Here is a 144,179-nt window from a genome sequence, read left to right on the forward strand (position 1 = left end):
ATACCACCCTTCTTGTCCACAGGTGTCTTGCTGGAGCATCTTTTTGGTGAAACAACAATCAAAAAGGTCCACACTGCTAAGCTGTTGGGGGAGGGGAAGAAAGAAGAAATCTCACACCACTACAAGATGCCAAACCCCTTTGGAGAAACTCCAGGGGATAGAAAAACTATATTTCATCCCTTGGACATTGACAGTTTCAGAAATATTTTCCCATTTTGGTGTCAAGAGATCTGCCTTTGAACACCAGGGATCCATTCCCCCAAAAATAAGCCTGCTGAGTTGATTACAGAAACTCTGGAAAGTGTCAACACCAAGGACTCTCCTCTGAAGCCTAGAGAAGCCCCAGATCATTTATTTTCACATGACTGGGTTCAGTGATCACTTGCAAGGGGCTAGTACCAGTTTCCAAATTAGCCCAAAGGCCGAGTCCCCAAGTAGTATTTTTATCCCTCCTTGGGTTCTAGCAAGCCTGAAAAGTTTCCTGGGAGATAGGGACGCAGGACCCTTCTTTTGACATCTTGAGTATTCAAGGGATCCTTTGCACCTTCGCAGTCCCATCTCTCCCTTACTAAAGACAGTTGTCCTTACTTATCACCGGGAGATTTCTCCGTGCCACCTGCAGCCTCAGGAGGCCAGAGGCGACTCCTGGACCACCGGCAGAATAGAGAATCCAACCCAAGTCCGGAAACAGTCTGTGCCCAAAACCACAGGTTTTCCCGCCTCTTCCCGGGAAGCACCCAAATCTTTTCCATCCTTTCTTAGAGCTGGCCAGGGAGATTCCGCCATTCAGGGGCTAGGAGCATCCTATGGGACCCAGCACCTGCAAATATGCGGTTCCAGGCGCGCGCTAGTCCTCGCCCCGCCCCGCCCCCCGACCGGGGTCCCAGCCCATTCATTCCAGGCGTTCGCCACCTTCGGGCTTGCCCGCTGCTCTCGCCCGTCGCTTCCTCCTGCAGGGTTTGCACACCCCGTGGCCAATCCTTTATTGCTTTTGTATCTCAAAAGTGACCTCGGGAGGATTTTTTCGTTCATACTTTTTTTCACCCGGCCATCGCACCCTATCCCTTTAATCAAAACAACCCTGTCTCTCTGACATCCTCAACGGGTTAACCAGCATGCTCCACAAGAGAAAATCAATCCCCTCCGCACCAGCCCACCACCCCACCTCCAGCCAAGCCACCGCTCCGCCGCCGTCTCCGAGGCCCGTCACCGAGGTCTCCCGGTCCCCATCCCGGATAGGGGGCCGCCACCCCGCGCGGGCACGGAGAAAAGCCCTCTCACCCGTCGGTGGATGCCATGGTCTGAGGAACGCCCCCTCCTCTTCGGCACTGTCCGGCAGGCAGCGGTGAGCGACCGCGGGAGAGCGCGGGCACCCGGGCGAGCGCGAGAGAGTGGCGGGGAGCGGTATTTAAGGGGGAGCCTCTCCCCGCCCTTCCCCCCTCCCGGGTAAGCCCTTTAGCGCCTCAACGCGCGCAGGAGGCTCCAGCGGGCGCTAATCCACGTCCCAGCTCTCCACCGCGCGCGTCCCCCTCCGCCCGTCGCGGCTGCGCTCGCTGGGCGCAGGGATGGGAGGGTGCTTTCCGAAGGACTGCGCGGTCCCCGGCTGCAGGCGGGCGCGCACCGGCTTTGGGGCCGCCGCCACCTGTGCTTTGCTGCCGGGCAGGCGGGAGCGGCGAGTATCGGGCACCCGGAGCGGCGGCAGGGGGAGGACCGCGAGTGTGAGCGTGCGTGCGCGCGTGTGCGGTGTGTGCGCGCTGGAGGCGGTGGAGGCTGCTGCGCCCTGGCTCCGCGCCGGCCGGGGAGGGATTGCAAGGTTTAGCCCCGCCGGAGCTGGGGATTTGCAGGCGATCCCTCTCTATTTTCGTCGAGAGCTGACATCACCCGCGCCGCTGCCTCGGGCGACTCCTTTAACCGCCGCCCCCGCCCCCACCCCCCAACTCTGGACGCAGTCCCTCCTCCGCCATCCCGCCCCCTAGCCTCTCTCCATAAATTAGCCAAATAAGAAAAGAGTCCCCGCCGGTCGTCCGGGAAGGCTTGGACAGTCTGTGGCAGGAGCCCAGGATCCAAGCAGTAGCTATTGTTTGTCCTCAAGCCCGCGTGGCCCCGGGTCACCCTGCTCTGGACCAAGCGCAGGGGACAGCGCGGAGACCCCAGATGCCCCTCTGTCTCCAGCCCCTGGAGTATACTCGACGCTCCCCCTTACGCCCCGGCACACCTGCTCCGGCTCATATGCACCCCTAAACCTTCACCCCTCACAGACTGGATCATCCACCCTCGTCCTCCCACGTCTAATGGTACCGAACCCCATAGAACCAGAGCCCAAGCACACAGGTCTTGCAGCCGAAACTCCGCGCAGCTGCGCTCCCTCCCCCGTCGGCGGCCGAATAAATCTCTGCCTCTCAATTATTCATCGAGATTAATATTAATGCAACTCCCTGGGGGAGGCGGGCGGGGTGCATAGGAGGCCATAGTTATTGTTTCATTTTAACGGAAAGATGTTGGCTGGGGGACACGGGTGCCAAGAGATGGCTAGAGGCTGGGCGCGCGTTTCCACCCACTCTCCCTGCTAGCAGCAGGTTTCTGAGCCCCGGGGGCGGCGCACAGAGACAGATGGGCTTGCACGGGGGAGGGAGGGTCCAAGTCTCCTGCCCAGCTTTGCATAATAATGAGACTCGTGCAGCTTGTATTATCCCTGAGACTCTCACGGGGCAGACACAGCTCTGCCACCTGCAGGCCCAGCGGCGGCGGGGAAGGCAAAGGCTCACTTTCCTCTGCTGGGCAGTGAGACCCAAACAACCCCTTTTGCGCGGCCGCGGTGAGAATTAAACAGACTCTTGGTGAGAAAGAGATTTGCAACGTGTAGAGGGGCTTGGGAGAGGTCAGCAGTGTATGCTTGCAGCTCGGGACCTGCCAGGCTCCACCGGGGTAGATCTCAAACTCTGCCCATCAGGTGGGAGGCACTCTTAGGCTCTGTGTTGAACCCTGTCACAAGATGGCAGGTGGGGCGCCTCCTGGAAACTCTAGCAGCCTGGCTGCAGTACCTTTTGGCGCCAGGTTCTGTTGTTGTCCGGCCGCCTGAGTTTTTCACCTTTTCTTCCAGCAACCTCATCTGGGACAAATTCCTCAACTTCATTTTATCTCATCTGCAAAATGGGGGTATCATCTCCTACTGTTCAGTGCGAAGAGAAGGAACTAAATGAAACGTAGGCGACATGTAAGATCTTAGAGTCTGGCACCCAGGAAACTTCATAAAAATGTTTGGTTAATTCTAAAGGTTGTTGGAGGATAATTTTCTTGTGCAAAACACCCAAAGGATGAATAGGGAGCTGAAAGATATAACAAGAAGGGGGAGGGGTAACAAAAGCTAAAAATAAATTTCCCCTTTCCTCTTCCCAAAGTCTAGGATCAAACATCTTCCTCATCTTGTCTACCCCTTCTCTCTCTCTCTCTCTCTCTCTCTCTCTCTCTCTCTCTCTCTCTCTCTCTCTCTCTTTCTCTCCATATATATATTCGCCGCGGACAGACTCAGCTACTTAGTGAGGCCTTCTGCTACTCAGTGAGACCCTGTTTCAAAGTAAAGAATAAAAATTAGGACAGGGGGGTGTAGCTAGGAGGTCAAATGCCTCTGGGTTCCATCCCAAGACCTAGAGAAAGAAAAAACATTGAGTACTTTCCTCTTCAGAAAAATGAGTTATTGTTTAATCTGGTGAAGTGCGTTTCTTAAAAGAAATCTGAATATGGAAAACTGGCTTCTGGCAGGCTGGTTATTATGCTTGACGTTGCCTTCTCTAAACCCTGTGGATGTGTCTTTGAATCTCAAGTTGTCACGTGCACAACCTGTCAGTCTCTCTTCACCATTTAGGGATTTCCCTTCCCTTTCTGCTGAGGTGGCATTTGGAGAACAAAGCCACGAGGATCTCTCCCAAGGCCAGATATTAATGACGCCAGCAGCACTGTCCTGTCCCCAGCAGCCTCTTTATTTTTTATTGTAATTCTACATCATAGTGAGATTCAAAGTGATGCCAGCAATGTGTACACACATCTCTCGGTGCATTTCCCTCCCCCAATCTCTCTTCCCCCTCCCCCCCCAACACACTAGTGAACTGATAGTGTTACATTCATATAAGAACGTAACAAGCCGGGCGTGGTGGCGCACGCTTGTAATCCCTGCGCTTGGGAGGCGGAGACAGGAGGATCCCGCAGGTTCAAAGCCAGCCCCGCTGGCTTAAGAGACCCTGTTTCCAAAAATAAAAATAGGTCTGGGAGTGTAGCCCGGAGGGAGAAGGGCTTCCAGGAACCCCAGTACCACCTAATAATAATAATAATAATAATAATAATAATAATAATGATGATGATGATGTAACATGCTGGGCGTGGTGGCGCACACTTGGAAACTCAGCATTCAGGAGGCTCAAACCAGAGGATCGGGGTTCGGGGACAGCCCCAGCTACTTAGCCAGGCCCTTCACGACTCAGTAAGACCCTGTTTCAAAAATAAAAAGGGTATTTAAAAATAGGCCTGGGTGTAGCTCGGAGGTAAATGCCTATGGGTTCCATCCCCAGAAACTTAAAAAAAAAAAAAAAATGAACATAGCATGTCTTGGTCTCTCCTTCCCTAAGCCTCCTTTTTTCACTCTCCTTCTCCCTCCCCCAGGCTCCTACTCTATGGATCTCTCATTTTCATAAGGTCTCTTTTTCTTCACTATTTTTCTCTCTAGCTTCCACATCTGGGAGAAAAGATGCGGTCCTTAATTTTCTGAGTCTGGCTGATCTTACTTGCCATGACGTTTTCTAGTTCTATCCATTTTCCTGCAAGTAACATACTTTTGTTCTTCTTTATGGCCAAGTGAAACTTCATTGTGTGTATACACCACATTTTTTTATCCATTCGTTTGCTGATGGACGCCTAGGCTGGTTCTATATAACTTGGATATCGCAGCGCCTCCTTTCAGTTGAGCCTGGGTGGACTCCTCCATCCTCATCCTTCAGTCTCTACACACAGCCTTGGAGAGCAGAGCTGCATCTTTCATTAGCACTCACTGGCCGCAGTAAGACACCCGATGGCACACAAACACAGGGAAGGAAAAGGATGACGAAGAAGAATGGGATAAAGTTGTTTTTAATTTCTGAAATGCCTCATTAAAAACCACTCTTAAGCCGGGCGTGGTGGCGCACGCTTGTAATCCCCGTGCTTGGGAGGCGGAGACAGGAGGATCGCGCTGGTTCGGAGCCAGCCTCGCTGGCTTAAGACACCCTGTTTCCACATAAAAAAGTAAAAACATAGATCTGGGAGTGTAGCCCGTGGGAGTGTATCCCGGAGGTAGAAGGGCTTCCAGGAACCCCAGTACTACAAATAAATAAATAAATAAATAAATAAATAAATAAATAAATAAATAAAATAAAAAACACTCTTAAATATGTTTTTCTTGCCCAGGACCTGACAAAAATCAGATAAGTCATCAGTCAGCCGAGTTAAATGGGATTAGTCTTCCAACTCGCTACCCTCTCTCTAAATGGCTGTGTTTGGGAGCCCTGACATCACATCCTTATACCAAAGAGATATTTAGTATTCAATTGCCCTGGGGAACCAGGTATGTTAAATCATGTTGGCTGTACCACAGATAAATTTGGCTAAGAAGAAACTCTTTTGGCTTCAGAGGGCCCCGCTAACATTTACACCAATTCTTCATCTTAAAGGCAGTGATTTCCAACATTGGCTACCCATCAAAATATGCTGAGAGATTTTCAGAATCCAGCAATGCTCAGGCTACGTTCTAGAGATTTCTGATCCATCAGTCTGGGGTCCCTGATTTGGGTATTTTTTAAATGTTGTCAGGTAGGTGTAGCTCAAAGATAAAACACCCCTGAGTTCATTCCCCAGTGCCAAAATAATAAATAAGTCCCTGGGTGGTTGATTCTGCTGTGCAGCTAGAGTCAGAAACTACTGGAATAGAGGTGCTTCAATGAAGAAGGATCCAGAAGTAGGGCCCTGAAAATGACCTGGAGCAAACTGGTGTTTAGTCTTTGGAAAGAAAAATTAAGAAAGAGATGATGATAGGGAACTTCTTGTCTGCAAATATAGGGTATTAAAATCTTCCCAGGCCAACACTTGGGTGTTATTTTAGAAACTAATGTGAGAAACAATAAAAAACAGAGTTTTCTCCTTATGTTGTGTGCACACAGGCATGGAGACTAAGTCATGATACAGCACTGTGCCATGCTGGATAAGACTCGGCTCCCGGTCAGACAGACATCCTTAAATACTGCTCCTGTCATGTATTAGATAGACTCCGTCACATTAGTCAGGATACTTTAGATTCTTAGCTTCCCTTTCTTTCCTTCCTTCCTTCCTTCCTTCCTCCCTTTGAAGCTTCCTTCCTTGTGTGTTACTAGGGATTGAATCCAAGGGCATTCTACCTCTGAGCTACACTCCCAGTCCTATTTTATTTTTATTTTGAAACAGGGTCTCTCCAGGTTGAATAGGGTCATGCTACAGTGGTTGCTGAGGCTGTCCTCAAACCTGCAATCCTCTTGTCTCAGCCCCCAAGTACTAGGATTACAAGCATGTATCACCATGCTTGGTTTAGCCTCCTCATTTCAAAACTGGAGAAAGTAATAACATATTTCATGAGATTAGTGACAAGTAGCTCAGGGTTGTCACAAGAATTACAAGGGATAATATATGAGGAATGCTAGCTCTCAGCCTCGCACATCATGAGCACTAAATAAAGGTCCATCGTGGACATATGGGCACAGCAGCATGCCCCCAGTGTCACTTACACTGAGCTCACTTGAGGGCCTCCCCTCCCTACCTCGAGTATGACCCCATCATCTTCCAACCATCACAATAAACCCACCTCTCCCAGCCAGCATGGTACAGATGTTTGATATGAGAACAGAAGGACACCTCACCAGCTGGCCAGTGGGGATTCTTTTGGGTTTTCTACCGTCTCTCAGTCTTTTCTAGGGATTTCATACTTATGGCAAAAGCAGAAGCGATGGGATGTGATGACATTTGCTTGCAGATTTACTTTCTAAATCTAGCTCACAGGTTCTGAAAGGTCAGTTTGAATAAGAAGTATTCTGCAGGGTTGAATACCAAAAAGTCAACTGTGTGGCCCTTTGATAGGTGACATAGGCATTTTAAAAATGAATTTTGACCACAGAGGATTTTTTCTCCTTTCACCTTATTGATTATTGACTTAATACTTAACTAGGGCTATAAGAAGTGACTTACTAGAGTTAAATTAAGGTAGTGTTTAAGCAACTTTATAGTAGTTGTAATATTACTGTAATACTTACTGAATGCTTATAATGTGTATAACAGACCTATACACATAATCTTGTCTGTTTCTGAAGATGACTTACAGAAGCCATCATCATTACCTCTAATTACAGGGGAGAAAACTGAGGCCAAGGGACATCAAGGAATTTTTCAAGGTTGGTTGTACCAGTCAGAGCCCCAGCTAAGAAAAGATGGCATATTCAAGTTAGGTAAATTGTGAGGTTTAATAAAGGGACCATTTAAAAGGCTATGGGAAAGGTGTAAGGGAAACCTCTATAGGACCCTGAAGACTCCCTGGGCTTCTCACAGTGGGCTGCCATCACCCACCACACCTTGAGGCTCAAGGGAGATTATCAAGACCCAGAGGGGTGTCCTGTATGAAGAAGGCCACCCAACAAGAACTGAGGCCATTGTAGCCATAGCAACCCACTAAGAGGGAACCTGGGGATAAATACCTTGACCCCACTGCCCTCCTGGCCTCTTCCCTTCATGGCTCCCTATTTGCAGAGAGCCCATTGGAAAATCTATAGGCAGTCCTGTGTTACCCTCCCTGAGGAAAAGGCAGCATAGGAAATGATGGAGAATGGATCTCCAGAGCCCCTAGATGAGACGGGTTGGAGTGCAGGGAATCTTCCTGCAGAATCTGTCTTTTAATCTGTTTTCTATGCAACCAATGTGATAGTAATGCCATCAGTACTGGAATAGGCTACCCCCCCCATAATGTACAGGAACCTATCCATCATGAGGGAAGCCTGGTAGAAACCCAGGCTTGGTCAGACCACTTACTCGAGATCAGAAAAAGCTTTATATCTATCATGGAAGAAGGTACTAGATGGCCTCAGAAGTTCCAGTTCTTAATTCTATCATTTTTGATGTTCTTCTCCAATTATTATGGGAATTTGAATCCAAAAAGAGACAGTTTCTCCTTTCTCCCAATGTGTCTTCCAAGGAATTCATTTCATCTTGGTTCTCCTGCAGATTTTTTGATAGGGATAGGGTGTGGGGAGATTCCTAATATAGAAAGAGAGGAAAAAGGTCCTCCACTATTTTCCCATAAAAGGCTGCCCAATACGACCGTTCCCCTTCAAAATGACAACAGAAGAGAAATGTTTCAATGGTCAAAGTTTATCAGAAGAAAGTGATCTACAGAAAGAAGTAACAGCCAAATGACTCCAGGGTCACACCCTCAAAAGAGATAGTCATTTATAATGTCTGAGAAATATGAACTTGACTTTTGCCCCCAACTGCAATTAATGTTTTATCTGCCTTGCTTTTTAAAATAACTGATATTATTCAGAACTTAGCAATGAGAAAACCACCCAGCATCAACTCATTAAAGTGAGACATCCATATTTGTGGTTCTTTGCAAAGCGGGAATTACCCAGCGAAAAAAATTGGTCCTTTCTACTTTCCAAACAGGTATTCTGATAAAGCATGCTTGGGCTTTGAGGGGAGAGTGCTGGGTTGAATCTCACCTTCTCCACATGTAATACTAAATGGGTCACCTACCCACTTCAAACCTAATCTCTCTAAGGTGAAAATTGTTGTTGCAACTTCAAAAATTTTATCTTTAGATCAGATAACACAGGAGCTGGAATACACTGTGAGCACATGAAATGTCTGTGTTTTGACCTTCCAAAATAATTGAGGAATCATAAGTTATGTGTCTTCTACCTTTAAAATTCTGACCCACCTTCTGAGACTATAGACTAGACACCTTATGGGTTTTTAAAAACTAATAGAACAGAGGAGACATTAGGAGAATTTTTGTAAGACAATTAAAATAAGAATGTTTATTTTTTTAAATGTGAACTATTTTTAGAATGAATAAAAAATATAAATAAAAATTATCCTGTAGCATTTCTGTTTTAAAAAATCAATCATAAACTCTTTTGAGACAGCATCGGCTCTGAACCTAAGAACATTCAAAAGATGCTTGAAGCTAAAGTGAAAAATGAAGCTGGGTATGGTGGCACATGCTGCCTCAGCTACTTAGCGAGGCCCTTTGCAACTCAGCGAGACCCTGTTTCAAGGTAAAGAATAAAAAACAGGGCTGGGAATGACACTTGGAGGTAGAATGACCCTGGATTCCATCCCCAGGTCCCCGAGACCACCAAAAAAAAAAAAAAAAAAAAAAAGAAAAAAGCTTTAGAAAGAGCAGAGAATTTAGACCAATCACCAGTGAAAGGAGAGTTTTCATAGTGGCAGCCCCAGACCTTGGCTTTGGAAGTGCTTAGGTGGACTCAGAAGTTGGTATGATTTTCCGTTTCAGCCCTTGTTTGGAGCAGGGAGATTCAAGTTGTGCTCACCATTCTCTTTCCACTTTGAATGACCTTGAGTAAGTCACTTGGTACTCTGGGCATCATAAGTACAGTGATGTCCCCATCCACTGGGGCCACAGGAGAACTAGATGAGGCAATATCACGCAGAGTGCGTAGCACACTCCTGGCACACTGCGGAAGCCACTGTCACCTTCCCTCTATCTCAGCTTCCTGGCTGCAACTCCTCAAAAGGTCCATTGAAATTCTCTGGGTCTAACCACGTGGCGCAGCTAAGATGAGGCAGCCTCTCCTCCCATCGGTCTGCTCATGGTCACTGAATAGAGAATAAAGGAAATCATCGCTTCAGAGGTGTTTGGAGCTTTAAGATACAAGAGTTCATTCACTCTTTTCTTGTTAACACGCATGAGAGAAAGAAAAGTAAGGGTATTCTATTTTTACCTCACTCTCAAGCTAATGAGAAAAGAGATGTTACTTCATAGAAATCTCAATTCAGACTGAGAACTTGTTCTAAATATAATCTCTCCAGGCAGAAACCGTCTCATTAAGTAGAGAGCTCCAGAAGGTTGAAATGTTCGATTGTTACGCTTATTGCCTGATGAATTCTAATAGAAAGAGTGTGAATTCATTTCATTTACTTGGCACAGATGAGGGAGAAAAAGAGACAGTGGAAAAAAAGATGAACTGTGAGTTCTCAGCGGCTCATTCCCTACGTCAGCACTTCTAGTTCAAGATGACTTGAGGCTCATCAATGTCAGGGGTAGCGCAAATTCTTTATGTCCACCATAAAATCCAGAGCATTCTGAATTAGAGTGACGGTCTCCTTTTTAGTATCCCCCCCCTCTGTGGTTGATAGTATTTAATTTTCACCCCTTGTTTCTCCTAATCATGGTGAAGATTGCCAATTAAGCATCTCTCATCTCCCCTTTTATCCCCCCCACTGGGACATCATTGATGACATCCTCAAGGTGAACAAAAGGGTGGAGAGAAACATTTTATCTTTGGGAGCGTTTATTTGCTTAACACCAGCTTACTACCATTAAATGCTAAGTGATTTGGATGAAAGACTAAATCTAGGACCCAAACCACGTTTGGTGACCTCGGAAAATCCATGATGTGATTTTTGTTACACTTCCTCTGTTTGCCTTTTTATGAAATTATTTGGTAATTCTGAGAGAGTTTATACATCAAATTTCCAGAGTGTTGTTCTTAGAAAGTTATTTCCTTTAATAAGGGAAAGAGAAGAGAGAGAGACAGAGGAAAGAGTATAGAGGAGAGAGAGAGAAAATAACCAGGTAATTTAGTTCTAAATTGGGAGTATAGAATCAGAGATGCTTTCTTAGTCAAAGGCTATAGTTAGCATAACTAAAATAAATTGAAACTTATCCCAGTTCACTTCAAAGTGTCATTTATTAGCACCAGATACTATTTTGTTTGTGAAATCCCATTTCCCTTTCCACTGAAAACAAACAACTTTTCCTAAATCAGGCATATTTAAGTATTAATAGCTCTCTTTCTCTTTTGTGGGAGATTACCTTTTCCTGGGAGCCATAAGTGCCAAAATGTAACAGCAGTGTCTATTCCTCCAATAATTCTATTTTTTTTATTGGTGCACTGTATTAATACATCATAGTGGGATACAAACTTTTGTAGACATACATGCACACATCGCTCAGTCAGCCCCCACCCGATCCCCACCCCATTCTCTCCCCATGCCTCCCTCCCATGCTTGGCTTAGTGGTTGACATCTAGTATTATAGCAATTTATCCAAAATTAAAAATGATAATCTCACATAACAGTTTCATTAGTCTGATACCAAGCTTTTGATGACTTAAAGATAACATTTCAATATTTCTTTTTACTTTCTTTCTTACCAGAGAATATTTTTTTCTATTTTTTTAGGTGAAACTATCATATATTTATATATTTATTTTTCAGAAAAAAAATCTATCCTAATATGGAATATGGACTCTAGATACCCAAAATGATCTTGAAAAAGAACAAAGCTAGAAGATATATATTTTCTGATTTCAAACCACATAAAGCTACAATAATTGAAACAGTGTAGTACTATTCTAAAGGCAGATATGTAAACCATTGGAGTTAAATAAAAGCATAGAGCTAAATTCTTCCCTATATTGTCAAGTTATTTTGACAAGGTTTCCACGAACATTTGGTGGTAGAAATAATAATCTTTTAACTAAATATTGTTGAAACATAATAATTACATGGAAAAGAATAAAGTTGGACCCTTACCTAATCCCATATACAAATATTAACTCAAAATAGATAAAAGACCTAAATATAAATCTTAAGACTATAAACTTTTAGGAGAAAATCTGGGTCATAAAACCTCACAACATTGAAATTGGCAGTGATTTCTTGGATATGATTTCAATGGCACAGACAACAGAAGAGTATACAAACTCCCTAAAAAAAAAATATTGTATATCCAAAGACAATGTAAACAGAGTTAACAGTTACTAATAGAATGGGATAAAATATTTCCAAATGCTATATCTGAAGGTATATTAATATTCCAACTAGAAATCCTAAAAATTAATAACAATAAAGGCAAACAATACCATTGAGAGATAGGTAAAAGACTAACATAAGTAATGAATCTCCACAGATAACCAATTTAGTTGACTGTTGGATGGAAACTCTTGTTTCTCTGGTTCTGGTGTGTGTTACCTATTTCTTCTTTGTAGTTAATCTCTTTGAGTATTTTCTCTAGTGCTGGTTTTGAAGACATAAATTCCTTCAGTTTCTGTTTGTCATGGAAGCTTCTTATTTCTCCATCTAATTTGATAGAAAGTTTTGCTGGGTAGGAAATTTTTGGCTGGAAGTTGTTTTCTTTCAGAGTTTGGAATATGTTACTCGAAGCCCTTCTGGCTCTCATGACTTAGTTTGGGAAGTCTGGAGTGATTCTAATTGGTTTGCCTCTGAATGTCACTTGGCCCTTTGTTTTTGTTGCCTTTAAGATTCTCTGCTTGGCTTCTACATTGGTCATTTTGACAATTATGTGGCGTGGGGATCCTCTTCCCCGATCCTGTCTAAAGGGAGTTCTATAAGTTTCCTGGACCTGTGTATCAACCTCTTGCTCTATGTTTGGAAAATTTTCTGCTATTACTTCCTTGAAGAGATTGTTGATCCCTTTGGTTTCACTTTCTTTTCCCTCCTCTATTCCAATTATTCTTAGGTTAGCTCTCTTAAAATGGGCCCATATTTCTTCAATATCAGATTCCTGCTGTCAGATATTTTTTCCTAGATTAGAAACTATGCGTTCATTTTTGGAATGATCATCTTCTAAGAGCGAGATTCTGTTCTCCATGTGGTCTAATCGGTTGTTTGTGCTTTGAATTGAGGCCTTTACTTCATTAATTGCATCCTTTATCTCTTTTTGGCTCTCTCTGAGTTCTTTTCGAAGCACCTCTATTATTTCTACAGTTATTTTCCTGATTTGATCTTCTAGAAATCTCTGATTTTCTGTTTTATCGGGTTCTGATGTTGTGGGGTTGTGGGCACTCATTGCTCCAGTATTATTCCTCTTTCCCATGATTTCGGAAGTTTGTGCCTTCTCTGGGTTCTTCCCTTGGGTCACTATGACTTCACTTAAGGTGTTCTGGATCTCGAGTCAGTAGTATCTCAGACCCCACTACTCCTTTACTGGGTTGTATCACAGAGTCTCCGACCCAGAGAGTCGATAGAGGCTGCTTTAGACTGTAGGGGGTGCCAGGTTGCACGTTCTCCTATGGTGTAATATCTCTGCCACTGCCCCTCCCCCACTGGGTCAAGTCCCAGGGAGTACAGTACTGGGATTTCTCCTCTGTGGCCCGCAATTTGACTCACTGTTCTTGAGTACGCAGATGTAGCTGTACTGGATTCGGTGAATTCTCTGCTGCTGCCGCCAGTGGCAATATGGCGCCGCTGCTACGCCCTCGGCCGTGAGGCTGGTGTATTTCTTCTTGGTTTTGATTTCCACTCTGAATCCATGCAGCGTGTGCTGAGCTCAGCCACTGGGAGCTTTAGATTTTACCTGCGGCGAGAAATCCCGCCTGGCTGTTCCACAGCAGCTCACCTCGGCTTGCTGTAGCCGTCCGGTGAATTTGCCGCTGCCGCCGGCAGTATGGCGCTGCTGCCATGTCCTCAGGCATGAGGCTGGTGTATCTCCTCTGTGGCTCTGAGCTCTGTTCTCAGTCCACTTTCTCTCTGGAGCCTGGTGATTTTTTTGTTTCTCTGGTGATGGTGTTTTCTGGCTATGAAAGGCACTGATTTTGTGGTAATGGAAATTGGTTGTTAGCGGGGCTCTTAAGCCCTGCTTTTCTCGGTCGCCATCTTCTATTCCTCCAATAATTCAATCTTGAATTGTATTCTTCACCTGAAAAAGCTATTTCCTAATTTTATCTATTTGATTTTTTTTTCTATGTTGACAAAGTTCTCCATGAAACCTAGCCCAAGCCTCTTGTGTAAAAACCGAGTGAACTGGGATACACGTGTGAAGTGAGCCCTAAAAATTCAGCCATTGAGGCAGTTTTCTTAAAATGCTGGGCCTCAGCTGCACACTGGGCAGAGCCCTGCCTGGGAAAGCAAGTCCTTCTGCCAAGAAAAGCAGAGAGACCACAAACTGCTGTAGCTCCAAAATGTTCTCATCTTTCCAACAGCCCCCAAAAGATAAACTTTCCGGAGCCCTTGGGATTCAAAGTATTTCAGTCAAGATTTTCACAGGATTCTCAAGAAGAGGGGGGGAAAATAAGTCAGGAGCGCAGATATGTGTCTTCTTTGCATTTTGCATTGGCTTTCAGCTTCCTTCCTTTGACTCATCTCTTCTTCATGTAAGAGATGAATCTGTTCAAAGAAATACAATCCAAGGAGGCTCAGGGGCTTCATTCCTCCCAGGTTAGACAACGGAGAAACCCACAGTCCATGCTGAGGGCCATACTTGATCACTCGATGGCCTCCCTGGTAATTCCTAAGGACATTCTAGGAATTCATGGTGTCAGCGCTCTCCCATCCAGCTCTCCCTGCTTCCTATGTGGCCCTGTGTCTTGTGAACTCCAGCTCCACCCTCAATCCCAGTGTCCTCTCGCCATTTCCCCTTTACTGGTTTTCTAGAAGTCCCTCAAATATGCCTGGAGCCCTCCTTCTCAAGATCTGTGCACATCCTCTTCCATGTATCTAGAATCCTCTTCCTCATTCTACATCGTTGCTATAGTAATTGACTCCTCAGCTCAGCCATCCCCCCTTCAGGGAAGCAAACCATTTACTCCTTGTCCCCCCTCCCCAAGGTAAGTCAGTTCCCCTGTTATTCAACCTGAGAGCATGCTGTGTTTCCCTGCTACCACTTACCACACTTTCAAATTCTGCATGTGAGTCTGGGATTACGAGACTGAGAGCAAGTACCTGGCTATTTCGTCCACCTTCAGTGTTCCCAGCCCTTGTACAGCAAGAAGTCGGTGCATTTTTGTTGATGAATGAATGACAGTCAGGTGGAAAATCAGTGAGAACACAATTCCTGGTTGGATTCAGGATGGAAGAGATTTTTATCTACCAGTATTCTGATAGAGGCAATAAATATGCAGGTTATTTGATAGGGTGAAAATTCCTAAATTCCAAAGAACTGTGAAAATTCATATTCAATTTCAAACTCATAACCCCAGAAGATAATGAGCATTGTACTATAAGAAGAGGATTAAGCCAGGCGTGGTATTGCACACTTGTAATCCCAGCATTCAGCAGGCTAAGACTGGAGGATTGCAGTTCATGGACAGCCTCAGCTACTTAGTGAGGCCATCTGCAACTTAGTGAGACCCTGTTTCAAAATAAAGAATAAAAAATAGGGCAGGGGTGTAGCTTGCAGTTCGAATGCCCCTGGGTCCATCCCCAGACCCTCAAAAAAAAAAAAAAGAAGAAAAAGAAGAAGAGGATTAAATGGCTGCAAATCTCTACTTGTCAAGCTAAACCTGATTCTTTTATATGTCCAGCCCGTACCACCCTAGCTCTACCCCACACATATGCAGATAGAAATTTTAATTTAATATAATTTAGTTTTAATCTTTTTTGGTATTGAGGATTGAATTCAGCAGCATTCTACCCCTGAGCTATACTTGTAGTCCTTTTTTTTATTTTATGTTTTGAAACAGGGTCTTGATAGGTTGCTAAGGATCTCGCTAAATTGCACAGAATGGTCTTAAACCTGTGATCCTCCTGTCTCAGTCTTTCAAGTGCTGAGATCACAGATCTCAGGCATGCATCACATGCCTTGCTGGAAATTTTAAGTCATTGCAGGCTTTGGCACTTTGTCTTAGAAGTGTCCTGAGCGAAACTGGTCAAAACTGGGCATTGTGGCACACACTTGTAATATCATTACTCGGGAGGCTGAGACAGGAGGATCATAGGTTCATAGCCAGCCTCAGCAACTTGTGAGGTCCTCTGCAATTTAGTGAGATCTTGTTTCAAAATAAGGAATAAAAATCAAGCTGGGGTTAGAGCTCAAAGGTAGAATGGCCCTGGGTTTGATATTCAGCACAACAAAATAAGAAAGAGAGAGAGAGAGAGAGAGAGAGAGAGAGAGAGAGAGAGAGAGAGAGAAAAGAAGATGAAGACAAAGATGAAGAAGAAGGAGGAGGAGGAGGAGGAGGAGGAGGAAGAAGAAGAAGAAGAAGAAGAAGAAGAAGAAGAAGAAGAAGAAGAAGAAGAGAAAGGAGAGAGAGAGAGAGAGAGAGAGAGAGAGAGAGAGAGAGAGAGAGAGAAAAGAAAAGAAATTACACATCTCATCGCTCCTTTCCCTTACCTTTCTTGGTTCTTCTAACCCTGGGTCCCCATTTATTTCTACCCTACCTTTCCTGTAATAGACCCCACTCCATACTTATCTCTACATGCTTAGACCTCAGAAGCACTCTAAAACTTTCTTTCCTTTCCTACTTTTCTTAATGTTTCTTATAACTGGCTCCTTGACCTCTAGTCCTCCCTTCCTGGTGAAGAAAAAGCCCACCACCATAACAGTAGCCAGTATTTACTGAGTGCCATGGTCCAGGTGCTGCTCCCGGGCTTAACTAGCAGAAGTATTGTCTTGCTGAGTCTTCAAATCATCTCACTCCCACTTACAGATAAGGTGCAAATGCTGTAGAGACTGTGTCATACCTCAGATCACAGTGCATGTGAGAGAGCTGGGGTTTGAGCTCATACTGGGTTTTCTAGTTGCTATGTGGTGACTAGTATAGCCCTCCTGAACTCCTTTCTAGAACTCCATTTCTATCGTTTCAGTCTCCTGGAAACAGAAGCTGAATGGCTGCAAACAAGCGGTAAGAAGCCACATTATTAATCCTAGCTTTTGAGATTCACCACCAATTGACCCATCATCTTGGCTGGCCTTGCCATTGCTGGCTAACCTGACCTGAGACTATAATAAAGGGTTCATGGTTCTCCAAGACAGCCCCCTTCATTCTTAACATATTTTCACAATTCTTTACTTATAATATCTTACTACCTTCCAGTTTGCCACATCAAAGATTCAAAATTCTAATTACCCTGTGGATAAAAAGTTAACTGAAGTCGTTGTCCTCTTTGGATGGCCCCTTCCTCTCAATTCCTGTTGGAGTTTATGTAAGAGAATGTGGTGTGAGCTGCCTACTCAGTTACCCATCGAGATTCACTTAAGATATAAATCTGGCCATTCCAAGAAAAGGAAGACCCTTAATTAAATCATATAGATTTTGCCTAAACTTTATGCATTATTTAAATTTTATCTTATGATACAAGTAATGTGAGTAAAATCTATATGATTTAGATACCTATACACATACACACACACACACACACACACACATACACACACACACACACACACACACACACACACACACACACACACATTGGCCTTTAGCCAAAGATCACCAGAAACACACCTGCAGTTGATCAAGTTACTCCTTGCAGGGAGAGATAATGTACATCATGGAGAACTGAGAGTGACTTATCAAGAGTGTCTTAGAAAGAACTTTTAGGGTTGGGTTTTTAAATGATTTGGGAAAGGTTTCAAGGAAGTGGGGATGCTTTATTCTAGATTGAACACTGTCAAAAAGTGGAGGTACTTCTGTAATTGTCTATGTTGATATATCTTCTCTAGAAGATCAAGCTCAAAGCTGTAGGTGGTAGAGAAGCAGTTGTCACTCTTGTTAACTCCAGGGGAGGGAGAGTTGATACTTGTGTGGTCTGCATAGTAATCTGCCATTTGTCTGTTATTACACAAGATAGGAGGGGATCTTCTTTGTGTCTTTATTTATCACAGTAACTGATTGTTCCTGAATGATATTGCCATTCTATGAAATTATTTAACTTCAAGAGAAAAAAAGCACATCCCAGCTGGGAACACCCAGCAATACCTCAGCACAAAAGCTTAGCTGATAGAACATCAGATTTCCAGAGCTACAAGTCATAGAAGAAGCCAAAATGACCACGCCAAAAGAAATTAAGACCAAGTTATTCTGGATGAAGCAGAAACCTTTTCTGGATCTCCACAAAGGTGTCCTCAGCTGATAAGCACTTTGCCAGTACCAGTGTTCCATGACTTGGGATGGCTTTGTTCCATGTCAACCTAGGGAAACTGGAACTGTGTTGCAGAATTCTCTTCCCTGAATGGTTCCAGATTAGAGTGGGCCCAAGAGAAATGTACTTGAAATTTCAAATTGAAAATGAAACAACTCTTTTCACACTCTGGAAATTGGCCAAGCACATGGGACACCAAGGCAGTTCACACACAATGTCTCTAACCTGCCAGCTCACCTTGCTTGGATGGGATAAAACCAGGTCGACAACTCCTCCAGCACCTTTTGGAAATCTTTTTCTGGGCTTCTCTGACTCCTGGACTGGTTGAGTGTGCAGCCACATGCTTAGGACACCACCTTTTCCTGCAGGTCACTCACATCACTGAGTTTGGGGCAGCAAGAGACAAACTGGGTTTGCATTTGTCCTCATAGGTTTCAGTTAGTCCCTGCTCTGCCAACTTCACATCCCTCCCAACTGCTGGGCTGGTTGACTCAGGTCCAACACCAGGGGCTGAGACTTCTCCACCTGTGCCTACAGTTGGATGTAGTCATTATAATCTCTTATTCTACATGACACTTAAGAGTTTTGATTCTCTGAAAATTCTCTAGCTGATGTACACTCCAGATTTCTAGCTGAGAGGAAATGTCTCATCATTTAAGTCCTATTGTAGGACACAAGGTCTGTGTTATAAATATCTGTAAAGTATAAGTATCTATAAATGGAGAACATTCTGACAGCAGCCAGATATGGCCCAGGGACAGGATTGTATCTGAATCTCTTGTCCTGACTTGAGTCCTATGTGATTGAGAACTCAGTTCACAAGAGCACCTAGAATAAGAAAATCTAGAGTTGGTGAAAATGGAGCCATTAACCAAGAAACCTGGGATGGTATTCCCATAGTTTGAAGCTATATTAAGCTTCTGAGATGTTCCATGTCATGGAGGAGATGATACACATGTGGACCATATCAGAATGCTGAAGCAAGTGTGGAAAAATTAATTCTGTGCTGTAAAGAGGGTGTCGAGTGAGTGGGAGTATGATGGTCCAAGTGGAGGGGTCAGAACAGTCACTCAGTGAATAGTGTAAGAATGGACGCCCAAGTGTGAAGTGCCCAAGAGGCAGATTGTGGAGCTGTGCTCATCTGGATAGCCCAGGCCCTGCCAGATATTGCAGACACCAGATGGTATGCCATGTGTGTTAGTCAGCTTTCCATCATTATGAGAAGATCCCCAAGATAAACAACTTATAAGAAGAAAAGGTTTGTTTTGGCTCACTGTTTCAATCCAAAGTCACTTGACTCTGTTGCTTTGGGCCTGTGGCTGCATAGTAAATCATGGTGGGAGCACACAAAATGGTGGCTCAGAGGCACAAGGAAGAGAGAGAAGAAAGACCAAGGTCCCAATGTCCCTTTCAGTGACCTGACTTCCTTCCACTAGGACCCCGTCTTAAAGATTCCACCACTCCCAACAGCATGACAGACTAGTGGCCAAGCCTTTGGAGGATGTGTATCCAAGCCATTATACCATATATGAGTTCATTACTTTCTTCAATAGCTCTCTTATTTCACAATTATTACAATAAAATCTCAATTTAACACCTGCTGAAGCTGATGTAAGGAGGCTAAGCAGCTAACCCAAGATCATTGAGGAACAAAAAATTAAAAGATAGGAATTTAGATTCAGATCACTCTGAGATTTCTAGGCTTAAACAAAATCTTTGAGTGTCCTGATAAATATCTGTAAACTTGAATCCACTCTCAGTGAAAGCTTCAGGTGACAAAAATCTCAGACCAAACCACTCTCCAATCCCCAACCATCAAGGCTGTGAGAAAATAAACATGCGTTGCTTTAATCCACTAAGTGCTGGGTAATTCGTACTTAACATCTGATAACTAATACATTGTTCCTAGGTTAGCCACTAGGATAAAAGGTGGGGTGCTGGGTAAAAGGAAGAGGATGTAATTTCTGGAAAGACCCAGAAAAGCTGACTGAGACAAAGCAGAAATAACTCTCCTCAGCTCTGAGAGTTATGCAAAAACACAGAGACAGGGAAATAGTTTGGGGGACAAATAGTCCTCACCTCTGGTCCAGAACTCTGAGGCTGAAGTTCTGAGACAGAATGAGGGAGGAGTTACGTTTCTTTTTGAATCTATAAGAGGAAAATGTCTCCCAGGATTCCTTGTCACAAGCATGGGTTGTCCACTCTCATGTTCTATAGAAAAGACAGAAAAGTTTCCACAGCCCCCAAAGAAGAAAGAGGAGGTCCCTGGGTCTGGCTGGGCAGTCACCAGAGAAGTCATCACTGTGACCACGAGGCTGAGGGGTCCAAACCATGGTCAAAGGGGAGTCATCACCACATTTCAGGAGTGCTTGTTCCCACAAGAGCAGAGGAGCAGAAAGACCACTGAGTCCCATGGAAGCAGAGAGTGTAGCACAAGCTACAGTAGTTGCAGATCCCAGCACCAGGTATCTACAAAACACCCAAGAATGAAAAAGACACATCATACACACTCAAGAATCAGCAGTAACTCCAAAGTCCTCACAATGGTTCCAATGCTCAAAGACATCCAAACTTCCAAGGCACCATCTTGGAGAGGAGAAACATTGGCAAAGTGAAGAGTGTGTTAATCAGCTTGCCATCACTGTGACAAAATACCTGGGAAAATCAACTTAAGAAGAAAAGGTGTACTTGAGCTCACTGATTCAGCCTGGCTATCTGGCCCCAGTGCTATGGGCCTGTGGCGAGGCAGAATATCATGGGAGAACAAAGCTTTCCATCTCATGAAAGCCTGAACCAGAGAGAAATGGAGACAGGGGCCCAGGACAAAATAAACCCTTCAAAGGCATGCCCCCCAGTGACCTACTTCCATGTCAGCCCTAACCCCTAATGTTTCTGCCACCTCCCAGTAGCACCACCAGTTGGGGACCAAACCTTCAATGCATGAGCCTTTGAGGGATCCTTTTAATCCAAACCACAATAAGAAGGAAAAATAAAAGAGTGAGTCACCCCAAAAGGAAAATAGTATTGAAAAAAAATCACATAAGGTATTTATGAGATTTAATTCATTTTTTTCCATGGGCCATCCATTGAGAAGTGGGTGGGGCTCAAGAGGAAACTCAGGTAAATTACAGAAACCATTGAAGCGACAGGTTCTCGGTATACCTAAACCTGGTGTGAGTATATATGGGACTCTAATCCAACTGCTATAAAAACACACCATAAAGACTTACAGAGGTTTAGAGCAGGGTTTTCTGCTTTATCTAGAACATGAGAGCCAAGGGTGGCATTAGAAGTTAGCTAATCCCCAGTATTTTACTGCCTGTGCCCTATCTAATGGCACCCATGTCCCTCCTTCCCTAGCCTATGAACCACCAAGTTCCAAGGGATTATATAAAAAAGATAGCATTGCCTTTGCCACACATGTTATTTGGGAATTATAACCTTTGGCTCTCTCTAAGTATATCTGTGAGGGGAAGCATGTGCACTGAACCCAAGGGCATTCTACTTCTGAGCTATACCCCAGCCCTATTTTATTTTGAAACAGGGTCTCGCTAAGTTGCTGAAAGTCTCTCTAAATTGCTGAGACTGATCTTGAACCTGCAATTTCCTGTCTCAGCCTCCCAAGTATTGGGGTTATTGCCACACACCACCATATCTGGCTCCTTTGGCTCTATCTTAAAGGGCTAGCACCAAGCTATTGTTTCTGACACATATTTCAGAGAAATGGCATTCAGGAATAAGCATAGCCCATTGGTTTTGTAGGTCAGAAGTCAACCCTTGTTTTATTAAAATGTGTATAGAAGACTGGAAATATAAAGGACCAGGCCACACTGTAGCCAGGCACACCAAAGCATGCACCGCATCCTAGCTGCACTGTCCTGCTCTGTCCTGCAGGCAGATCTTTGGAATTTGGTTTGACTGGAGTCTCAAAGGAGGCCTTGGGGGAAGCCCAGACTCCCCCAGACACAACCCTCAACCAGAAATGACCATGACATTTGCATCACTAAAAGGCGGTGCCAATGTCAATTAAACAAAAGTCAATTCAACGAAAGATTTAATTGACCAAGTCAATTCAATGAAAGATTTCCTTTTCATCCATATGGTCTTCTTTGAAGAAACAAAGTTGTAACAGCCCTGGTTTCTTCCACAAGGCTTTGAATAAGGCATAGCCAATCAGAAACTGAGTTTTGCCCCTGAAATAAAAAACCTGGCACAGCCAAGTCCATGGGCAGCATCACCCTGCAGCTCCACCCTGAATCCCGCAGCACCTGCATGGACAGGTAGAGAGGAGCTCCTGGGGGAGCCTGCAGCTGGCTCATTTCAAGTTTCTCTCAATCCAGTCTTTAAAAGGCAGCACCTTGGTGAAGGCCGTGGAGAGGCCGTGACTGCAGGTCTTGTCGTAGCTCCAGCTGACCAGCCCGACCAGGTGCCAGCGTGGTTCGGGGGACGCTCGGCCCGGAAAGGACACTGCCGCGATGCCCCCCGTCTCTGCAGTGCAGATGTCGGAGGGGGCATCAGGGTCCCGGGTGGCACAGAACATGTTGTCCGTGATGCTTACTGGGATGCCGTGGTCTTCATGTTGCTCCTCACACAGCAGTGAGTCTACCACCCTGACGGCCCCCGAGCGCAGTGTGTCATTCTTGAAGCCGGGGCTCCTTGAGTCTGCCAGGATGTTCCAGCCAGCCACAGTGATGTGTGACTCCTGGAAGGAGACACTGAGGTCCCGCGTGGCGGCGAGGCAGATGGGCTGGACGCGGGTACTGATGCGGGCCTTGTCTAGGAGTTTCAGGATGGCGATATCGGCATCCAGCAGGATGGGGTCATAGTTGGGATGTGGAATGATGGCAGAAATCTACAGGCCGAAGGCATAGAGAGCAAGAGTGAGAAGTCAGCTCCCTGGTGGATAAGAAGAGTCAAACGTTGGGGCTAAATTATTAGGAAAAATGATCTAAGAGACAGCTACAATTATTTGGAGATACTTTGCATTTGAATCATAAAAGACAATCACTCTATTACCAAGCCTTCAAACTGAAATGCCCACCAAGGCCTGGCAGGTGGTATTAAATAAATAGAGGGGAAGCCACTTCATTCGAGCTGGCCACTGTCATGCAGAAATAGGGCTGGCACTCTAATTTTGCTAGAGGATGGACTCCATGTTTTATCTGAAACAGCTCAAGTTTTTAATGTTGGTAAATAATTAAGAAAATGTATGTTAAACCAGGCTCAGTGGCGTATGATTCTGATTCTAGTACTTGGGTGGCTGGACAGTACAGGAGGATCACAGGTTCACGGCAGTCTCAGGCACTTAGCAAGACCCTCAGTGACTTATAGAAACCCTGTTGTAAGATAAAAACTAAAAAGCTCAGAGATAGAAGGGTTCAACTCCCAGTACTGAAAAAAAAAGGAAGGTTAGCACCATCAATGCACAAATCCCTATCAACTATCAATTTGCAACCCCTAGTCCATTGAAAATATTCCATGAACCTTCACACAAACAAGGTAGGCCATGTTTCTTAACACCATTCCATAAGACTTTTCCCATAGGAATATTTACAGAACATTGCATCAGATGTGTCCATAGTCTTCCCTAATATTCCAAAGCATTGCTGACCATTCTCTTTGACATGGGCCCCTAGGAGTTCACATCTGGGATAACTTATAATTTTTATTTATTTTTTATTTTTTTATTTTTTATTTTGCAGGTCTAGGGATAAAACCCAGGGGCATTTGACCTCCGAGTTATACCTCCTGCCCAATTTTTTATTCTTTATTTTGAAACTGGGTCCCACTGCATTGCAGAGGGTCTCACTAAGTAGCTGAAGCTGTCTGCGAACCGCGATCCTCTGGTCTCAGCCTCCCGAATGCTGGGATTACAAGTGTGCGCCACCACACCCAGCTTGATAACTTATAATTTTTAATGTGTGCATTCTGTCACTGCAGCTGCATTTGAGTACACCTCCTGAGGGCTTCCTTGATGTCACACCAATCATGATCTACTGGTCTCTCGCCCATTAGTTTATGAACTCTTCAGAGGAGACAACCATGATTTAATTCTTTTTTTTTTAAATCTATTTTAAGTGAATGGCTCAGGGTGGGGAGTCAAGAATAGATAGACAGATGGGGGATAGATAGGAGGATAGATGAAAAAAATGGATGGCTAGATGGACAGATGGATGGAGGTATAAACAGATGTGTAGGTAGATGGATGAATACATGAATGGATAGATAGGAGAATGAATGGAAGAGGGGGGAGATACAGAAAAGAGAAGTGTATTATAACCAGGTTAGAAAGATCTTGAATAAGATCTTACTATGTCTTCAAAGCCTAAGAGTACCCAAATGTATCTGGTGATTAACTCTCATTTTTACTTAACAAATTTTATATGTGTGAAATAGTAGAGCTTGAATCCAGGGACATTCTACCTCTGAAATACACCCCAATCCCTATTTTACTTTTTATTTTAAAACACGGTCTCACTAAGTTGCTGAGGGCCTTACTACGTTGCTGAGGCTGGCCTCAAATCTGCTATTCTCCTTTCTCAGCCTTCCAAGTACTAGGATTACAGGCATGTGCATGGTGATGCACATGGTAAAGCCACTCCTGGCTTAAGAAATACTTATTAACCTACTTCAATTGAGGCCCTATGCTGGTTTGTGAGGGTACAGTGACAAACCACAACATCCGTGGAGCAGACAGCTTCAGGACAAGCCAGCCAATAAATACTTTCACAAAAATTTAATTTGTTTTGATTTATGGTATCTGTATACTTTTCTCTGAGCTGATGGCTTTTGATGACCACAGTGATAGGTGATATTTGAGTATGTCTTACTTTTAAAATCAGTAAAGAGGGGAAAGACTGCGTGGTCTTTCTGAATGCCCCTTTTCCAGGGTCTATCAGTATGAAATGCTGAGTAGCTGCCACGCGCCAGGCTTTGGGATGGCTACTGATGAGCTAAGGGGACTGACATGACCCTGTGCTTGGATCTGGCTGAGCCAGAGCCCCTGTTTCCAAGCTGAGCCCACTCTCACCCGTAAGCTCTGGATGGTCTTCTCATCCCTGTCATCGTCCCGGTAGAATTTCCCCAGGACGACTTTGAGGTCTGCTGTCTTGAGGATGGTGACCTTCCCCAGGTCAGTGACACAGTGAGCAGCCACCACCACGGTGCGCTCATTCACCAGGGCGCCACTGCAGACCAGAAACCACGCGCCCTTGTGTAAGCCACCATCGTGCATCCCACTGGTCCTCCTGTAGATGGCTGCCTGCCACGGCCAGCGAGTCCCTTGAGTCTTGGGAGAAGTGCTGTTCTCGATTTTCCCACAGACTGTGGAGAAAACACCAGTTCAGTAAGATACACTCAGACCCCTCTCCTCTAAAAGTGAATGTGTCTCTCCACCACAAACATGGGTCCAGGGGTTTGATGACCCCTAAGCCATCTAACCTGGCATTCTTCTCCCTTTAAATATTAATCAACCACCCTATAAATGGTTGGCTATGAAGCCTAGAACTAAAATAGGAGACTTTGCAGTAAAATAACACCTGGGATGCAACCCCAGGAACCTACTATCAATGCCTAATGTCTTAGATCCTCAGTTTTCTCACCTGCAAAATGGACCCAATAATAATAATGGTCTTATAAGGTTCTTGAGATGATGTGTATGAACAGACTCAAAACATCATGACTGTCATCATAAACATGGCCACAAGGAACTAAGCCATATTGTTCCCCTTTTGTAAAGAGAATGGGGAAAAGTAGCTGAGTATGTGTAAGACCCATTCTATATATTTCCATATAACTTAGTAATCACCATCATGACTCTATGAAGTCATTAATACTTCATTAATTAGTAAAAATTAACCAGTTAATATCGGATGACAGGCGTGAAAATGTAGTTTAGAGATGGTAGCCAAGATGACGTCATTTGAGGCTCTCTGGTACGTTTAACCCCTTCCCTACTTGCTATTTAGTTACTATTCTCTCTCTCTCTTTTTTTTATTCAAGTCAATATGATAGAATTATCCACACGAAAGCATGCCTTTAGGATTTAATGAGTCAGTATCTCCTGGGTGTTAGGTTTAAGCCAAAGAAAAGAAGCTCTAAGTATGGAATTTCAGACATCACCAAACTAGGGAAAACAGTGGAAGACCATTCATTTGGACTAGAAGACTATCCCCAAACTCTTCCACAAGGTTATTGGTTTCTTTTTCCCCCGCAGGAAGCCTTGGAAAGGGGAAGATGCTCCAGCTGAAGGATGAAACTCGACTCACTAGGGATGCAAGAGGGGGCCCGCCCACTCCACTTCCCAGTCCTCAGACACGTCCTCCGGCTGCTGCCCAGGCGGCGGTAGAAGGGTGAGATGCATTCATACTGGAGCTGGGTGTGCAGGTGCTGGTACCCAGCAGGCAGGTCTCCGAAGGGAAGGACTGGCTTCTTGGTAGGGGCGCCCTGCAGTTTCTGCTTGCTGAAGGCTGTTGAGTACAGCTGGTGTAATGGTGTCTCCCTGGGTCAGGACAAGAGATCCAGAGAAAGAGAAGGGGAAGAGACCATCACTGTAGCCCTCAAGCATCTATGTCAATCCCCGTGGAAAAATTTATAAAAGAGGAGAAAATGGCTATTTCATTCCCCCCCCCCTTTATGTACACACACACACACACACACACACACACACACACACACACACATTCTCCTCTACAATGAGCAAATTATCTTACGTGCCTCAATCTTTTTATTCTTCCAGTTTCCATTTCTGGCATGTTTCCAACTGCCTAGAATTTTAACCAAGAGCATAATAGCTGCTATCCAAAGGTATGCTATGCTTGCACATGCGCACGCGCGCGCGCGCACACACACACACACACACATTTAATTGCAAAATTAAACAGAAAAGAAAGTTAATTTGAATGAAAGAAGTCAGGCATTTTTTAAGCATTATCATAATGGGGCAATATTAAGAATTGACTTGAACTAAACTGTGTTGATACAGTAGCTTGATTTAGCAATTAGCAGATGTAATTAGTTCACCCCAGAGAATAGAACTTTCTCTCAGGGCACACTGATTGAGAGAAATATAAAGCATTATATGTAAATGTGAAAAGGGATATTGAATGAGCCCCAAAGTTGAAGCCCCAGAGAACTCTTGGGGAGGTATGCACACATTATACAGCTTGCATTCAGTTAATTTGGTGCACAATGACTGCCAATGACAACCTGGATTTCCTTTAAGAATCAATGTCTTCATCCCCGTCTAATGAATGGAGAAAAGAAGCCCAGAGAGGTAAGTGGGAGGCTCAGGGGAACACAGTAAAGGAATATGGTACCCGGGACAGTGATGAGCAGTTGTGATTTCCACTCTAGTGTCTTTATAATTTTGTTGTGATGCTATTGCCAAAAAAAAAAATCTATTTTATGCATCTCTACAGTGCTTGGCTCAGAGTAAATATTTTATCCATGTTGATTTCACTCTACAAATATTCCTGTTGTGTTCATAGCCGCGTTTGTGATTCTGGGAGTTTCTGACCTTGCAAACAAACTTATTTCTTGACCATGAAAGGTCCGCGATGTCTCTGGGAGCCTGGCTGCTGGAGATAGACATAAACGCCACTTCATCAGCCTATCTTCCAGAAGTTACTTAAAACCAACCTTTAAATTTGCTTCACATTTACATGAGGTGCCCAGCTCCTGGCCACTTAACGTCCCATCAAAATTGCCTTAAAAGTAGAACATTTCATGGTCTTTCTGAAAAACTGAGGGGTTCCTCTTCAGGATGTCTCTTTGGGTAGAAAAGGATTCTAGGTAGCGGAGAGTCCTGCCTGGGGAGGTCACAAAGCTCAGAAGACAGGGCGGGATTAAGAAATGCCTTGGCTAGCTGGGAGTGGTGGCGCACGCTTGTAATCCCAGCATTCGGGAGGCTGAGACCAGAGGATTGCGGTTCGCAGACAGCCTCAGCTACTCAGTGAGGCTCTCTGCAACTCGGTGAGACCCTGTTTCAAAATAAAGAATAAAAAAATAGGGCAGGGGAGTGTAGCTCGGAGGTCAAATGCCCCTGGGTTCCATCCCCAGACCTGCAAAAAAAAAAAAAAAAAAAAAATGCCTTGGCTAAAAAGGGGAAGACAGAAAGGAACAGGAGAGCCCAAGGAGGGGTGAGAGACTCATGGACATCCTCACTTAGGAATATGCTCAGTCAGGTCTAGCCACCAGGACTCACTGTGACGATTTCTAATAGTAGCTACCACTGACAGGCAATTTTATGTGCGAAGGCCTTTACACAAGGCTCAAAGTAGTGCATGAGGCAGCAGACCCTGGAGCCAAATACCTAACCAACACCCAGTTTTGCCACTTCCTCTAGCAGTGTAACCTGGGGCAAATTACTTCTCTGAGCCTCAGTTTACTCACCTGTAATAAAAAATCTGTAATGACAAGGTAACACTACTATTACTACTACTACTAATAATAATAATAATACCCATCTCAGAAGTTATAGTGAGGGTTAAATAAACTAAAACATGTACTCAGAGGAGCAAGTACACATGGCAAACAAGCAATGTGTTAGCTCTTAGTGCTATGTTTAAACCTTACAATCAGCCCCAGAGACTGTTACCACTATCCTTGTATTTTAAAAGAGAAAATAAAGACTCCGCATATTTACAGACTTGCCTAAGGATACCCAGGACTAAAGAGAGGCAAAAGCAAGTCTTGAACTCTTGATTGTTCGTCTCATGGACTCATTCAGTAAATATTTACGTCTTCCACATGGCAGGCACTGTTTTGGGCATTAAAACTTTAGCGTGAACAAAGCGTAATGTTCCTCATGACTTTTAAGCCTGAGTGGTGGGGAGACAGAAATTGAACGAACAAATCCAAACATCTGTGCATGTAAGTCAACAGGTGGAGAGGGATGCGAAGGTGGAAACGGAAGCGTGGCAAGGGCCAGACCCTGGGGAAAGAGCCAGCCTGGCGGGCAGGGTGGAAACGAGGGTGCTAGTTTAAAAGGTCAATCAGGGAAGAGTTCTGTGTCAGGTGAAAACTAGGCAGAGAACTGAAGGCAGCGTGGTGGTGTTGCAGTTTGGCTATGTCTTGGAAATTCAGAAACGTGCCGCGGTAAAATGCCACACCAGAGCCTGAACCTCTTCAGTGCACAAATCCATCGATGGGTCAGTACTTTGAATGGACTTACCAGGTGGTTACCGTAGACAGAGAGGGTATGGCTGGAAGAAGTAGGTCACTGAGATTGTGGCCCTTGGGACTTTATCTGTCCCTGGTCTCTTGTTCTCTCTGCTTCTTGGCTTCCCTAAGCGGCTTTCTTCTGCCAAGCCCTGCTGCCATGATGATTCTCCCTTGAATTCAGCCAACTATGGACTGAACCTCTGAAACCATGAGCCCAAATTAAAGTTTCCCCTCTAAGTTGTTCTGGTCAGGCATCTTGGTCCCAGTGACAAAAACAAACAAACAAACAAACAAAAAAGCTTACTAATGCAGGCAGTAAGCCTCAATGCTATCCAGTGAAAGCAGTTTTCAGACCAAGGAAGTCACAAGAATAAAGTTTCCAAAGCAGAACTGCGCTTCGAGTAATAGAGGGAAACGAAGGAGGTCATTGTTAGTAGAGAAGAAAGAGTGAGGAAGAGAATGCAAGAGAAGCAGTGAATAGAAATATTCTATTGCCTGCTCTCTCCCCCCAGTAGTCCTCACCTCTGCCTTCAGGAGAAAAAGTGAGCAAACCTGAAGGCTCATGTTCCGCATCTCGACTGGCCATTCAGTACCTGGGCTCCACCAGCCTGCCTCATCTGGTTAGTTACCACCAAGACATTTTCCTAAACTAGAGCTGCCTGCATTTAATGCCAGCTCCTAGCAGCTGCCATAATAAATACATAGTGATTGCAGGAAGATTCAAGTATTAAAATCCAATTCCTCAAAGACCTTCTCAAAGTCTTCCTTCTTACCAGCCATTCTACTTTCCCACGATCCAATAAAATTTGTACATCTTCCAACGGTTGTTACCTCTTGGCCAGAGGCAGCTGGCTAATGAGCCTCCATCTAACAAACCCTATTCTTTCATGACCATTTAGTTCTAAATGTCCTTAAGAAACCTCAGACTGTGTTTGGCCAAACACAAGTAGAGAAAAGAAGCAGGAGGGGGGATTTCTCAGTCCCCCTTGCAGCGGCACGCAGGTGCTTCTTCTCACCTTGACTGCACCTGCATGGGGAGGAGCCTCCTTCTCACCAGGTCCGAGGTCTTTGGTTCTCGGCAAGCTAGAGAAATACAGATGACACGGCATCAGCCTTTTCCATAGTCACTGTTCACATCACTCAGTGGAGATTCATGGCTGACCCGCCCCTTTCTGGACACCAGGTGCTTTGTCTCCAGTTTCAGAAGCAAAACAAAATAGCCAAGCAAGAGTGGTTCACATCACAAAAGAGCATGCTGCCGGCCACCTAAATCATCTTCCTCTGAAGAACTCACGTAGACACTTCTGCAAAGTTGGTCCTCTCAGGAGATGTGGGACAATGGCAGTTAAAAGATGAGAAGCATCTGCTTCTTACAGAGTATTAGCAAACTTGATCACAATGGAATAGATCCAAAGCGGAAGGTCCAAAATAGAGTCCACAGAGGGAACCAGAAGGTTCTCATTTCAAACCAGACAACAGTGTCAAGCATAGATAACCCGTAAGTGATTTTTCCCCATGTCCTTTCTCTGCAATTAAGGCCCCTAATAATCTCTGGAGGACAACTCAAAGCCCAGTTTAATTTTGCTGCTGATCCACCTCTCTCTCTCTCTCTCTCTCTCTCTCTCTCTCTCTCTCTCTCTCTCTCTCTGTTTCATAAGTGAAAAGGAATCCTTCCCATCTCACTTTCCCAATTGAACAGCCAACATTTGTCTAATTAGCAACTTAGAGTACTTGGGTTGTATTAATTTGTAAGAGAAGAGTTGACAAAAATCTCCAAGGACATATGTAACACCGTTCCCATACTTAATGAAATAAAACCCCAGGATCTGTGCTGCTGGGGATGAAAGTGGTTTCTGGCTAAAGCCTAAAGTGATTTATTCCTTTCACAAACCATTCTCTTTTATTCTCTTTCTCAGGATTCAAGTTGTTGACAAACACCAGGGGAGTGGGGGGTGGAGTGGAGGACTGAGGCAATTATCTGGCTAATCTAGGACAAGAACATGCTTTTCTTCCCAGTAAACAGCCTGTGTCCTGTCCCCCAAATGGAGGAGCTGCTAACCTGAAACAGCCAGGGACCAATTCAGTAAGAAACCACACATCCCCACTGCCATGGGAAGAGTTCCAACCTCTCCATACAATATCTCATTTTTCTGGTTCCAACCATTTTTAAACTTACTTCCTGGAATGCCTCCCTTTGAGTTTCCCAGGATCCTTACACTTCTGCCCACACCTCTTTTCTTTTCCTCTTTCTTCCATCTGGAATATCATCCCGGCTCCTCTTCACATCTACCAGTCCTTCCCAGCTTCCCAGTCTGGCCCCAAATCCTACCTGCTTCATGCTGTTATCTATTTCAGGAATGTCAGTCTTGCCTTTTCCTGGTCTACTCCTGTGTTCCTGTAACTGTTCCTCCAATGTTCAAGGGTTTACTCTATTTACTTTTAAACATCTTAGCATCTCTACCCCTCCCCTCACATAGGCTGCAGGGATGGTGTGTCTGTTCTTTTGTTTCTCATACTAACTTAATATTACAAATAGAGCAGATAAATGTAGCTGTGTAGATGCTTTTAGATTTGAACTTTGAATTTGCCTATATATTGGTACTAGGGATTTAACCCAGGAGCATTCTACCTCTGAACTAGACTCCCAGCCCTATTTTATTTTATTTTATTTTATTTTATTGAAACAAGAGCTCACTAAGTTTCTGAGACTGGCTTTGATCCCGTATCCCTCCTATCTCTGACTCCCAAGTACTGGGATTACAGATTTGTACCACCATGTCCAGCTGCATTTACATAGATAAAACTCAGTCCTATCTTCTTTTTCAAACTGCTCTGATAGCTGTATCACTCTCCACCACCACCTCAAGATGTTGTGTTAGAGTAAGCGGCTTCCTTCTGGGTCCAGAAAAAAAGAATCAAACGTTTCTAGAGATGGTTTCCAACCTAAGAGATATATGTGGTTCCAGGGAGAATTTAGGAGAGAAAGAAAATTTTGTAGGGGCTTAAAAGTATGCATGAGAGCAATTCCAGCCCTGTCTACAAAATTCAGAAACATCTCTAAGTTACCTTTTATGCAGATGGGCTGCTTTCCTGACCACTCTCCACTCTGCTGGCAAGTTCTTTTCTCATTGCCACTAAGAACATAGGAGCTGTTACAGAAGAATGACACGACCGTGCCAATTTTTGCATAACGCCCACTGAGTAGCCCAGGGCCTCCGGTTATTTTCTTGTACCCATTGACTGGGCCCCCAAGGTCTGAGCAGTTTCTTTCTTCAAGTACTAAAAGTGAAAAATAAGAGATGTTAAAAATCAGAGACATCCAATTTTAGGACAAAATCTTTTTCTGTTTCATTGAATTAAAAATACAGTGATATAGAGCTTGCTAACAGAAGAACTCCAAAGAATTCCCAAGAGCACTCTCGTAATAGAAAATGCATGCATTAGACATGTCTTCTCTTGTTTTAATGACTTATTCTTAAATTGGGAAATACTTTATCCTAAAAAGTAAATAAATTTGACACCAAATCGGACTCCCAGATGATCTTGTTTATTTCTTTCTTCAATGATGGGAGCCCGACAAGCCTGTACAAAACAAATATTTCACCTAGACTTTATGATCACCATACAGGAGTTACTATTTTTTGGTGTTGTTATATTATCACCTTCCTTTCTTAGTGCTTGGGCAATTAAAGTAGGCTGTTCAGTTTTTTATTTCTGTTGTGCCCAGAAAGTAGAATGAATTAGAAACAAGAGTGCAGATATGAAATGAATTTAGATTTTATATTTCATTTCCAGGAATGTAATGTAAGGTTTTCATCACAAATCTTAGAGGATAATATAATTTCAGAGATGCAGCAAATTTACCCTGATCCCCAAATAGAACTTTGCATCTGTACAGTTAATATTCATCACAAAGGTATTTCTATTCTGTGTGCCTGTGTGTGTGTGTGTGTGTGTGTGTGTGTGTGTGTGTGTGTGTGACTGGGAATTAAGCCCAGGGACATTCTACCTCCAAGCTAGGCCCCCAGCCCTATGTAAGTTTTTGTTTTGAAATAGGGTCTTGCTAGGTTGCTAGTTTCACTACATTGCTGAGGCTAGCTTTGAACCTGTGAACCTGTGATCCTTCTGTCTCAACCTCCCAAGTACTAGGATTACAGGTATGCATGCAAGACCATACCTGGCTTGGTGATGACATTTCTATTTCAAGTAGTTGTCCAATAGAAGTTAAATCGTAAAAATACTGCCAGGTATGGTGGTATTACATGTCTGTAATCCCAATATGTGGTAGGCTGAGAGAGAAGGATTGCGGGGTCAAGACCAGTCTCAAGAACTTAGCAAAACCTTCAGCAACTTAGTGGAATACTGTTTCAAAATTAAAATTAAAAAAGAGCTGAAGGTATAGATGAGAGGTAGGATGGCCCTGGCGTCAACCCCCAAATCCCCAGTACCCCCCCAAAAAAATGTATGACCGGCTATTCTTGAGCACTGAACAGAATTTGTGCTATTGTCTGGAAATATTCTACCAGATAAACATAGTTTTCTCAAATAGATGATGGCAGAGTATTGAGTATGACTTGCCTGAGGAAAGAGAGTAAGTCCCCTGCAGAATTCAGCCTTTAATTACTGAACTGGACACCAGTCCCTCCTTGGTTTCTTTTAATCGCTCTCCTAAGACTCAAGCTCATCCATATAAAACAGTTCGTGTAATGCAATTATGCATTTGAGGTGCTTTTCTTCCCCAAACTGTCCCAATTACCTTCTAAGCAACTTACTTTCCTGGAGGCAAGAACAGAATCTCCATTCAGATGATGCCTTTAAAATATTCAAGAATTAAAAATAAATAACTTCCCTAGGTGCAACCTGGTAAGATTGCTATAATTATTCAAATGACTGGCTTGTCTACTCTAAGATTGTCCAGAACTCATGTGGCAGATGATCAATAATACTCTAAGTGCTTTGGGGCTTATGTAATATGAGCGATTTCCCTGGTGGGTGAACTCAAATCCTATTCTAAGTGTATGTATAAAAGGGACTTCACTGAGCAAACTGTTCAAAAATACCGAGATGGTATAAATGCACTTTTTGATGCTTCAAGTGGTCTCAGAAAAGCCCAGTGTGTGTATTTTCAGGACTGCCTCTCTGATGTGGGAGGAAGAGGCAGCGGAAGTGATGCTTGCTGCCTCTGTGGTGTGACGAGCTGCCTTCTTTTAGTTCAGACTCATTCAGTTCTGAACATATGTCCTAGAAGGCAGTTGTTGAGGCCCAGAGAGACAATGCAATCTAAACTTTTTTATGTTCTGCCAACATAAAAATCAAAAGATTTCACAAAGCCTATGTATCACTGGCTCCTCACACAATCCAGGTCTGGAGCGCCCAAGTCTGAGAAGTGGTTCTTTGCCCCATAGCTGTGCTCTTCCTCCTGGCTATGGGGCCCATCGGGATTCCTGGATCTGGCAGGTATTTGAACCTGTGGCTGGTTAGCCTATCTAGGGGCTATAATTGATGCAAGTTAAGCATAATTACTCATCTATTGTGAGCTTTACCCAAGCTCAAGGGCAGGGGAAAAAAAGGATGATATGTAAGGCTAATTAAAATACTGAGAGAAAATGAATGATACTCTAGGTACCTCAGCCTCAGCAAAAGATAAGGAACCCTTTCTGCGGGTGATTTTGACAGGTAAGGCTGAAAGATGGGTTGCTCTGCCCTTGGAAGGAAGCATTTCCATCGTCTCATAGACTCCAATGCTGTGATTTGCCAAGGGGGTTCAGTGTGTGTGTGTGTGTGTGTGTGTGTGTGTGTGTGTGTGTGTGTGTGTGTGAATGGGTGTGTGTGTATTGTATTTAATGTGGGTTTAAATACCGGGAACTTTGGAGAATTCTTAAGCCCTTGGAGGCAACAGAGTATAGGATAATTCAGGTCCTTTACTCCTTTAACTGAAGAGACTTTTTCTAACTTGGAATACACAAACAGTGTACATTCCACTGGACTGAATGTGTTGCCCCAAAATTTATATGTTGAACCCATTATCATGGTCTTAGGAGCTGAGCCTTTAGGAGGTGTTTGGTCATAAGGATATAGCCTTCATGAGTGGGATTAGAGCCTTCATGAAGGAACTCCAGAGAGTTCTCCCTCTCTCCTTTCTCCATATGAGAATATGGCAAGAAGGCAGCCATCTATGAACAAGAAAGTGGGCCTTCTCCAGGCAACAAATCTTCCAGTGCCTTGATCTTGGACTTCCTAGCCCTCAGAACTGCGGTTAATAAATGTTTGTTGTTTAAGTCACTGAGTCTATGGGATTCTGTTGTAGCAGCCCTAACTGAGAAAGAAGACAAGACTATATAGCTGAAAATCAAGAAAATACAGACAATAGAAAGAAACAGATTTATAAAGGATCCAGATAAGCTAGTTATCTGACACTATTTAAAAATAACTATGATGAATACATTTCAGAAATAAAAGAAGATTGAGAACTTCAGCAAACAAAAACAAAAACTGAAAACCTTAAAAAACCCTAAAACTAAAAAATATAATGACAGAAATGAAAAGCTCAGTAGATGAATTTAATAGCAAATCAAACAGGACTAAAGAGTATTAATAACCTAAAAGACATCTTATAAGAAAAATTTTAGAATAAATCCCAAAGAGACAAAAAAGTAGAAAATGTAAAAAGCACATGGAATACAGTGTGAAGGTCAATAAATATATAATCCTCCCTCAGAGGAGAGAAGAGAGAAAGTGGAGCAGAAACAATATGCTGAGCGATAATAGCTAAAATTTTTTCTATACTCATGAAATACATTGACCTTGCCAGGCGTGGTGGCGCACGCTTGTAATCCCAGAGTTCAGGAGGCTGAGACCGGAGGATCACAGTTCAAGGACAGCCTCAGCTACTCAGTGAGGCCCTTCACAACTCAGTGCAACCTTGTTTCAAAAATAAAAAGACTAAGAAAATAGGGCTGAGGGTATAGCTCGAAGGTAGAATGCCCCTGGGTTCCATCCCCAGTACCACAAACAAAAAACAAAAAAAGAAAAAAGAAAAAAAAAGAAAAAAAGAAATATGTTGACCTACATATTTACAGCTCCAAGCCAAATAAATATGAAGAGATCTATACACACACACACACACACACACACACGTAAAAATTTTTTTAAGAAGCCAAGATGGGGCTAAGGGAGTCCGGACTACAAAAGTATACTTCAAAATAATCACAGTCATTATCTATGGCTTATAACATTAAGAATGATTTTTACTTCTTGATACTTTATTTCAAGTTTTATAATCATAAAATGTAAGCATAAGTTTGTTCTTTATTATTTGGTCATTTATTTTATTATTTTTTGAATATCAGGAAAAATGGCTTGAGTTCTTTTGGTTAAGCATTTAAATCTAGCATTTGATGTTTTGTGGGGTTTTTTTTATGACCTACAGTCTCTCCATCCCGATGTAAATCTCTTTAATATCTTACAGAATAACACAATTTTTCATGAACGCACCTAAATAAGTTTAGCTACTAGACTCTGGTAGAAAAATAATGGTCTCTAGGTTCAGATAGATGTGAGTCAAATGATCATTTGGGTCCCCAGTGTCCAGAACAAGCATACAGTAGGTGTTCAATAAATATTTGTTGGCAGGTGGAAGGGACAAAAGATAAACTTTACTCATTCTTCTACTTAATGGATCTGGGAGTTACTAAATCTCTCCAAGCCTGCTTTCATCTATAAAATAGAATACGAACATCTACTTGGCTGGCCTGGGTTTTACAAGTAATGGACACAAAGCGTCCTTTTCCCTTCTTTGCCGTTGTTTACAAAGCACTGGACTGTCTTTAAAAGCCAATTCTCCAAATTTAACATACCTTGGAGAACAACCTAGAGAGGAATCTTAATAGCCCACTATTAGGCCTATCTGAACATAATGCAATATTTTATTTCCTGGGGTCTTGGTAATATTTACCTATGATGAGCTTCCAAACCTGTGTTGATTCAGACTTTTGGGTACCAACCATGGTGTCTCTATGTTTACATTGTTTAATCTTGCACAATAAAGCCTTAAAATTGCATTCCTATATCAAACAGCCACTTGGTGTTATGCTTTCTCTCTCATTTCCCATACTCTTCAAAGCTGCACACTCCCTTGTGGTGCTTTTGATGAGAATTCTAAAACTTTCTCCATCCATCCTTCTCTCTCCCAGTTTAGACCTCTACCTGGTGAGTACATAGAGCATCTGCATCTCATCAGAGCTCCTCCCTGTAGCTAGATTTTAAAACGATCCCCCCTCCATGTGTTCTCTTTTTAGAAAGCTTTATATCTCCCCATTAAACAGATTCTTGATTTTTTTCTGTTTGATTTTTCAAGGGCTTTATGTTTCATTTCTCCCCAGTGGGATGGATATTTTCAGGCAGAGGCAACTGAGAATTTAAAATATCTGCATCTCTGGCTTGAAGGAGCATCAGGATCCTGCTTTGCTGAGTAAAATATCCTGTGATTAATAATAAATTGCACATTTCCCTGTTACTCTTGGGACTCAGCCTGGGGACAAAAACACACTAAGTTCAGCATACCTCTACACACCACTGCATGAACAAAAATCAGTAGGTGCATTTCTCTGGGATATTATTTCAGATAAACATTTAAAGGAAGACTCTCTAGCCTTATTTTCTCTTTTCCTCGGGGCAACTGGATGAGGTGGTTCACTGTGATTTCACTTTACTGAACCACATGTGATAGCTTTGCAGTGGCTCTTGTCCTGAGCAGTACTGGTGCTCCAGCTAGGTCTTCTCAGACCTTTCCACCAGCTCAGGGTTCTCACCCCTCAACATCAACACCTGTGCTTTGCCACCAGGAGCTGGTGCCTGCAGCCCCCTAGGACTTCCCTTGGACATAGGCACCATCTTGACCAAATGAATTGGGAAATACCTAGTTATTTTTGTGTTCCCCATCACAGGGTTAACCATAAGTCAATGACTAATGGGTATGGAAACATAAATGCCCAACTTCTGTTGCTTGAGATATGATTTATGCTTCCCAAAGAGTTTAGTTGAAAACATTCTTTTTTTTTTTTTTTTCCAGTACTGGGGATGGACTCTCCAGGGGCATTCTACCTCCAGTTCTATTTTTATTCTTTATTTTGAACAAGGTCGCACTGAGTTGCAAAAGGCCTCACGAAGTAGCTGAAGCTGTCTGAGAACAATGATCCTCCTGTCTCAGCCTCCCAAATACTGGAATTACAAGCATGTACCACCACACCAGGATACTGAAAACATTCTTGTTTGATTTCTTTCCCTTTCTTGTCTTGCTTGTTCAATTACCTTACTGGTCGATCACATTACTACTTCCTCTTATGGGTCTTAGAATTGGATTTAAGTTGATTTAAAGCAAATAAAATTATACCTTTTACTCCCCTATCTGATTGGCACAGTAAGACTCCTACTTGATATAAAGCACTTTATATCAAATTATATACTAGCACTTGACTAGGTAGGTCTAGAGGTCGTGAGCATGGACCTGAAGATGGACCTTCTCATCCCCTGATAATCACAAAACTCAGGGATAGATTGGAGAGACAATTGACCTCTTCCTGCAGGATATGGCTATCCATCCATATATTTCTGCTCACAGGAATAATATATTTTTCTGAATTAACCTAGACTTTTAATATGATGTGCTAGATGCACTAGCCTCCCGTGAATATTTGTCTTTTCCCTTTTGTCTACTCTGCAAGCTGTAAGTTCAGATTTGGAGACAACCGTAAAGAGCTGCATAGGAACCCAAGAATCCAGTTGCTGCTTTGCCTTTTTGGAGCCCAGCATGCTCAAATTCAGGGGAAGCCTGGGGAAGTGTTGTTGGCTGTTAATTTAACTGATTCCTTTTGTTACTCATCACCTTTTTATTTTTATTATTTATTTATTTATTTATTTATTTATTTATTTATTTATTTATTTTAGTACTGAGGATTGAAGCCAGGGGCATTCTACCTCTGAGCTCTACTCTCAGCCCTATTTTATTTTTTTTTTTCATTTTGAAACAGGGTCTTATTAAGTTGCAGAAGGCCTAAGTTGCTGAAGCTGGCCTCAAACCTGTGATCCTTCAATCTCATTCTCTTAAGTACTGGGATTACTGAGTGTATGCCACCGTGCCTGGCTTATCTTTTATTTGAAACAGGGCCTCACTAAGTTGTTGAGGGCCATTTCTGAGACTCCATTAGAATCTTTGATCCTCCTATCTCTGGGATTACAGGTGTGCACTATCACACCTGGCTGCACATCATGTATTTAATGAATGCATTCTCTATTCCCAGAAGAGTAGGGCATTGGCAGATGTGTTTCTATACGTTTAATATGGAAATTTTTCATTCAAACTCCAAAATAGAAGTGATGTCCATTCAGGTTTATGTCAAGGTGCTTTAGATGTCCCCAGGCTTTCCTCAGCCTCACCTAAGCACTGATAGACAAAATGATTTGGGGCTTTCCTTTCAATGACTTCTTTCCCAAGTCAGAGTTTCTTTACTTTTTTTTTTTTTTTTTTTTTTTTTTCAGTAATGGGGATGGGGATGGAACCCAGGGGCATTCTACCTCCGAGAGACAGTCCCAACCCTAACTTTTTATTCTTTATTTTTGAAACAAGGTCTCACTGAGTTGCAGAGCCTCACTAAGTAGCTGAGGCTGTCTACAAACCACAAACCACAGTCCTCTGGTTTTGCCTCCCGAATGCTGAGATTACAAACCTGAACCACCACACCTGGCCTCCAAGTCAGACAAAATCCTTTTCAACTGGGGAAAAAAAATCTTAATGGAACAACTGGAATTTGAAGGGATGTTACTGTAGAAAACCCAGCCTTACTTCTTCGTGTTGGCTCAACTTATTCTGACACAGAAAAAGGGCTGGGGGAATACATGCATTTAAAAAAATTAGAATCAATTCATCTTGAGTGACTAGTCCCTTTCTTAACTCTGCTCCTAAAATTTCATCAAATGATAGGACCCTAACCAAAGAATAAAGGTACCTTAGATGAATTTAAATGTGGAGTCTCTGAAAATACAAACCAACTGCAGAAGTTGACTACAGACAGACGAGGTTGCCACAAAGACTTTATCAGGCACAACTGATTGAACTGGGCTGATGCCTTCTAGCCTCCCTTTTAGTCTAAAAGAAAGCCACTTAGTTTATAAGTAGAAAGCTGGATGAACTTGAACCATATTCTAATTTGGATGCTTCTGCTAAAAATAACTACTGGAATTCGGAGCTTTCCATGAGGTAAGGCCGCTATTGAGGCCTCTGAGGCTGGGATCGGAGCCTTCCGTGAGGCAAGGCTGGTGCTGGGGCCTCCGAGGCCGGGATCGGAGCCAGCTGAGAGGTTAGGCCAGTGTCGGGGCCAGCGAGACCAGAAGCGGGGCCTCCCACAAGGCAAGGCCGCTGCTTGAGCCAGCAAGGTCTGGATCAGTCCACCGGGTAGCCAGGCCACAACGGGCCGTCAAGAGTGGGATAGGTATTTGCAATGCGGCATGCACAGAGAAATATCGCATAAAATTAAAACCAGATGCTTCCCCTAATCAGCAATAACTAGCAGAAAAGGGGCAACAGGAAGTGGTCGAGCTATAGAAAGGACCCTATAGTGAAGCAACTAAGGTGACCAATCAGAGGGTATGGAATAGGGGAGAATGGAGCCTCTTTAAAAAGCAGGAGGTACATAAACAAATGTATCAAAGTTAATCACCAAACAAGCATGGAATCGAGGGAGGGGGAGGGAATGGGATGGGGACTGGATGAGGGCTAATTGGATGATGTGTGTTTGTATATCCTCTCAAGTCTTGTATTCCAATGTGATGTATGATTACAATGCACCAAAAATATATTAAAAAATAAAAAATAAAAAAAAACTACTGGGACCTGTTGGAATTGGGACTTCCAGTTTTATCACATTTGGGTTCTCCCTGAGCTACTACTAGACAGAGATCACCACTTAAGTAGGGCACATGTTGTAGTTAGTACAGCATGGCCAGTATATCAGGGTCATGATTACAACGGAAGAAACAATAAGAAGAGGTCCTGAGATGCTTCTTCTTGATGGGGGCAGCATGTTACAATCTCTGTCTGAAAAATTCTAGATGAAAGAGTTGAACAGATCTCTAAAAAAATCCCAGGCACCTTGGGAGATGTTATTGATTCTTTACATAAACATCACTGTGGTCTCTATTCACTCCCCCAGTCCTACCCTAGAAGGGATTGGGATGATTCCAATGCACAGAAAAGAGCTCATGTGTGTGTGTGTGTGTATGTGTGTGTGTGTGTGTGTGTGTGTGTGTGTGTGTGTGTGCCTAACATTAGCTTTTTAAAATCAACAATAGAGATTATTTATATTTTAAGTAGCCTTCAGATAAGGCAACTCTAAGATATGCGTTACTCAACATGATCAAAGACTTATCTAACATTGTAGAGAAACCACCTGAGAATGAACTAGCTGACTGTGATAGTTAATTTTCTGAGTCAACTTGACTGAATTATGGGATGCCAGATACCTGCCTAAGCAAGCATTCTGTCTGGATGTGTCTGTGAACTTGTTTGCAGAAAAGATTAGTATTTGACTTGATGGAATGAGTGAAGGGATCCTCCCCAGTGTGGGTAAGCATCCTCTGATCCCGGCAGGCCTGAGTGGAGTAGACAGGCAGAGGAAGGGAGGATTTGGCTTCTCACTGCCTGACTGCTGACCTGGGACATCCACAACATGCCCTTGGCTCTTCTGATTCCCTGACTTTCAGGCCTGACCTAAAAGCTGCACACACGGTGCTCTGCCCTTCAAATGATATCACTAGTCTCTAATCTCCACATTCATATGTATATCATTTCATTTTGACTATTTCTCTGGAGAACCATGGCTAATACAGAGATCTAGACTTCTATTAAGTTATCTATTAAAGATATACTTCCATTAAGCTGGGTGTGGTGGCAAAAACTTGTAATCCTAATACTTGAGAGGCTGAGATGGGAGGATCACAGGTTCAAGGATAGCCTCAGCCATGTAAAGAGACCCTGAGCAACCTAGTAAGATCCTGTTTCATAATAATAAATTAATAAGGGCTGGAAGTATAGCTTGGAGGTAGAATGCCTCTGGGTTCAATCCAAATACAAGAAAGAAAGAAAGATAGGGAGAGGAAAAAAAGGAAGGAGGGACCCTTCTTTTTTTTCATGAGATGTTTTTGGTTGTCCAAAAGGCAGCCCATGAGACAAGGTTTTGAGTACAAGCAGTTTATTTTTGTGGTCATCTCAGAAAGGACAAACAATGAAATTGAGGAAATAAGAATCTTTTAAGTAAGTTATTAAACAAGTTACCTTGGAGGCAAGTAAGGCTCAGAGCCATTTGACAGCTCTCAGAAACTGAAGAACATGCCCCCTTGTTATCCCACCCAAGGAGTAAGAGACACAGTTATTACCTACCATCCCCATGATCACTTGCTGATAGCTGCTGGGATGAACATTAACCCCACACACGTCCAGGCTGCCACATAGATGAGTGAGGTCCTCCCAGCCAGAGGAAGCCCTTGCGTAGGCTTGAAGGAACATGAAGTCAGAAACCAATTAAGTTGGGGTGCACAGGAATAGGAACAGTGTTAGGAACGGTGTTCATAAACAAGTCCAGCTATTTTGTTTGACAAGAGGGCAGAAGGATTTAGTTTTTAGAAAGGTCTGGTATACACCATTTGGCACACATACTTATAGCAGCACACTTTACAAATAGCCAAATTATGGAACCAGCCTACGTATCCATCAACAGATCAATGGATAAAAAAAAAATGTAGTATATATACACACAATGGAGTTTTATTCAATCATAAAGAGGAACAAAATTATGTCATTTGCAGGGAAAAAAACTGAAGAGCATTATGTTAAGCAAAATAAGCTAGACTCTAGTCCAGGGTCAGGTCCTATGTTTTCTCTTAGGTATGGAAACTAGAGAGAAAAAAAGGAAAGGAAAGGGGTAGGAATCTCATGATAATAAGAGGGAAACCAGGATAGAAGAGGAAAGAGACCAGTGAGGGCCAAAAAAAAAAAATTGACCAAATTACGTTATACGCATGTACCAATATGTAACAACAAATCCCACAGTTAGGTATAGTTAGAATACACCAATAAAAAGTCTGAACAGAAATATTTGGTATAAAAGATACTAATGCTTCTACAGTTGACTAAGTGTACAGCATTCTCCCAGCACCTACCCTCTGGTACAGAGAAGAAAGGAATAGAGGGAGGTTGGAATAAAACCAGCAGCTTGCCTCTCCAGATGGACATGCGTTAACTTTCTTTTCATCTCCATCCCATCTAGTGGTCTTCTCTTTCTGATCATTCTTGTTCCACTTTCAAACTAGTTTAACTTATTATTATTTACATCCCCTTTGCTTTTGGAAATGATTTTCAGAGATTTACAAAACTATGCATAAAAAGCATACATTTTTTGGCAAATTTTATGTTAATAAAATATTTATGTCACCCAGATAAGTAGCTGAGTAAAAAAAAGTAAGGCAGGGTATTATCCTGCCTCCTTAGTAAGAGCCACACTTCAGAGCTGAAAGATTACCTGAGAGTCTCAACAAAGGAAGCAGTCAACCAAGCTCACGAGCCGTGATCTAGCTGGTGGTAGGGGGTGGGGATGGAGGGACTGGATTCTTAGCGCACTCTTGGCATTCACTCACTCTCATCACCAAAGTCAAAGAAACAACTTATGACAGGTCTTCCGATCTGTTTGGAAAAGGCATTAATTTTCTCGCTGGGGCTTTGTTCTTCCTGGAAATCTGACTTAACATGAGGCCAGTGCTCAGAAACAACCATCAGATGGCCTCTCAAGTCTTCCTCACTTTTTCCTGTTCAGCTTATATTTTGTGTCTGGTGCTTCTAAACTAAGTCAATTTTTATTTTTACTTCCATGAAGGCCTTTGCCGAATAAGAATAATGACACCAGCTGATGATGTAATCTCTTTTTATCCCTTTCCAGCCAATGGCATCCTGCCTCCCTGATATTTTCCAGCCCTCTGTGGGTGTGAATGAGACACTAGCCACGTGAAATTCTGCTTGGATTGCACACACTGCTATTTATTCATCCGGCAGCAATTTGGAGGCTGAGGCTTACAATTAGCTATTTGATCTTAATCAGTATTGTCTTAAGCCTCTGGTACACTGTGTCTTTCGAACACACTTTTCCGGTGTTTGGATGCCCTATTTAATTAAACAGCTGAAACTGCCTGTTCCTAAGAGACAGGTCGACTTAGATAATTTTTCAGAAAGTCCTAGTCACTTCATTTCTTGCTCAAACTCAACCTGGCATATCACCAGATGATAGAGTAGATGTATAGGTAATCCAGATAGTGTAAAAAAAACAACTAGAGGCCCTCTACCTACTGCAACTGCAACTGACTGTTGTGAATTGTGCCGCTATATACATGGGTGTGCATGTATCATTGTTTGCAATAGACAAATTACGGAACCAACTAAGTGTCTGGATAAAGAATATGAGATATATTCACATAATGGAATTTTACTAATCATCTATAAAAAAGAAAATATAAGGTCATTTGCAGAAAAATTGAGGGAACTAGAGAATATTATGCAAAATGAGATCAGCCAGCCTTAGAAAGTCCAGTGTCATAGGCTTTCTCTCATATGTGGAAGCGAGAGAAAAAAGTAGGAAACAAAAGGACTTCAGATAAATGAGGAAAGGGAGCAGAAGAATTGTGAAAGAGGACTGGGGGAGACAAATGGGAAGGGGAAAAAGAGGTCTGAGGAAGGAAACAGGCCAAATAATGTCATGCCCGTACATAGAGGTTTCACTATCAATCTCGTCAACATGTAAGAGAAGGTAAAAGGGGGAAGCTGGGTGGGATTTGGAAAGAAACATACCAACTGCTGTGTGCATGTATGAATGTATCACTTTGATTTTATTTGTTTGTTTGTTTTGTGGTACTGGGGATTGAACCCAGGGGTGTTTACCTCTGAGCTACACTCCCAGCCCTATTTTTTTTTTTTTTTTTTTTTTTTTTTTGCGGTACAGAGGATGGAACCCAGGGGAATTCTACCTCCAAGCTATACCCCCAGCCCAATTTTTTATTCTTTATTTTGAAATAGGATCTCAGTTGCAAAGGGCCTCACTAAGTAGCTGAAGCTGTTTGTGAACCGTGATCCTCCTGTCTCAGCCTCCCAAATGCTGGGATTATAAGCGTATACCACCACACCTAGCTCTAGTTTTTTATTTTGGAACAGGATTTACTAAGTTGCAGAAGCCCTCATTAAATTGCTGAGACTGGCCACAAACCTGTGATCTTCCTGCTGCAGCCTCCCAAGTACTGTGATAACAGGTGTGTACCACCATACTAGACTGAATGTATCACTTGAATCTCAATATATTTATAATTACAATGAAAGTATATAAAAAGTATGTAAAAAGAATAAAAAATATATGGTACTTTTTATTAGTCTTCTTGGAGTTCACCATATCTCAGAAGATTTCTGACTCAGTTCCAGGGTGGGTAGTAACTCTAAACTACTGGAGGAAACATTTCTTAATGATAATCATAGTCAACATTAAAATATGAGAAATGAAACAGCCTAAGCTGGACAATTCTGTTTTGCTTAGCCTTAAGGATGAAGACAATGACCTCTCATGAGGTTCATAAGCTAATGGGCACCTTTGAGGCCCTGGAGATTCTGCCTAACCTCTAACATACAAGAAGCACTTAGTAATCCTCATCACCACTACCAAAGGCCTTACTGAAAGAATTTGTAGTTGGGAACTACAGAACATAGGATCTTCTCCTCTACACTAGAAAAGGGCCAAGATTAAGATTGTTATGGCTTTGCCAAAAGGAGGAGAAAATACATGCTATGTAGCCCTGTCTTATTTTCTCAGTGCTTGGTACTTATTAGACACTCAAAAATGTTTGAATGAATCAATCTATAGAGATAATCAAAGTACCTACCATATGGAAATGTTGACACATTAAATAGACAGTGTCACAGGAAACATATAGCCCGTTCTACATGAAACAACAATGTTTTAGGTAAGAGGCCACAGGGTATACGAAACCCATAGGACTTTGTAATAAGATGTCCTTTGTTCTAAGTACACTTGGGTTCACCCAACAAGGATGGATCCAAATGAACTATTGTTCTGAATTTAACATGTATACACACACACACACACACACACACACACACACACACACACACACACATATACCTTGATAACCATTGAAGGGCAGCTTTCTACTGTATTCATTGACAACTTTTGTATTTTGGCTCTAAATTCAAATGGATGGTGTCCCTCTGAATAAACCAAGAAGGATGTCAGAGATTCATCTTCATTATTAGGGAGGATGAGTGGATGGGAGTCCCAGGTAACATGTGACAAGGTAACAGTTTCCTAGCTCATGTCTTCCTGGAGCTACTCCAACCTCTCAAGGCTCTAAGTTATTAAGTACTTATGGGTAATAACGATGGATCTCTGAGGCTGTTCTACAATGATATAACTACCACAGTCTCTTTTTAAATATTTTTATTGGTGCATTGTAGTAATATATCTTAATGGGATACAAGATGGTGGAGGCATACATGCACGCATCACCCAATTAGCCCTTACCCAATTCCCACCCCTTTCCCTCCCCCTCCCTCCTTCTCATGCTTGGCTTAGTGATTGACTTTGATGTTTGTTAAACTACATCATGTTCATTAGAGAATTTCCCTCTTCCCCCCTCCCACCCCCTCAGGTAAAGTAGGCTGTTCATTTTATTCTTCTCTTTTCCTCCCTGTCAACAAAATACAAAAGTGATGCTCTGAAACCCAAGTAATTAATATGACCACCAGGAGATAGACATACAACCCGCCATATGTTCAGTGAGTCACAATTGAAATCTCATGAGAAAAAGGAGGCTGTCCAGGTAGCATGATCCTTTGGGCACCTTCTCTAGAGTGTCTAAATCCAGTTCCTTCATGGAATTACTCTATTTATTGTTTCTGGTAGCCCCCTTTCCAGCCGATCTGGCTTCAAAAGATCCTCATTCATCAGACTCAATGTGGGTGTTTTCTCTTCAGATGTAGAATTTCTTATGAGAATGACATTGATAACAACTGCTAGTCCTTTTAAACCTGATTTTTCTTGCCTGCATGACAATGCAGTGGTAGCAGTACTTAGGATCCATCAATTATTTGGAAGGCCGGCCCACTGAGAAAACTTCAAAAGTCTAAAACCTTGGGACCCTGAGAATGGTTTCCCATACTATCAGTTTATAGAAACTAGTGTCGTTGCCCTAATATCTTATCCAGAAAAGTCTCCTCTGCTTTCTCTCAGTTGTATATATTTATTGGTTGGCTGGTTGGTTGGTTTTGTGGTACTGGAGTTGACATTCTACCACTGAGCTACAACCTGAGTCCTTATTTACGTTTTTAAACTTTTGGAACAAGGTCTCAATTATGGCACCCCGGCTCAAATGTGTGATCTTCCTGTCTCACCCTCTCAGGTACTGGGACTATAGGCATTTGCCACCACACTCAGGTTCTGAAAGACTTTTAAATGGTCATAATAGGAGGCCAGAAGCTATAATAAAAAATAGCAGCTTCTATTACTCAGCTCTGGCTTGTATGGCTCATCTCATTACATACCCACAAAGACTCTAAAAGGTGTTTGGTTCTATTTTTCTGGGCTTTACAAATGGGAAAACTAAGGTTTTGGAAGTTAAATGACTTGCTCAAGGTCATCTGGCTGGTAAAGTGCAGATTCAGTGTCAATCCAAGGTCTTTCTGACCACAGATTCTGACCTCTTCACCTCCGGGCGCGTCATCTCATGACAGACTAAGATGCACCTATCTTCCGTGCATTATGGATTAGAGAGATTTTTGGACTTGAGAAAAAAGACAGTAAATAATTCCAGCCTAAAATGCCTCACTGGGAGAGGTGTCAGACAATTTGCATGAATCTCATCGAGCCTGCAGCATCTTATTTACCCACCTGTGATGGGAGAGATGACCGCTACCCACTAGGGGTCTCCGTGTATTTTCACTTGCGTCAGCATTAACATTTCCATGAAATCCCCAAAGTGCCTGTTTGCTTATTGTGCTTATTCCGATGAGAAACGCGGGCTGCCCCTTTGAAGCTAAAGTGTACACTGTGCTTCTCATCCTGGGCTCTTTTCTTCCCAGTCCTTGGGACAGGCCAGTGGGAAACCTCCTGAGACTCCAAAACCCAAATGAATCCAGATTCACCGTTTTCCTTTAATTGGTGGAGACCGACTTGTTTTGTTCAAAGGCGCGTCAGAGCCCGCAGTGGGAGCATTGTGCCCCCAAGATTTAGTCTGTTTCATGGTCCTTCATTAGGATGCAAGGGGGAAAGCCAGGCATCGTCAAGTGGGCCAGAGGAATAAAGGCAACATGGAAATTGGAGCAGGCGATGAATCCCTCACTCTCCACTTTTGCAAAACAACATTCTGACCACTTACTCAAGGACTTATTTTGTCGTTGTGTTCCATACAAAGAAACAGGAAACTTCAGAGGAAAGAAGGGGCCCCAGTTTCTTACATGGTGGCCCAGTGAGGCTGGAGGTCACTGGGGGTATTGGCGGGAGGCTAGTTTGGCCTGGAGGCTGAGGCGGGGACCACTCCTCTTGTTAGGCTTCCGAGGAGGCCACTCAAGAGCAGAGGAAAGTTTTACCCTCTTGAGAAACAATGAGGCCTTGGGGGCAGCAGCGCTTGAAGACTGTCCCATGGGGGCTCTCACATCCTCTTGACCGCTGGAACTTGGCCAGACCTTGCTGATTGTTTCTTGTTCTTTATCCGCCACCTCGCGAAGTCTGAACAAGAACTCTCTCCTCAGACCAGCGGAACTCTTTGAAAATAAATCCATTTCCAATTTGACAAGAATAGATCCTAGTTTCTGAAATGTAGGTCCCAATTTTTCTTTTCTTGGCTGGCACTTAAACAAATGGTTTATCTTATACATTGCTAAAACCCCTTAGTGACCTTTTTGGTGAGAGTTCTAGAAAGCTTAAATATGTGGGCCTTTTGAACTAATAGTTCAACCTCTAGGAAATTTATCTCATGCAAATACCTCTGTGTGTGAACAATAAATCGGTGAAAATTTTCACTGCAGTCTTCTTATAGCAAAAACTTTTGTGTGTGTGTGGGTCTAGGGATGGAACCCAGGGACATTTGACCCCTGAGCTACACTCCATGATCTATTTTTTATTCTTTATTTTGAAACAGGGTCTCACTGGTTGCAGAGGGACTCACTAAGTAACTGAGGCCGTCCGCAAACTGCAGTCCTCCATTCTCAGCCTCCTGAATGCTGGGATTACAAACGTGCACCACCACGCCCAGGTAGCAAAAACTTTAAAGGCAATATTAAACCCACGTTAAGGAATTGGATGAATTATGATGATACATTCATCTGTATGATGAAATACTCAGCAATCATTTTTTTAAATGATTAGATCAACATGGACTCATCTGAAAAAAAGATATCCATGACACAGATGCTGAAAATAAGTTGAATAGGTACATGTATATTTAAATAAACCTTTGTTTAAAACAGTGTTTCCCAACCTTGACACTTGTGACATTTGGGCCAAATAGCTCTTGATCACAGGGACTATCCCATGCGTTGTAGGATATTGAGCAACATTCATGGCCTCAGCAGCCCCACACCAACCAACACTGTTTGAGACGCTTCCAAGTGCCTCCAGGGGTGGAGAGGGAGGGGGAAAGCATCTCCAGTTGAAACCACTGGTATAAGAAATGTCAGTCTGAACACCATAGGAAAAAAATGTCTGAAAGGATATACCCTAAGTTTCTAACAGTAGTTCCCCTGGAAACCAAGACCAGTTAGAGGAAAAACATTTTTTTTTCTTATTTTATACACCTCTGTTTTTGTCTTTTGTATTCGCAAGTATATATTTCCTCTGAAATTAAGTAGAAAATCTATTTTGTTCCACTTCACTTACAGACATGCACAGAGAAAGTAAAGATAAGAGCTTGTTTCAACGTCTCTTTTTGAACAGAGAGGCAGGTGAGCCTTATTTAAAGGACTCCCTAAGCGCACGCTTGTCATCCCAGCATTTGGGAGGCTGAGACAGGAGGATTGCGGTTTGCAGACAGCCTCAGCTACTTACTGAGGCCCTCTGCGATTCAGTGAAACTCTGAGACCCTGTTTCAAAACAAAGAATTTTAAAAAATAGAGCTGGGTGTGTAACTCAGAGGTAGAATGCCCCTGGGTTCCATCCCCAGTACCGAAAGAAAGAAAGAAAGAAAGAAAGAAAGAAAGAAAGAAAGAAAGAAAGAAAGAAAGAAAGAGGAAGGATGCCCTAAAAGGATACAATGATAATCAGAGCTCATCAATCAGTCACCTGAAGTCTCACCAAGCTACATGGCAGAAGCCATATCTGAGACATGGTGGACTATAGGGAAATGCACAGCTCTGACCTCTGATTTGTGTATTGATGGTGCTAACATTTACTTTATTTATGTATTTATTTATGTATTTATTTATTTATTTTTGGTACGGGGAATTAAACACAGGGGTGTTCTATCTCCAAGCTATACCCCGAGCCCTACTTTATTATTTATTTATTTATTTTTACATTTTGAAACGGAGTCTCATTAGGTTGCTGAGAATCTCACCAAGTTTCTGAAGCTGACCTGGAACCTGCCATCCTCTCCTCTCAGCCTCCCAAGTACTGAGATTACAGGCATGCGCCGCCATGCCCGGCTGACCTCTGGTTTTGAAACTGGATGGGACCAAGATCTTGAATCCTCTGCTTCAGATCTTTTGTCTGCAAAAAGCATCTACCTGCCCATGAAGACTTGAAGAAAACATATCATTAAAGCAGTAGGTAAACGTGTTTCCCCGTGTCGGATATGCTATTACATCAATAGAAGACAGAACTCTCACTAATACTGTGGGAGTGCAGTGCTCTTAAAGCTGTCTCGCTTACATGATTGCCCCCTCCAATGTAGCCATTTCAGAGTTTGGAGAATCTTAGAATGCTTGAGTTTCTTTATAATTTTGAAAGAGTTCCCTCCAGGGAAATTGTTTTTGTTCACTGATTTCCTCATGAGGAAAACAGAGTTCATCCTTTTTTCTCCTTTTTGCTTTTTCAGCTGACAAACTGTTCTGAAAAAAAATATATATCTAAGTGTACCCAGAAATTATAAGGTAAACGAACACAGCTGATTCTTGTGATGTTTCCCCCTACTGAGTAAGTTAGAACTCATGCCAAAGGTTGTAGCAGAAGAGATAAATAAGCCTGGCCCTTTTAGAAAATAACAATCATCAGACCCCCCATATGAATGCTAGCAAATGACATATTAAATTCTCACTGCTAAGAGCTTCACCCAGCTAAAGCATGGTACTGAAGGATTATGGCGTTTGAACTGTGTTTTGAAAACTGGCAAGGGAGAATTCTCTTGCCCATCTATACTGGTGTTTTAAAGTCATTTGAGATCTTGCATGAATCAAGTTACAAAACAGTGCAAAATGCATTATTTCACATTCTTTTTTCATGATGTTTATTTTTTTCTTGGTAGAATAACAATGCGGAGAAATCCATTTTTGACTCATGAGCGGTAAAATATGCACGGGTACGTGCATATTTTAGTCATAACTTTTGGAACAATTTATTTTTCTTCCCCTGATTTGAAACAGCTTTTCTTAAAGGATTTAGTCTTATTTGGGGAAGTCTTGCTTCTTTCCAATTTTACTCTTGTTTATCAAAGCCCTGATATTATACAGTTAGTTCAGTGAATTCAGTAAGCCTTCCTTTTTATTTACTTTTTTTTTTTTCTGTTCTGAATCTAAAGGATCAAGATCCAGATTTGCCGTTGTGAAGACTCTAGAATTTTTTCCAAACACAAATTCATTGTTTGTTTGTTTTCATTTAGTGGAAATTGAACCCAGAGGCATTTTACCTCAGTAAGTCTGCTGAGTTATATGCAAGCAGATCAAAGAACCACATTTTTCTCTTTAAGAATTTGTGTATGAATTTAGGTACACTGCCAGCCCTTTTTTATTTTTTATTTTATTTTATTTTATTTTTTGCGGTAGAGTTTTGCTAGATTGCTGAGAGTCTCACTGTATTTCTGAGGCTGGTCTGGAACTTGAGATCCTTTTGTCTCAGCCTCCAAAGTACTGGAATTGCAGGTATGTGCCACCTCCGCCGACTCATACACAAATTCTTGAAACAAAGGGAAAGCTATGGTTTCTGATCTGCCTCACACATAGCCCAGCAGGCTCAAATGAGGCAGGAACCACAGAGCAGAACATCACTTCTAAGCCTCTGGCAGGTTCACTCAGGCCAATTGTGCCATGCCAGGGCAAGGGAGGCTTCTAGAAGAATGCAATGGCACACTTGTAGACCCACTATTGAAACCATGGCTTATATCTGCAGTGGTTTCAAGGAAACATTAGGAAAAATTCATTCGGACAATTTATGAACTTTAGAGATGTGGTCAGACGGGCCCTTCTAGGTGCACACAAAGCACTGTCTGTGCTAGTTAGAAGTGGGTGAGCAACCCCCCCCTCTCCCTCTTACATGGGCCTTCCCCCAGTTCTATAGTGTTGCCTGCCCCTGCTACTTTCAGAGAAGTGTCCAGACACTCCTGGAATCATACTGTCCACCTGCACAGAAAGCCAGTGTGCCTAGGTTCACATCCTCCTTCTCACTCAGGCCGGCCAAAGACAATGACTAGCTGCTGTGTGGGTAGCTCTCTGTCCACATTCCAGGCTGCGCTACCCCTATACACTGGGCTTGGAATTTTGGCCCAAATTCACCCTCTTGCTTGGCTTTTTTCCCTTCCTGGGCTGGCTTCCCCACTCCCTGTGGGCTTCCTCGGGGAGCTCGTCCTCAAAACATTACTTGCACACTGTCCTCATCTCAAGAGCTGCTTGGAAGAACCCTGCCCAGGATGCTACTGTCCTCCTTCCTCATCCCCTAATTTTTATTTTGTGGTCAGTGATAACTGTTTGGTGTTTAAAACTTCTGTTATGATACATGCCACACAGAAGGTCTTCATTACCAGATACCCTTGGTAAACTATTTTTGGCTAGAGTGTGGCAGCTTCTCTTGGCCAGAGGCATAATCCTCACACCACACAGTGGCACTGGACAGTCACGGCACCACCACCTGCGGAGGACAAAGGATTTGCCCCACCAGGTGCATGTCTAGACTTAGCAGTTTTTACCTCTCTCTTTGGCAAAAGCTAGAATCTGATTAGTGGAGGAGATTCATGTACCGCCTTTTCAAGAACATGGATTAGAAACTTCTACCTGGTTTGGAGTGGATCATTTGTTTGATTTGGTTTCCCTTGGATTCTGCTGTTGCGATAACCACAGGTTACTAAGTGCTATTACTGTTCTGCTTTTGTTTTGTTTGGCTTTTTTGTTTTTTTGTTTTTGCAGTACTGGAGATGGAACCCACGGGCATTCTACCTCCAAGCTACACTCCCAGCACTATTATTTATTATTCTTTATTTTAAAATAGGGTCTCACTTAGTTGCAAAGAGCCTCACTAAGTAGCTGAGACTGTCTGAGAATCCAGATCCTCCTGACTCTGCCTCCCAAATACTGGGATTACAAGCGTGCTGCACCACGATGCCCAGCTTTGTTTTTGAATACTGTCTGTAAGACTTGACAGCTTGGGAGATTCAATGCTACCATCGAGATATGACTCAAGGGCAGTATATGCTTCCAGTGCATGAAGCTCTGGGTTTGATCTGGAGAGAGAGAGAGAGAGAGAGAGAGAGAGAGAGAGAGAGAGAGAGAGAGAGAGAGAAAGAGAGAGAGAGAGAGAGGCTCAAGTAGGAGGCTGGGAAGGGTGAACTTGAATGGTTAGAGAACAAGGAGAGCTCTTCTAGAGACAGATCACATGGCATTCCACAGTTGGAAAGATTTCTTTCTGCTCTGACTCCTGTCCCACCACTCACCATCCCTTTCATTCCAGGCCTGTTCAGAACTGCTGAAGACACAAGAAGCTTGCCTTGCCCACTCAGGATAAGCTCTTTCAGGGAAGGGCAAGGGATCCTTTTTTCTGCATTTCCATAATCCCCCATATATGGTAATCCTTTGATACGTGTTGGTTGGTTGGCCTATAACTCATCTAACCTCATCTCATATCTGCAAGATGAACATGCAATGATTATTCAATTTAAGATGCTTTGAGCATGAAAGAGGGTGCTATTAATAATTACGCCTAGCCGGGCGTGGTGGCGCACGCTTGTAATCCCCGCGCTTGGGAGGCAGAGACAGGAGGATTGTGCAGGTTCGAAGCCAGGCGCATGCGCTGGCTTAGGAGACCCTGTTTCCAAATAGAAAAATGTAAAAATAGGTCTGGGAGTGTAGCCCGGAGGTAGAAGGGCTTCCAGGAACCCCAGTATCAGCAAAATAAATAAATAAATAAATAAATACATACATACATACATAAATAATTATGCCTAGACAAACTGCATACAGTGAGACTGGCCCTGGGAAACTGGGACTCATGGTCACCCTACATACTTACCATGCTTGATGCAGGATTTCAGACTTACAACAGCACATTGGAGTCCATGAATGGTGCCCTGGAGGGTAATTACAAAACCTAGATCTTAGCATGCACAGGGAGTTCAGACTCTGAGCCACAGTAGAGTTTGCGATGGTGTTTGGTATTGACGATGATGCAATGGTGTTGACTTTTTCCTTGGTGTTTTTGAGCTCTATTATTGAAGGCCTTTGTTTTTGTTTGTTTATATTGTTGTTATTGTTAATTTTTTGTTTATATTGTTGTCATTGTTCATTTTCGTTTGTTTTTTTACTTGGAACTGAACTCATGGACATTCTACCTCAGAGCCCTATTTTTTTTAAATGGAGTCTAAGTTGTTGAGGGCCTCGATAAGTTGCTGAGGCTAGCCTGGAACTTGCAATCCTCCTGTCTTAGCCTCCCAGATACTGGGATTACAGTTGCATCATATCTTATTGAGAGACAGCAGCAGCAACAACAACAGCAGCTAAGGGTTGGAAATATCAATGGGTAAAAGTAGGTAGTTCCAAAGAAGCTGACTGAGATCACTGAGTGGGCACTCATGCCATGCTCCATCTTAGACACATCATTCCAGACACCAAGTAACAACAGTCTTCCTAGTCCCAAATCCCCCTCCATGCCAGCCCCACATGGCTCCTGTACTTGCAGTTGCAATCAAGAGGCACACTTACGATTTTCACAGTGCTGCCCAGTGTAGCCTGCCAGACAGGCACACTTGTAAGACCCAGCTTTGTCGAGAAGGCAGGTACCATCATGGAAGCAAGGGGATGAGGAGCATGCTGTAAGAGAGAAGACAGCCTTAGCACCACGGTGGAGTGCATCTCTGTACCTGGAGTCTTCACCTAAGAGCTTTTACTTGACTTATCGCAACCATCTTACTGAATTCATATTGCCATTGTATGACAGTTCCTAAAACAAGTGCTCCTTAGGTATGAAATGCTGATGACACTATTTGACTTTTTTTTGAAGTCCCCACAAACACAAACAAGAACAGTACATTAACAAAAGCAGAATCATGCTTATGTGTCTCCAATAGGCACTCCAGAAGCATCTTGGGGCTTTAGGTCAACTTTTGTCAAAAATATAAACAAACAAACAAACAAACAAATAAATAAATAAAGCTCTGCATTCCAGGTACCAAGAGACCATCACTAGAAGATGATCTTTGTGATATTATCAAGGGTGTCGCTGCTCAAGAATTTCCAAAACTACTTCCTGTTACCATTGGTCCCCTGCAGTGTGGATGTGTTTTCAGCTGAATATGGGTTGTGGGTTCAAACATGCTAGGGAAAAGGCTGCCAGCATTGCATGGTAATTAACCCCTTTTCTGTTCTGTAGAACCTCTCAGCTCAAAGCTGAGAAATTCAGTGCTGTAAAGTTCTGAGAATGCATGGTTTCCTTCAAGCTTCAAAATGTACATTTTCAGAGTGCCTTTTGAATTATTTTTCTATGAAAAAAAAAACACTGGGACCCCTTGGCCTGTGTCTTCCTACCATTCCTACAATTCATGTATCTCAATGTAGAAATAAATTCCTTGGCTCGGTTCATCAAACCTATATCCAATGTTTGCTCTGTAGAAAGCACTGGAGGAATACAAAGATAAATAGGACATTCTATTTTTCAGATTAAAGCTATGGGTAAAAAAGTATGCAGCAGCTATATAATATGTTCAGTTATTTAGGGGGAAAAAAAGAAGAAGAGAAAGTGCTATGGGGCCATCACAAAAGGGCAAAGCAACAGCTCACTGGAGTGAGACACCAGGCTCAGCAGAGGAGGGAGAAGGTGATCTGGGTCCTGAAGGATGGTTTTGATATGCAGGTTTGGGACAGGTGAACTCAGCCAGAGGGAATAGCCTGAGTGGAAGCAGACACATGAGGGTGTTTGAAGGATGAGAAGTGGTACTTACTGTCTGGCTGTTGGCCAGTGCAGGCCAGTGCCTCCCAGCTCCTCCAGAGGAGGTGGAGGAGCCCATCTCAGAAGAAAAAGAGCCTCCCTCAACACAGGGACAGAAGCTGAGGAGGCGCCACTGCCCTGGGCTTCCTGACAGCTTCCCTAGCTAACTGCCCTAAGTGTCCTAGACACATCTCCCCTAGGAATCCGCTCAGTCTAGGCCTCAGGGAAACAGCAAGGGAAAAAGATCCAGCCACCAGGAGACCAGCGGCATACTCAGACTGCAGCACCTGCCAGGAGCAGTGGGCAGTGTCCCGAGGGGCACACTGGGCTGCCGGGCTGCTGGCCACACTGCAAGGGCAGGAAGAAACACTGATTGTTCTGCCACCACCTCCTTCCCTAGGAAGTTTCGCATCAGATTTTCCTCCTAAGGAAGACTTCACCATCAGAATGCCCTCGCTAGTTTCATCATCATCATCATCATCATCATCATCATCATCATTATTATTATTATTACTATCATTCAGTATTGTTGAAAACTGACCTTCAACATGAGCTTATTTTGTAAAACGTGGTGCACAATCTTAGTGAGAACTGTTGTGATCCCTTAAAATTGAACATTTCATCCATTTTGGTCAAATCCTACTTCCAAATATGACCAAAGATGACAGGAGTTAAAATCAAGTTTAAAGTTACTCATCAAGTAAATGACATCTGCCACTGTCATTTAAGACTTTCAATACCCACTTTACAGATGGCAAATAGAGGACATGGGTGTGCGGGTACTGAGTGCTTATTGTATACCAGACTGTGCTAATGCAGTATGTTACACTGACCATAGGTATTACCATTCCTTGGTCACCAATTAGGAAATGGGGGCCAGAGAGGTAGAAGAATTTTCCCAAAGTCACACTGCTTCATCTGCCAAGTATCCAAAGCCAATGTTCTTAATCATGGGAGGCGTCCTCGTGTCAGATCTAGACCCAAATTGCCCCACCAAAAGTCCCTGGGCCACCCTCACAGCTGTGTGACCCTGGACACAGTATACAGCCTCCCTGTGCTCCAGTTCGCCTCCTCTGTATGAGGGACATTGTTCCCAGTTTTGGTTCCAGGTGAGCTTTTCTTAAATAGGCCTTTCCATATCAGGTTGCTTCTGAGAAGGCCAGGCAGGACACTTTATGGAGCAAGCCAGAAAATGTTCTATATTTCTTTGTGGCCTTTACCTGTGATCTCTTCGAAAATGGCATGGAAACCATCAAAATTTTTGGAGCCATCGGAGTGGAAGAGGACGTGGAGTGAGGAGCCCGTGCTTCGGATGGGCGCTGGCCGCTCGTTGCCACAGAAACGCTTGATGATGGGGCCATCACTGCTGTCTCCATCACGGACCTCAACATAGTCATACTGACACATGTAGTCAAACTCCAGGCTCAACATGACGAACCTGTGGGTGGACAGAAGAGATAGGTGGGCCCTGAGCCATCATAGGATCACAAGCATGTTCCAGGCCTAACGACCACACACAGTGCCTGGCCTCGTGGAGATGAACTTGGATTTAGAAGACAGATAGTAAGCAAGGAGACCCAAAGACAAGGAAAATTGAAAGACTGCTAAGGGCTCTTAGCCTTTAGAATAAAATGAACCAGATAAAAACATACAGCGATGGGGAGGGTAAGTTGCTATCGGCATGTCGTCAGGGAAGACCTCCCTGAGTGTCTGATATTTGGACGGAGACCTGCAAAAGTCAAAAAAAGACAGGTCTAGACAGGGGGGTCTGTAAGTGCAAAGTCCCTGGGGTAGTGGTGAGCTTGGCAGGTTAAGGAATGCTCCAAGGAAGAGAGCATAGGCCAGCTTTTTTGAGAGGGGAGGAAATCAGGTTTTATTCTAAGCCCAACAAGAAACCTCTAGTAGGTTTCAACATGAGAATAATGCTTGGGCTTAGGACCTCAAAGGACCACACTGATGAAAGAAGAGTATGGAGCTGGAAAAAAATGAGGGCAGGGAAGCCAGTTAGGAGCTGGACAGAATCCCAATGAGAAATGGTGGTATTTGGAGGAAGGATGGTAGGAGAAGGAAGAGAGATATGGGTGCCCTTGCGATTGTTTTACAGATAAGAAAAGAGACTTTGTGGTAGCCTGGGTGTGGTAGGAGATAGAAAGGGGACCTTGTGAATGCCTATAGAGTTTCTGAGCTAAACACTGTGCATATACTTTGAATCAATTTCATCATGATTATCCCTGGACCAGAGGTGGAAAGGGAAATCATATATTTCCCTGCCTCTCTAGGGCCCTTTCTTGGGCAGGCAATTTGCTTCTCAATTATCTACCATTTTATTTGGGGTGGGAATCTCTTTTTGCATCTAGGACCTTGGAGAAGCCCTTCAGAGATTCTAATAGAGCCATCTGTTTTGGTTCCTAAGCTACTGAAATATTCACATGCAGCCTTTAACACCTGCCTTAGCATCCCTGGCAGACCCGGCCCTGAGCCCATTAAGCAGGAGAGTGTGGCCCCTTGCTTGTTCCTGAACCAGTCTTTCTGTGAAAAAGCCAAGTTAGTGAGCCTCACTCTGCCCTCAGGGTGTTGCAACTTCAGCTTTGATGAGGAGGAGTGAGAAAAGAATCTAGTTTCTGGATCCTTCACATGAGGATACCATAGTGCTCCTACTAGAGGACAGAGAGACAGTCAAGAAGCTGGCCAGTGTGTGGTAACCTCAGGGTACAATGATCCACTCCAAAAATACTGAAAGCTTGTACCCTAGGAGGTCAGGGATTTTAATCACCTCCACCCTGACCACTGGTTAGAGAAGGGAAAAGCTAACTGGGCGTGTGTCACACATCTGTACTTGGGAGGCTGAGATAGGAGGATCGCGGGTTCAAGGGCAGCCTCAGCAACTTAACAAGGCCTTGTCTCAAAATTAAAAAATAAAATAGGCCTTGGGGGGTGTAGCTTAGAAGTAGAATGCCCCTAGGTTTAATCCCCAGGACCACAAAAGGGAGGAGCTAAGTAGAAACTATCCAAAGAAATCATGGGGTGATAGAACCACTCTGTTTCCCTCGAAGGAAAAGGGAAGGAATGAAAAGTACATTGGAGTGAAAAAAAATATGCTAATATAATAGCTCTTCCTTGGTCGCTAGAACCCATGGCCTTTCATGCCATTATGGTCTCTTTATAGCCTCAGAGTTCTTAATTCTGGCCCCAGCCCGTACCTCAGTTGGATAATAAACCCAGGTTTGGCATGAATGGTCCACTCGCAGCGAGCATTTAAGGGGTAGCTCTCCAACAAAATTTGACCCTTTGGGGCTCGAAGAACCTGGCCACATCCTGAAAAGAGAAGAAAGGATTGGGTCAGGGGGATTGGAGCCAACACAAGACAGATACAAGAAGGTTTCAAAGAGCCTTTGAGTTCAGCCCACACCCCTCAGAGCAAAGCAAAGAGCAAAAAAAGGAAGCGGAATTTAGTATTTCTCAAGCACCCGGCAATGTGCTAGGCAGTTTGCATAAGTCAATTCACTTAATCCACCCAACAGCTTGGAAAGAGAAGTGGTATTATCCCAGTTTTCCAGCTGATAAAACAGATAATCAGAAGGTTAAATAAATACCTTATTGATTCACTAAGTAAGAGCAGAGATGCAAGTTCAACTAATAGAAACTCCAAGCCACTCCATTGTCCTGCCTTTCCAGGATTCCATGTGCCAGCATGGAATCTGCCTCCACTGTGGAAGGCTCAGAAAGTTAACACTCCCAGACCTCTTCTCCCTTCCCTCCTGCTACCCAGCTAGAAAATGTGTGTGAATCTTGCCTGTGACCAGCTATGTAACCAATGTCTCTTCAATGTATATCACTGGGAGGAAGAGATGCTCTCCAACCAGTTGGACAGGATTGATGGTTTGCATGTTTTTCCTGGTTCCCAAGTCCTTTTGCTCAAATTCTTATAAAGATCACCAATTAAAAACTGAACACATGGATCAAAAAAGGGCGCCTGGTTGAAGCAAAAGTAGAGTCCATAGCCCTCCACCTTCATTTACCCTCCCCTGGTTCCCTGGTTATCTCCAAAGGAATCTCTAAGATCTGAAAACCACGAGACTACATAGTCTTTAAACTATATCATTTTCTAGTGTCAATATCTAAACACAAAAGCTGGGCACAGTGGTGCATGCCTGTCATGCCAGCTAATTAGGAAGCTGATATAGGAGGATCACAAGTTCAAGGCCAGCCTGAGTAACTTAGCAAGACTATATCTCAAAATAAAAAATAAAAAGGAAGCCAGGCGTGATGGCACACGCTTGTAATCCCAGCATTCGGGAGGCTGAGACTGGAGGATCGCAGTTCATGGACAGCCTCAGCTACTTAGTGAGGCCCTCTGCAACTCAGTGAGACAAGGTTTCAAAATAAAGAAGAAAAAAATAGGGCAGGGGGTGTAGCTCGGAGGTCAAATGCCCTTGGGTTCCACCTCCAGACCCGCAATAAATAAATAAATAAATAAACAAATAAATAAATAAATAAATTTTTAAAAGGGTCCAGGGTTGTAGTTCAATGGTAAAGTGTCCCTGAGATTGATTCCCAGTTTTGGGGGGAGGGAGGGAAGAAAGAAAAAGCGCAAATATGGAAAATGCACTTTGTTTTTACAAAAAGAATTTGAGGAAAATGTCTTGCGTTGATTTTATAGAAAAAATTTGTGTCATGTAAATAAATAATATTCCTTCCCTAGTGATGGCAAACTGTGATCTAATTAACCAACTCCAGCCTACTACTTATTTTGTAAATAGTTTTATTGAAACACAACCACACCCATTTATTTATGGCTGCTTTTATGTTATAGCAGCATAGTTGAGTCATTGCAACAAGAGACAGTAGAGCTCACAAAAAATGAAAATATCTATTGACATTTACCAAAAAAAGTTTACCCAGTTCTCTATAGAAATCCAGATTAACATCATAAACTCTGGATGTGTAGTTATAGTCTATAAACACCCCAAAGTAAAAAAAAAAAAAAAATCTCATAGCTAAAAAGTAAAAGATTAGCTGGGCATGGTGGCACATGCCTATAATCCCAGTACTTGGGAGACTGAGACAGGAGGATCACATATTTGAAGCCAGCCTCAGCAACTCAGCATGACCCTCAGCAACTTAGCAATACCTTGTTTCAAAATAGGGCTGGAGGCATTATCTGAATAGAGAGTCTGTTCTTGCCTCCAGGCAAGCAAGTTGCTCCTGAGGTAATTGGGACCGGTTAGGGAAGAAAAAACGTCAAATGCATAATTGCATTACATGGAAACTGTTTTATATGGATAAGCCTGAGTCTTAGAAGAACGATTAAAAGAAACCAGGGAGGCTGATGGAAGGACTGGTGCCCAAATTCAGTAATTAAAGTCTGAATTCTGCAGGGTACTCACTCTCTTTCTTTAGGCAAGTCATATTCAATACTCTGCCATCATCTATTTCAGAAAACTATGTTACCTATCTGGTAGAATATTTCCAGACTATAGCTCAAATTCTGTTCAGTGTTTGCAATAGCTGGAGGGGTGTGTGTGTGTGTGTGTGTGTGTGTGTGTGTGTGAGAGAGAGAGAGAGAGAGAGAGAGAGAGAGAGAGAGAGAGAGAGAGAGAGAGAGAGAGGATTGAATGAAGCTAGGGGCATTCTACCTACCTCTGATCTATACCCTCAGCCCTATGTTTTTTGTTTTTTTTTTTTGTTTTTTTTTTTTACTGGTACACTGTATAGTCTCACATAATAATGTGGATCATATTGACAATGGCATACATTCACAGAGTACTTGGTACCCTCTCCCCCATTTCCTTCTTCACCAGCACTGAGTATCCAGGTTGACATGCTACACTCACACTTATACACATATTCAAATGTAGCTCCTTCATTAATTAACCTCAGCTTTCTTCCTCCCCTATCCTTCCTTTCTAACTTTGCTGAGGTTTCCCTCTATTATCTGGAGTGCCTCTTGTATCCCTAATACTCCCTAGTTTGGGCATATTAGAGAAAACATATGTCCTTTTTTCTTTCTGGGCTTGGCTGATCTCACTTAACATAATGTTCTCCAGGTCTTTCCATCTTCTTGTGAATGGCATGATTTTGTCCCTTATTGATGAGTAGAATTCAAATGTGTATATTTCCTATAATTTTGCAATCCATTTATCTGTTGATAGAGACCTAGGTTGGTTCCATATTTTGGCTATTACAAATTGTGCTGCTATGAACATGGATATGCATATGTTACTGTAGTTCTCTGATTTCAACCCCTTTGGAAAGATACCCAGGAGTAGTATAGCCACATAATATGGTGTAAAACCATTAGAGAAGGGCATGAACTAAACACTCAAACATATAGGCATAGGTAGTAACTTTCTCAACAAAACCTCCAAAGTGCAGGAAATTAAAACAAGAATTAACAAGTAGTATGGCATCAAACCAAAAAGTTTCTGCTCATCAAAGGAAACCATCAAGAATCTAAAGAGAAAGCCTACAGAATGGGAGAAGATCTCTACTGGGCTAATATATAGAACATACAAAGAGCTCAAAAGACTTTACAATAGCAAAACAACCCATTAAGAAATGGGCAACTGAATTGAATAGACACTTCACAAAAGAAGAGATACAAGCCGAGCGTGGTGGCGCACACTTGTAATCCCAGCATTTGGGAGGCTGAGACCAGAGGATCATGGTTCACGTACAGCCTCAGCTACTTAGTGAAGCCCTTTGCAACTTAGTGAGACCCTGTTTAGGGGAGGGAGTGTAGCTGGAGGTAGAATGCCCCTGTGTTCCATCCCAGACCTGCCAAAAAAGAAGAAGAAAAGGAAGAAGAAGAAGGAGAAGGAGGAGAAGGAGGAGGAGGAGGAGGAGGAGGAGGAGGAGGAGGAGGAGGAGGAGGAGGAGGAGAAGAAGAAGAAGAAGAAGAAGAAGAAGAAGAAGAAGAAGAAGAAGAAGAAGAAGAAGAAGAAGAAGAAGAAATGGCCAATAGATACATGAAGAAATATTCAACACCATTAGCCAAAAGGGAGATTCAAATCAAAACTACACTGAGATTCCATCTAACCCCAATCAGAATGGCAAGAATAAAGAAGTAAAATAACAACAAATGCTGGCGAGGATGTGGGGAAAGAGGACCTCTCTTAGTGTTGGTGGGAGTGCAAACTAGTTCAGCTGCTATGGAGATCAGTGTGAAGATTCCTTAAGTTTTATTTTGAAACAAAATTTTGCTAGTTGCTGAGGGTCTGGCTGAGTTGCTAAGGCTGGCCTCAAATCTGTGATCCTCTTGTCTCAGTCTCTCAAGTACTGGGATTAAAGGCATGTAGCACTACACTCAGCTAATGTTTTTCTTTTTAGCTATGCGATTTTATACTTTTGCAGGTGTTTATGGAATATAACTACATATCCAGAGTTTATGATGCTAGTCTGTGTTTCTATAAGGAACTGAGTATATACCTTTTTGATAAATGTTTAGAAATAGATATTTTCATTTTTGTGGGCCCCACTGTCTCTTGTCACAATGATTTTATTTACTTATCTTAAGCAAATCAGCCACATCATGCTCTTGATTCAGCCCTCCAATGGCTGCCCCCACATGTATGCACTCCTACCACACCCACAGCCCTGACTCAGTGCCCACCAGGCCTACCCTGGGCCCAGTTCTCATACACTCACCCACCCTCTTGCTTTTGCAAGTACACCAGCTTTCTTTCTGCTCCCAACACCAGGCCTTGACTTTGCTTTGTCCTTAACCTAGAAGTCTCATTTTTCTTCTCTATCTCCTTCCTTTGAGAATTAGGCTCAGCTGCTGCTTCTTCAAAGAGGCCTTCCTTGACCAGCTAGCGAAGAAGGTCTGTCCAATTCTACATAACCATCCTGACTCTCTTTTATTATATTCATAATGCACCTCTCTAGACGAAATCATTTGAGTTTATTTTCTTTCTTCCTTTGGCAGAGCTGGGACCTTTTCAAGCTTGTATTCTTAGGATGGTTCCTGCATATAGCCAGTTTTCAATAAATATTTACTGAATTAATATGATGATATTATTATGTTATAGTATTATTTTAACCAAATACTGGCTAAAAGCTTTACAAACATTATTTTATTTAATCTTTATAGGAAGACAACATTCATCTGCCCATTTTCTAGATAGAAAAGTAACTTTCTCCAAGCTCAGATGGCCAGAAAGTCAGAAAACTCTGCAAATTACTGTCCTAATTATTAAAAAAATTAAGCATTGATTCATGACAGTAATATTATAGAACCAGCATAGGTGTCTATCAATAGATGACTGGATAAAGAAAATGTGATATGTACACACAATGGAGTCGTAATCAGCCATAAAGAAGAACAAAAGTATGTCATTTGCAGGAACATAGGTGGAACTGGACAGCATTAAGCAAAATAAGCCAAGCCGGGCATGGTGGCGCACACTTGGGAGACTGAGACAGGAGGATCGCAGGTTCACGGCCAGCCTCAGCTACTCAGTGAAGCTCTCCACAACTTAGTGAGACCCTGTTTGAAAATAAAGAATAAAAAATTGGGCTGGGGATGTAGCTCAGAGGTAGGATGCCCCTGGGTTCAATTCCCAGTACAGAGAGAGAGAGAGAGAGAGAGAGAGAGAGAGAAGGGAAGAGAAGAGAAGGGAAGGGAAGGGAAGGGAAGAGAAGAGAAGAGAAGAGAAGAGAAGAGAAGAGAAGAGAAGAGAAGAGAAGAGAAGAGAAGAGAAGAAGGAAGGAAGAGAAATAAGCCAGGCTCAGAAAGTCAGGGGTCCTATGTTTTCTCTTATATATGGAAGTTAAAAAAAAAAGGAAAGATGGTGGGGGTGGGTACAGAATCTCATGAAAACAGAAGGAAGACCAATAGAATATAGGAAGGAGAGCAGGGGTGGTAAAGGGGAAATTTAGGCAAATCAAATTATGTTATGAGCATATATAAATATGTAACAGCGAATCCCACTGTCAAATATAATAATAATGCACCAATCAGGCATAGTGGCGTGTAGGCCCATAATCCCAGCATTTGGGAAGCTGAGACAGGAGGCCTGGAGATTGGATACCAACCTCAGCAATTTAGCAAGTCCCTTAGTGACTTAGTAGACCCTGCTTTAAAATAAAATAAAATGGATCGGTCGTGGTGGCGCACACTTGTAATCTCTGTGCTTGGGAGGCTGAGACAGGAGGATCGCATAGGTTCGAAGCCAGCCTGAGCTGGCTTAAGAGACCCTGTTTCCAAAGAAAATATAAAAAAATAGGTCTGGAAATGTAGCCCGGAGGTAGAAGGCCCTGGGTTCCATTCCCCAGTACCACTAAAAATAAAAATAAAAATAAAATAAAATAAAATAAAATAGGGCTAGGGCTGTATCTTAGAAGTAGAATGCCCCTGGGTTCAACCCCCAGTACCACATACAGAATAATAATGATGTACCAATTTAATAAGTCATACAAAAATAGAAACTTTGAACTCTGACTATCCTTGGTTGGAAACTCAGCTTTATCTCTGAGAGCTGTCGAGGCTTTGACAAGTCACTCCATCTCTCAGACCCTCAGTAAACCTGAGTCAGATGTGAATAAAACATTCACATGGTTTGTAAGGCTTAAATCAGATTATGGATAGAAAACCCATAAACAGAAAAATCAGCAAATGTTAGCTTTTGCTATTGGGTGCCAGAGCAGGGGTTTGAACTTTGCTCTGTCTTGTCCTGGTGCCTGGTCTTGGCTGGCGTATTCAGCTGTTTTAGGGGCTTTCTGACCCAGTCCCCTCCCACTTCATGACAAAGTGGGAGGATTTTGCTTCCTCTCCACCCCCCCCCCCGTGCACATTGCTTCTTCCTGCACACCTCACACTTTCTAGCGCCCACATCTGCCCATCTGCTGAAGGGCTGCGGAAGTGCTACGCTGGGTGTGAGAGACAAAAAAAGAAGTCTTTCTGCACAGCCTTCGCCCAAGAATTGGCAGCTTCCCAGCCTGCAAGGTGCTAAATCCCAGCTCTTCCCCCCCACCCCACAGAAAACCGCCTGCTGAGAACCCCAAGTTAAAACCAGCAGCAAATGCTGCCAGTCTGTTTCCGGTCTCTCCCATCCATATGGGAGCTGGAATCAGACAGCTGTGTCCCTGGGTCCCCCTGGGTCCCTTCCCAAATGCAAGAGAAGCCAGTGGCCATCCCCATTCATGTTGTCTTGGCAAGTCCCTGGGGATTTGGACCAGCTCCAGGGTTTCATGCAGCCTGTGCAGGGCTCAGAGCCCCCAGCCCTGCCCAGGCACAGCCCCAGCCATGTGAAACACCAGCCACTTGCCCCTGCAGGCCCAGGGGTGTCCTTCCCAAGTGGCCAGGACTCCCAAATACATGCAGCATCTCCATTCTTTATACTGTTATTCCTTCTCACTCTGAAGGGGAAGGCAGAGTTGGCCCCAAGACAGAGAGCAATTTCCAACCAACCAGAGACAAAGGCTACTTCTTGGAAATTTGCTTGGAGGAAGGGGTGGATGTTGGGCAAAAAGGAAGAGGGAACCCCACCTCCTTCCTACATCAAGGGACTCCTTCAGCTCCCCTCCCGCTCCTGCCTCTGCTTGGGGACTTGGCGGGCCTGGGTACAGAGAGGAACTAAGTACACTGCTCTGTCCAGGACAGAACAGTGAACACAGCCGAGTGTCCCTGCCAAGGAAGTGCTGCTTGCCAACCAAGCAGGTGGTCCTGAGTTGAAAGACCAGAGCAGGCAAAGGGCCCAGAGGACGTGCTTGGATTCCCCAACCCTGTCTTGCTGCGGGGCAAGAAGACAGAGACACAGAGACAGAGACAGAGAGAGACAAAGAATGTGTAGGGGGTTGTGTTGGTGAAGCCAAACTATGTTCTAGGATCTCAACTGCTGCAGTCTAAAGCAGGAGGGATAGCTGGACAGACATGGCTTTTGCAGAGTTAAAAGGAAGTCTCCATTATTTTTTAAATCATAAGAGAGCTGGAAGGTTCCCAACAAAAATGAACACCCCCCTTCCAAGCAGTCACACAAAAGTCTTGTTATCTCCAGCATTAGGGCTGGGAACATACTGGCAGGAGAGGGACATCACACTTCTGAGATGTGGCTTGTTTTGCTTGTTTTGGTTTTCTTTACTCTTTCCTCTTAAAAAAAAAGAGGACTTTAAAAAAAAAAAAAAACCCTCCACTGAATGTGGCGGAGCATATCTATAATCCCAGCACTTGGGAGACCAAGAAAAGAGGATCATAGGTTCAAGGCCAGCCTCAGCAACTTAGCAAGGCTCTCAGCAACTTAGTGGCACCCTGTTTTAAAATAAAAATAAAATATGTCTGGGGTTTAGCTCAGAGGTAGAATGCCCCTAGGTTCAATCCTTAGTCACACACACACACACACACACACACACACACACACACGCACACACACACACACACACACACGTGCTCAGACAGGGAGGCATTTGCATTCTCTTTCCTCAGATGACTCAAGAGGCTGGACTGCTTTCAATGCAGCCAGACCCAACCTCAGTTCAGCCATTTCCTAGCTGTAGGACCCCAGACAGGGTCACTATATATTTTGAGCCAAGGCTTTTCATTTTGGAAAGAAGAGTAACAGAAGTAGGTACCACATGGTGTGTGTGTGTGTGTGTGTGTGTGTGTGTGTGTGTGTGTGTGTGTGTTACTGGGGATGGAATCCAGAGGCATTCTACCTCCAAGCTACACCCCTAACCCTATTTTTATTCTTTGTTTTGAAACAGGGTCACATTAAGTAGCTGAGGCTGACTGCAAACCTGCGATCCTCCTGTCTCAGCATTCCAAATACTGGGAGCTCCCAAGCGTGCGCCACCACACCCAACTAGGTATTTCTTATTTGATTATTCTAAAGGACTAAATAAAACATCGTATTTGAAGCACTTAGCATGGTGCCCGGTTCATAAAGTGCTCCAAAAATGTTAACCAGTGTTATTTTTCTTGAGTTTAAATGCCAACAATTTTGGCAAAGGAATCATAGAGGACGGCCTAAGTTCTGACCTGCTGCTCTGGACTCCTGAGAGCTGCATCTCTTCCCTGGCTGGAACCCCGAGCTCATCAGGCTCAGCCGCCAGACAGTGCTGGCAAAGCCAGGGTCCGATGGGAGCAGGAAAGGAAGCTTGCACTGCCACACGGCTTGGGTCACCCTGCCATGGCCTGCCAGGCACTCAGGCCCGCAGAGCGAGGCCTGGGGCCTCTCAGCGCAGGGGTGGCCCAGTGGAGAAGGTGGGAGGAGCCCTGGGGCTAAGCATCTGGATTAGCATTTTGAGCCTGCTGTTGCTAAGCCCTGGAATAGCTACACACATGGAAATTTACCTGTACTCTCACTCCCATGCCTCAGTGTCCTTGTCCTTGCCTGTTTACAGGCTCTGACGGTGGCTGGGAAGAGGACAAATGAGCCAGCACAGGAAAGTGTTTAGACGACACCTGCTCACAGCAGGTGCTACATGGTGGCCATTATTGGGAACTCAGGTCTTCATCAAGAATAATTCGAGGTCCAGGAGTGACTCCCCAGCCCACCTCATGATTTGGCCTGAACCTCAATTAGTCTATATTTTACAATGATGGTTTATTAAATTGTTTGCCTCCCCCATGATGCAATTCTGTAAAAGCAGGAACTCCTTCACATTCTGTGTTAAGCTGCTGTTTCTATTGTTGATTGAATGAACTACCACGCCAAACAATTAACATCTCCCTGCCCAATCAAACCATTTTAAAGCCCCTTGTCCCTGTGCCAAATGGCATGCTCATTCATTTGAAACAGTTGTCCGGCAAGAATAGCTTCTACCCTCCTCCCTGAAGTTGCCAAGGTCTTCACAGAAAATGTGCACTCACCACTCTGCTAACCAGCTCAAAGGCAGGCGCTGGTCTGGGCACATTTAGAACTCAGATTGTGGGCGACTTTCAGCGCCTCCTCTGGGCATCAGTTTGGCTTATTTCTCTTAACCTGCCTTCAGTTTTCTGATCTTTCTTCTGTGGTGACCAATAGGCTGTTAATTCCCTCCAATTACTTTCTCAGACACTGTCCTCTTCAGTTCTAGAATTACCATTTGGTTCTTCTAATACTTTTTAAATCTCTTCTGAAATCTCTATCTTTATCCATTGTGTTCATCTTTTGCTGTCGATCTTTTAATATATTTAAAGCTATTCAAAACTTTGGGTCTGAAAAGTTTAGTAATCAGTGTTTGTTTGTCTGTGGTTTTTTAAATTTTGTTTTGGGTTTTTGTTTTGTTGTTTTGTTTGTTTTGTACTGGTGATTGAACTCAAAGGCATTCTACCTCCACGCTCACCCCAGGCCCTTTTATTTTTTATTTTGAAACAGGATCTCCCCACGTTGTGATCCTCCTTTCTCAGTCTCTCAAGTACTGAGATTACAGATGTGCACCACTGTGTTCAGCTTATGGTCGATTTCTTTTGACTGACTGACCATGGATGATATTGCCTTATTTCTTCACAATATTAAGTCTCTTTGACTTTCAGCTCTTCTTCCCTCTAACTTCCTGTACTTCCATGACTAGGAAATGGGGACACTGTGAGCCTGAGATCGTGAGACTATAAGGCTACAAAATTTTTTTGTGGCAATTATTTATTACTATTTTTTGTAATCATATATCACTTTGTAATACAAGACTTGAGAGGATATACAAGCACATATCATCCAATAAGCCCTCATCCAATCCCCATCCCATTCCCTCCCCCTCCCTCGATCCCATGCTTAACTGGTGATTTATCTTTGATATAATTGTTTACAAACCTCATGAGTTTTAAAGGGATTCCATCCTCCCCCATCCCCTCCCTTCTGATTGGTCACCTTAATTGCTTCTCGATAGGGCCCTTTTTACTACTTGACCTCCTCCTGTTACCCCTTTCCTCCTAGTTCTTGCTAATTAGGGGAAGCATCTGGACTTTATTTTCTGTGCTATTTCTCTGTGCATGTCGCATTGCAAGTTCCAATCCCACTCTTGACGGCCCCAGTAGTGGCCTGGCCACCCAGAGGACTCTGATCCTAACCTCGCTGGCTCCAGCACCGGCCTTGCCTAATGGAAGGCTCCGATCCTGGCCTCGCTGGCCCCAGCACCGGCCTAACTCCTCAGCAGGCTCCTATCCCAGCCTCGGAGGCCCCAGCACCGACCTTGCCTCACAGCAGGCTTCAAACCCAGCCTCGATGGCCCAGGCACTGGCCTAACCCCTCGGCAGGCTTCAATCCCAGCCTCAGAGGTCTCAGCACCAGCCTTGCCTCACGGCAGGCTCCGATCCCAACCTCGCTGGCTCTGGTACTGGCCTAACACATCAGCTGGCTCCCATCCCAACCTCTGAGGCCCCAGTACCAGCTTTACCTTATGGCTGGCTCCGATCCCAGTCTCACTGACCCCGGCACCGACCTAACCCCTCGGCAGGCTCCGATTCCAGCCTTGGAGGCCACAGCACCGGCCTTGCCTCATGGCAGGCTCCGATCCCAGCCTCATTGGCCCCAGCACTGGCGTAACCCCTCGGCAGGCTCCAATCCCAGCCTCGGAGGCCCCAGCACCGGCCTTGTCTCATGACAGGATCCGATCCCAGCCTCGATGGCCCTGGCACCGGCCCAAACCCTCAGCAGGCTCCGATCTGCCCTTGGAGGCCCCAGCACTGGCCTTGCCTCATGGCAGGTTCCGATCCCGGCCTCACTGACCCCGAGACCAGCCTAACCCCTCGGCAGGCTTCGATCCTGGCCTCGGAGGCCTCAGTAGTGGCCTTGCCTCACAGCAGGCTCTGATCCAGGCCTTGCTGGCCCTGGCACCGGCCTCACCCCTCAGCAGGCTCTGATCTGAGCACCCTCTTCACCCAGCAGGTTGTCCCACGTTCCCAAGGGTGTGTGGTGGTAGTATTCTGCCTCTGAGGTAATTTCTTCAAAAGTTCCAGGTGTATTACGTCAGATCTCTGCCTCCCCTGAGTACTTGCCGCTGACAAAGCGACTGCCTCCAGCATTTCAAATCTTTCCCAAGCTCTTTTCCCATACCGCATAATGTCCAGGGTTCCTAAGCATGCGCAGCAGTAGCATTTGACCTTTGGGGTAATTTTTTCTTCAGAGGATCTGGGTGGGTTGGATCAGATGTCTCCCTCTCCCAAATCCAAGTCTCCACCGCCATCTTGGCCACTGCTGCTGCCACTGCCTTCCTCCTAGGTCTCCGCTAGACTCTCTCCTTACAGGTGATGTCCAGGATTCTTAATGATGTCGAGAAGCAGCAGTCCTCCTTCATGGGTAATTTTTTCCAAAAGTTCCAGTTCAGATGGATATGTTTTGTCTGCATCTCCAATATTCTAGCTGCCACCAGGGCCATCGTAACCCCTTTTGAATATTTTTCTTTTTTTGTTTCCCTTTTTTTTTTTTTTTAAATAAGAGAAGAGAGTATGTGTGGTTTGGGGAGGATGTTGGATCAGGCACTCAGTAGTGATGAAATTTTTTTTTTCCTTTCTGGATGGGAGGGGGTCTCCTAAGGGTGCCCCACCCACACCCACCCACCCGCCTGGTGTTGGGCCCTTGCAGCCCTGACCTCTGGGGCCTTCCAGGTGGGGGGGGGATGCTTAAGGGTGCCCCGCCTGCACCCGCCCACCCTCCAGGGTTGGGTCCATGCAGCCTGGAGGTCCGGGCCCTTCCGGGTGGGGGAGGATCGCCTAAGAGAGCCCGCCCGTGCCCACCCACCTACCTGGGGTAGGGGCCATGTGGCCAAGGCTACAAATTTTTGAAGCTACAAGACTATACTAATCCCAAGATCTGCTTCTTAACCTTAGCCTGCCTCTACTTGTTCAGGAAAAATTCATTTTAGAAAAGACTTGGTGGAGAAGGTTATCTGTGCTTTGAGTTTCCTCTAAGCCTGGCCGGCTTCTGCTTCTCTTGCAGGTTCTCTCCTTCCCCAACCTCAGCTCTGGCCCAGGGATGAAGCATCCTGATCCCTGTTCACCTGGAGTGAATACATTCCCCCTAGATTTCAGATTCTTTTAAATTGCATGTTCATAGATATTGGCTAGTTTTAAAGAAAATTGTGATTTTCTTTGGTTTATCTAGTGCTTTCTTACTGTTGGGCCAGGAGAGGTCTCTCATGCCCTTTTCACTCACTCTCCTCAGAAACTGAGTTATGATTGATGAACTCTTTGACAAAGAGTATGTTTTCTGTCCTTAAGTAATTCTCTTTTTCCTATACTTCCTCTCTGGCCCTATACTACTTTCTCCCCCCACCCAATACAGAAAAATTCATAATAACAACAAAAAGCTCACTTCATGGCTCTGGTTTAGTAAGACATGCAGCAGTCACTTTTTATTAAGCACAATTAACACTGACTTACTATATACCAGAATCCACATGAAAAGATATATAGACAGTGCTGCATTTAGCCCTTGTACAAATCTTCTGAGTAGCCACTGTTATTATCCCCACTTTGTAAATGAAACTGAGATTTACAAAGACTTGGCAACTTTGCCCAAAGTCACAGAAGAAATCAAGGTTCAAATCCAGGGCCTGCTGGTTCTAGCCCAGGCTGCTAAACACCTCATGCTATTGCAACTTGGACCCAACTGGGCATTGTTCTTTTCCTGGAAATATCAGGACACAAAAGACTAGCCAATTTGCCAAGAGTCCACCCCAGGTGATTTCTACCACACTTCCCCAGGAAGACAGCTCCCTAAGTCTGCAACACATGATTTGGGAGCCTTTTCTTTCTCTCTCTCCTTCCCTCTTTTCCTTCCCTCTCAGTTTTGCTCTTAATCATTCCTAGTTATGGCCCAGGTATCAGCCTGCACAAATCATCGTCTCTGATATGCTAGCCACACAAACATTTTTGGGCATGGCTCATGGCCAGTTCCTCTGCTCCTCTGCCTCTGTCCAAAATATAACTAAGAAGATAAACATATTAAGAGCCTGTAATCTCTCTCCATAAATCCCCTCTCATCTGGGTTGCTTTCCTAACCTTCTTAGATCCCCAATATCCTTCAGGGACTGAAAGGTTAGGATCACTGTCATGCTAGCTATAAGAATGTAGCTTCCTTGGTGGCCTGGGGGCCTCTCACTGTTCATCTGTTTGTGGCTAAGAACCTCAGCCTGAGGGCCAAATTAAATAAATGCTTCTCCAGATGTCAGCAGTGGAGGTCAGCAGAAGGGTTCCTTAAAGGACTCATCTTCCCAGTTAAAAAATCTTTGAGAGGAAGCCTTAGATTTGACTCTAGACACCAGCACCTCTAATTACCAGCACCAGAATCACAGTTCCTAAGGACCATTCCCCACTCAAAGGAACCCAGATTCATGGAGAGATGACCTGGTTCTAGGACATGGCCATAGAAAACAAAGGTGACCTTAAAACATTTTTAGGCAATAAGACCAGCAAGAAAATGCTCCAAGGATAATGTGGTATGGCCAGCCTGAAACGGCCCCCTTGCCCAAACCTGGGATAATTTGACCATCAAAAATAAAAAGTATGATGTTGTGAAATGTGAAAAAAATAAAATGTATGAACCCACTGTGCAGAAAAAGAGAGAGAAAGCCAGATGTTGGAAAGTGGTAATAGGTGGTGAGTCCAGAAGAATATACGCATCTATACTATCCTTTATAGATTTGAAATTTTTCAGATTAAAAATTTTGGAAAAGGAAGAAAGAGACTCCTTTCTTCTATGGCTCTATATGATGTTCAAAGGGGGGGGGGGCAGGGAGGATGCCAGAGCCCTGCAGATGGTACTCAGCAAGAAGCCCTCCTCCTTCAGGATAAGGAACTGTCTGAAAGGATTGCTTAAGCGCCATCTACTGGGCAAAGGCTTGTACTGCCACAGTACGCCGTGGTGTCCAGGCCAGGAGAGGCCACCCAGGGCTCCCTAAACACAGATGGAAGCAAAATGCCCAGACCAGGCAGTCAACAAAGAGCAAATGAATTCGTTCTATGAATTCACCTCATTTTTATGTAGTGCCAATATGAAGTGTGGCCAATACATCTTATGGGTGATGTCTCTTAGGACCAGCCTTGTTTCCACAGATGGAGTGCACACTCCCATGAGGGCTCATTGTATTTCCTGGTGACCAGCCCAGGGCTCCATAGAAAGTGCTCCAGAAGCATCTGTAGCTTTGATAACATACACTGTGGGATGAGGCTTCTCGAACAATAATGGAATAGAGCAAGCACAAATAAACCAATACAAAAGCAAAATCAGATGGGGATCTAACCCTTATTCTATTTGTTTACTTCAGAGCACTGATGCATTCCAAAAACAATTTTGGGGGGTCTTCCTCCTTATGCTGCAAATTCCAGGTTGGCAGAGATCATGTCTAGCTGCTTAATATTGTATGTCCAGCACCTAGGAGCATCCATTCAGGAAAACATTTATTTTTATAATGAGTTGGTAAACTAGTGAATAAAGGCATGAGCTCTCTGCTCTGTTTGCTTATTGGCAGTGTCTGGCTGCCTCGAGGCAATTCTGATGTACTTGAGGAAGCCTCAATACTATACACAGGTACCATCACCAACCCAACCAATTAGACTCTAGATAGCCAACTCTCACACTGAGGCTCAGACGAGGACTCGGTCAGTAGGTGCTTTTCAGAGGGGCACATGCACAGGATTTCTCGGGACAACTGCTTCCTTCTGTCTTGTAACCTTGTACGTGATTGACCTTCTGCATACAAATGTTCTTTCTCTTTCCTATCTCCCAAACACACCCACTTACTAATACAAAGGGACTCGAGTATTGCTTAGGAAATGTTTGCACCCCTACCCATTGGGATGGGTACATTGGCTACTTCGCTGATTCAGAGCTTAGCCCTGGGGCCTCTTTTGGCTAGTGGAGGGCAAATGAATATTGTGAACAGCAGCCTTAAATGTGCCTCTGCATCTGGCTTGACCTTTGAGCTTCTGTGACCCACCAGGAGAAGAGAACACTCCAAGGAGCTGCTGCTCCTTCTGCTTGAGCCCTGCAGCCTGGAGCTCAACCCACACCAGCCAAGCCTGGGTTTCCAGGGTGTCGCCACCACCCTTGAATGCTTCAACTGACAAATGCCAGTCTCTTGACCACATCTACGTGCTCCACTACTTTATTGCCACTCTACTTGATTTTCTACCTCACTAAGACCTCCAGGCCTTCCCAGCCTGGGTCCCTGGTCAGCCATGTCTTAGTCAGCTCTTGGGCGTTTTATCCACCTCTGCTCCCACGCTGCTGGAGAGCATCGCTCAACTGTGCAAACTGACTACTGCACCTACCTAAGGGCTCCAGCCACAGCGGGGTCCCCAGCTGGTGTCTGTTCTTGTTCCTTGCATGGCTGTACCAAACCTTTGGACCTCTCAAGGCCAGCCGCATGCCTCTCTACTCTGTGCAGCAATTTCATTTCTTACTTTCCAGACAATATAGAGCCATCAGAGGGAGCTCTCTAGTAAGAGGGACATCGTGCTGTTGTTAAGAAAATGAAATTTGGGCTGGGCATCTTGGTGCACTTCTGTAATCCTAGTAGTTGGGAGGTTGATACAGAAGGATCCCAGGTTTGCAGCCAGCCTCCACAATAAAGAGAGACTCTGTTTCAAAATAAATAATAAGTAAGGCTAGGGGTAGAGCTCAGAGGCAGAATGCTCTGGGTTCAAACCCCAGTACTGAAAAAAAAAAAAAAAAAAAAAAGGAAAGAGCTGGAATTGCACAGAATTGACTTTCCCTGGGCTTTATCTTCAGGGTGTGACCTTAGGCAAGTTATTTCACATCTTTGAGCCTCACTTTCATCAAATATGACATGAGAGTACAGATTTTTTGGGGGGTGCGGCATTGTACTGAGCCCAGGGGCATTCTACCTCTGAGCTACACCCCAGCCATTTTTATTTTTTATTTTGAAACAGGGTATTGCTAGGTTCTGAGAGTCTCCCAAAGTTGCTGAGACTGGTCTCAAAACTTCAGTCCTACTTAGCCTTCCAAGTGTTGGGATTACAGATATGCCCTACCATGCTCAGCTGAGAATACAGATTTCATAGAGTGATTCTAGACATAAGATGGGACATTGCACACAAGGTGCATAGCATGGCTCCTCCCATACAGTAACAGCTAGATATATAATAGCCCCCTATAAATTCTCACCCTCCAGTCTCAGCCCAGGACAGAAGGAAGAAACTTCTTTTCCTTCATCTCTCACCTGGGTTCTTGGCTTCACTTCCTCCTGACTTCAGTTATCATCTCTCCTCCTCAGCTTCTCGTTCTATGAAAACATGTTCCCTCACATTGGCTCACAAACCTGTCTTTCCCATCTTAGTCTGTATTTCCCCACACTGTTTACTCTTGTTGGCTATCACATTACTTCTCCTATCCCTGCTGAAAATTTTAAGATTATTATAAAAGCTTATTAAAATCTCATTCACAAACATATCAAAGTCAATTACTGAGCCAAACATGAGCAGGAGGGAGGGGGAAGGGAGGGGGTGGAAACTGGGAAAGGGCTAATTGAGTGATGTGTGCATGTATGTATGCCTCCACCATCTTATACCCCAATAAGATGTATGACTACAATGCACCAATAAAAAAAAAGAAAGAATAAATAGTACTTCTCAGTGAAAAAAAGAAACTTGTCTCTTCTCTTTGTCTTCATTTCCTCCCCTTAAACCTATCTTCTGCACTTGTGTTTGAAACCTAATTGCTAAGGCCACCAGTCACCTGCCAGCTCCCAAATACAGAAACCTCTTTGCTGTCTTCACTCTGCAGGACCTTTCTGCCTTCTGTGGTACAGTTTTCCCCAGCATACCAACCCCTGCTCCTCCTGCCTCCCCCAGCCCTCTGGCTGTGCCTTCTCGCTTCTCTCTTTCCCCCTTGCCACCACCCCCTCTTCTCTTATTTTCCTTTTGTTTGCTGCCTTTTGCTCTGTGGATGGTTCTCTGCCCACCTTATGCTTCCAGGTTTCCCTGTGGGCTCTCAGCAAATGCCACCTGTATATCCAGAGTCTCCTGAGTTCACTTCAGCTCCAGGAAGAGAACTGAGTTCTATAGGGTCTCTCATGGATGCTCAAATCCTCACACATCTATCCCCATCTTCTCTCGCAGCTCACCCCCTTTCCCCACCGCCTGAGCTTCTGGAACAGTACTCTCCATACTGCCTTTGGGTGTCGACCTGACTCCACTGCAGTGGCTCCTCCACAGGTTTCCAGAATTATCTGCCAAATGTCACTTCCCTGGTCAAACCACTCAAGGCATGCTGTCCACCAACCTCAGAATAAAACTCAAGGTCTGAGTTTGGCATACTATGCCCTTCACGGTCCTATATTACCCACCTTTCTAGTCTTACTTTTTATTATTCTCTACCCAAGAGCCATTGCATGGGCGTGTGTGTGTGTGTGTGTGTGTGTGTGTGTGTGTGTGTGTGTGTTACTAGGGATTGAACTCAGGAGTACTCTACTTCAGAGTTACACCCCCAGTACATCTTTATTTTTTTTTCATATTCAATGAGGGTCTAAGTTACCATGTGCTGGCCTAGCATTGGCAATCCTCCTGTCTCAGCCTTCCATGTACTGGGGTTACGGGCGTGCACTGCCATGCCCGCTGTACCACTCCCTAGTAGTATCTCATGGATCGAGACATCTGACAGCACATTTTCCCCTGACGTCACGTGCATTTTCACACCCTGATCCTTCTGCTCCCTCTGCCTGCAGTACCATCCTATCATCCACCACCTGAGCAAAAGCATAGCTCAACCGTCACCTGTCAGAAACTTTCCCTACCCTGCTTCCTGGGATTAATTGTTTTCTCAACCATGTTTGCAGAGCACTTAGTCCAAGCCTGGTTCACAGCTCTTCCTTTTCTTCCTACTACATTTGAAAAACTTTTGAACTCTCTACCAGACTTACCTACCTACAAGGTCCTGCATGCTTGGACCCCTGACTACCATTCCAAACCCATCACCTTCTCCTACCTTGCTTAGGCACAGGGAAAAAAGCAATTTTTCATATGATCCAAAGCAGGGGAAAACTCTAACGTTATCTTCTGTCCTCCAAAGTACACAGAGAAATGCACTAAAATTCTGTCTTTCTTAAAGTCTTACTGAAAATATTTTTCCTTTTAGGCCTCTTATTAACTGAACAATTAAGGAACATACAAAATACTGATACATACAATGCACTAATTGGGCTTTTACTGTCGCTAGGCAGAGCACTAAATGCTTCAGATGCATTTATCTCATTGAATCCATACATCAGCCCTATTAGATGGGTAGCAATATTTCCTATTTACTTATTTATTTATTTATTTATTTAGTGGTGCTGGGGATTGAACCCAGGGGCATTCTACCTCCGAGCTATATCCCAAGCTCTACTTTTTATTCTTTATTTTTAAACAGGGTCTCACTGAGTTGTAGAGAGCCTCACTAAGCAATCCTCCTGTCTCAGCCTCCCAAGTATTGGGATTACTAGTGTGTGCCACCATGACTGGCTTATTTCCCATTTTTAAAGGAAGGCCACTGCTATTATAAAGGTTAAATGACTCACCCAAGGTCACACTGAAGGACGAGCAAGTCATTATTTGAACCTAGGTCTATGACATTCCAGACCTTGTGTTTTCATCATTATGCTACGTAATCTCATTAAATGGCTGCCAAAGGAATCTCAGAGTCACATCTTGCAGAAAAACCTACCTGGAAGGTATTTTACTAAGGCCAGAATTAGAGTTTCCAGAAATTGCTAACATTTTGAATCTGTAACCAAGACCAGCACTTTAAAATCTACCCATACTCTGGAATCCTGAATTCAGGCTGAAGCACTGGCCCTTTCCCTCTGGGTCTGGTTGAGTTTCTCAGCCGTAGACCATATGCTTCCCCTTTGGTCTGAGAATATTGAAACGTGTGGCATTTTGCTACAGGTCAGATTAAAGAATACTAATAACACTCTAACCACCATCTCTGTAAATATGGAATTTCACTTATAGAAATAGAATAACTGAGACTATAAGCTCATTTTAACTGCTTCTGATTCGGACAAGAAGCATATAAAATAAGCTCAGTGGAATCACAGGCAGTTGCATACCATTCTAGACACACTCTCTCAGAGGTGTGCTCCACAGTGGGGGCGCTGCAGAGGGCAATTTGAAATGGGGGAAGAGGCTAAATTCCTACTGTATTTTCAAAGAATAATTGAAACCCCAAGGGGAACTCTAAACAAAAATAATTCTCTGAGTTCAACTAGATTCTAGAAAGAATCCCTTTTGGGGGACAAATGGCATACTGGTAATTTGTTGTAGGTCCCAGGAATTTAACTTGGGATTTGCAAAGTTCACCAACAGAAATTCATATTTAAAACACATGACAGGCTGGGTGTGGTGGCGCAGGCTTGTAATCCCCTCGCTTGGGAGGCGGAGACAGGAGGATCACGCAGGTTCGAAGCCAGCCTCACTGGCTTAAGAGACCCTGTTTCCAAATAAAAATATAAAATTAGTCTGGGAGTGTAGCCCGGCGGTAGAAGGGTTTCCAGGAACCCCAGTACCACCAAAAAAAAAAAAAAAAAAAAAAAACCACTACAGATATTTTTAAGCCTTATTTTGTTGGTTTGTTGACCAATGCCACCACACAGCTGCTTCTGGAATAGGCATGAGGGAGGCTGTGTACAGAACACCTGGACTTCTTATGAGAGAAAGTCAAAGCTGAAGAACCCTCCCGGGGCCAACAACTCTGAACAGATGTCCACAACCCACATCCAGCAGATGGAAACACATCGTTGTTTTTATAGTCTTACCTAGAAAGCCCTTTGGCCGCAAGCTCAGATTCCAACCAGATAAACCTGAGTCTGTTGTAAGCCGAGACTTTAGAACGGCTTGTGCTAGTGACAGCCGTTTGGGGCCTACTTACGCATGCAGTCTCCTCCGTACCAGCCTGCTCTGCACTCGGCACAGTAGAAACCCTTCACATAGAAGTCATCCAGAGTGCCCCCCCATGAGCCATTCCGGCAGCTCTTGCAGTTTTCAAAAATGGTACAACCTGAAATATGTCCAAGAAGAATATTATTAGTCTATGCCCTTGCAGGTTCTAATACTTTGCATGAGAGACAAACTGTGCGCCTTCTCAGAGCCCTGATTCTATTAGGAGAATCAGGACCTAGCAAGATGTCAAAGCCCTTAGGAAAAAGTGTTCATCCAAGGGAAATGCTAGATTCACTGGAATTCAGTCTTGAGAACTTAAGAGAGTGGTCTGAGCCTTGTTCCCACTTGGTGGAAAAGCAACATAAAATAGCTTTCAACAAAAGACAAAAATCAGTCACACACACATGCTAGGGATAGAACCCAGGCATGTTTTTCTAGCTTTGAGCTGTACCCTAGCCCCTTTTATTTTTTTTTTTATTTTGAAACAGGGTCTTGCTAAGTTGCTGAAGGCTGAGAGCCTTTCTAAATTGCTGAGGCTGGCCTCAAATCTGTGATTTCATCATTACGGTAGAATATTTAGAAAATTTAGACAAGCAAAAAAACTTGGTAGGCTGAGACAGAAGGATTGCTCAGGTGCGAAGCCAGCCTCAGCAGCTTGGTGACGCTCTCAGCAACTTAGTATGACCCTGTTTCTAAACAAAATATAAAATAGGTCAGGGAGTGTAGCCCAGAGGTAGAAATCCCCTGGGTTCCGTCCCTAGTACCACAAAAAAGCCCTAAAAATCCTTTTACCTGAAAAATTGAACTGCTAATAATTTTTTTCTACATATATATGTGTGTATATATAGACACATTATATACAGCATATATATGCATTTTTATAAAGTAGACTTATATACTATCCATTCAGTTTTTATAACCCACCCTTTAACTTAATAACACATAATAAATATATTTTATGCCATTATACTTCTATATCATACATTTCTATAATCAAAGTGTGCCATTGGAAACATTGCTAATGTCTGGCATTAGGTTCATCATGGAAGGAAGGCATGAGGTGGCCCCAGCAAGCAGGCCACACCAGATAGGGCTGAGCAATTCCTGGGCATGAACCATTTAAAAAATGTGGTCTTTTCAGAAGTTGGGGATCAATAAGAAAAGGTATAAATAATTCATTCCCATTTATCTAAACAGCCACGTCCTGGCTCTGCCATCATCCAGTTGGACATCCCTAAGCAAATTACTTAAAGTCTTCATGGCTCAGTGCCCTCCTCTGTCAAACTATGATTAAAAGGTTTATCTACCTCTTAGTATTGTTAAAATTAAATTAACACATATAAGGCACCTGGCACATAGTAAGCCCCCTAAAGTATGAACTGTAAGAACTGCTTTCCCATAACTCCGCCTGACTATCCTCACAACTGTCTGTATGATGCTTGGTTTTAACTACTTGGACTGTTTTTCTATAAATAGATCTAAGCTGAGGGCTACGTCATGTTCAACATTATATTCTCAGCACCCAGTATGGCCCGCAAGTGTTCAATAAATATTATTTAACTAAATGAATAAATGGGTAGATGGAAGGTAATGAGCTGCTCAAGATAGCCAGCATTTCCTTGAGCTGAAATTAGGTATCCATTTCCCTGTACTGTGTGTGCATGTGTATGTATGTGTGTCATGTATGTGTTAATTAGAAGATTACCATCCTGGTTTTTCTTTCCTTCCACCAGAGAAAATGAGTAGTTAATAGGATTCATCAAATTCCAGTAAGTCATATGACCCATAACTGAGTCCCAGTGGGGTCACTGTGCCTTCCAAAAGCCAACCACACTCATGTGCCAATTTCCTCTTTAATTCCCTATAGACTGTGCCAGTGGGGAGTTAAATGGACTCAGAGCCTGCCCTTGAGAGCCCTGCCGACTCTCTTTCTTGGCACAGCCAAGTCAGGGTCCTAAGGTACAAGCCACAAAAACCAGCCTAGTGATTATAATGAACAAGGCTATGTTAAACAGACACTAGGTGGCTCACAGATTGCCAGTGGGGCCAGAGGATCTATGCAGAGCTGCACAGCCTAGAACCACCAGAAACGCCTTGGCCCCCTGAGCACCCCGGTGCTTCTGGGCACTACTGGATGCTGCCATTGACATCCCTGCTGTTGGCGTAACCGGACCTTGATCATCCTATGTCACCACTACCAGCAGAGAGATGATTGTCATAGATAATAGAAATGCAAAAGAAAACCATATTCAGATCACATTTTCCACCAAGGAGACTGGCAAAAAAAAAAAAAAAATCCCAAAATGACCCATTCTGTTATAAAGCTTTAGAAAAATAGTACCTTCATGTACTCCTGTAGTGAGAGCCAAATGTATAGAAAACAATTTGGCAAAGGCTGAAAAATGACCCTTCCTTTTGATCCCTCTTCTAGGAATCTATCTCGAAGATATGCTGCAAAAACACTAAAAGATGTATACTTAAGAGTAGTCACTGGAGCACTGCTTACATGGCTGACCATCCCTAATCTGAAATCTGAAGTCCAAAATATTCCAAAATCTAAAATGTCTTGGGCACCTCCATGACACCACAAGTGGAAAATTTCACATCTGACCTCAAGTGAGAGGTAATGGCCAAAGTGGAGGCACACTAAAAGTATTGTGTACCAATTCCTTCAGTCTGTGTGTATACAACAGTGTATATGAGACATAAAAATGAATTATAGCCTGCCATGGTGGCGCACACTTGTAATCCCAGTACTTGAAAGAGGGAGACAGGAGGATCACGCAGGTTCAAAGCCAGCCTATGCTACTTAGTGAGGCTCTCAGCAACCTAGTGAGACTTTGTTTCCAAAGAAAGAATAAAAAAAATAGGGCTGGGGGTATAGGTTAGGAGGTAGAATGCCCCTGAGTTCAATCCCCAGTACCGCAAAATTTTAAAAAATGAATTTCATGTTTAGATCTGGTTACTATCTCCAAGATATCTGATTATATTCATGTAGAAATGTTACAAAATCAAAACAAATCCATAATCCTCTAATTTCAAGCATTTTGGATAATGGATATCCATAATAGGAAAAAAACTGGAAATAACCCAAATGTTCACAAACTTTGATAGTCCACACAATATAGTTATAGGCAACTGTAAAAAGAAATAAAGAATATGACTTGTACTGATGTGGAATCATCTCCAGGTTTTTTGCAGAAAGCCAGATAGCATTGCTTATGATATATTATCTTTGTGTAAGATGGAGAACAATAAACAAATGTATACACAAATTTGCCTTCATTTTAACATATGAAAAACAATAAACCTACCTGCATTTCAAATAGATAACATAACTCCAGAGGAAAAAACTACATTAATTAACCTTTGAGTGTGTGTATGTGTCATACTGGGGACTGAACCCAGGGCCTGGCACACACTAAGCAAGCACTCAACCACTAAGCTACATCTCCAACCACATCAGTTGATTTTAAAATGTATAATTTTGACTATATATACTTAAGAGATATATTCTAAGGTCAATAGTAACCATAAATAAATTATAACTTCATTCAGTGTTCTTAGTATTTATATTGATAGCTCTATTGCTATTTTTACACAATTATATTATGTCATAAGATAAAAAATAGGTGATTAGATCAATGTTAATAGGAGATAAGTTTTTTTACCATGATAGAAAAAAGTCAATCCTCTTATTTTATTACATTTGAACTTATTTTTATTTTAAAACAGAAACTTGCTTATTTGCTGAGACTAGCCTTGAACCTATAACCTCTGAATATCAGCATACACTCATTTTTTTTCTTTTAAAAAATATATATATTTGTTATCTCTATCTAATAACAAAACCATACACACCCAATAGTAACTGATAAACTTTTGAAAATTGTTCAAAGACTTCCATATCACTGCTAAGGACCTCTAGTCGAAAGACTCTGACTTTACTCTCAAATGTTTCAAGAAAAATTGGAAATATTACTCAACCATTTCCCTACAAACCATTCTCATCCATTAGGAAATTAAAAGAGTGGAGGTTTTTTGTTTTTTTTTTTTTCTGGAACCAAACAAAAAAATTATACTGCAGCCACTGTTTTTTGTTTGTTTGTTTGTCTGTTTTTGGTACTGAGACTTTGAACCCAGGGGCATTCTACCTCTGAGTTACATCTCCATCCTTTTTTAAAAAAGTTATTTTTATTTTAAAAACAGAAGCTTGCTAAGTTGCTGAGACTAACCTTGAACCTATAACCTCTGAAGTACAGGGATTACAGGTGTGTACCATCACACCTGGCTAAATTACTCCTATTTTTTTTTTTTTTTTTTTTTTTTTTTTGGTGGTACTGGGGTTCCTGGAAGCCCTTCTATTTCCGGACTACACTCCCAGACCTATTTTATATTTTTGAAACAGGGTCTCTTACGCCAGCGCGGCTGGCTTCGAACCTGCGCGATCCTCCTGTCTCTGCCTCCCAAGCGTGGGGATTACAAGCGTGCGCCACCATGCCCGGCTAAATTACTCCTATTTTAAAGCTCAGCTTCACTCTCTTCCTAGGAGAAAGGGATTCCAAATACCATTTGTAGACTTGAGCCGTTTCCTTTTCTCTTTCATATCTTCCCATGAAAGAAAGTCTCAGGTAGTAATGGGCAATCATTCTTTGTGCTTTTAAAAGGAGAGGAATTGTGAAAATGAAAGAAATTCCCAAAGCACACTTTTTTTTTTTTTTTTCGGGTCTGGGGATGGAACCCAGGGGCATTCAACCTCCAAGCTACACCCCCTGCCCTAATTTTTATTCTTTATTTTGAAACCGGGTCTCACTGAGTTGCGGAGGGCCTCACTAAGTAGCTGAGGCTGTCCGCGAACCGCGATCCTCCAGTCTCAGCCTCCGGAAGGCTGGGATTACAAGCGTGCACCACCACGCCCGATTTATAGCATCCTTTTGATTCCTTTTCCTTCTCAGCCTTTGGAAAGCTCACTTGAAAATCTCAGTGTCCTTCTGACCTGGCCTAGAGGGGAAAGGGTGGGTCTCCTGGGAAAAATCAGAAGTATGAGGCAGCAACGCCTCCCTGCTTGCCAAGCACCAGGAAAGAGATCAGAGGGTTGCCAGTCACACTGGAAACATATTCTTCAGTAGGAACATATTTTCCTATGCATATTGGACTGCACCCACATAAGGACTTCAGTGCAGTCAGAAAATCTGTGATCATTAAGAAGAGCACCACAGTCCCTCTACAGTGGGAACAAGGCAAAAATGATGGTCAGGCTCAGCATAATTCAAAGACAAAGGAATGGGTACAGTAGCCTGGGAAGGCCCCATCTCACCCTATCCTGTTGCTGGGACCACCTCCCAATCCCATGCAGAAGCCAGAGAAGCCAGAGTATCATCCTTAACTTCTTATTTATTTATTTTGCAGTACTAGGGATGGAACCCAGGGGCATTCTACCTTCGAGCTATACCCCCAGTCCTACTTTTTTATTCTATATTTGGAAACAGGGTCTCACTGATTTGCAGAGGACTCACTAAGTAGCTGAGGCTGTCCGTGAACCATGATCCTCCAGTCTCAGCCTCCCAAATGCTGGGATGACAAGCAAGTGTGTGCCTTGCCGCCACGCCAAGTTTGTCCTTGACTTCGGCTCTTCCCTTCCCTCTCCTTCTCCACCCAGCCAATCTCAAAGTATGGCCAACCTCACTCTCTGGTGACTCTCAAATCTCTCCATCTCTCTCTGTCTACTGAGCCTATGCCTTTATAGAGGTTCCTATTATTTCTCTCCTGCCTCCAGTCATGCCCCATGCCTTTTCTAAAAGACCTCCAATGCTACCATAATATCTTTAGAATGTAGCCTAAATTCCTAACCTGGCTTTAAAAGCCCTTCTGAATCTGCTTCCTTCAGACTGCTTTTTCTTATTCTTTTGTGTATAAGTCTCTCTCCATGTCTCTCATCACGTGTATACTTCTGCCAGACCCAGCTAATTACAATTCCTGAAACCTCATGCTTTTGCTTGCCACAGGGCCTTGGCATGTGCTATCCTCTAGGGCTGGACCCCTCTCGCCAATTCTCATACCCTCTTCAGTGTATGGCTTCCATCTCAAGCATGCACATCACCTCCTGTAATACATCATCACTGATCTTCCCTCTCCCTAGCCCCCTTCCCCTCCTGAGCCTCTATCATAGCACTCTCATACACCACACCATAGCTGCCTGTTCTCCATCTCCCCCATCAGGCTAGAAGCTCTAGGGATGCTGGGAATATGTCCCAGGAACTGACATGGTACCTAGGAGCTGCTCGTTCTGGTTAACAGATTTACAACTTTAACTCTAACAGGAGTACTAACTCCTCTCATTCCTTTGTCTGTAATGAGAATGGGCTGACCTGTCACTTTAGTCACCTTGGGCCCACAGCCTCCTTGGTTCAGGCATGCAGAACCAAGGTCTGCCATTCCACTCACCTGGGTGAATCAGGCAGGAGTCACACTCGTTGTCTTCATTTCTACAGCAAGGGATGGTGTAACCCACCACCTCCTTCTTTCCTGGGCAGACACACTCAATCTGATCATATTCACAACACTCACGACACATGATGTTCCACTCGGCCCCAGGGCACGCTTCGTTGATGACTGTATACTCTGAAAAGGAAGAACAGCAGGTGAGCCTGGGTCCCGGCAAGAAGGGACACGATCTGTGAAGACTGTACAGCAGCAACCTCGCCCTACGGATGTGTTGCCCTCCCTGAATAAGAGAGAAGATCCATGTGAATCTTTGCTGGGCCAATTGTCTCCGAAGTGGGGGCCTACAGCAAGGAGTGTTCAAAACCACCCATTGGAATGTAGACAAAATTTTTTATAACTGTTATCTATTTTCATCTTAAACATCATGTCTCAGCAATATACAGTCTAAATGGATTGACAATATACATTTTGTAGATGTCCATCTTCCTTTTTTCTTTCCTTTCTCTCTTTCTTTCTTTTTTTTTCTTTCTCTTCCTTCCTTTTCTTTCTTTTTCTTTCTTTTTTCCCAGTATGGTGGATGAAACCCAGGGCTTCACACATGGCTAGGCTAATGTTCTACCACTGAGCTACACCTCTAGGCCTTATTTTTACTTTTGTTTTTTTGTCTTGTGTGGTTGATCCTGGGAATTGAACTCAAAGGCATTTTACCTCTAAGCTATATCCCTGGCCCTTTTAATTTCAAAATAGGGCCTCAAATTGCTGAGGCTGTCCTCAAATCTGCAATCCTCTTGACTCCGTTTTCCAAGTACTAGAATTACAGGTGTGTCCCACCATGCCCTGCTTCTATTTTTGTTGGCCTATGTCAGGCCACTGTTTATAGTTGCATAGACTGTGCACTGAACAACTCCAGAGGAAATCATTCAACCGCATAACTATAGGATAGTGTAGTCCAGCCATGGGGCCATCTAAAAAGTTTAGAAACCACTCTCTAGAGGCGGCCATTCCAGTGCAAAGCTGTTCACCAAGTAGAGACTATGTTATTGCTCCCAAACTTGGCTTCTCCATTTTGCATCATGCCAGTATCTTCAAAGCTAAAACCAACAGAAAAGACAAAAAGTGCCTTAATTAGTATGTCTGGGAGAACTTCAATGTTTTACAAGGGTGAACTCATTAACTCAACTTCATTCAGTCCCCAAGTACAACTGAGCATTCTTTCCCGTGAGAAAAAAAGTGTTCCTCTCTGGGTAGAATTTTTTCTTCTTTTTAATTTCTTTTTAATATATGTTTATTATATTTAAAATATATGTACACACATATACTTTAGATAAAAAGATAACCACCTGGCAACATCTCTAAGAAGAGTCCATTGGGGGCTGTGCAGAGAACTCTAAGAGAGAGAACTTTTAGTTTTGATTTGCTTGTTGTTTTTTTTTTTTTTCTCATTCTCTGTTTCTAAGAATGTTGGACAAAGATGATGTTTAAGCATAAATGGGTGCTGAGACAGGAGGATTGCAGTTCAGGCAGAGCCTCAGAAATGTAGTCTCCCTCTCAGCAACTTAGTGAGACCCTGTTTCAAAAGAAAAAAAGAGCTAGGGGCGTAGCTCACAGATAGCTCAGTACCAAAAAAGTAGAAGAAGAAATGGTTCAGATATTGAGGAAGAAAGCCAATCTGAAGAAGGTCCCCAGAGCCTTCCCCGCAGGGAGGAGTGCCCCAAATGCTTCATAAGCCCATAGAAACCAGCAATAGCACACATGGAAGCTTCTAAACCCTTGAATTTCATTGTTTAGTTTTCTGTTTTGTTCCCCAAATTTGGAATTCTAGCACAAGGCTGATTACTCTTTTAACATGAATAGCCACTTTAAAAAAAAAAAAAAAAACTATTACTATCTACTTACTGTTAGCCTTGGGTCATAAGAACATTCTGGTATCATGGAAAGAAACCACTTACATAATAAAGGATAATGTAATTTTATGAAACATTGGCTAAATCAAGTATAATGGCACACACCTATAATTCCAGTACTTGGAGGTTGAGACAGGAGGATCACAGGTTCAAGGCCAGCCTCAGCAACTTAGTGAGACTGTTTCAAGAAGGAGAGAGAGGAAAGAAGAAAGGGTGGATAAAGTACATGATTAATGCCTTTATCAGTTTGGAAAAATATCAGGGAACTAGGAAAAATATCCTCACATTGGCATTAGGTGGCACAGACCATCCACGAAGGCTGCGCTACCCCCTCTACTCTGTGCGATTCAGAGAAACCCCTGTGGCCTGGCTGAGCCCCCACACATCTCCTGTTAGCTGCTAAGTGACTGGCTTCTAAAATCTACATAAAAACTGAATAGCTAAAAGTGAAGGAAAACAGAATAAAACACAGATGCAAATCCCCATGATTCTGGATTTGACCATGGACTTTTAGATATGACCTAGAAAGCATGAACAACAAAAGAAAAATAGATAAACTGGACTTCATCAAAATTAAAATCTTTTTTGCATCAAACAACATTATCAAGAAAGTGCAAAGACAGCTCACAAAATGAGGGGAAAAGTACTTGCAACTCCTGTAGCTAATAAGGGATTAATATTTAGAACATATACAAAAAACTTTCACAACTCAACCACGAAAGGGCAATAAGTCAATTTAAAAATGGCCCAGTGACTTGAAAAGATGTTTCCTCAAAGAGGAACCAAGCACATAAAAAGATGTTCAACATCATAGGTCATTTAGGAAAGGCAAACCAAAATTATGGTGAGATACCATTTACTGGGATTGCTATAATACAATTTACCAAAAAAAATAAATAAATAAAACAAAACAAATGTTGGCAAAGATGGAGAGAAACTGGAACTCTCATGTGTTGCTGATAGGAATGGAAAATGATGCAGCTGCTATGGAAAATAGTTTGGCAATTCCTCTAAACACGAAATGTAAACTTACTCCAGGACCCAGCAATTCTGCTACTAGGTATATACCTAAAATATATAAAACAAGCCGGGCGTGGTGGCACACGCTTGTAATCCCCGTGCTTGGGAGGCAGAAACAGGAGGATCGCACAGGTTCGAAGCCAGCCGTGCTGGCTTAAGAGACCCTGTTTCCAAATTAAACACACACACACACACACACACACACACACACACACACACACACACATATATATATATATATATATATATATATATATATATATATATATATATATATATATATATATTAGGTCTGGGAGTGTAGCCCGGTGGTAGAAGGGCTTTCAGGAACCCCAGTACCACCAAAAAAAGAAAAAGAATATATATATATAGAGAGAGAGAGAGAAAAAACAGGGACTCAAGGATATTTGTATGCTAATATTCAGTCACAATAGCCAAAAGGCAAAAATAGCCCAGGTGTCCATCAGAAGGTGAAGAATAATTAGACAACATGAAATGGAATATTATGCATCAAATGGAGTATTATTTAGTCAACAAAAAAGAAATGAGGTATTGACACATACTACCACATAAAGGAGCCTTGAAAGCATTAAGCCAAGAAGCGGGACACAAAAAGACAAATATTGTGTGATTCTACTTAGGCCAAACATCTACAACCAGCAAATTCAAAGACAGAGAATAGATTAGAGGTTACCAAGATCTGGGGAAAGGAGACAGGAAGAGTTGTTGCTTAATGGTCAGAAAGTTTCTTTTTGGGGTGAAGAAAATGTTTGGAAAGAGAAATGAAATTAGTGTGAATATCATTAATGGCACTGAATTGTACACTTAAAATGGATAAAATGGTAAATTTTATATACATATACATACACATATGCACAGCCTGCTCCCTTCCTACCCTCCATCCTTTTCTTGGCCACTGTTTCCCACCTTCTATCAGTTTCATAAAACTACCAAGCTCATGCCCCTCCCTCTGGCCCCAGGACATTCACTTCTGGTCCTCTTGGCCACGCTCTCTATCATAGCACCCTATTTGTTGTCTTGTAGCCCCTATCACAATGTATAATCATTTGCTGTATTCATTTGCAGTCATGCCTCCGTATCCATGGACCTCAACAACTTCTGGTTAACACTTTTTCCTATGATTTCCTGAACAATATAATATGACACCTACTTGCATAGCATTCCCATTGTGTTAAATATTATAAGTAATCTAGAGCTGATTTAAATTACATGGGAGAGCCGAGAGTGGTGGCACACACTTGTAATCCCAGCATTTGGGAGGCTGAGACAAAAGGTTTGTGGTTTGCGGACAACCTCAGCTACTTAGGCCCTTTGCAATTCAGTGAGGCCCTGTTTCAAAATAAAGAATAAAAATAGGATTAGGGGTGTAGCTCAGAGGTAGAACACGCTTGGACTCCATCCCTAGGACCACAAAAAATAAAAATAAATAAAGTACATGGGAGGATATGTGCAGGTTCTATGCAAATATTAGAACACTATGTGTATAGGACTTGAGTGTGAGCAGCGTTCCTATCCATTGAGGGTTCTGAAGTAATTCCCCATGGACACCAAGAGACTAGTGTATTTGCTATGATCTGTCTTCCATATACAACCATAAGCCAATAGGAAACACAAACCAGAGTTTCTGGGGGCAGGGCTGGGAACATAAGAGGTGCTGAATAAATAATTTAAAAGAAGCTGGGCAGTGGTGCACACTTGTAATCCCAGCATTCAGGAGGCTGAGACAGGAGGATCGCAGTTCGTGGACAGCCTCAGCTACTTAGTGAGGCTCTTTGCAACTCAGTGAGACCCTGTTTCAAAATAAAGAATAAAAAATAGGGCTAGGGGTGAAGCTCAGATCCAGAATGCCCCTGGGTTCCATCCCCTGTACCACACACACAAAAAAAACTTAAGTGAATCTGGTCTTAACTCTGAACTACCCTCCCTTCAATAGTCAAACATTTCCACCCACTGGGTCCAGCAGAGAGCTATCAGCCAGAAGTCGTGGCTTTGCCTATTTGCTGATATGGTGCCAGGACCCTTTCCCTCCAATGGGGACATCTTCTGACTGTTGGTCTAGCTTACCTGCCATAAATCCATATGCCCTCATTCCAGCCCCTGCCTTGTGTAACTGTATGTTTTCTCCAGTCTCTAAAGAGATAATACATCCATAGGGTGTGGCTTGTGTCTTATCCTCTATCTCTATTCACCTTGGGGCCAGCACTACCTACTTCCAGGTTTTTATTTATTTATTTTTTTTTATTTTTATTTTTTATTTTTTTATTTTTGGTGGTACTGGGGATGGAACCCTCCTTCTACCTCCGGGCTACACTCACAGACCTATTTTATATTTTATTTGAAAACAGGGTCTCTTAAGCCAGCGAGGCTGGCTTAGAACCAGCACGATCCTCCTGTCTCCGCCTCCCAAGCACGGGGATTACAAGCGTGCGCCACCACGCCCGGCTACTTCCAGGTTTTCTAAGAATGTATAAATATTAATTAATCCTGGGGGTTGTCACTACCAGATAAAACTCTTTTGAAACTTTTAGAAGACTCTGAACTTCAACATGGAAGTCCAAGCAAAGTGTACTTACTCTAGTAGCTAGCAAAGCCTGTTCCTCCCACATAGCAGGTTCATCTACCTCTGCCCTGTCTGTAGAATACTAGGGGACTGTTTAATTCATTAATTCCAGAGTTAAATGCTTAAGATGGTTCTTAATGCTTTTCTTAATTCCTTAAGATTGGCTTGTCTCTTTACTACTGCCCTCTTGAGTCTATTCTGTTACCTGTATGGGTGGGATGCTTCTCAGCCTAAGGGAATAATCTCAGAAAAGCCTGGTAGAAGGGATTTTGCAAATGTGACTCATTCACATTGTTGGTGGGATTGAAAATTAGTGCAACCACTTTGGAAAAAGTATGGAGGATTCTCAGAAGAATGAGAACGAACCTACCATATGATCCAGCAATATCACTTCTGAGTATCTTCCCAAAAGAATGGAAACCAAACTACCAAACTAATGCATATATATATATATATATATATATATATATATATATATATATTCATTCATAGACACACAATTCACAATTGTCAAACTATGGACAGACAAGATGTCCATCAAGAGATGAATGGATTACAAAACTATGGGATATGTACACAATGGAATTTTACTCAGTCATAAAGAAAAACAAAATTATATCATTTACAGGGAAATGGTTGGAACTAGAGAACATTGTGCTAAGTAAGATTAGTCAGTCACAAAAAATAAGAAATAGAATGCTCTCCATAATATGCAGAAGCTAGGGAGAAAATGGGTCATAGGAGGAACGCTAGACGAAGAAAGAGAAAGTATAGATGAGCAAATAAGGTGACCTAACTGAGGGGATGGGAGTGGGAAGAGGGAAATTCACTAAAGTACATGATGTACATTCACAAAAATATCAAAGTCAATCACTAAGCCTAACATGAAAAGGAGAGAGGGGGAGAGGAAGGGGCAGGAATTGGGTAAGGGCTAATCAAGTGATGTATACATGTGTGCCTCTATCATCTTGAACTCTATTAAGATGTAAGACTACAATGTACCAATTAAAAGAAAAGAAGAAAAAAGAAATAAAAGGGGAAAAAAGAATGTTGAGACTGGAGGGGTATGCTGCATTATCCAGGAGGTACTAGTGTAATCACGAGGTCCTTTAGGAAAGGGAAGGAGGGCAGAATCAGAAAGACAGAATCTGTGCAGACAGATGCAGGGTATGGCGTGCTGTACTTTGAAGACAGAGGAAGGGATATGACTAAGGAAATACAGGCAGCCTCTAGACACTGGAAACAGATACTCCTCTGGAGCTTCCCCACGAGGAACGCAGCCCTGTAGACACCTTGGTTTTAGCCTGATAAGACTCTATGAGACTTCTGAGCTCTAGAAGTATACTGTTTTAAATCATGACATTTGTGGTAACTTGTTACAGCATCAATAGGGGACTAACACACTGTGTTTTCTCAAAAGAAAGTCTGACCCACAGTGAGTCATCTGGCCAATCTGTTCTTCGTTCCCCCACAGAGCACAGTGCCAAGAATGTAGGTGAACTCGTAAATTCACTTTTTTATTCTGCAAGTATTTACTGAGTGTCAGCGGTGTCCCAGGTAGGAGGCTGGGTGCTGAAATATAATGGAGATGAAACAGACACCATCCTTGACCTTCTGGAGCTCACGGTTTGTAGAGAAATAGACACCGGTTAATGGTTCCACAGATGCAGAATCACAAGCTGTGACAAGGAGACATAGGATGCCATGAGAATAAATGCATAGTCATGAAGGGCATTTTAACATGGAACCTGCCAGCCTCACAGGGGTAGTGCGGTTTAAATAAAATCACAGAAAGAAAGAAATATATTTGCATAAATAAGACCACTTCCGGTAATATGGCAGTGATGGACGGAGGTGATGGTTTTGACAGTTTCCTAACTTCACCCTTTTCCCCCGGTCTGACAGGCCCACCACCCTTCTAACTCCTTCAGCTTAAACAAAGATGGATGTGTAAGAAATAAATTGATTTATAAAATATCTTATGAGAAATAGTTCAAGCTGACCAGCTAAAGGGATTTAAAAATGCAATAAGCAGATGAGAGCAAGGTTTTGGACTTTTTTTTCTCTCCATTTATTAGAATTACATTTGTGGAAAAGGCACATTGACCATTTGGCTTCAGCTGTACAAATTTCAGGGAATTTCAATATGGTGCTAAGGGCCAGTTCCAGAAACTAAGATGGAGAGAAACAACAACAGCAGTAAAAATTATGGAATGTTTTCTTATATGTATGCTGAAGCATATTAGCATCTCAGTTGCCAAAGTACTTTATAATTCTTTATGCAATTTCATCTTTAAAATGATTCGATGTGGTTGGTAATACATTTTCTTTTAAGTTAAAAGCATTTACTCTAATCCTGTCACTGTACCAGTGAGAAAAAAAAGTCTAAGTAGGGAAAAGTTGGTCTTATTCATGAAAGCAAAAATAAATGCAAAACAATCTTTCTTAGGAAAATAATTTAAAGGGAAATAGAGAGGTCCACAGAATTCCATGGCTGTGGGGAAGCGAACGAGCTTGCTCCTTAGGGGGAAGTGGGCTTGATCATCCTTAGTTTTGCCAGCTACAGTGGTTGAGCCTGTTTGGCTTCTGTAACTCCTGCTTAGCTTTCACTCGCAGAGAAACCAAAGCCATTAGGAGCTTTCTACCCCTAAAATAATCCAAAGGTAGACAATAGGAGAGACAGACATGGATTGAGCTCCTGCACAATGCTGTTTCTGATTTCTGTACTTTCCACTTGATTTGCACACCCACTGAAAGAAACTGTTGAGAATTGTCTGGATCTGTGAGAATCTAAACTCTACTCCTGAGCTTATGATTTTGACATATAAAAGAAACCCTGAAAAATGGCTCAAAGCTGTACCCAGGACTAACCACCCTGCCGTGTCGTCTCCGGCTGGCTAAGACTTTCTATGTAGCTTAAACTAATCCTGAGTGGTCTGCTCTGGTGGTTGCTCTATAACAACACATCCCTTCACTGCTAACTCTTTCCTCGGATGAGATATTTATTTCGCCTTTAAAGCACTTTTTTCAGATTTCATCTTCAGAGCAATTTTAGGTTCATAACAAAATTTAGTAGAAGGCATAGAGGTTTCCATATGATTCCTGCCCCCATTCACGCACCGCCACCCCAGTGACCAACACCCCTCCAGAGTGGCACATTTGTGGCAACTGACGAACACTACAACAGTATCATGTTGTAATCACCCACAGCCCATGGGTTACGTTAGGGTCCACTCTTGGAAGTGTGTACTCTGTGGATCGGACAAAGGTATGTGACATGTGACATGCGTCCATCACTTTAGTATCATACGGAGTTTATTTGCTATCCTAAAAATCCTCTGTGCTCGCCTACGAACCTCTTCCCATCTGTTTCAGTCAGTACTCTCACCACGGTGCTCCAAAATCCCTGACACATGCGCAGAACTTAGAAGAAGGAAGATTTTTTTTTTTTTGCTTATGGATTTGTAAATTTGTGTGTATATGTATGTGTGTGTGGGGGTATATATATATATACCCACACACACACATACATAGATTCCATTTTGGCCCGGCTGTCAGTAGGAACTGGGGCAATAGTTAAGAACAGAGAGAGAAAGCTTAGAGCAGATGCTCTGCCTAGCAGGGCTGAGACACACACACCAATGTGCTGTGTCCAGCAACCCCCACCCAGGGACCCACCTCTGAGCATGGCTGCCTCCCAAGCGTGAGGTACAGGGAGACTTTTGTTTTCAAACCATAACACCACCCAACCAAACAAGACACTTTTTAGTACCAAAAAAATTTTTTTGATCTGAAAGCTTTGAGAAATGCAAAAAATCATAAATATAGGAATAAAAAATTATTCATGAAAATAACCAACAGTTTGGTGTCTATCCTTCAAGTCATCTATTCTCAGTAAGTGAATATCTAGCCATATGTAAGTATTAATACCTAGACCTAGAGTCTTCTGGCCTCTCAAAATTGATAGCATGCTTTGTTTTAGAAACTTGTTTTTCCTTTACTTCTATTATGATCATTTTTTCTTAACATGGAAAAGTCTTTAAAAGTAATTCTTTTTCTGTATTATCTTATTGATGTATTATTTTTGTGTATAATAGTAGGATTCATTGTTACATATCTGTACATGTATTTACATAATTTGGTCAGTTTTATTCCCTGGTACCTCCCCTTTCCCTCTTCTCCTTCTCCGTGGTTTCTTCCTCTATTTTACTGACATCCCCTCTATTTTCATATTCTCCTGCGACTTTTTTTTCTTTCTACTTTCCATATGGAAGGGGAATGTTTCTGAATGCAGCTTATTTCACTTAACACAATGCTCTCAAGACCTGTTCATTTTTCTAATGATGCAATTTCATTCTTCTTTATGGCAGAATAACACTTCATTGTGTACACATACACCACATTTTCTTTATCCATTCGTCTGTTGACAGACACCTAGGTTCCTTCCATAATTTTGCTATTGTGAATTGTGCTTCTATAAACATGAGAATGCACATATCTCTAGAGTATGTCAACTTACTTTGGGATAGTCATAAAGAGTGATACAGCTGGATCATGTAGTGGCTCCATTTCTAGTAAAAGTCAGTCATTTTAAATTGCTATGTAATTACCCGATGTGTGCAAATGTTCCTGGTCCTTTTCTTAAAAAATCAGAGTAAGCAAATATCAGAAGCATTTTTGCCATCATAAACTTTGTCCAAACCCATCTTTCAATTTCCCTGCCTAGAAACAACTGTCCTGGTATTTCCTATCTAAAAATAGGGAGTCCTGTTACATTAGTTCAGCCCTGGTTCTTCCAGAATTCATTTTGAAAAGTGTAAGTCATTTAACCTCTTAGTCCATGAGAACAACAAGGCAATGAAGATAATGCCGGCCAGTTGGCACAGGCTCCTCATATTCAGTGAAATGAATGAATGAGGGAAAGTAAGTGGTTGTCATTCTTGCTATTGCTGCCTTTATTTTTCACCCAGTCTCACTTCCCTGGGATACACTGACAGTTTGCTTTAAGACTGTGCAGTATTGATTTGTTTCTACTGCTGATAAAATGGAGAAACAGGCCCTCCAACAGTGGGCTTACCCAGGAGAGGGGAAGGAGGAGAAATTGCATCCCCTTAGCATAGTCCCAAACCCAAGGTCTTCAAAAGTATACATTAAAGAAATAGGTGAGCCAGGAGTGGTGGTACATGCCTGTTATCACAGTACTTGGGAAACTAAAACAGGAAGACTGCAGGTTCGAAGCCAGCTCAGCAACTTAGTGGGGCCCTGGGAATGGATCCACCATACAATCTGGCTATACCACTACTAGGGATCTTTCCAAAGGGGTTAAAAATCAGAGAACTACAGCAACACATGCATACCCATGTTCATAGCAGCACAATTCTCAATAGCCAAAATATGGAACCAACCTAGGTGTCCACCAACAATGAATGGATTACAAAATTATGGGAAATACACACAATGGAATTCTACTCAGCAATAAAGAAGAACAAAATTATGTCATTCATAAGAAGATGGAAAGACCTGGAGAACATTATGTTAAGTGAGATAAGCCAAGCACAGAAAGATATGAGACGTATGTTTTCTCTAATATGCTTGAGCTAGGGAGTATTAGGGATACCAGAGGGACTCCAGATAATGGAGGGGAAACCTCAGTGAAGCCAGGAAGAAAGAGTAGGGGAGGAAGAAGGCTGAGGTTCATTAGTAGAAAAACTACACGTGACCTGTGTGTATACATGTGAATATAACATTGTAAATCTGGAAACTCAGTATTGGAGAGAGGGTAATGGGGAAGAAGGGGAGGGCACCCAGTACTGTGTGAATATATGCCATTGTCAACATGATCCACATTATGACGTGAAAATATAGTGCACCAATAATAAATAAATAAGGGCTGGGGATGCAGCCTGAAGTTAGAATACCCCCAGGTTAAGTCTCCAGTATAAAAAGAAAGAAGGAGGAGGAAGAAAAAAAGGAGGAGAAGGAGGAATATATTGCCATGGTGGCTGTTAAGGTCTATCTGAAAAATAAAATCCTTAGCATTTTTTTTAATGGAAAAACAGGAGGGGCAGCAGCCTGTTCCATGCCTAATTAGAACACCATTTATCAGAGCAAAGGCCACCCAGGTCAGGACCACCCTAGAAGGTGGCAAAGAAAGACACTTTTATCAGTGCTGGCTCCTCTTTCTTGATGTTAGAATCTGCCTTTGAGCCTACCAAAACCCTCAGCCCTCCAATTTAACCTCAATTAAAATTTCTACTGATGCTTTTAAAAAACCATCTTGCATTTTATAAATGCAAGATGGTTTTTTAAAAGCATCCTGCGACCAGAGGGAGGAAAAAATAAAAAAGACACAGGCATCAGAGAGGCATACAGTTACACAGCTTGAGCTCCTCACTCATCCCCACTAGCTCCGCCCTCCCTATGGGCTGTCTGAAAGCCCCACATTGATAGCCAGCAGTGCTCAGCAGGCCGGCTGCTGGAGGGTCTGATGGGTCTGAACCAACAGCTCTTGGGACTCAAACCTCAGGAGAAAAAGACAAGACTGTGGGTCAGGAGTGATGAATGCCTACTGGGGCTTTCAATGACTACCCCTCCTCCTAATCCTTGGAGAGCCATCCTGTCAACAAGGGGCTCTCAGTCCCAGCCTGGAGGGATTGTGCCCTCAGCGATCTCAGTCTTCCTCATAGCTCCTCTTATCAGCAACATAATGACAATAAAAGTGAAGGCTTTGGTCATACAGCCCTATTTGGGTACTAGGACTTCAATTATTTCCTTAGAAATCTGGTGTTTAAGACCTTATACACCAGGGAAGGGGATTTCTTACTTCCTTTTCCTCTTCATTCTTTTTTTTCCTTTCTCCTCTTCCTTCTCCTCCTCCTCCTCTTCCTCTTCCTCCTTCTTCTCTTGGTATTGTGAACTAAATTCAGGGGCATTCTATTTCCAAGCTACACCACAGCCCTTTTTATTTTTTATTTTGAAACAGGGTCTCACTAAGTCTTGGTAAGGCTGGCCTTGAACCTATGACCCTCTTGTCTGAGCCCCTCCCAAGTACTGGGATTTACAGGCATTCACCACCACACCCACCTCCTCTTGGTCCTTTATTAAACACACTGCTGCTCCACACTAGCTCTACCTTCATCCCCCTCTTCTCTCTGGGTCCCCTCCACTCCCAGGGCTATTTCTGAGCCCTTCACACATACCAGCTCCTCAATCCTCACAACCACCCTTTGAAGTAGGTATTATTTTCTTCACCTAACAGAGGAGGACACAGCGGGAGTGCGTAAATTGCTGGGGGAAGAGCTCTCAGGTAACAAAGATCAGAACCCAGCTCTTACTAGGGCCAAAGCCTGGTCTTGCTGATGCAGTATGTTGACTCATGAGAGTCTGCACCTCTGACTTTGCTACTTAAGAAGAAACCAGCACTGAGGAGGTAGGGATGCTTGGGAATCAGGCTGCCCCAATTTGAGTCCTGGCTCCACCAGTGACTCTGAGACCTTGGAGGAGTCACTGAACTTCTTTACAACTCAGCTTTGTCATCTGTAAAATGTGGGCAGTGGTAGCCCCTCTCCATGGTTGTGAGGAAGAATCCAAGAGCCTAGAAAAGCAAAGAGGCTGGGATGGTGTACAGTCAACCATCTTTGTTATGACTGTGTGGTTAAGATCAACAATCATGCCCTGGGTCATATCAGTAATCCTGTTCTAGAAAAACAAACAGGGACAAGGGAAAGTTTAGGGAAAATATTATTATATTCTAAAATCGCTATAAGTGTTTGATCAATACCCTGTTTCAGACAATAATAGTATATATTCAGATGTCATTTGTGGCTGTTTACCTGGATTGACTTTTTTCTACAACAATCCTCCAGCTGTAGGGATTGTTAACACCCATTTTATAGAGGAGAAAACTGAAGTGCCAAGAGGTTAAATGATATACTCAAGATTTCACAAGGAGTAAATAGCAGTTACAGGATTCCCTTTAGATGGTCTGTTTCCAGAGGTAGCGCACCTGACTGCCGTGCTGGTCTGGCTCTCAGCTGTACTGACCATAAGTCTGAATGGCAGCAGCCTCCGTAAACATGTGCGGAGAGCTTGCTCTGACCAGGCGTGGTGCTGAGCCTCCATGTGATATTTTATTTATAATGGCATTAGGAGCTTGGCCTTGATAGATGAAGAAACTGAGGCACAGAATGGCTAAGCCCCTAGATCAAGGTTACACAGTGTCAGAGCTGAAACTCTGCACATCAGAAACCCATATTCTCCTCTACACCACCACCTGTTATGAACCCACCTGGGATGCTTGTTCATAAGCCATATTCCTGGACCCTAGTCCAAACCTGCTCCCTCAGAATCTCCAGGGGTGGAGACCCAGTGCCTGCCATTTGAACAAGCATACTCCTTTGAGAATCATAGCCCCGTTAGGCTGTTTAAGCCACCCTCCCTCCAGTCCCTATAAAACTATACTTAGTATTAGTTTTCCCTTCCCACTTGCCTAAAGAGGCAGGAAAATAACCTTGACTTGTTAGCCTTGGCAGGTATTTTGACCTTCTAGGATATACTCTAAAACCACATCTATGAACTCTGCCCCTCTAATGCTCTGTACAAGACACCTTGCCACAACATGTTTCCAAAGCCTCAAGAGGATGGAGCTACAGGGGTGGGATTGTTGATGTTATTGCAGTTGAAGATTACAGTGACCTTAAAGGACTCTTGGAGAAAGACTGAATATTTGTCAGAAATTGCCATTACTCTCTGAAGAATTTTTTTTAGCTATATCCTTGGCTAAGACATGGATGGCTAAAATAAAGTAGGGAGTGAGCAATATTGTCCTCTAGAAGTACACACATTCCTAGCATCTTCGGGCAGTCTATTTATGTGTCTCGTGGCATTTGGGGTTCATCCCATTTCTTTTAGTTTTTCTAGTCTTTTTTTTCTTTAATACTCCAGTCTTAGCCTGTTCTCCATTGCTAAAACAAAATACCTGAGACTAGGTAATTTGTAAAGAATAGAGATTTGATCGGGACTGGTGGCACACACTTTTAATCCCAGTATTTGGGAGATCGAGACAGGAGGATTTCAGTTTCAAGGCCGGTCTCAGCAAGTTACAAAGACTGTGTTTCAAAATAAAAAGTAAAAAGGCCTCGGAGTATAGGTTGGAGGTAGAATGTCCCTGGGTTCAATCCCCAGGCCAAAAAAAAAGAAAAAAAAAAGATAGAGATTTGATATCTCATGGTTCTGGAAGCATCTGCTCAGTGTCTGGTGAGGATCTTCTTTCTCTATAATATGGTGGAGGGCATCACAAGGTGAGACAGAGCTCACTTTCAAAACATGCTACACTGTAAATAACTCATTAATCCCTGAATCGATTAGTCCATCTATGAAGGTGGAGCCACCGTGAACCAACTGTCTTCCAAAGCTCTCACTGCAGAGTGGCAATATCAATGTGGGGATTGAGTTTCCAATAGATAAGATTGGGGGGAACACATCCAAACCATAGTAACCCCTCTTCCAGCACCATTTAACAGGACACACTTCACCTCCTGCTGCTTCTCTTTAGAAACAGAAATTCCACGTCAGTAGCTATGAGGAACAAAACTCAAACTCGAGCATTTTGGAGGAGCTCCCAGCGGCCATTATCCTTAACAACTGTGGTGCTCAAAATTCTTGAAGGCAGCTGCTTCTGGGCGGTTTTAAATATAAAAACATGATCTACATAGATTTTACTTTTATTAGCAATGGTTACTTAAAATTTTGAACAATACATCTAAAAGTACTTTGTGGCAGTAAAGGTCAGCAAACATTAACATCAACCAAAGCAGTAGAATGGTTACATGGAAAACAATAAAATCATAAGCTACACCCTAAATATCTAATCTGGATTTCCCCAGATACAGACATACTACAAATTACTGCCCTTGTTCTCATCTTCCACACTTGAAAGTCTTCTGAGACAGAGTCCATCAGGGATGCACTGGGGATCGAGATGTACCACACATTGCCTCTTTCCCAAGTGCCTCCAGAGTGGGCATTATTGCCTTCAGATTCGGGCTAATCAATGTCAGGCAGAAGCCAGATTTTCCCTCTACTCAAGGCAGCTATCCAACAACAGCTGTTGAGTGTGGATGGATGGTAAGCAAGGGTGATGCATTTGCAATGGTATGTCTAATGGATCCCTAAGCCCTGGACTGGTAGCAACTGGGCAGGCTGGCCCTCACAATAGTTACCTCCCCCAGCTCTGCAAGCTATAATAAGCTAGTCCCATCACAGTTATCTTCCCTGGATCTGCAAGCTGGAACAAGATAAAGGGAAACTTCTTTACTCCAAGGATTATGACTAGCTCCACCCTAGAAGCACATGTGCTCAGACATTAGCAACATCTTGGGGCTTTGGTGTTCAATCGCAACATCTTTATTCCAGAATCATGTACTCTGCTATATAAACACTTTCCCCTAAATCCCTGCAAGCACCTGCCACTGGCCCTATTTCAACCACACTAAGGCACAGCATGTGGAAGACATTTCCCACCAGGCTAGAAGGTGGATGAATGGTGAAATCAAGGCAGAGAGAAAAATCTCAAGAGATAAATGTAAGGTGACTCCTTTGGGATTTTCTCTTCTTACATAGTCACAGATGAATAAAATGGGACTGTGGACTGTTGAAGTGAGCCTCAGGGGACCATGTTGATGGAGACTGATCCTGTATTGATTGTTAATAAGAGCTATATTAATGGCTAATAAGAATAAGCTTTCATACTTAGGCAAAACAATAAAATCTTTTTCTTTGTCTCTAAGCTGTCAGCCAAGAGCTTCAGCCAATACCGGACCTTGGTTAGCTAAAAGTTAGCTCTTATCCCAGCTAACCATGGAATGTTAAAACAAACACTAAATTCTCACAGTAGTTTAAAGTAAGGTTAAGAGAACCCTATATTAGTTACCAAGTACACAAAAGAGTTATAGCCCAAAGTCTCCATACTTTAAAGACAAGTTTATATAATAAATAACTTCCAGCAGATAGAGATAAAAATGGCTAAAAAAAAAACTCCCCAAGGATGCAGGAAGATGGTACAGGCCTTCTCCAAAGTGGGCACATACCATGTAACCCTCACCTTGTTAAACAAGTAACACATCTTGGCCATAAATCTAACAAGAACAGCTAACACCGTGGAGATAATTGGGCCTGCATCTGCATTAGGCCAGGGGAAGGTGAAAAGACCATTGGCTAAGCAGGATAGGACAAAGGAGATAATGAATCCTTATAAAAACTGTTCTAATGTTCAAAACTTTAGTAACTTATTTTCAAGTTACTCCACTACATCCCTCTGATGTAAGTGCTTTAATTTCTGTCCTATCTTTCTGCCTTTGAAATAATAAAAATCACTCAAGCTTGCAGCAGTTCTGGCTATTTTTTTTCTACAAATAGCTAAGAACAAGAATCCGTGGCTACATCTCACACGGGTATAGTTTGTGTCTCCACCATAACATGTGTGGGCTCCATCGTACTATATAGATGAAAACACCCAGCACAGTTGCTTCTCAATTGCTTATGAAACTTGTACTAGTGGGGAAAACAGAAGGCAGGATGCTCTTTATAGGAACAACTTGCTTTGATCCTCACCCATGGCCACTGTAGTCATTCCACCTGAATCAATTCTGCTCAGAGAGAGAAGTCATGGAAAGACTAGGGCCATGAGAGAAGACAGATTGCATGAGAATAAGAACAATATTTAGTAAGGGCAGGAATAAAGTTAGTTCCAGAAACAGCAACAAACAAGGGGTCAATGAACTGTTCAAACTCATACAGCATCTCCAGGAGACAGTGCCCCACTATAAACAGCCAGGCCACTTCTGAGTTGTGCAAATCAGGGTCACAGTGGCTGAGCTATATCAGAACTGATGAATAAATATCAGATTTGGCAACAAGCCTGGGGCAGGGGTATTGACTGGTGATGAAATGACCTTGGACTCAATGCCCCCAGGGGTTAGAAAAATGCTCAAATATTATCCTATTTTTGAAGGGGAGATACATCAAGTTAAGAAGTCAAGTCAAGCTCTTGTCAGTCCATAGAAATGTCACACCACCATGAGGGCTCATTAGTTAGATTCACACTTCCATTTGCCCAACAGTCCCAGACCAATTGCATGGTTTTAAGTAATTTGAATACAGGGACTAAGTTCAATGCCCCATGCATGTCAGTGCTGCACAGACTTTTCTCACAACATGGTTGCACCATCATCTCTATGGGCCTTTCCTCATCTTAGCAGACGCTGAGTGACAGGGACATTAGACTTCCTGCTTATTCCTCATCTAAACTCTGAAAGGGAGCCCATGTTTTGCAGGCTTCCAAATGCCCTTCCTATAATCTTCTCTATAATAGAAAGATATTCTCCAGTCTTATTTGTTAAGAGCAAGAGACCAAAGTATTATATCCTGTGGATCACTAATCCTAGATATAAAGTATACAGCCTTTTATGGTATAAAGTCTTATGCAGAAAAAGGCTCTGTGGTCAAATATTCTGACAGCTTTCTTTGTAGCAGGACTTTACAATCCATAGTATGCTTTTTATATAGTTAATCTCCACATCTTTAGACTTATTTTATCATCACATCTGAGTTCTTTTTTTTTATGAGCATCTCCTAGGATTAGTGATCCCTAAAACCCACTTTGGAGGGAAATGCCAGGCTGAAAAATAAGTTCTCACAATAAGTTGAAAGTGCTTAAGGAAAAAGACTTTGTCTTATTCATCATGGTATCCCAGCATCTGAAAACATGCCTAGCACTTGATAGATGCTTAATAAAAATTACTATGAGTCTTGACTCTCTGAGATTGGCTGATCTCACTTAACATAATATTCTCTAGTTACATCAGTTTGCTGCAAGCAACATTATTTTGTTCTTCTTTAAGGCTAAAATCCATTGTATGTATATACCACATTTTCATTATTCAATCATCGATTGACAGACTGCTGAAAGGGTATCAGGAGAGGGAGTGGTGGTGGGGGGAAAGGAGGAACAAGGAAGGGAACAGTTTAAATAAGATTACATCTAACAAGGTTTCACTATCAATGAACAGGTTATGTAGAAGAATATATACCAAGTGATGTGGGCATGTATGTTTGTATCACATCATATCTCACTATGATGTATAATTACATTGCACTAATTAAAGTAAAAAAGTAAGTGAATAGATAAAAATTGCTGACCTGAGACATAAATGCGGACTTACGAGGCCATATAAGGTATGTGATCCCAAAGTGAGGACTATTTGTGACAAAGACTGATGTGAGGGTCCTCTCTTGCTAGGAATTTTCAGTCTTTGTTGTGCAATATGGGCAATTCAACAGTCCATTGCATCAGGATATTGTTCTTTATTGAAGTTTTTAATCTCATTTCCAGAAGGGCTTAGGATACTTCTCCATTCTATTCTACCACCAGGTTGGCCAGGGAAGCCAAGTTTACTCAGAAGGCAGGCTGAACACCGTTTGGAAGCAGACAGTCCACCCTCAAGTGGCAGAAAGCCAGATCAAGACGTCTGGCCACAAAGTCTCCGCTGGCAGCCAAGTGTTCCCTTCTTTGCACCCAGGTGAGCTGAGGGCACGTTGGAAACCAAGGAAGCAGATGTCACTATCTAGAAGCCACACTCAGGCAACTTGTCCTAGGACACTTTGAGTAGTCTCCACCAATGCTTTCCACTCCCAATGGGGGTTCCCATAATACAGGGAGTTATTGATGACCTTCAGTGAAATTCTTTGAAGTAAACAGAAGTGAACTGGGTTTTTTGTTTTGTTTTGTTTTACCCTTTTTTTATTAAAAATTTTAATTTATTTTTATTGGTGCATTGTAATCATACATCACATTGGAATACAAGACTTGAGAGGATATACAAGCATACATCATCCAATCAGCCCTCATCCAGTCCCCATCTCATTCCCTCCCCCTTGATCCCATGCTTGTTTGGTAATTAACTTTGATACATATGTTTATGTACCTCCTGCTTTTTAAAGAGGCTCCATCCTCCCCTATTCCATACCCTCTGATTGGTCACCTTAATTGTTTCACTACAGGGCCCTTTCTATAGCTCGACCACTTTCTGTTGCCCCTTTCCTCCTAGTTATTTCTGATTAGGGGAAGCATCTGGTTTTAATTCTCTGTGATATTTCTCTGTGCATGCCGTGTTGCAAATACCGATCCCACTCTTGACGGCCCCAGTTGTGGCCTGGCTACCCGGTGAACTGATCGAGACCTCGCTGGCTCAAGCAGCAGCCTTGCCCGATTCTGGTCTCGCTGGCCTCGACACTGGCCTAACCCCTCAGCTGGCTCCGATCCCGGCCTCGGAGGCCCCAGCACTGGCCTTCCTCACAGCAGGCTCTGATCCCAGCCTCGGAGGCCTCAACAGCAGCCTTTCCTCAAGGAAGGCTCTGATGCCTGCCACTGGCCCCGGCATCGGCCTAACCCCTCGGCAGGCTCTGATCCCGGCCTCAGAGGCCTCAATAACGGCCTTGCCTCACGGAAGGCTCCAATGCCTGCCGCTGGTCCCGCCACCAGCCTAACCCCTTGGCAGACTCCAATCCCGGCCTCGGAGGCCCCGGCACCAGCCTTGCCTCGTGGCAGGCTCCAATGAAGGCCGCTGGTCTCAGCACCAGCCTAACCCCTCGGCAGGCTCTGATCCCGGCCTCAGAGGCCCCAACACCGGCCTTGCCTCACAGCAAGCTCCGATCCCGACCTCGCTGGCCCCAGCACCAGCCTAACCCCTCGGCAGGCTCCGATCCCGGCCTCGGAGGCCTCAATAGCGGCCTTGCCTCAGGAAAGGCTCCGATGCTGGCCGCTGGCCCCGGCACCGGCCTAACCCCTCAGCAGGCTCAGATCCCGGCCTCGCTGGCCCCAGCACCGGCCTAACCCCTCGGCAGGCGCCGATCCTGGCCTCGGAGGCCTCAGTAGCAGCCTTGCCTCATGGAAGGCTCCGATGCCAGCTGCTGGCCCCGGCACCAGCCTAACCCCTCGGCAGGCTCTGATCCTGGCCTCGGAGGCCCGAGTAGCAGCCTTGCCTCACGGCTGGCTCTGATGCCGGCCATTGGCCCTGGTACCAGCCTAACCCCTCGGCAGGCTCCGATCCTGGCCTCGCTGGCCCCATCACCAGCCTAACCCCTCAGCAGGCTCCGATCCCAGCCTCGGAGGCCCCAGTACTGCCCTTGTCTCACGGCAGGCTCCAATCCTGGCCTTGTTGGCCCCGGCACCGGCCTAACCCCTCGGCAAACTCCAATCCTGGCCTCGAAGGCCCCAACGCCGGCCTTGCCTCACAGCATGATCCGATCCCGACTTCACTGGCCCCAGCACCGGCCTAAACACTCGGCAGGCTCCAATCCCGGCTTCAGAGGCTCCAGCACCAGCCTTGCCTCATGACTGGCTCCAATCCCAGCTTTGCTGTGTCCATCGCCGGCCTCACCCCTCGGCAGGCTCTAATCCGAGCACCCTCTTCACCCAACCATTTGTTCCACGTTCTCGAGGGTGCGTGGTAGTAGCATTCTGCCTATGGGGTCATTACTTCAAAGGTTCCAGGTGTAATGCATCAGATCTCTGCCTCCCCTAAGTACTGGCCACTGCCATTGCCACTGACTCCACCATTTCAAATCTTTCCCAAGCTCTTTTTCCACTCTGAATGTTGTCCAGTCTTCCTAAGCATGCGCGATAGTAGCATTCAACCTTTGGTGTAATTTCTCCAAAAATAAATAAATAAATAAGGTTGGTAGGCTCCGATTTCTGTTTCTCCTGAATACAAGTCTCCACCGCCAACGCGGAGACTGCTTTCAGCACCGCCTTTCTCCTTGGTCTCCACTAAAGTCTCTCTCCTTACAGGTGATGTCCAAGATTCTTAACAATGTAGAGAAGAAGCAGTCCTCCTTAGCGGGGAATTTTTCCAATAATTCCAGTTCATTTGGATAAGTTTTGTCTGCATCTCCAGTATCCTGGCATCTGCCACCTCCTTGACCCCTCTCTGATATTTTCCTTTTTTCTTTTTCTTTTCCTTTTTTTTTTTTACAGGGTCCTTCCGGGTGGAAAGGGGTTCGCCTAGGGGTGCCCCACCAATGCCTGCCCACCCATCCAGAGTCGGGGCCAGAGGCCCGGGCCACAGGGTTCTTCTAGGTGGAGAGGGGGTCGCCGAAGGGTGCCCCGCCATCGCCTGCCCACCCTCCCAGGGTCCGGGCCCCTGGCCCCAACCACAGGGCCCTTCCGGGTGGGGAGGGGGTTGCCTAGGGGTACCCCACCAACACCTGCCCACCCGCCCAGGGTCAGGGCCAGGGGCCCAGACCACAGGGTCCTTCCGGGTGGAGAGGGGGTCGCCTAAGAGTGCCCCGCCAACACCTGCCCACCTGCCCAGGGTCGGGGCCAGGGGCCCAGACCACAGGGTCCTTCCAGGTGGAGAGGGGATCGCCTAGGGGTGCCCTGCCAACACCTACCCATCTGCCCAGGGTTGGGGCCAGAGGCCCGGACCCTGAATTGGGTTTAAAAAACTTTGACACTTGAGTTTCTCAGAGTCCTCAAACAACTCATTTGGTTTGAAGTAAACCAGGCCAACATTCTCTCCCATTCAGTGGTTTTGCATGAAAACACTGGAATTTTTTTTAGCCAAACATAAGTTCAGTGTGTGAGGACAATTGTTGTGAATCTCTTTGTGAGCTGAGGTTGGCTGAGCATGTCCCTCAATCTGTTCTGGCGACAGCAGTCCTGGTTTTCCAATCACTAAACTAACTAACCAGACTTCTACTTACACAGATGCAGGCTGCCAAACCACTAACTCAACACTGAGACAGCCAGAACCTCAGACAGGGCAGTGATCAAAGTGCCAGAGTTGCAGGAATTAAGACATCTATCCAACTCCAGAGGCTGAAGGGTGACAGAAATGGGTGTCTTCATTCGCTGCTCAGCCAAGGGTGGCACTGCTTTTACCTACCTGACATCAGACCCAGGATGTTAGCATCTGGCAGACAATTAATCCTCAGTCAAGGTTGAAATGAACTGGTTAAAACCTATCCTACAATTAATGGAAGGCAATCAGGTCCCGATGCCCTGCAATATCCATCAACTATGTTATGCCAAAAAAGGAGGGGATACTTTCCCTTATTCCTTCCAGGCCTGCTCCTCCCATCTCATGGCTTAAAGGGTACACCGTGATGTTCTTAACAGTACAAATCCATAAAAGAGCAGTGATGTCTAGTGTCAGGGCCAGATTTGAAAAATGTCTCATCTTCAGTTCTGATCCTTGGCAGACAGACATGATTTGAATTAAAACAGTTGACTATTGGCCAGGCGTGGTGGCGCATGCTTGTAATTCTGGCATTTGGGAGGCTGAGTCTGGAGGAGCTCAGTTCAAGGACAGCCTCAGCTACTTAGTGAGGCCCTCCACAACTTAGTGAGACCCTGTTTCAAAACAAAGAATAAAATATATGGCAGGGGGTGTAGCTTGGAGCCTGCCAAGGGATAAGGCTGGTGCTGGGGCCAGCGAGGCCAGGATCAGAGCCTACCATGAGGCACGACCGCTACTAAGGCCTCCACGGCCGGGATCAGAGCCTGCCGAGGGGTTAGGCCGGTGCTGGGGCCAGCAAGGCTGGGATCGGAGCCTGCCATGAGGCAAGGCCAGTGCTGGGGCCTCTGAGGCCGGGATCGGAGCCTGCCGAGGGGTTAGGCCAGTGCCGGGGCCGGCGAGGACAGGATTGGAGCCTGCTGTGAGGCAAGACCGGTGCTGGGGCCTCTGAGGCTGGGATTGGAGCCTGCTGAGGGGTTAGGCTGGTGCTGCGGCCCTTGAGGCCTGGATTGGAGCCTGCCAAGAGGTAAGACAGGTGCCAGGGTCAGCGAGGCCGGGATCGGAGCCTACTGTGAGGCATGGCCACTACTAAGGCCTTCGAGGCCAGGATTGGAGCCTGATGAGAGGGTAGGCCAGTTCCGGGGCCAGTGAGTCCAAGAGTGAAGCCTGTCGTGAGGCAAAGCCCGTGCTGGGGCCTCCGAGGCCTGGATTGGAGCCTGCCAAGGGGTAAGGCCGGTGACAGGGCCAGTGAGGCCGGGATCAGAGTCTGCCGTGAGGCACGGCCGCTACTAAGGCCCCAGACCGGGATCGGAGCCTGCTGAGGGGGTAGGCCGGTACCAGCGCCAGCAAGGCGAGGATCGGAGCCTGCCATGAGGCAAGGCTGGTGCTGGGGCCTCCGAGGCCGGGATTGGAGCTTGCTGAAGGGTTAGGCCGGTGCCAGGTGCAGCAAGGTCGGGATTGGAGACTGCTGTGAAGCAAGGCCAGTGTTGGGGCCTCCAAGGCCGAGATCAGAGCCTGCCGAGGGGTAGGCCGGTGCCGGGGCCAGTGGCCGGCATTGGAGTCTGCCTTGAGGCAAGGCCGCTACTGAGGCCTCTGAGGCCAGGATCGGAGCCTGCCAAGGGATTAGGCCGGTCCTGGGGTCAGCGAGGCCGGGATTGAAGCCTGCTGTGAGGCAAGGCTGGTGCTGGAGCCTCTGAGGCTGGGATCGGAGCCTGCTGAGGGTTTGGGGCCGGTGCCGGGGCCAGCAAGGCCGGGATCAGAGTCTGCCGAGGGGTTAGGCCAATGCTGGGGCCAGCAAGGCCAGGATCGGAGCCTGCCATGAGGCAAGGCCGGTGTTGGGGCCACCGAGACCGGGATCGGAGCCAGCCGAGGGGTTAGGCCGGTGCGGGGGCCAGTGAGGCCAGAATTGGGGCCTCCCATGAAGCAAGGCCGCTTCTTGAGCCAGCAAGGTCTGGATCAGTCCACTGGGTAGCCAGGCCACTACTGGGGCTGTCAAGCGTGGAATCGGTACTTGCAATGTGGCATGCACAGAGAAATATCGCAGAAAATAAAAACCAGATGCTTCCCCTAATCAGCAATAACTAGGAGGAAAGGGGTGACAGGAAGAAGTCGAGTTATAGAAAGGGCCCTATAGTGAAGCAGTTAAGGTGACCAATCAGAGGGTATGGGATGGGGGAGGATGGAGCCTCTTTAAAACTCAGGAGGTACGTAAGCAAATGTATTAAAGTTAATCACCAAACAAGCATGGGATCGAGGGAGGGGGAGGGAATGGGATGGGGAGTGGATGAGGGCTAATTGGATGATGTGTGTTTATATATCCTCTCAAGTCTTATATTCCAATGTGATGTATGATTACAATGCACCAATAAAAATAAATTTTAAAAAAATGGCAGGGGGTGTAGCTTGGAGGTTGAATGCCCCTAGGTTCCATCCCCAGACCCACAAAAATAAATAAATAAATAAATAAATAAATAAATAAATAAATAAAACAGTTGACTATGAGACAAAGAAATGTCCACTTCCTGTGTCTAATTAGAGGAAGATGCATGCCACTATAGATAACTGTCCCAGAAGCTGGTTGGATTGGGGTCCACTTAGCACCCCTGCTTCCTCAAGGGAATGGCTCCTCTTAGCATCTGTGTGGTCTCACCAGGGCTATTGTCTCTGTTTTCTCTTGGCATCTACCCACCTTCCACAGAGGGGAGCATGTGGACCTAATTAGGACAGTCTGAGCACTTGGAATGTCCAAGGGACAATCAGATTTCTTTGCTAACACCAGGGTCTTTTATCATTTGACCAAAACACAGCCAGCGGGTCTGCCACCTGCTTCTGTGGGGGGCCCTGGTCCTACCATTGGTGGTCCTGCTACCACAGGTGGCCCTGGTCCTTCTATTGCAGCGATGCTGGGCAACGTTTCAGGGCATACCTTAAGGAATCGGACTGTCTGGATTCAAGCATACACATCTAGCATGTGACTCGGGTAAGTACTAAAACTTTGCCTAAGTTCCTTCCTGTGTGAACTGGAGCTTATAATGACAGTACTTACTTCCTGAGTTTCTTGTGAGGATTAAATAAATACATGTAAAGCATATAGAAGAATTCCTGGCATTTATACAAACTCTGTGGATTATTTGGTAGCAAATTTGGGATTAAGTCTCTAAAAGTAATAGGATTGAAGACTTTCAAAGATACTTCTGCCTTTGTTATTTCTCATCAGGGGTGAAGAATTTTATATGCAACTCCTGTCTACTCTAATCTCAACCCACATGGGCTCTGAGTCTCTCCCACAGACGATTGCAACCAAAAGAAAAAAGAAAAAAAAAAAGAAGGCCCGAATGTCACAATTGTTCAGAGATAGAACACCTCTCACCAACTCTAATCCTCTGCCTCTCTTGAGTGGTTTGGTTCGTAAGTATGAAGTCTGGTTCATTCTATTAATTTTACCTTTTTTCTCTCCATTATAAACCTACAGCTTTCACCTGGGTCTTGTGATGACTGACAAACAGAATTTCTTCAACATAGACCAGGCATGGAATCTGATAGACTTTCTGTCACTTATCTGGGAGCTTTCAATACTCAGGGGTCTCTGGGGCCTGGAATTCAGGAACTGGAAAATATAAACACTGCATTTCCCTCCCCTTTAAAATAAAGTAGAGGAGGGAGGCCAGGCACTTGTGACTTTCAAATATCCATATAGTGAGTGTGACCATCCCATCTCTGTGCCAGGCTGGGGAGGGACAACCTTCCCTCATTTATCATGGGAATGACACTTTCCTCAATTTGCACACATGCAAAATCAATGGCTACTTCTAGCGCTGGTCTCAAGGGAGGCAGGTAGAGACGTTTTCTCTTGCATTGGGATTAGCCACCACCACTGAGGCAGATGGAAATAATTTTCTGACTCAAGGACAGTCATTAGATCCCCCAGACTTCATGGTCTCAACCAATTCAGTCATTAGAATATCCAGATGTAGGTAAAAATCAAACCCCTGGCATTCCAAAGACCTCCCAGGAATTCTGGATATTGCCAAGGGACAAACTAAGTCACCTCTGTTTCTGGACTTCTGTGTCCTAAAGCGTTTTTCCCCCATAGCTTAATTGATTCAGACATAGCATCCAACTTTATCCTAGGCTCCCACAAAAACCCATGCTCAAGGTGTCCAAGGTCACTGTTCCAAAATGTAGGAGGTCATGCAGAGAGGTAAAACTATGCTCCACAAAACATGAAAATTAAAATATGTTCAGGGCTTATAAAAAAAAGTCTCATGTAATGCCACATGTGGTGGCACACGCTTGCAATTCCCATACTTGGGAGGCTGAGACAGGAGGATCCGGGTTTGCAGCCAGCCTCAGCTAGTTAGAGAGACTCACTGCAACTTAGTGAGACCCTGTTTCAAAATAAAGAATAAAAAATTGGGCTGCAGGTGTAGCTTGGAGGTAGAATGCCCCTGGGTTCAATCTCCAGCACTATAAAAATAAATAAATACATAAATAAATACATAAATAAATATATAAATAAATAAATGTCTCATGTACTAGATGTTTTAAAAAGTCCTGTTAGCTGGCCAGGCCTGGGCAGACTTACTCACTTGCACTTCTCCCCTTTCAGCATCCAGCCTTCAGTGCGCGCTTCTCTCTCTCTCTCTCTCTCTCTCTCTCTCTCTCTCTCTCTCTCTCACAGCTTCCAGTGTTTACTCCAAGAAAGCTCCTTCAGAACTTCTGCCAGACTCCCGTGAGAGCAAGCTAGGTAAAAGCTTCATCATAAGAAGTACAGGCTGAGCATGGTGGTACACATCTGTAATCCCAGTACTTGGGAGACTGAGCTAGGAGGACTGCAGGTTCAAGGTCAGTGCACGGTAACTTCATGAGACCTTTTTTTTTTTTTTTTTTTTTTTTTAAAATAGGCTGGGTGTGGTGGCGCACACTTGTAATTTGTAATCCCAGCATTTGGGAGGCTGAAACAGGAGGGTCGTAGTTGGAAGACAGCCTCAACTACTTAGTGAGGCTCTGGGCAACTCAGTGAGAGCTTGTTTCAAAAATAAAGAACAAAAACAAAAATAGGGCTGGGAGTGTACCTCAGAGGTAGAATACCCCTGTATTCCATCCCCAGTATCACAAAAAAGGGGGCTGAGGTTGTAGGTCAGAGGTAAAGCAAACACCCCTGAGTTCAATCCCCAGTACCAAAAAATAAAAATAAAAAGAATGGAGATCAAACCTCAAATTCTGGTAGAGGCTAGCAAGTATAAAACACATTGAAAAGTGAGATATCAGCTGGGCATAGTGGCGCACGCTTGTAATCCCCATGCTTGGGAGGCGGAGACAGGAGGATCACACAGGTTCGAAGCCAGCCGCGCTGGCTTAAGAGACCCTGTTTCCAAATTAAAAAGTATTAAATAGGTCTGGGAGTGTAGCCCGGAGGTAGAAGGGCTTCCAGAACCCCAGTACCACCAAAAAAAAAAAAAAAGAGAGAAAAAGAAAAGTGAGATATCAGACTACATAAAGGAACCTCAAGGCCATTAGATTCTAACATTTCTTTACGTTTGTATGAGGAGGTTTTACTAGGGATTGAACCCAGAGGCATTCTAGCTTTGAGCTATACCTCCAGCCCTATTTTAATTGTTTTTTAAACAAGGTGTCACTAAGTTGATGAGAGTCTCACTACTTGCTGAAGCTTTCCTCAAACCTACAACCCTCCAGTTTTAGCCTCCCAAGTACTGAGATTACAGGCATGTACCACCATGCCCAGCTAAATTTAAGCATTTATTTATTTATTTATTCATTTATTTTGTGGTACTGGAGATTGAAGTCAGGGGCATTCCATCTCTGAGCTACACCCCCAGCCCGATTTTATTTTTTTTATATGGAAACAGAATCTCACTAAGTTTCTGAGGCTGGCTACAAACCTGTGATCCTTCTGTCTCAGCCTCCCAAGGACCGGGATTACAATCATGTGCCACCATGCCCAGTTTGGAGGCAAACATGTCTAAGCACTGTTCCATACTAAAATCTGCAGGTCACGTGACCTAAAGGCTGCTAATTTGTTGTCCTGAGCTGTGCAGTCATAGTTGTTGCCATCACCAAGACAGAGCTACAGTACCCCAAAAATGGACCTCACAAGGGCTCACTACCCTGCTTCATGAGGCCCTTGAAACCTTGTGCAGGTTAGATGTGCATCAACACCAAAATACTAAACGTGTGAGCACGAGTCAGCGAGGTAACAGGTGAACTTGGGCTCAAATATTTGACCACCAGGGCTCACTGCAGGCCCCTAATTTTTGTTTAAGCTTTACTATTTGGTACTGGGGATTAAACCCAGGGGTATTTGACATCTGAGCTACACCCCCAGCTTTATTTTATTTTTATTTTGAAACAGGGTCTCACTAAGTTGCTGAGGCTGACTTTCAACCTGCAATCCTTCTGTCTCAGCCTCCCCCCAAGTACTGGGATTTCACATGAGGCCACCATGCCTAGCTGCCTCGAAGAACTTGACTATTCTAGATACCACACATAAAGGGAATCCCACGATATTTGTCTTTTGTGTCTGGTTTCTTTCACTTATTGTACTACCCTCCAAGCTCATCCAAGTTGTACTATGTAGCCAAACCATTAAGGCTGAATAATAGTCCATTCTATGTGTATGGCACATTCTGTTTATCCATCAAGGAACATTTGGGTTGCTTCTACCTTTTGACTTCAGAAGTAACGTACATCAGTGTACAGATATCTGTCCAAGGCCCTGCTTTCAGTCCCTTTGTGTATATGCCCAGAAGTGGAAGTACTAGATCCAATGGCAATTCAACAAATAATTTTATGAAGACCTGTGACGATGCTTGAATGAGCCACAGAACCTCTTTGAACCTCATCATAAAAACAGGAATATCTACTAGCACCTACCTTATTAAGGGATCTGATAATTAATGTACTAGAGTGTTTAATTCAAAGACCAGGCACATTGTAAATGTTTACTATTAGATGCTTAATCTCATTGGTCTCTGAAACTGAAGAACTCCAACTAAAATGACCCGTAAAGTCACTCTCAGCTCCAGAACTCCATGATCCCACCACAAAATTATTTTCCCATTGGGGTGCCAGAAGCTCTCAGAGTATATGTTAGAGGAACACCCTCTCTCTGATCCCCACAAAATTCACCCCTGCCAAGAAGGCCCAGTTTTCATAGCCGTCTCCTCGGAATGTGCTAACACATCCCATTATAAACTAACATCTAATTTTTCCTGCCACTCCTTCTCCCTTGCTTTCTTTCCACATTCTCTTTCTCGGCTGGCTGCTCCTGCCCACCGAATGTCTGTGCTTAAAATTATCATTCCCAGTCACATTTGTGTGCATTCCCCACAAGCTAACGCCTGTTGGAAGCAACACTTGTGAAGTTATCCATATTAAGGTTTCCTTTCCCAAGACAGCCATATTTTAAATGAGGTTTTTCCTCTTGGGCCGGTCTTGCTGGCAGGGCTACTGCTATTTGGTGAAGTCAGCGGAGTTGGGTCCCCCCCACCTCACATGCTGTTTATGTTGGTTTATCACTTGGCCCAGTGTTTAGATTCTGATCTTCCAACATGTATCACATGCCCATGAGCAACAATAATAGCTCGTACCATCCCAGGAGATGTTTACACATCCTCATTTTAGAAAAGTAATTAGAGGAAATATGCTTCCAAGCTTTTCCTGAGGCGGGGGGGGGGGGGGGGCAGATTCGAAATTCCTGCAGGGAGTGGACTCATTCACTACATGAAGAAATATTTTCCTTCTCCATTCTCGTTCTCCGTCTTGCCTACAAATGTGAACTTTATAACAACTCAAATACCCTGGTTAAACACATGGAGCTGCTCTCTGGCTCAGTTAACAGCCTGGCTCACGACAAGCCACACACCCTTCCCAAAGCTGTTCTGCAGCAAAAGGTAAAAGGGATACTCAGGTCAGCAAGAGATGGGTTTTTCAGATTCTGGGCAAGCTGAGTTTTGTTTTATAACTTTTATGGATTTGGGCTGTCTCACCTGCCACATTATTAAAAAAAAAAAAAAAACAGAGTAAGGGACCACTGTTGTAGCCATGTGAAATCTGATCCATTGAGCCCTGGTTCTCTGGAAGAGCCAGGACCTTCTGGAGTCGGTCTAAGGTCAACACAGCCTGGAGTTCTGGAAGTGGAGTAGGGAGGAGTCTTAATGCAGTGTCCTCAATTTACTCCAGGACAAGTGTTTAGGCTTCTGGATTCTTTGGTCCCTCTTGAAGGCCTCCTTCTTCCTTCACCATTGCCTTTGGGCTGCTCCAGATGGGTGGAAGGTAAAATTCAAATGAAACATTCTCATCATCTTGATAGGAAACCACTGAGGATGATTAAGCAGAGGCAGGCCAGCCTCAGGTAGGTGGGCTTTTTGTTCCTGGAGGAGGGCTGAGTCCCTCTTCTCTGTGACAGACTACTGCATCTGGCATCCTTGACACCCTACTCATCTGTTTCTTTCTCAGCCACTTGCCAGCCACCTGCAGCGATGGAGCACTACCTGCAGCCATGGAGCACCACCTCTCAGGCCTGAGCATGAGGACAGGCAGGTAGCACAGGAGGGAAACAACAGAACCTCACAGGTACCCGGGAGCCAAATCTTGACACCTCAAGACCTTACCCTTTGAGGTTTCACCTGATCTCCTGACACCTCATCCCCACCCCCCTTTAGCCATATAATGACAGATGCCCCTGGTTAGTCCCTGCTTCCTTGCTGCCAGCAAACACTGTAAGGCCTGCCATTCCTTGGCTCCTGCCCTTCTTGAGGTCAGAGGGCTTCCAGGAACTCTGGTTCACATCCCAGTCTCCTTTGCCCTGGGAGCCCATTTGATCTGGGAATTGTGGCTCAGAAAAAAATGACATGTGAGAAACAAAGAAACCAGAACTTTTTCAAAACAAACACTGTCCATCCCTAGAAACAACTTGCACTTTTAACCTCAGCTCTTTCTTCTTCTCCATTCTTATCAGGGAGAAAGTGTATGTCTATTGAGGGAAAAAAAATCTCCTGTGTTGTATCTGTTAAAGATGTGAGAAATGATATCATCAAGCAGGATTCCCCACTGGAGGAACACCGGAGCCCACAACAGTCCAGCTCTCCACTCTCTGCTCCTTCCGCCCCCCAATCCCTGCAGGAGCTCTTTCCAGGAAAAACTTTGATTTTGCAAATCAAAGCCAGTAACTCAGACTGAATTGATCCCCCAAGGTAATTTCCTGCTTTAAAAAGGACTAACTAAAAATAAAAGCAAATAAAACTTGAGCTAGCCCCCCCCCCTTCTTATTCAGTCCCACGATTAGGGATGACAAAACTGTATTCCATTCTGGGGCGAGCAAGAGACCTCCAGCGCCACCAGTAAAGCCTCCAAGATTATCACTAGAAAAAGCCACCCCCAGACTCCCCGGGTCCAGCTCCATGACAGCCCCCAGGAGGGAAACGCCCCCGCCCGGGGCGTCCTGAGCGCTGCACACAGTACCTCTTGGCAAGGACGAGATGAGCAGGAGCTGCAAGAACGCGAGCCCCAGCTGCGCCCACCGGTCCAGCTCCATCTTTCCCGCGGCGGAGGCGCAAGTGACTGCGGCGGGGCGGGAGGAGGGACCGCGGGAGGGGGCCGGCGGCAGGCGGCTCTTACAGGGACCTCCCCGAGCCCCAGCTGAGCCGCAGCTCGGGTTTCAGCTCGCCAGGCTCTTCCATCCTCAAGGGGAACCACCTTCAGCCAGAGCGACCGACGTCAGCCCCAACCTCTCCTCTCCGCTGCCTTAACCCTTGCGAGGCCCGGGGAGGTGTGCGGGCGCCAAGGGGGCAGGGAACCCGCGGGACACAGAGGCCAGCCCGGTCCCGCTGGTCAGGTGGAGGAGGGCTAGCCGTGAGGATGGGGCCAGGTGATGATGGTCTGCGCACCTGGCTGGGTACCGAGGTAGGTGGGGCTGTGGAGCTGCCAGGAGAGACCCAGGAGCTGCCCGTCCTACCACCCCACCACCCTGCCACCGAGGGAGCTTGACCTGGGAGCGGGGTGCGGGGACCTGAAGTGGGGGTTGGTTGTGCCTGCCCTCGTTGCACACACGGAGCCCTATTAAAAGTGAGGCCTGGGGGGAATTGGTGATGCGAGGCAAAAGGGAGCCCACCCTCCTCCCCTCCCACCGCTCTTCTACCTCTAAGCTTTTTTTTTCCTTCCCTCTGTGTTCCAAGTGCTCGCAGTTTGGAAACAGTTTCCTTTGCTGGGAGAATTTCCTCATCTCCTGGTGATGCCCACGAAGGTGGGCTCCCCAGTATAAATCTCCTGCCCTGCTCCTAAGCACGTGCAGGGCAAAAGGCGCTGGGATAGAAGGACACGCAGGGTGCTGTCTTCGCTGTGAGGAGATTCAGGTTAGGCTCACACACCGCAAATGACATCTAAATGAGGGAGAAGCATGCTTTACAAGAAATGTGGCTGTATTTTTTTTTAATCAATTTCTGTGTGCCAGGTGCCTTGCCTTCTTATTCCTCAGAGCAAAACCATCCTCTCCATCCTACAAGGAAGGAAATCGAGCCACTGAGAGTTCAATAACACAGCCAAAGTCACACAGTTACCAAAGAACAGAGTCAGATTCGAACCCAGGTCTCCTGGGACCACAGGCTAAGTCCTAGCCTCTAGCCTACACAGACTCTTAAGATGTTGTCCAAACCTGTCCCGACACCCCAGAGCTCTGAACAACTTTGAAGGGCAGGAGCTTGACACAAGTTCTCTACTTTCTCCACTTGGGAAGAATTTCTAAATCCCAGCCTTGCTCACAGCAAGGTGACTGGCAACTCAACCCTCAGAGACCTGTGTTCAACTCCTTGGTTCACTTAAATCTACTTCCTGGCTGCATGACCTTAACGGAGTTAGCTACCTCTCTTAATCTCAGTGTTCTTCTCTATAAAGATGAAAATAAGGATGCAAACTGTTTTGTAGGCTTTGGGAAGAGTTGGGTGAGAATATGAATATAAGTCCCATACCATAGTACCAAGCATATATTAACTGCATAATTAAAAAATTGGGGGAAGAGGTGCTGGGGATTGAACCCAGGTACACTCTACCCGTTTCATTACCAGCCATTTATTTATTTATTTATTTATTTATTTATTTATTTTTGGTGGTACTGGGGTTCCTGGAAACCCTTCTACCTCTGGGCTACACTTCCAGACCTATTTTATATTTTTATTTGGAAAGAGGGTTTCTTAAACCAGAGCAGCTGGCTTCGAACCAACGCGATCCTCCTGTCTCCGCCTCCCAAGCGCGGGGATTACAAGCGTGCGCCACCACGCCCGGCTTTAATTTTTATTTTGAAACAGAGATTCACTAAGTTACCTAGGTTGACCCTAAATTTACAATCTGCCTACCTCAGCCTCCCCAATAGCTAGGATTGCAGGCTTGTACCACCATGCCCAGACTACACAATAAATATTAAACACCAGCCGGGCGTGGTAGCGTACGCTTGTAATCCCAGCGTTCCGGAGGCTGAGACTCAGAGAATCGCAGTTGCAGACAGCCTCAGCTACTTAGTGAGGCCCTCTGCAATTCAGTGAGACCCGGTTGCAAAATAAAGAATAAAAAATAGGGTTGGGGATGTAGCTCGGAGGTTGAATGCCCTGGGTTCCTTCCCCAGACCCGCAAAAAAAAAAAAAAAAAAAAAAAAAAAAAGGCATGGTCTGTATTACCTGTCCTGAGATTGCCTGAGAAAAATCACATGATGTGGGCCTTCTTACCCTCAACTTTTCTGTCCAGTAGAAAACAAGTACCAAGAGTAGCCTTAAAAAGAGGAAAACGGCAAAGGGCAGCACATCTAAGGAGCACAGCTTAGACAAAGGAGGTTCATTTTGTTGCTGGTCTACAGGCCCTTGACCTATGGTGATCGAAGCAGGACAGAAGTGAGTCTGTTTCCAAATCCCTATGGTATTTTGGTCTTCAGGATTCTGCCCCAGCTGACAATACCAATTTCCTTGCCCATCTCCTTCTCCCACCATACACAGCCTCCTCACATCAAAACCCAGCAGCCTCATCCCTACAGAAACTGTGCCCCAACAGGGTGAGCTCCAGGTGACATTCCTGAAGGCAGCAGAATACACCACTCAAAACATGCCACTTTGGCCTTAGGATTATTTTTGAGCCAAAGCCAATTGAGGAGAAGCAAATGTAAGAGAGCTGTGCCCTCCCAGTTTGCCTAAAAGTGGAACACCATTTGTAAAGGGGGTCACTCACCTCCTCTCTCTACAAGGAAGAACAGAAGTTAATTAGCAGGAAGAACTCCAGAGCTCCTCAGCTCAGGTAGAACCTACATAGCAAACTTTACTAACGAGCACTTATCTTTTATTAATCATATATTTGCTTTCCCACCATTATATTTTTTTTTTGTCATTTGTTTTCCCTGGAAGCTCAAAGTCTTTTCCTTCTGTCTTGACATTTCCTTACAAATGTACTTTATTTTGTTAAGATGCTATAAGCCCAAATTCTCATCACCCTTTTGAGTTATTTATCACTATGTTGTTCCCACGTGTGGAGGACCATTTTTCTCTTACTAATCTGTCTTTTGTTTTTCTCTTATTAATCTATCTTTTGCTAGTCTAATTTACAGTATTCACCAACAAACATAGAGAAAAAGAAAATTTTTTTCCTCCCTTACCACCTTATTGGCTGTTTCCTAAGGAAGTCCCTCCTAATAGGTCTTTACTTCTCTGGGTTTAGGGACCTGAAAACAGAGGTTCTTACTTCTTTTCTGAAATTCCCACAAGGGTTTGCTTGTTAGTTTGCATCACTAATTAGTGTTTGCAATTTTTCTAGGACTAGGGAACCTGAAAAAAGAATTCTCAGAAAGATGCTCCAAAGTAATGGACACATTTCTCTGGAGAACTCAAAGCAGGGATTGAATATTACTTTATAGGACTTCACAGTAAACCCTGGGCTGGGGTAGGGCCTGAGAAGCATGAATGTGATACTGGAAAGCCAGTGGTTTGCCTGAGTCTATAAGGTCCTGCACAAATTTCTATTTCCCTCCATAAGTTTAGCTTCTTTTATTCCCATTTCATCAAATTCAATTTCTCATATTGATAGAGCTCAGTATCTTTCTAAATCAGTTTTTCTTGACCAAAGAATCTTAATGGGTCTATCTATTGGGAGAAAAAGTCTTAGAAAGACTATAAACCTCTTAAAAATTTGTTAGTGAATTTGGAGTAAGAATAAATCATAGTTTTACAAACTCTGGACTTTTTTTTTTTAGAATCACTGATCTTTATCAGATTAAATTTAAAAATTGACCAAATTTCTTGGATATGGGAAAAATGATTTTATATACATATATAATTGTGGAGTCTGGGCTATAAATTGCACAGTAGATATTTTTGGCCTCCTCTGCACTATAACCTCCTTTTTATAGATGAGAAAACTGAACACTATTTTTAATAAATTCCTGACTTAGCTCTTGCTCTGGATCATGCTGCTGGCTGCTGAATCAAGATGGACTCCTTCCTATACCTGTGTGTGCCTGGCCATGTTTTTCATCTAGGATGGTCTTAGTTTCTACATTTGTTATGTAGGAAGAATAATGGTACCTGCATCCATAGTATTGGAATATAAAGCTCAGAATGGTGCCAAAAGTATAAGGATTCAATAGATGTGCTATTTCCCTAATGCTTCTCTCTGCCTCCTATCCTTACCTCCTGCAAACACTCCAGGAAGGACTAAGCCACAAGAAGGGCTAGGGGCAAAAAAGGCAAAGTGGCATGCTGGGAAATGGGGACTAATACCCGGAATTAAGAATTATCTACTTCAAATCACCACTTAGAAATCAACAATACCCATAGTCAAGGAGCCAGGCCACCCAACTCATTTAATTACTCACTAGTTTTCACATGAAAGGATGAGGTGCTCTAATAAAACCCGCCCTTTTTTTGGTGTCACCATGGAGGCTGGTTGCACAGGGAGCAACCCCAGGGAAGGTTGTCCTGAGCACAGTCAATTCCCAATCTCCAAGCTACAAGGTCTGCAGATCAGTAGCTGAGCAGCAATCACACACTGGGAGAGCCCGTGTGTGGAGGGCTGAGTGGTGGGGGTCTGCAAATGGAGAGAGGCATCCCAGACGTGGGGTAATTAAGTTTAATTTTCATCATCTGCACTCAACACAAAGTTCAAGTCACCCAAGGCCAGAGGGGGAAAAGAGGAGCACTGTGGAAAAGACAAAGGGCCTTGCACCAGAGCCTGCTATGACTGGCCCCGCCGCAGAAGCCTCCAGCCCTAATGAATCCCGCCTGTTCACCTACACAACAAGCAACCATGTTCTGCCTCCAGGTCTGGCTCTGCCCCCCCCCCAGGGAGCCAGGCAAGGGGGTGGCGGGTCTGTGGTTCTTTCTCTGGCCACATTCTTCTGACTCTATGTCATTCCTCCTGCAAATCGCTGACAGCCAGCGCGCTTCGCTGCTTCCCAGTCCGTGTGCTCCTGAATCACTTGGGGAAACCTGTTCTTGCCTACCATATGTATATTTATAAACTTCAAAAAAAATTTTAAAGTTTTAAATTTTAAATGCACAGGTTTACAAGTAATGCTGGCAAAAAGTGTGTCCACAATCTAAGTGGCTGGCTGAAGAGTTGAAAGCATTTGGGCCGTCTCGGCAGGAAAGGAAGCAAGAGATAAAGTAGTCCCAGGAGAAGGCAGTTGTGTGAGGATGGGTACGATGGCTTATAAAAGGCACTTTCGGCAACAGACCCAGGGTGACCAAGGCTCTACTACCTACTGGACATGTGAACCTGGGCAATTTTATTGGTCTCTGGGCCTCAGATTTCTCTTTTGTGAGAAGGAGGTAGTGGTATAGCTACCTTATGATTTTGGCGAGATGACAAAATGAGGCTGGTATACACAATGGGATTTCAGTCAGTGGTGACTACCACTCTTGTCTATGAACATCTCATCTTGGAGTTTTGAAAATAAATATTCTCCCTTCAAATAGTTAACTGAAATTAAGCTAAAGTAAAGACTGTTTACCTCAGGTCTGTAATTCAAGTCAGGTCATGTCATTACATTGATCTGAAGCAAATGCACATCTGAAAAAATACATGTGTGCTTCCAGTTGGAGAAGCTGGAGAATAAGAGGCAAAGTGTGCACCTGCTTGAAGACAAAACTGAGAGGCCTGTTCTGATTGGACCCTGCCCAGGACCCAGATAATACCTTCGCAGGTCCTTGCATTAAACATCTGGTTCAATCTCGCCACCTGTTCACTGGGGTAAGAAGGGTTGGTATATAAAGTGACTTGTCTCCTTCTCTAGATGGAAATTAAGGACACAAAACAAAAGCAGGTAAACACCATTCACTCGTCTAATACAATGCATTGTATGTCTACTACACCCATTACTTCAGATCCTAGGAGGGAGGGTGTGAATAAAACCCGTGTGGTCCCTTGCCTTCCACACTTACAGACCAGACAGGAATGAGACACTGAGCAACACAGAGAGGACAGAAGCTGGTAACGGGGGCTCAGCCTTGTCAGAAAAGCTCCCCTAGGAATTAACACTGAACTTCAGACCTAAAGAAAAGCAGAGAGGAGAGAATGGAGGACAAAGGATGACTCCTGGACCATGTAATCAGGAGGCTGGAGATGTAGACGGACCTTGAAAACAATGAACTTCATTCCGAGGACAGAGAAGCCATTTGAGAGGCAGACAGCGGCTGGGTCCCATTCATTCCTCAGATTCTGCTCTCTTGGCATCTGGAATTCAGCAGAGGCACTGAAGAGTTAAGAAGGAGGGGACCTGTGATCCATCCGTGGCATGGGCTGAGTGGCAGGGAGAGGGCAGTCAAAGAGTCACAGCTGCCTCCCGGTGTGATGGCAGCTGGAGGTTGGCTGGTGGGTGGTGGTAGTGGTGTGCTGGAGTTGCCTCTCCGCACTCCAGAAAAAGCCCTGTTGTGTGAGTCTTCAGGAGCAGAGCTGAAGTGTTCTGATAACAGTCACATGAATAGGCTGTGGCCCGTGCCAGCAACTTGCCTGCAACCACATGGGAGACTCTGAGCCAGAGCTCTGCCACTAAGATGCTCCTAGATTCCTGGTCCTCAGAAACTGGGTGAGGTCATCAATTTTCTTATTTTAAACTGCTAAATGTACTACACAGTGTCAGTCCACTTGGGCTGCTATAACAAAATACCATAAATGGATTGATGTATAAACAACAGACATTTATTTCTTATAGGTCTGCAAAATGGGGAGGCCTAGATCAAGATTCAGTGTCTGGCCAGGCATGGTGGTGCACACTTATAATTCCAGCATTCGGGAGGCTGTGACTGGAAGATCACGGTTCTCAGACAGCCTCAGCTCCTTAGTGAGGCCCATTGCAACTCAGTGAGACCCTGTTTCAAAAATAAAAAGACTAAAAAAAAAAAAAATAGGCCGGGGAGTGTAGCTCAGAGGTAGAATGTCCCTGGGTTCCATTACCAGTAACGCAAAAAACAAAAAACAAAAAAAGATTTAGTGTCTGATGAGGGCTTTCTTTCTGACTCATAGATGGCATCTTCTAAGTACTTCCTGACATGGTAGAAGGAAAGAGCTCTGATCACTTTGGCCTCTATTATGGTCTGAGGGTTCGACCCCCACCCCCTGCAGTTTATATGTTGTAATCTACTTCTCATTTGGTGCTCTGAAGAGCTGAGACCTTTCAGAGGTGATTAGTTCTTGAGGGCAGCGCCTTCATGAATAGGATTAGTGCCCTAAGAAATGGGCCTGGGGGAGGCTGTTGATGCCTTCAATCACATGAAGACACAGCAAGAAGGTATCAGGTATGAAGAAGAGAGTAGGCCCCACCAGGCACTGAATCCATTGGCACCTTGATCTTATACTCTCTCATCTCCAGAACTATGAGTAATAAATTTCTATTGCTTGTAAATGACCAAGTCTATGGTATTTTTGTAATATCAGTTTAAACAGACTAAGGTAGCCCCATATAAGAGCAGTAATGCCATTCATGAGGGCTCCACTCTCCCACCCTAGTTATCACCCATAGGTCTCATTTGCCATCACACCACATCACATTGAAGATCAAGTTTCAACATAGGTATTTGGGAAGGACAAAAACTTTCTGACTGTAGCTCACCATAACAAATCACAAATACACAAAAAGGCATCTGAACTTTGCAATATGAGTTAAAGAAGAACCAAAAAGCATCTATACACCAGTAGACCTGCAGTCAGATAAAAACTGCTAGCCTAGCCACTGCTTAAGGATTCAGTAATTAGAAATGTTAATAGAGTGAGACCATCACAGTTAGGAGGCTTCCAGCTGTACATAACAGCACACCCAATTCATGTAGCTTAATTAATAAGTGATTTTATTATCTCATGTTACAGCAAGTTCACAGGTAAAATGGCTCCAGAGTTATTTAATTCTGTGGATCAACAACAATGTTAAATGCGCAGGACCAAATTACCAAAAGATATATACAGTGTGGGAGCATTTATCCAAAATCTCAGAAGATAAAAATAGCATATATTGTTTATGAATACAGACACATCACTAAGCTATTAAGACATATATAGAATTATATTCTCCACCTTCATGATCACAGTCACCACTGAAAGGATGGAGCATAATATGAAGTATAAATTTTTAGCTAAAATATGAAAGAAGCAAAGGAGAAATCTAAAACTACTGAAGCAAAATGTTAACCTCCTTTTCATCTTGAAGGCAAGTAAATAGATTATTGTCTGAGCTTTTATGTATGCCTGGGTTGTCTATGTTTTATGGTGCTATAAAGAAGATGTAAGAGCATAGAACACAGGAGGATATTTTGCAATGGATAGAGAAGATAAGCACGGATTAAGAAAACATTTCTCATGGAATATCATCATCAGAGCCAGGAGAGGAAAAGCTGGCCAGCGCGCTAGAGTGAGGCAACACTCTTTGGATGATGTTCCCATCACCCAAAGCCTCATGAAGACTCGGGAACGTGGTGCATGGGTCAAATTATTAGGAACTGAGTGATTAGGGGCATGCTGTGAAATCCTGCTCAAAACAAAAGATAAATCACTGCACCTTGCATCTCCTACCACAAAGAACGAAGGTTGCCAGCTTCATGTGGGGTCTAGATGGAAAAAGGGGTCCTCGGTCAGTCCACACTGCTGCAAGATGCTCTGCCATTTGGAGCATATGCTCAGGCACACTGTCTGGTGTAGGGGTGTCAATGGAAGGGGAAGATGCAGTATGGATCTGATAGGAAATGCCAGTGGCAGAATCAAATAGGCTCTGAGGTTCTGGACCAGAGCTGTATGCAGCAGAGAATTATATGCTTCTTGAGAAGCAAATCCTGAAATGCTATTGAACTTTGGTGGACAGAGAACACTTGACTCTGGGGTATCAAGCAACCATGAGTATGGACTTATCCATCAGGAGCTGAGTTCCACCAGAACTTCCAAGTCATAAAACAAAGTTGCATGAGCCCATGGCAATCCAACTGTGGATGGAAAGGGCCTATCTGGGATGGAGCCTGAGCAGGACCAGATAGCACATCAAGTTTCACAAGCAGAGACCCTAGACCAAGGATCTAAGTTTCTTTTCTCAGCTTGTATCTATAGTTAGGGTGTACATATATTAGGGTGATTCCTAATACACCTGAACAAAGGAGGCAGACCCCAAGCTTGGTTTAGAAATGAAACATAATATACATGTCTGCAAGCTGAAGATGGATAGTGGGTGGATTTGAAAGACAGCACTGAGGGAAGTCTTTTCAATGGGTAGGACCCTAAGCTTTCTGTGAAAGAAGTGGCCTGAGGTGAGAATATGTGTAAAGGGTTACAGGGCAGTACGAAGAAAGCCTGGAATGAACCAAGATGTTGGAGGCAAGAAGGTCTGGGGTAGAGGCTCATGGGTGAGAGTAGAGGCAGATGGAAGAGGGCACCAAGATGACCAAAGAGTGAGCAAGTGGATAAGAAAGCAGCCTGCCTGCAAGAGGCATTGAACAACCAAGTACAGCGGGTTCCTGAATTAAGATGATCAATTTTTGTTTTTGTTTTTGTTTTTTTTGTTGTTGTTGTTTAGAGGTTTTGTTTGTTACTTTATGATGGTATGAAAGCAATATACATTCACTTCACTAAAAGTGATACTTTGAGTTTTGAATTTTGATCTTTTTCCAGGCTAGCAATATGCAGTATGCCCCTCTTGCAATGCTGGGTGGTAGCAGTGAGCCCCAGTAGGAAAGGATGGAGGCTGCACAGAGCACCATGTTGCTAGCCTAGGATGCTGAGCAGGTCGGGTATATGAAATATATTCTCCACTTACAATTTTTTCAATGTGTGATGGTTTATCAGGAGGTGATCTCACTGCCCACCAAAGGGTATCGGTAGACTGAGAGCAGCTCCACGCACTGATATTAGTCAGTGCTTGTCATCAGCCACCCAGACCTGGCGTGATGCACACATGAGCAGAATGCCCTTGGTGGCAAAGAGGAAGGTTATACCTGGCACAACAACCTGCATGGTAGCTTGCCAAAACCAATCAGACTCCTGGAACCTCTGAGTAGCCAACCCACCGGCAGCAGCACCCAAGGCTGAGCCCTGATAAAGCATCATTCCGACCCTGTAGGACTGGAACAAGGACCAGAGAATTCGCACTTCTACCAAGATCCCAAATGATGCCAGTGGTGTTAGCTTGTGGACTACTGTTTGAGGAGTAAGGACTGAAGGGAGCAGATGTCACCTCCTCTTAGTTCACAGGTTGGAATGTTGATAGAGAGGAAAGCCCTATCCATAGGCTGTAAAGGAGAGTCATGAAGAGTTTTAGCAGGGGACCAGTTTTCCTTTAAGCAGCAGGGACACTGCCCAGTGGGAGATGGCACCCATAGACTTGCCTGGCTTGATTAAGAGGGATTCAAGGAATGGTCTCTGGGAATAAAAGACCTCTTTTCTGGGCAGCTTAGAAGGGGCCAGCATGAATTGTGTTGCCTCTTGAAGGATTTAGGATGTGTCATCAAGTTTTCTCTTTTCCCTCTGCATGCTGGCTTGATCATGGACCTTAAACTTTCAATCTTGAGTTCCCATAACTAACAACAGAACTGTCACCAGGGGAAGTATGCTGCTGTCTGAAGAAGTTAGGAGTCAGGAGGGATCTGGCAGTATCCCCCCATAAATCCAAGACTGCACATGCCTCCCTTGGGCTTTGCAAACCTACCCTCTGTCTTCCTCTTCACAATGGGCTTCCCAGAGCCTCAGGACAACCATAAATCAGACTGGGCCAGGGCAGTGTTGACGCCAGGCTCCCCATGATTGTCCCTCTGGTGGACTGGGCCCCTTTACCTGTGATTTGGCTCCAGACCCTTTTATTCTTTATCATATTTCATTGGAAAATCTGATCTCATTTAAGGTTTGTTTCCAATTCTGTTTCTGGGCAGGTAACCAGTGGAATGAAGCCAGGGAAATGTAAGCAGTTAATGAAATCTAACAGGGTCCACACGTTCAGTGATATTTCATGCCTCCAACAAGTCCGTCTCTCCTATTTCCTTCATTGGCCCTTCCTTCTGGTACAGCCTGGGTCTGTTCTCCATCACTGTTATAAGTACTTCAGGGAAACACAGGTGCCTGTGGTCATTATAAATTCATATCCACCTGCTGGACCATGCGTGTGAAGAAGGGCAACTCAGGGTCAGCCTGTATGTGGCAGATGGGGGTGGCCATCTGGCCAGGAGCCCTGTAGGGCCCATTAATCATGCTTTCCAGAGGCAAGGAGCTCTCGTGGGAGTGAGGTAAGAGTTCCACCTGTAGCCAAGACGCTGGATGCTTTTAAACAGTGGCCCTGAAAGTCTTTACAGTGGGTGTCTTTGAGTTTCTTACACACTGGAAGCAATTAACTTCCCTTGTCCATTCTTTCTCTTTGCCTTTGCCAGTCTCTGCATCTCTCCCTTCCTCTCCCCTCTCCCTTCTTCCCTCTCCCCTCTCCCCTTTCTCCTCTCCCTTTCCCCCTCTCCCCTCTCCCCTCTCCCCTCTCTCCTCTCCCTTTTCCCCTCTCCCCTCTCCCCTCTCCCCTCTCTCCTCTCTCCTCTCTCCTCTCTCCTCTCTCTGCCTGTGTAAGTATTCATTACTCATTTTCTTTCACAATTCCAATTTTCTCTCTCTCTCTTCTCCCCTTCCTCATTCTCTCATTTCCTTTTGTTCCTTCGGTCCTGCCTCTCTCATCCTCATTCTCTCTCTTTGCTATAGAAAAGCAAGGCTCAAAACAAAAAGATGAGGTGAGACTAGAGCATCACTTACACAGGGAAGTGGAAAGGTTGAGCACATGACTGATTCTCATCTGATCATTTGAAAGCAGAGGGTCCTGCCTGAAGGAGGCATAGGAAACAGGCTGGGCACCTCCAGAGAAACTGGGAAATGGCCCATTTTTTCACTATCCTCTAGTTTCACTCTTTCCCGTAGCTGGTTCCTGCTCACCTTTCTTGGCATTCCTGCAGCCTCCCCTCCAGGCCTCTTCCATCCTGTCATAGGTCAGAGTTGACAGTGCCTCTGAGAATCTCCAGGCCTCAATTCCCATGTTCAATCCCTTTCCAGGCTCACACAAGGAGCCTAGGTCCTCAGCAATTGCTGCTCTTTGCTAGGGATAACTACTGCATCAGAAATCACCTTTGTTAACTCTGCATGGTGCCTGTAATCTCACTACGTAAGAGGCTGAGACAGAAGGACCGCAGGTTTGAGACCAGCCTCAGCAACTTAGCAAGACCCTGTTTCAAAATAAAAATAAGGCTTGAGGGTTCGGGTCAGAGATAGAATGCCCTCGTGTTCAATCCCCAGTACAGAAGGAGGAAGAGGAGGGGGAGGAGGAGGAAGAGGAGGGGGAGGAGGAGGAAGAGGAAAAAGAGGAGAAGGAGAAGGAGGAAGAAGAAGGAGAAAGAGAAGGAGGAGAAGAAATGACACCTTTGCTAATATCCAGCTTCAGGCCAAAGGGTAACTCTGATGGGAAACTCCTGCATCCAGGGTGTGCCATCAGAGGCATCAGGTAGGCTGGCTTACTTCTGTCCTAGCCACACCATGTGGAGTCATGAGTGTCTTTGAGCATCAGCCCACTTTCCAAGTCACAGTGAGCTTGAGGAAATATCAGTGACACATGTCAGTCACCCAGACTCCCCAGCTACCAGGTGCAGCAAGGCTGGACCTCAGATCCCAGTTTTTGCTGTCTGCCTTTCTGTCTGGGCTCCAGCTTCTTCCCTATAAAGTGAAGGAAGGAAGTAAAGTGGACCATTGATCTCCAAAGTCCTTTAACTTCAATGGGGTTTTAATATACATGAACTTGGCCGTCTCAGGTTTACATATATATCTCAGTTCTATACATAGAAACCAGTCACCTGTCACTGCCATCCCCATACAGCATGGACTCTCACTCCCCTGGGATCCTAGGGGACACCAGCACCCCATGATACCAACTTCCTGTTTCTTATCATCCCCTTAAGTGTCTCTCAGGTATTCACCATCCAGCCAGTCACCAAAGACACAAGGCAGCCACTGAGTTTTACCTTCTCCCACCCCAATCACCGGTGTCACCTACATCTAAGTCCTCAAGAGCTCACAGTGTGTGTTTCCAGCTGCTACGGCCACCGGCCCATATGGAGAGCTCCCATGTCTGCAGCACCTTGCTTCCAGGGCCCACTCAGCTTCCCTGGCCCTTTCAAAAGAAGGACAGTGTCCCTCTCCCCCATACAGGGTCACACAGACTTCCAAATCGCCTGCTGGTGCCCTCAAGGATCACAGAGTATATTGTACAGAGTTTCTTTTCCTGTTCCTTCAATCCTCCTTTCTACAGGACTCAAGTGCAGTACAAGGGTGACTCCATGGGCCCCTCCCTGTCCCTTGCTCCTCCCAGCAAGGTTAGAAGAGCCTTCCTGCATCAGCTCCTGATGGCCTCCTGCCACTGCTACAGAGGTAAATTGCATTTTAGGCTCAAGTTTAGACAGTCCTATGGCCTGCTGGATATACACACACATGCATGCAAACATATGATCATGCAATAGGCTTCATCACAGCAAATACATCAAAGCATCAAAGATGTGTGTGCATGTGTGTGTTTGTGAACATGCACAGAAACATATAATGCAATATGCTTCGTCGCAGCAAACACATCAAAGTTGTATGTGTGTGAGTGACTGTGTGTGTGAGTGTGTGTGTGTGTGTGTGTGTGTGTGTGTGTGTTGTGAGAGGGTGTGCATTAAATAGAAGAGAAGAGGACTGGAATAAAATCTGTACTCCAATGAGTTAATTCAGCATGCCAAACCACAATACCAGGTAAAAATAAAATTCTCTTCTCCAATCCTTTCCCTCATTGTATTCTAGGAGCAAGTCTCAATCTCCAAAGAAAACCTGTGACAAATACTGCTTCTGGTGACTTTTTAAACCTCTACTTAAAAAGGAAACAACCTGATGAGGAAAAAAATAACACACTGTAAAGAAAGTGCTTTCTGGCAATCAATGTAGGGTGCCTGGAAGCAAAAATATAGGTTAGCTGCTCAGTCTGGAAAATCTGCATGATTCTATTTTTAGAACTAATCAAAAGAGCTTTGTATAAAGACAAGGCACAATAACAGCCATTTTTCTCCCTCTAGGAATGAGAAGTAAAAAGTAGTTATTAAGCGTCTGGGCCCAGATTTCTGAATGATGAAACCTGGAATCTGAGCCTGACTTTATGATCTGTGCTCCCAGCTGAGGACCCAGAGAGACCATAGACCCCTGCGAGGGACATGTCAATTCAGAAGCTGATGGCTCAGTTATCACCAAGACAGCACATGTGACCCAAAGTCAAGACCCAGTGTAAGGAATCAGGAAGGCTAAGACCAGGATCAGGAGGTCAACGGGGGCATCTTCTAAGTGGAGGCTGGTAAGGCAAGCAGGCCTCTCAGGCATGTCAAGGACTTTGTCTTTAGCTCAAGAAGGCATGGTCATCAACCTACAAGATGATGTCCCATGGTCTCCACCTCCTGCCAGTCACAAACGTGCGTGGTTCCCTCCTGCAGTAAGCCAGCACTGTCCATGTGACCAATAACCGGCCAGAGAAGTGATGCACAGCGCCTCTGAGATTAGGCTAGGTAACTAATACCTATGAGAACTGAATTTGCTAACTGTATGACTTTGACCAAGTTGCCTAAACTCTCTGAGCATGGGTTTCTTTCTTCACCTATAAAATAAGAAGGGAATAAAGTAATAGAACATTAACCCAGGAAGTAACTTAGAGATAATATTAGGAGGCCATCAGTCCCCAAAGGCAGGGACTATTACAGGAAAAATGCTGTCCCTCCATCTTCACTCTCTCGGGTCACCACCCACACTGGAGTCTTCACATCCTGTGCAACCCTGTGGAGAGACTCAGGAACTCCCATCTCCTGGTAACAGCCATGTAAGAAACTGGAGAGGGGAAAACACTGTCCTGTCCCTACCCATTAGCCGGGCCCTGAAAATTAGAGAACAAAAGACAAATGAACAAGAGAAAAACAAAAGTTTATAAACATGTGCAGGTGCTGTACATAGAGGAGCACCCTGTGATGATAAGCTCACAGTGGTGCTGAGAATGTGAGTGTTCCTAGCATCTTAACAAAAGAACAGTACATTTAGCCGGGTGCAGTGGCACGTGCCTGAAATTCCAGTACTTGGAAGGCTGAGACAGAAGGATCAAAGATTCAAGCCCAGCCTCAGCAACTTAGTGAGGCCATCAGCAACTTAGCAAGATCCTGTGTCAAAATAAAAAATAAAATAGAGCCGGGCGTGGTGGTGCATGCTTGTAATCCCTGCGCTTGGGAGGCAGAGACAGGAGGATGGCGCAGGTTCGAAGCCAGCCGTGCGCACTGCCTGAGGAGACCCTGTTTCCAAATAAAAATGTAAAAATAGGTCTGGGAGTATAGCCCGTAGGTAGAAGGGCTTCCAGGAACCCCAGTACCACCAAAAAAAAAAAAAAAAAAGGACCAGGCATGGTGGCACATGCTTGTAATCCCAGTATTTGGGAGGTTGAGACAGGAGGATCACAGGTTCCTGCCTGGCCAGTCTGAGTTACTTAGTGAGGCCCTCTGCAACTTAGTGAGACCCCTGTTTCAAAATAAAGAAGAAAACATAGGGCTGGGGGTGTAGCTCGGAGGTTGAATACCTTTGGGTTTAATCCCTAGTACTGTAGAAAAGAAAAGAAAAGAAAAGAAAAGAAAAGAAAAGAAAAGAAAAGAAAAGAAAAGAAGAGAGAAAGAAAAGAAAAGAATTAGAGGCAAGGGTGTAGCTCAGAGGAAGAATGCCTCTGGGTTTGATCCAAAAAAAAAAAAAAAAACAGAGATGGATAGAGAGATTTGGAAATTTGTATCCTAAAGAACAACCGAGGGAGGGCACAGAGCTCCTCTTGTACCCACTGCTCAATTGCCTTCAGCTCAAAATAGTCCTAATGCCAAAATGGCATGTTTGGGGTGGCACGTTCTACCACCCTTTAATGACATCTGAGAAATAGATCCACCAATTCTAGTCTTTAGAAACCACAGCCCCAGCCATACCTTGACTACAATCTCATGAGAAACTCTGAACAAAAACCACTACCCAAGATGCACCCATACTTATGTGAGGTAAAGCATGTTTATTGTTTTAAGACACTACGTGTTAATTTGTTTTGCAGCAACAGATAACTAATATGTAAGAGAAGCAACAGAATTGCATTTTCTACCTGTGTGACTTTGAACAAGTCATTTAACTTCTCTGAGCATCAGTTTCTTTCTTCACCTATAAAATGAGAGGAATAGATTTAGGCAATAGAGCATTATCCCTGAAAGAGATTTGGAGATAATATTAGCAGGTCATTGGTCCATGAAGGCAAACCAGTGGGTATAGACAGAGAAGCAGGTGCCTCAGGTGGGACTTGGGAAATGAAAATAAGAACCTATCATTCCTTGACCACTTGCACTGTGCCAGACACCATGTATGCATTATATCGAATAATTCTCTCATCTAGTCTGAGTTAGACACGCGATTGCCCCCATTTCACAGAAGAGAAGATGTGGCCCAGAGACATGAAGTTAATGACAATTGCATCCTTCCATGCTTCTGAAAGTCATGAAATAACTTCTACAAAAGACCTGGCAGAAATGACTTCTTCCATCTCCTAGATCATGCCTCACACCTACCCTTCAGCATCTTTGATAAAACCATTCCAGCCAGATAATCCTCTCAAATGGTCCTTTTTATTTCCTGCATATAAATTCCCAACTTCACCCTCCACTTGACCTAGGAGTTTGGAGGTGGGGACCATGGATTCGGGTGGAATTTGTTGGTGACAGCGAAGGCCAAACAGCAGCCATAGAAGTGTGTCCCCATTATTTATCTCCTGTCAAAGCCCTGGAAATATAGTCACTGAAAGTTTCTCCAGATTCCTTGGAATTCAGGGTCTTTGTTTCCATGTCTGGAAAGAGATCAACGACTTATCTTGGTAACAGGGCCTGGGATGACACTCATGGATTTAACAATTGTTTTTGGCATGGGTACTACTAAGTGTTTCTCATTTTTGGGTTTTTAAGTCTCACTTTTCAGGGAAGATAAATCAACTGTAAAAGTATGTTATGAAAATGAGCTTGGCAGGCAAGGTCTCCTGGAGAGGAGCAGGAGTAGCTTTATTTTCCATTATCTCAGTGTAAAACAAATAGATTTATCCTCTCAAGATGTTCTTGCAAGGTCACCAGGGGCACAGTGATGGAAGACTCGGCCCTTGGCCGACTCAGGTCCAGAGCATGATCTAAGCAGGCCTGGAATTCTCAAACAAGAAACAAAGAAAGAAGAGAGGGGAGGAAACCTGGCCTAGTTATGAGGGTTTCAAAGTTATCTCAGCACAAGGAAGTTTTCCTTTTTTGCTGAAAACTCCTGGGAATCCTCTAAAGGAAGTGTGTGATTCTCCACATTGTTTTTATTTTTATTTTAATTCCACTAGTTTATTTTCTGTCCTAGTTATAAAGTTCTGAGATTTTCAGCATTAAATAGTGACACATACCAAGTTTCAGAGGTTTATTCATCAGTGTGATAAACTCCAGCAAATCAACATCATTTCATTTATTTGAGAAATTATTTCCTAGTTAAGTGGACAATTGTGTGGATGGCTTCAGAAAGACCTTCATTCCAAGCAGCTTTACGGTGAACCACCTCATTTAGAAGCCTGGACCTTCCTTCTTCTGTTCAATGTAATCCACATTCACTGAGTAGAACTTGTATTGATTATTGGGACCCAGTTTGTCCCAGAGTTCTGGGTTATTCTTCTTGTCCCAACTGACATCAATGTAATCCACATTCACTGAGTAGAACTTGTATTGATTATTGGGACCCAGTTTGTCCCAGAGTTCTGGGTTATTCTTCTTGTCCCGACTGACATCTGGATTGAACAATGCCAGATGCAACACATACAGTGTTTACTGTACCTCCTGCTCCAGTTAAAACAAAATGGGGGTTAAGCTTGGATGCTTCTTAGCTTGACCTAGGACCTGGTGGAGCATCCTTGCAGCAGAGGCCTATGCCCCCCCCCCCCAGTTTAAACAAATACACCAAGCCCAAGATCTCTGCATCTTTTAAAGGTTCTTTCCTTCTGTAAAGTAAGTGAGGTTAAGTCTGAGCAGACGGGGCCCCTTTTCTTCTCTTCATCCCTCTCCTGACAGTCTCATACCTTTCTTGACCAGGTGATTTTGCTGGAAATGTTAGCGGCTGAGGGAAACTGCATGAATAATTAACTCACCTACGCCTGTGTCCTCATTGGCATAAATGCCATCTGGGCTCTTCACTAACTGAAACTTCACTGTATTTGTGAAAACTGAATGCAGTGATTGATGTAAGGCAATTAGCACTTTGCCAGGCACATCCCACCAAGTCATCTAATAGAGAAGCAGGTGAGTGATCCAGGGGTGAGGTCAACAGCTGGAGATGCTGTGTTTGAATGGCAGTTCCATCACTTACCAGGTGCATGATCTCGCTAAGCCAGTGTTCTCCTCTGTGATAGTGGTGACAATGTTTTGTGTCTGGCTGGTACCTCAAAGGGGTTTTTATGAGGATAGGGTGAGATAATTCCAGAACATAGTAAGTACGAAGTATAGGGTAGTTAGCACCACTGTGACTTTAAAAACGATAATGACAATTGCAGCTACTCTTACTAATGTAATCTCCTAAATATTCTTTAGGGTTATTGAATTACTAAGCAAATCACATCTGGTTAACTTAGGAAAAAAATAAAATTTATTGGGTAGCTCAGACAACTACCAGAATCAGAGAATAACTTAAATGGCCAAGAAGCAGGAGAAACTCAGATAGATAAGTCAAAGAAAATACTAATATTGTTGTGGTGGGGGGGGCTACTGGGGATAGAACCCAGGGGTATGCCCCTATTCTACATTTTAGTTTGAAACAGGGTCACACTAAGTTGCTGAATTTGTCCTCGAACTTGTGATCTCCTGTCTCAGATTCCCAAGTACTGGGATTATAGACCTGTACCACTATGCCTGGCTAATAATATTTTCTTAAAAGTATTGCTATCAGGAAAGATCAGCTCCACCAGAGGATGATCTGTGAGTCAGGCTTCAGAGGAAGATGTGTGCTTTGACATCTCAACTAAGATCCGCTGGAGGAAGCAATCCAGAGGAAAAGCCAGCTGTTACCAAAGGCAGGGGCTGGGACACAGGACAAGCAGAAACAACTGCTACCAATTATAATTCTGACCAGTCCTACAGCTTTCCTATGTAGTGTTAACATTTGTAATAATAATTGTAGCAGTGGCTGCTGATACTATTCATTCAGGGAAGAACAAAAATAATAAAACATGGTGTCAATGAATACCTAAATGCCAATATCAAGGATATGTAATTCCTAGGTAATCACAGTAAGTCAGTAGGCCAGTACTGTCTTTATCACTTTTTTGAAAAAATTAAATTTTTCCAATGTCCTGTCTTTCAGGAAACTATAATTTCTCCCATAATAAAATAAAGATCATTGTTTCTTGACCACTTATTAAATGTGTGACACTGGGTTAAGCACTTGACACATTTTATCTCACTCTCTGTGTTGCTGGGTTGGGTCAGGCGAAATGATTATCCATTGTTGAATAAAGTTTAATGAAAACAATAAAAATTAATGTTGAAGTCAGAATAAATTTTCATAATTGCTAATAATTAATACCATGCTATGATAGTCTTTAATTTTGCAATAAAACTTTTTTATATAGTGAATCGGTCATTTGACTCACCAGGACACACAATTAAATCCACACAGCTACTCTCCCTGCTTCATGCCACATAAAATTGCCGGGGCGAGGAGCGATTCAATCACCAATCAATGCTGCTGTGTGCAGGGGCTGCCCTTGTAAGGTGTTAGCGTTGAAACAGGATAAATAGATGCTGATTAGAATCGCTAATGTTTGTTGAATTAAGTGATTCGATGCATTGAATTTCCAGGTGTTGTCACAGCATTTAAAAAATTTCTTTGAGCTATTTGTACTGCTTCTTAAGATAGCATTAACTTTCAGAAATTGAATTGCTGCTAGAGTCTTTGATTAATCCATTTAGGGCTCATCTTTGACACCATTGTTTGTTTTCTGTCTTGATGGAGAGCCAGCTCCCCACTACGAAAAGGCAATGCAAAATCCTTTGGGTTAGAATTCCATCGCAACTGCTGGGAGGGCTTGAACTTCTCCACCAGCTGCCACTTGGTTCTCTAGCCTCTCTCTGGGCTCCATTACAGTCCCAGAGCACTGTCATGCATTTCATTGAATCCCAAGTTGTTGTTGATGTTGTTGGCACTGTTGTTGGAGAGGGGATGACTGAACCCAGAGCTTCAAAAATGCTAGGCAAGTGTTCTACAAATGAGCTGCATCTAAGCCTTATTATTTATTTTTTATTTTGGATAAGGCTTACTAAGTTGCCCAGGCTGGCTTTGAACTTGCCATTTTCCTGCCTCGGCCTCTTGAGAAGCTAGAATTACAGGCATATGCCAACTGTACCCAACTAAGTCTCAAATCTTTTGAGAAAAACTCATTGCTTCATTATGAGAAATGTGCTGTGAGCTATTTCTCAGTGAGTGTGCCCTGGCTTTTCCTTCCTTCCTTGACATTTCTTTTTTTTTAATTTTTTTATTGGTGCACTGTATTCATACATCATAGTGGGATACAAACTTTTGTAGACATACATGCACACATCGCCCAGTCAGCCCCCACCCGATCCCCACCCCATTCTCTCCCCATCCCTCCCTCCCATGCTTGGCTTAGTGGTTGACATCTAGTATTATAGCAATTTATCCAAAATTAAAAATGATAATCTCACATAACAGTTTCATTTGTCTGATACCAAGCTTTTGATGACTTAAAGATAACATTTCAATATTTCTTTTTATTTTCTTTCTTACCAGAGAATATTTTTTTTTCTATTTTTTTAGGTGAAACTATCATATATTTATATATTTATTTTTCAGGAAAAAAAAATCTATCCTAATATGGAAAATGGACTCTAGATACCCAAAACAATCTTGAAAAAGAACAAAGCTAGAAGATATATATTTTCTAATTTCAAACCATATAAAGCTACAATAATTGAAACAGTGTAGTACTATTCTAAAGGCAGATATATAAACCATTGGAGTTAAATAAAAGCCTAGAGCTAAATTCTTCCCTATATTGTCAAGTTATTTTTGACAGGGTTTCCACGAACATTTGGTGGTGGAAATAATAATCTTTTAACTAAATATTGTTGAAACATAATAATTACATGGAAAAGAATAAAGTTGGACCCTTACCTAATCCCATATACAAATATTAACTCAAAGTAGATAAAAGACCTAAATATAAATCTTAAGACTATAAACTTTTAGGAGAAAATCTGGGTCATAAAACCTCACAACACTGAAATTGGCAGTGATTTCTTGGATATGATTTCAATGGCACAGGCAACAGAAGAGTATACAAACTCCCTAAAAAATAAAAAAAAATATATTGTATATCCAAAGACAATGTAAACAGAGTTAACAGTTACTAATAGAATGGGATAAAATATTTTCAAATGCTATATCTGAAGGTATATTAATATTCCAACTAGAAATCCTAAAAATTAACAACAATAAAGGCAAACAATACCATTGAGAGATAGGTAAAAGACTAACATAAATAATGAATCTCCTCAGGTAACCAATCTTAGTTGTCTGTTGTATGGAAACTCTTGTTTCTCTGGTTCTGGTGTGTGTTACCTATTTCTTCTTTGTAGTTAATCTCTTTGAGTATTTTCTCTAGTGCTGGTTTTGAAGACATAAATTCCTTCAGTTTCTGTTTCTCATGGAAGCTTCTTATTTCTCCATCTAATTTGATAGAAAGTTTTGCTGGGTAGGAAATTTTTGGCTGGAAGTTGTTTTCTTTCAGAGTTTGGAATATGTTACTCCAAGCCCTTCTGGCTCTCATGACTTGGTTTGGGAAGTCTGGAGTGATTCTAATTGGTTTGCCTCTGAATGTCACTTGGCCCTTTGTTTTTGTTGCCTTTAAGATTCTCTGCTTGGCTTCTACATTGGTCATTTTGACAATTATGTGGCGTGGGGATCCTCTTCTCCGATCTGTCTAAAGGGAGTTCTATAAGTTTCCTGGACCTGTGTATCAACCTCTTGCTCTATGTTTGGAAAATTTTCTGCTATTACTTCCTTGAAGAGATTGTTGATCCCTTTGGTTTTACTTTCTTTTCCCTCCTCTATTCCAATTATTCTTAGGTTAGCTCTCTTAAAATGGACCCATATTTCTTCAATATCAGATTCCTGCTGTTGGATATTTTTTTCTAGATTAGAAACTATGCGTTCATTTTTTGAATGATCATCTTCTAAGAGCGAGATTCTGTTCTCCATGTGGTCTAATCGGTTGTTTGTGCTTTGAATTGAGGCCTTTACTTCATTAATTGCATCCTTTATCTCTTTTTGGCTCTCTCTGAGTTCTTTCGAAGCACCTCTATTATTTCTACAGTTATTTTCCTGATTTGATCTTCTAGAAATCTCTGATTTTCTGTTTTATCAGGTTCTGATGTTGTGGGGTTGTGAGCATTCATTGCTCCAGTATTATTCCTCTTTCCCATGATTTTGGAAGTTTGTTCCTTCTCTGGGTTTTTCCCTTGGGTCACTATGACTTCACTTAAGGTATTCTGGATCTCGAGTCAGTAGTATCTCAGACCCCACTACTCCTTTACTGGGTTGTATCACAGAGTCTTCGACCCAGAGAGTCGATAGAGGCTGCTTTAGACTGTGGGGGGTGCCAGGTTGCACGTTCTCCTATGGTGTGATATCTCTGCCACCGCCCCTCCCCCACTGGGTCAAGTCCCAGGGAGTATAGTTCTGGGATTTCTCCTCTGTGGCCCGCAATTTGACTCACTGTTCTTGAGTACGCAGATGTAGCTGTACTGGATTCGGTGAATTCTCTGCTGCTGTTGCCGGTGGCAATATGGCGCCGCTGCTACGCCCTCGGCCGTGAGGCTGGCGTATTTCTTCTTGGTTTTGATTTCCACTCTGAATCCCTGCAGCGTGTGCTGAGCTCAGCCACTGGGAGCTTTAGATTTTACCTGCAGCGAGAAATCCCGCCTGGCTGTTCCGCAGCGGCTCACCTTGGCTTGCTGTAGCCATCCGGTGAAGTCACTGCTGCCGCCGGCAGTATGTCGCTGCTGCCGCGGCCTCGGGCGTGAGGCTGGTGTATCTCTTCTTTGGCTCCGAGCTCTGTTCTCAGTCCGCTTTCTCTCTGGAGCCTGGTGATTTTTTTGTTTCTCTGGTGATGGTGTTTTCTGGCTATGAAAGGCGCTGATTTTGTGGTAATGGAGATTAGTTGTTAGCGGGGCTCTTAAGCCCCGCTTTTCTCGGTCGCCATCTTCCCAGAAGTCCCTTCCTTGACATTTCTGCTGTGCCCAGAAAAACACATCTGCAATATCAGGAAGAGAGGAGAGAATTGCCTACAGAGCTTAGTTAGGGTGAGCAGGAGGACTCGTTCATCCCCTGGCCATGGCAGATACAATTAGCCCCCTTAATCACACCCAGAGGAAGTAGGAAGAAAAGATGCAAAAGCTCTGGGAGACTCATAGGAAAAGACCACACAGACCACCAGGAGCGATGTGTCCACCAGGAGACCGACAGGCAGGAAGGCAGCGGAAAGTCTTATTTCATAATGGCATTGAAGCCACTTATTAAAGGAAAGTTTTCCAGAAGAATTCTCTCTCCATCCTCCCTGTGGCTGCGTGCTTGGTACTGAAGTACTTCCTTTGGCTTCAAATCCTGTCTTTAAACGTTAGGGCACAGGGAAAGGAATGGGTGTGGGGCCCCTGGAGACGCGCTTATTCCATTTGATCATTTTGTAAAAGTTTTAACCCTGCACCTTCCCCCTCATTTAGTTCGCATTAGGAATTTGATTGTCTTGGAGCAAAGCAGCTGATGTGGGAAGAGAGCAGGAGGGATAGGGCGATGCTTACCTGGAAGGCACAGGGAGAGGGAAGATTGCCAGCTGTGTGCATGGCTGGGCACTGTCACTCCACTTCCATTACTGGAATGAACACCTAGGATGGTCAACTTATAAAGAGGAAAGGTTTGTCTGGGCTCACAGTTCCCGAGGTTTCAGTCCGTGGTCACTTGGCCCCATGACTTTGGGGCCTGTGGCGAGGCAGCTCATCATGGAGGGAACACATGGCAGACTAAACACTCACTTCATGGCTGGGAGTGAAAAAGAAAAAGAGACGGGGCAAGGCAGGGGTGAGGCCCCATTCTCCCCTTCAAGTGTAACCAGAAATTTGGTATTTGCCCTAGTTTGCCAACTCTAATAATAACCCCAGCATTTGGGAGGCTGAGACAAGAGGATATGGGTTCATGGACAGCCTTAGCTACTTAGTGAGGCCCTTTACAACTCGGTGAGACCCTGTTTCAAAAATAAAGAATAAGAAATAGAGCTGGCGGTATCCCTCAAAGGTAGAATGCCCCGGATTCTATCCCCAGTACTGAGAAAGGAAGAAAGAAAGAAAGAAAGAAAGAAAGAAAGAAAGAAAGAAAGAAAGAAAGAAAGAAAGAAAGAAAGATCCATGTCCACATAGGCCTTGAGTTGATTCCTTTTTCAGACTCCCTGGGCACCAGTTCTTAATTAATAGGAAGAGATGAAAAGGAGGAGGACAAAAAAAGAGAAGAAAAAAAATGTCAACTTTGAAAAAGGTCATCCAGCTGCCAAAATTGGAAGCTCAAAAGTGAGTCCCCTTACCAACAGGCATGCCCCTTCCCAGGGCTCAAAGCCTCTCTCTAGGCCTCACCTCTTAGAGTTGCACTATCTCCCATTACGGCCAAGCTGGAGAATCTAACATGTGGACTTTAGGAGACATTCCAGGCCTAAACTATGCCCAGCACTAAGCACGTGGTAATGCAGATAAATGACTTGACTGGTATATCAGCCACTTTAAGAGCTATTAACCCCAGAATATTACAGAGGAGTAAGTAGATGAGACTCCAAGTAGCTATAATTTGTCCATGGTAAACCCAGCAAAGACTGCCCGTGCTGAGATGTCTGCCTGTGTCTTAGTCTGTCACCCTATCTCTGTATCTTGATCCTACTAGTGTTGTGGTTTTCCATCCTGGAAACACATGACAACCACCAGGACACATTTTAAAGCTAAGGAAGACTGGATTCCTCCTATGATGATCAAGTCAGAATCTCCGGGGATAGGAAGCAGGCTTTTTTTTTTTTTTAATCCCCACAGTAATGGTGTGTGCAGCCAGAGTTGAGAAGCACTGAGGCAGGCACGCTACTGATGGAGGGGACCAGAACATGCTCCTCCTTCCCACCTCAGGTCTACAACAAGACCTTCCAACAACCTGAGCTCCTTACTGCTGCTCTGCCCCGATCCAGGCCAGGTCAAGCCTCCGCCTCTGCCCATTGAGCTCAGGGAGACTGTGAGGCCTGAGCCAGACACAGGCCCTGCTCCCCAGCCAGGAAGCCTG

The 144,179-nt window shown here is 43.9% G+C and overlaps 2 protein-coding genes and 1 pseudogene across 5 annotated transcripts in view; all 3 read right to left on the minus strand.

Moving 5' to 3' along the window:
• The window catches only part of SLC1A2 (solute carrier family 1 member 2), a gene marked incomplete at its 3' end in the record, with an annotated part of 144,885 nt that extends 143,007 nt beyond the window's left edge, over positions 1–1,878 (minus strand). The window contains exon 1 of the mRNA XM_080695578.1: positions 1,643–1,878. The remainder of the gene's footprint in view (positions 1–1,642) is intronic.
• A 20,545-nt stretch (positions 1,879–22,423) lies between these two features.
• On the minus strand, positions 22,424–118,803 carry PAMR1 (peptidase domain containing associated with muscle regeneration 1; the record flags this gene model as incomplete). Of its 3 annotated transcripts, XM_080706620.1 has the most annotated exons (12): positions 22,424–22,960; positions 25,139–25,431; positions 26,376–26,608; positions 30,288–30,354; positions 32,338–32,550; positions 35,453–35,521; positions 55,484–55,591; positions 57,926–58,143; positions 59,906–60,020; positions 80,489–80,617; positions 86,944–87,120; positions 118,725–118,797. In XM_080706620.1, the coding sequence occupies 12 exons, from the start codon at positions 118,795–118,797 to the stop codon at positions 22,424–22,426; spliced, it is 2,232 nt and encodes a 743-aa protein (XP_080562746.1). The 3 variants fall into 3 exon arrangements, with proteins under 3 accessions (XP_080562746.1, XP_080562748.1, XP_080562747.1); XM_080706622.1 differs by lacking the exon at positions 35,453–35,521 and having other exon boundaries at positions 118,725–118,803; XM_080706621.1 differs by lacking the exons at positions 35,453–35,521; positions 57,926–58,143; positions 59,906–60,020.
• Positions 118,804–136,372: 17,569 nt separating this feature from the next.
• Positions 136,373–136,714, minus strand: LOC308259541 (cytochrome c oxidase subunit NDUFA4-like; annotated as a pseudogene). Its single transcript has one exon. The product of its transcript is annotated as a cytochrome c oxidase subunit NDUFA4-like (transcript).
• Between the last annotated feature and the right edge of the window lie 7,465 nt (positions 136,715–144,179).

Source organism: Muscardinus avellanarius, assembly GCF_963383645.1.
Source record: "Muscardinus avellanarius genome assembly, chromosome: 1".
In the NCBI taxonomy this organism is placed as follows: Eukaryota; Metazoa; Chordata; class Mammalia; order Rodentia; family Gliridae; genus Muscardinus; species Muscardinus avellanarius.